Source organism: Mobula hypostoma, chromosome 11, assembly GCF_963921235.1.
Source record: "Mobula hypostoma chromosome 11, sMobHyp1.1, whole genome shotgun sequence".
NCBI classification, from domain to species: domain Eukaryota; kingdom Metazoa; phylum Chordata; class Chondrichthyes; order Myliobatiformes; family Myliobatidae; genus Mobula; species Mobula hypostoma.
Window position 1 is genome coordinate 103,227,820 of NC_086107.1, and position 144,179 is coordinate 103,371,998.

General features: G+C 46.3%; 3 protein-coding genes across 3 annotated transcripts; 1 reads left to right on the forward strand and 2 right to left on the reverse strand.

Annotated features, from left to right (window-relative positions):
* Positions 1-416: 416 nt before the first annotated feature.
* LOC134354036 (cold shock domain-containing protein C2-like) lies at positions 417-63,574 on the forward strand. Its single transcript, XM_063062715.1, has 4 exons — positions 417-563; positions 55,647-55,844; positions 58,273-58,395; positions 59,657-63,574. The coding sequence occupies exons 2-4, from the start codon at positions 55,669-55,671 to the stop codon at positions 59,817-59,819; spliced, it is 462 nt and encodes a 153-aa protein (XP_062918785.1). The 5' UTR covers positions 417-563; positions 55,647-55,668; the 3' UTR covers positions 59,820-63,574.
* A 9,381-nt stretch (positions 63,575-72,955) lies between these two features.
* LOC134354037 (phosphomannomutase 1-like) lies at positions 72,956-101,868 on the reverse strand. Its single transcript, XM_063062716.1, is given in 9 exon segments — positions 72,956-73,613; positions 75,810-75,925; positions 81,550-81,625; positions 85,745-85,844; positions 87,172-87,263; positions 90,325-90,401; positions 90,605-90,722; positions 99,355-99,596; positions 99,599-101,868. Coding segments are annotated over 9 exon segments (996 nt in total). The 5' UTR covers positions 99,666-101,868; the 3' UTR covers positions 72,956-73,505.
* A 628-nt stretch (positions 101,869-102,496) lies between these two features.
* Positions 102,497-122,284, reverse strand: LOC134354038 (desumoylating isopeptidase 1-like). The gene is made up of 6 exons (XM_063062717.1): positions 122,060-122,284; positions 114,787-114,808; positions 114,615-114,684; positions 113,392-113,501; positions 110,180-110,302; positions 102,497-108,826 (listed from the first exon to the last, which is right to left on the reverse strand). Exons 1-6 carry the CDS (start codon positions 122,142-122,144, stop codon positions 108,736-108,738), a joined length of 501 nt encoding a protein of 166 aa, XP_062918787.1. The 5' UTR covers positions 122,145-122,284; the 3' UTR covers positions 102,497-108,735.
* Between the last annotated feature and the right edge of the window lie 21,895 nt (positions 122,285-144,179).

The window sequence follows — 144,179 nt, forward strand, 5'->3', positions numbered from 1 at the left end:
ACCTGTTTGTTTCCTATGGAAGATTATCTGAGGAAAACAATTGTAATTTGGTTATTGCTTCTGAGCTGATGTCAATCACCAGAATTAACTTCCCGTCGGAATTCAGTGATTCACCTCCCTCCCCACTTGATGTTGACAACAGTTGGGCTGTGCAGCCTTGCGTGGCGGAATAGCTTTTGCAAATCAAGGAAAGGGAACAGTTGGGCAAGGATGACTGAACAGCGACGTTGGGGTGGGGGCGGGGGGGGGGGAGACACTGGAAAGAAAATATAAGCAGCATTTATCAGCCCAAGGCTGTGTGATATTCTCTCTTAATTGGCTCGGATCTCCACCCATTCTTTTTCCGAGGCTGCGTGATTGACATAATGATGTCACAAAGAAGGGTGGGGCTACAGACTGTCAGTTTCCACAGAGAGAGAGAGAGAGACAGACAGACAGAAAATTAATGTTAACATAAATAGCAGGCACCCACAGAAACTGGAAACTGAGGAACAATAAGGGCTCTTGCCGAAGGACCGACAGACAGAGCTGTGCCCATTGCTCTGGGGTTTCTGTTTGAATAGGTAAGGAATTTGTCATTGAGATGGAATTGTTTGGGCTAGCACATTTTGACAGAGGCTGGAAGAAGGATAACAATTGAACTGCGCATTTTTTCTTCCTGCTGCTGCCTCGAAGGATCATTGTGGCTTTCTCTCTTCCCATTTTAGAATTTCATGCTGAAGAGGTTTCTTTATGAAGCAAGTAAACGGGGGGTGGGGGAATGAAAAAGCCCCACTTGGTGTTGGCATCGTTCCTGTATGTGTTAACTATTTCATCTTTCTTGTACCATCTTCTATTTCTCTCCACCTCTTTGTGCCATGTCGACTGCCTTGGTGCGTGTGTGGTTCAGACAAAGACCATTCCACCTGAGCTGTGGCGTAACCGTGGGGCTAGAAGACCGAGTCTTATTATTCCAAGCCGCCAGACCCGCACTGAGGGAATGCCACACTGGAGAAGGAGCAATCCCTCACATCCAAATCAAGGCCCCTCTGCTCCCTGCGGTCGATGCGATAGCAGTGTTTCATAGAAAAGTGGGAGCATTGTTTTTTCCCTTCCCGGTCCCCTCACCAGTATCTTATCCCTCAAGCAATATCACCAAAATAGATGACCTGGTTCATATCATGTTGCAGGGTGTGTGTGTGTGGGGGGGGGGAGTGGGATGTGAGGAAGCATTTCCATATGTGGAAGTCTCATAAATCAGAGAAACTGCAGATACTGGATCCCTGACATAAAAACAGACAATGCTGGAACCGCTTGGCAGGGCAGGCAGCTTCTCCCGGAAGGGAAACGGTTAATATGCCAGGTTGAAAGGTCCTTGACTTGAAATATTAATTAAGCAGAATTCTTCCTTCAGGCCCTCTTTAGGACGGATAGACACTTCGTCTCCGCCTGGCAGCTTTCTCCATGGATAAATCATTGCCTGGCGGTGGGAGTGTTGGGGTGGGTCCTCACTGGCTTTTCGGGGAGAGGCATGGGGAGGAAAAGCTGCTAGGAGGGAGGAGGACGGAAGGGTGACTGGCTTCCATCTTTCAGTGCTGAAGTGCGAGACGGGGGTATTAAATGGGCACATTGTCTACTTCCTGTTCTCCGGCGTCAACAACAACATTAAAAACACTGCACCCGCTGTAAATCTGAAACAAAATTATACGCGGAACAGTGGTTCAGCTGGTCAAGCAGCGGAGGCCCGGGTTCATTCCTGACCCCCAGCGCTGTCTGTGTGGAGTTTGCACGTTCCCCCTGTGGTCATGTGGGTGTCCTCCGGTTACTCGGGTTACCTCCCACATCCCAAATGTATGCAGGATGGGAGTGTTAATAGCAGCTTTGGGCCCCTCGTCTAGGAAAGGATATGCTGGCGTTAGAAAGGGTGCAGAGCGAGTTCATGAGAATGATCCTGGGAACGAAAGGGTTAACATATGAGGAGCATACGATGGCTCCGGGCCTGTAGCCGCTGGAGTTTGGAAGAACGAGAGGGGAATCTCATTGAAACCTACTGAATATTGAAAGGCCTAGATAGAGTGGTTGAGGGAGAGAATGTTTCCAGTAGTTTGGGAGCCTAGACGAGAACAAGAACAGCCCTTTAGAGCAGAGATAAGGAGGAATTTCTTTAACCAGAGTTGGGGGTGGGGTGGTGAATTTGTGGAATTCATTGCCACAGACAGCTGTGGAGGCCAAGTCATTGGGTATATTTAAAGCAGAGGTTGATAGGGTCTTGATTAGTAGGGAAGGTCAAAGGTTACAGGGACAAGGCAGGAGAATGTGTCTGAGGGGGAAAATAAATCAGCCACAGACAAATGGTGAATTCTCTTCTGATGTGTTATGGTTAATTGTATCTGTAGTCTGGAGCGTAGTTGGGAGATAGCATGCAGAGAGAATCGATGAGAACATAAGAGAGAAATGTAGGATTAGTGTCAACCTGTGGCTGATCATGAGGGGCTGGGAGGTTTGTTTCCAGGCCGTATCTCTCCCTGAATCTACAAATCTCCTGTTCTCCAGAGATGCAGCTACAAAGAAGGCAGAACAGCGGCTATTTTTAATGGGGAGTTCCAGGAGATTTGGTACATCACCTAAAACGCCCGCAAATTTCTACAGATGTACTGTGGAGAGCATTCTAACTGGCTGCATCACCGTCTGGTATGGGGGTGGTGGGGGGTGGGGGGAAGGCATGCTCTGCTCAGGATCGAAAGAAGCTGCAGAGAGTTGTGACCTCAGTCAGCTCCATCATGGGCGCCAGACTCCCCAGTGTCCAGGACATCTTCAAGGAGCGATGCCTCAAAAAGGCGGCGTCCATCATTAAGGACCCCCATCACCCAGGACATGCCCTCTTCTCATTGCTCCCATCAGAAAGGAAGTACAGAAGCCTGAAGGCACACACTCGACAATTCAGGAACAGCTCCTTCCCCTCTGCCATCCGATTTCTGAACAAACATTTAACCCTTGAACACGACCTCACTACTTTCCTATTTCTAGTTTTGCACTTCTTATTTAATTTAACTTTTTTTTTATATGTACGAGGGGTGATTGATATGTTTGTGGCCTAAGGTAGAAGGACTCAATCTTAGAAAACCGAGCACTTTTATTTTTCAACATAGTCCCCTCCTACATTTACACACACAGTCCAGCGGTCGTGGAGCATACGGATCTTGGACCTCCAGAAAGTGTCCACAGCGTGGGTGATTGAAAAGTTCATGGCCTAAGGTAGAAGGAGATGGGTTATACAGCTCTCGTTACATGCACGTGCAGGTCAACTCTTTGAGTGATTATGCAAAAAGTTCGAAGTTAATAACTCATCTCCGTCTACCTTAGGCCACAAACTTATCAATCACCCCTGATGAGTTATTAACTTCAAACTTTCTGCATAATCACTCAGAGTTGAACTGTACGTGCATGTAACGGGAGCTGTTTAACTCATCTCCTTCTACCTTGGGCCACAAACTTATCAATCACCCCTCGTATATGTATGTTTGTATGTGTGTGTATATTTATAATAGTGTGATTCTATTTTTTTCCTATTATTATGTATTGCATTGTACTGCTGCTACAGAGTTGATAAATTTCATGTCATATGCCGGTGATATTAAACTTGACCCTGACTCCATCTGAGGAGCAGAGTTTTGTTCTCACACTGCTCCCACCAGCCACCTCAGAATCCATGAAATCAGAGAGGGAGCAAGCAATCAATCCTCAATCCCGAAGGAAACCGCCTCGGGAAAAGAAGTGGGGTGTTTTTGTCACTGTGACAGTTGTTGGGTTTGCAGTGTTGATCAGTATGAAAAATGGACACGCTTTCCAGCAACGCTTTGGTTTTGTTGTCTGTGTTTGCACTTAACTGCTAGGTGTGTAAACCAGCCAAGGGCCCACTTAGATGTGGCATATAATGCAAGTGAAACTTCCTCTACCCTTATAGAACACGACAGATGGGTGTGTCTTCACAAGAGTCATGTTAGATTCTAATACCAATAGGAAACATTTTGGTAAGCCATCCTTCAAGCAAGCCTGCTAAGTTATAATTTTATATCTAAAACATCTTGCTGAGACCATTCAGAAATGCGTTGTTTGCATCACTGACCTACCAAGTCTAAATGTGTGTTGGGGGCCAGCCCGCAAGGCTCGCCATGGGCCCGGCAGGCCCACAACTTACTAACCCTAACCTGTAGGTTTTTGGAATGAGGGATGAAACGGGAGCACCCGGAGGAAACCCATGCAGTCCCAACCACTGAGCACATCTACATGAAACACTGTCGCAGGAAAGCAGCATCCATCATCAGAGATCCTCACCACCCAGGCCGTGCTCTTTTCTCGCTGCTGCCATCAGGTAGAAGGTACAAGAGCCTCAGGACTCGTAACACCAGGTTCAGGAACAGTTACTACCCCTCAACCGTCAGGCTCTTGACCATAAGGGGATAACTACACTCACCTATTGAGATGTTCCCACAACCAATGATCTCACTTTAAGGACTCTTTACCTTGTTATTTCATGTTCTCATTATTTATTGCTGTTTATTTATATTTGCACTTGCACAGTTTGTTGTCTTCTGTGCTCTACTTGATCTTTCATTGATCCTGTTTACAGTTACTATTCTATAGATTTGCTGAGTGTGCCCACAGGAAAAAGAATCCCTGGGTTGTAATTGTACTCTGATATTAAAGTTTACTTTGAACATGGAAAACGTGCAAACTTCTTACAGGCAGTGGCAGGAATTGAACCCTGGTCACTGACCACTGGCGTGCAAAGCGTTATGCCAGCCGCTACGTGAGCATGTCGCCCTCACTATCCTCCACTCACTGCATTTTTCTTGAGAAATTATTCTGCTTTTGCAGGAGGGCAGTTTTAGCAGTAACGCGAAGGCAACGAGAGGCCAGGCAAGCATCTCTACTGCCTGACCAAAGCATTGTTTCCAAATGCAACCAGTCAAATCTTCTTTCTCTTTCCAGAGCTTTTCCGTACTCCGTCAATGGCTCCCTTGTGTCTTCTGTTTCACAATGATGACTAACAACGATGTTGCTTTTAACAGGATGTGACTTTGTGTGTCAACAGTGACCATGACAAGAGAGCTTCATCTGGATCCTGGGCTGTCACACTTTTTCAAGTTCTGTATACTATCACACTCTATACCCTGCCTCTATGCTAATCTTTTATCTCTTGCTTTCATTTTCTCCCTCTTTCACTGGGGCTTTTATTAGATTTATTTCTTTCTAGATTCAACTTTATTGTCATTGTGCCGAGCACAGATACAAAGCCAATGAAATGCATTTAGCATCTGCCCAGAAATGCAAAGAATAGTGTTATTTACAAAATAACTGTGAATAAAAAAAGTGGTACAGCACACAAATATAGAGCTGCTACCTCACACTCCAGTGACTCAGGTTGGATCCTGACCCTGGGTGCTGTGTGTAGTTTGCATGTTTTCATCTGCCTGTTTAAGTTTCCTCTGGGTGCTCTTTCCTCCTACAACCCAAAGAAATGTAAATATTTATGTTCGTTGATTGTTGTAAGTTGTCACGAGTGTGCAGATGAGTGGTGGAATATAGGGGAAGTTGATGCGTTTGACTTGGGGAGAAAAAGTGGAATTAATAGATGGTTCATAGAGGTCTTTAGGGTTTGATTCCTTGCTGAATCTCTCTCTCTCTCGCTCTCTCTCTCTCTCTATCTGTCTCTGTCTGCCTGTCTGTCTCTCTGTCTCTCTTTCCCTCTGTCTGTCTCTCTCTCTCTTTTTTTCTATCTCTGTCAGTCTTTCTCTGTCTCTCTCCGTGTGTGTGTGTGTGTGTGTGTGTGTGTGTATGTGTGTCTCTGTCTCTTTGCCTCTCTGCGTCTCCGTGTCTCTTTCCCTTTACATTAATATTTATTTATATGTAAATGTGTTTATTTATATATATTATAGTCTTTTCATCCATTGGGCACAGGTTATTTGTCTTCTTGGTCTCAGAAACCATCTGTGTTTAAAAATGACAACCCAACTCAGTGACCTTCTGCTATAGCGAAGCCATCTGAATATCTGGTGTCACGAGAGAGACTGCGGATGCTGGAAACCTTGGAAATTGTGTGCACTGCTCTGAATATCTGATGTGTGCAGCTAATCTTAGCATTGGCTTTGGAGAGTTGCAGAGATGCACAGCACGGAAAGCAGGCTTTAATCAGAATCAGGTTTATTACCACTAATGTGTTGTTTGCAGCAGTACTGCAGTGCAAGGCGCAAAAATTACTAAAGGTTAATGAAAATTAACAAACAGCTAGTGGAAAAAAGCAACAGTGAGGTTGGGTTCATAGACCATTTTGAAATCTGTGGCAGAAGGGAAGATGCTGTACCTCAAACGCTGAGTGTGGGTCTTCAGGCTCCTGCACCTCCTACCCAATGGTAGCAATGAGAAGAAAGCATGAACCAAATGGTGATGTTCCTCAGTGATTGATCATTCCTTCTTGAGATCTTATAGAAACATGTGAAATGGATAAGATAGAAACATAGAAAACCTACAGCCTAATACAGGCCTTTCAGCCCACAAAGCTGTGCCAAACATATCCTTACTTTAGAAATTACCTCGGGTTCCCCACAGCCCTCTATTTTTCTAAGGTCCATGTACCTATCCAGGAGTTTCTTAAAAGACCCTATTGTATCTAACTCCACCACCGTCGCCGGCAGCCCATTCCACACACTCACCACTCTCTGCGTATATAAAGAAAAACTTGCCCTTGACATCTCCTCTGTACCTACTTCCAGGCACCTTAAAACTGTGCCCTCTCGTGTTAGCCATTTCAATCCGGGGAAAAAAGCCTCTGACTATCCACACGATCAATGCCTCTCAGCATCTTATACACCTCTATCAGGTCACCTCTCATCCTCCGTCGCTCCAAGGAGAAAAGGCTGAGTTCACTCAACCTATTCTCATAAGGCATGCTCTCCAATCCAGGCAACGTCCTTCTAAATCTCCTCTGCACCCTTTCTATAGTTTCCACATCCTTCCTGTACTGAGGCGACCAAAACTAAGCACAGTACTCCAAGTGGGGTCTGACCAGAGTACTATATAGCTGTAACATTTCCTCTCAGCTCTTAAACTCAATCCCACAGTTGATGAAGGCCAAGACAGAGGCAGGAAAGTTGTTTCCACAGGTGGGTGAGTCTAGAACCAGGGGTAATGAGCTCAAGATTCAGGGGAGTAGATTTAGGACGGAGATGAGGAGGAACTGCGTTTCCCAGAGGGTGGTGAATCTGTGGAATTCTCTGCCCAATGAAGCAGTGGAGGCTACCTCAGTAAATATATTTAAGACAAGGTTGGATAGATTTTTGCATAGTAGGGGAATTGAGGGTTATGGGGAAAAGGCAGGCAGGTGGAGACGAGCCCATGGTCAGATCAGCCATGATCTTATTGAATGGTGGAGCAGGCTCGATGGGCCAGATGGCTGACTCCTGCTCTTATTTCTTATGTTGTTGAGACATGACTTTTTAACGTCCTTGATGGTGGTGAGGGCTGTGCCTGTGATGGATCTGACTGAGTCTACAGCCCTTTACATTCTCTTTTGGCCCTCTGCATTGGAGTCTCTGGACCAGCCAGTCAGAATGCTCTCCTCTGTACATCTGTAGTAATTTGCTAGAGTCTTTGGTGACACACCAAACCTCCGCAAACTCCCAATGAAGCGTAGCCCCTGGTGCGCCTTCTTCATGATTGCATCAATATATTGGCCCCAAGACAGATCTTCTCTGATGTAAAGGCAGGAACAACAGAGTGGTCACTCCGCTCAGACCCTGGAACCTCATTGCTTGTCAGCTGGAGACTGGAATCAAATCCTCATTCACTTGGCTGTCTGGAGTGATGGTGGTGGTGGGGGTGTGGAGAAGATCAGGTCACAGCAGATTACTAAGAGACAAAGTCTCACTCCGAGCATCACGTTATTTAAAAAAAAATACTTCAATCAAATGATGGAAACTGGTATCCGAAAGATGGCACATTGATGGTTAATCAAAAACGCAAGAATCAAGAAGCAGGAATAGGCATTCTAGCCCTTTGAATTACTCGCCCATTCATTAATGTCATGGCTGTTCCCTAGCTCTGCTCTAACCCTATATCTCTTGGTTTCTGTAGAGTCCAGAACTTTTTCAATCTGTATTATGATGACTCAGTCTCCACAGACCTTCAACACAGAGAATTCCGAAGTTTGGCATCCTCTGAGCAAAGAAGTTCATCCTCGTATCACTTCTAAACAGCCTACCCCTCATTCTGAAACTGCCTCCCTGGCCTTCGACTCCTCAGCCAGCAGAAATGACTTCACTACATCTAACCTGTGAGTTTCGCTGAGAAGCCCCTTGTGCTTCTAAGTTCTAAAGAATACTGGCTTGGCCTGTTCTATCTCTCCCCAGCTGTCAAACCCAACAGCCCTGGAGCCCATCAAATTGAATCCTCACTTTTTCTTTGGCAAGGATATCCTTCCTTAAATAAGAGGAACCACAAGTCTCCGGGTGTGGTCTCATCGAGGCCTGACACAATTGCAATAAAACTCCTAAATTCAAATCTTACTGTGATAAAAGTTTGCCCTCCTCATTATTTAATTCATATCAGCCTTCAGTGAGCCGTGTGGAAGCACAGTCAGGCCTCTTCAACCATCATTTTCACCTCTTAACAAATACTCTGCAAATAAACAAACTAAATAATTTAATTTTTATCCCCACTCTGTATTTCATTTGATGAAGGGTTTTAGCTGTTTATTCCTCTCCATAGATGCTGCCTGACCAGCTGAGTTCCTCCAGCACTTTGTGTGTGTGTGTGTGTGTGTGTTGCTCTTGTACTGCGTCAGCCATGTTCTCACCAACACACACACCCTGTCCTCCCTCCCCTTGATGCCTCTTCGCATCCTACTCTGTACTCACCATCCTGTTCAGTTTGGTGCTGTCGGCAAACTTTGAAAAAAAAAGACGTTTAAATCCCCTCGGCCAAATCGTTGTTAGAGACTGGGAATGGCTGGAGACCAAGCACACAACCCCACAAGTCAGAGGCTTCAAAACTGTGAAGCATCCCTTTTTCTTAATAATATTTGCTTTCTAGTAGCCATTTCTCACCTCATGTCAGTATTATCCCCAATTCCACGCACTGTATAACTTTGTTGAATGACTTCCTCTGTGGGGGGTCTTATTGAACACCTTCCAAAAATCCAATACACTCACTGGTTCTCTCTCATCTACTGAGACATCCTCCAAAAAATTCGACTACATTAGTCAAACATGACTTTCCCTCCATAAATCCTGCTGTGTGTGTTTTTAGTCCCCTTGTTCTTACTTTGTTAAAAAGCACTTCTCCTGTTACAAACATTAGCCTAGCAAGTTAGCAGTTTCTTGCTTTCTCACTTCCTGCCTTCTTCAATAACGTGGTCACATTTGCAACACTCTGCAAATTCCTGTCTGAGATCAGATCTGATCCACAATAGAACAGGAAAGCCTCCGAATCTGGATGGGATAGGTTGAAAGTAAGGGGTAAGGGGTTAGGGGTAGAGGTAGAGAGGGAGAGAGTGATAGAGGTAGAGAGAGAGAGCGAGAGAGAGAGAGCGAACTTTGTTGACTAAGAGAGAGTGGTTGGAATCTAAATTCACTGATCAAAGGGGGGCTGGAGGCAGAGGTTCACAGAACATTAAACTTTGGTGAAATCATCAATGCATACAGACCAGGTGCTGGCAAATGTAATGGGCTGTTGATGGGCACGGTTGGCCAAAGGACCCAATTCTGTCTTGTGCAAGATCCCACAATGTAGAGAAGTGGCAACGAACAGATTATCTATTTAGAAACAGGTTTAATATCACTGGCATATGTCATGAAATTTGTTAACTTTGTGGCAGCAGTACATTGCAATACATAATAATACGAAAATAACCTGTGAATTACAGTGTGTGTATATATATATATATTTATACACACACACACATACCCACATATATACATATATATAAAATGTGTGTGTGTAAATAAATAGTGCCAAAAATAGAAATTAAAAAAGTAGTGAGGTAGTGTTCATGGATGGGTTCAATGTCCATTCAGAAATCGGATGGCAGAGGGGAATAAGGTGTTCCTAAATTGTTGAGTTGAGTGTGTGCCTTCCGGCTCCTGTACCTCTTTCCTGATGGCCGTAATGAGGACAGGGCATGTCCTGGGTGTTGGGGATCCTTCACAATGGACGCCGCTCCTTGAGGGTGTCCTGGATACTACAGAGGCTAGTGCCCATGATGGAGTTGACTAATTTTGCAACTCTCTGCAGCTTATTTAGATCCTGTGCAGATAAATATGTACTTCTTTAAAAGGGTGCCCAGGAGCATCTGAAAGGGAAAAGGTGGAGTTGCCTCAGTCAGTCGAGATCACGGAGCACGATCTCCGCTGCCCTGCAGAACTTCAGGCTGGATAAGAACTGGGACTTCATGACCGTGGTGCCAACGTGCCTGACTGAGCCTCAGCTGACAGCTGGGCCGTGCCTTCAAACCACAACCTCTGAGATACATGTTGAAGATCCAATTCATGTCTCAGTAACAGGTATACCCCAGCTAGGGGCCCTATTCTTGTTATGGCCGTCAAATTCTTTCCTGTATCTTGGTATGACGTGATCTACATAATCACAGCTCCAGTGAATCAGAATGTGACAACAGGAATGCCAAACTACACTCAGTGACCACTTTATTATTCTTAAGTTATTTATTGTGTTATTTACAATGACCAATTAACCAACTAACCAGTACATAGTTGGACTGTAGGAGGAAACTGGAGCCTCAGAAGGAAACCCTCATAGTCACGGAGAGAACGTTCAAACTCCTTGCAGGCAGTGACAGGAATTGAACCGGGGTTGCCTGTACTGTAAAGCTTTGTGCTAACTACTGTGCCATTCCAGTTAGGAACAGGATTGGAGCCCAGTGTGGTCTCCTGCTGCTGTAGTCCACTTCAGGGTTCAGTTGAACCTCGTGCATTCAGAGATGCTCGTCTGCACACCACTGAGGTAATGCATGGTTATTTGAGTTACTGTCGCCTTCCTGTCGGCTTGAACCAGTCCGGCCATTCTCCTCTGACCTCTCTCATTAACAAAGCATTTTCACCCACAAAACTGCCGCTACTGGATGGTTTTTGTTTTCACACCATATTCTGTACTCTCTAGAGACTATTGTGTGTGAAAATCCCAGATCAGCAGTTTCTGAGATACTCAAACCCAGTCTGGCATCAACAATCATTCCACAGTCAAAATCACTTAGATCACATTTATTCCCTAATCTGATGTCTGGTCTGAACAACAACTGAACCTCTTGACCATGCCCGCATGCTTTTATGCATTAACTTTCAGCCACATGATTGGCTGATTAGATATTTGCATTAACAACCAGGTGTACCTAATTAGGTGACTACTGAATGTAGTTTGAACGAGAAATGGAAGTGGTTTATTATCGTCATGTATACCTGTAATGTTGATTCAGGTTCGTGGGTCTGGCAAGTGAGACAGGAAATGCACTGACTTCGAATTTGTGTATGTTAATCATTTGTTTACAACCAGTAAAAATTCAACCAAACATTCATGTTCCCCAAGTTTAGGACACTACAAAGCTGCATATTCGACAAGCATACTTAGCTAAAAGCGCACACGGAGCATACCTTCCCAATGGTCATGTGCACCACTTGCCTGAAAACAAAGGGAGAGAGACAGAACCTTCCACACATGCTCCCTATATACCCAAGATATTTGAATCTGGACACTAGCCAGTTAACCAATGGGAAAAGCAGCTGTGGTGTCTAAACTAAGAAATCACAACGGAAGCAACTTCCGACACACAGTAAGCCACGCCCCCCTCACAGGACAGTACCAAGATACAGTGAAAGACTCACCTTGCATATTGTTCAGGTAGATCAATTTATTACCCTGTGCATTGAGGTAGACGATTCAAGATTTGGGTTCAGATTTATTTATCACATGTGCATCAGAACGTACAGTGAAATGTGTTGTTTGTGTCAACAACCAACACGCCCAAGGATGTGGCGGGGCCAGCCCGCAAGGGTGGCCTCACATCCTAGTGCCAACAAAGCATTACCCACAATGCTCAGCAGAACAACACGAACATGAATCACGAACGGTTGGTTTGCAGGTGCAGCAGGCTATCAAAAAGGCAAATGGGATGTTGGCCTTCATTGCTAGAGGGATTGAATTTAAGAGCAGGGGGTTTCTGCTGCAACTTCTACAGGCTACTGGTGAGATGATTCCAGAGATGAGGAGAGACTGAGTTGCCTGGAACTGTCCTCGCCGGAATTCAGAAGGATGAGAGGAGATCTTATGGAGACATATACAATTCTGAAAGAGATAGATAAGATAGAAGCAGGAAAGTTGTTTCCACTGGTAGGTGAGACTAGAATTAGGGACATAGCCTCAAGATTTGGGGAGTAAATTTAGGACAGAGATGAGGAGGAACTGCTTTTCCCAAAGAGTGGTGAATCTGTGGAATTCTTTGCCCAATGAAGCAGGGGAGGCTACCTCAGTAAATATACTTAAGACAAGGTTGGATAGATTTTTGCATAGTAAGGGAAATAATGGTTATGGGGAAAAGGCAGGTAGGTGGAGATGAGTCCATGGCCAGATCAGCCATGATCTTATTGAATGGCGGGGCGGGCTCGACGGGCCAGATGGCCGACTCCTGCTCCTACTTCTTACGTTCTTATAACAAGCAACAAAACAACAACAGCGAAACAAGCCCCCTGTCCTCTCTCCCACACACCCACCCACCCACATACACAGTCCTTCACCCCCAGGGCAAATAAAAGAATAACACAATGCAAAAAGGAGTGCAAAAGCTACGGAGAAAGGGAAGAGCAGACAGGCAGTCAGGTGCAAACATTTTGATGAGGTGGTTTGTGAGGTCCAAGGGTCCATCTTGTCCAGGGAACCATTCAATATTTGTATAGAAGCTGCTTTTGAGTCTGGTGGTACAGGATGAGCTTTTAGGCTTTTGTGTCTTCTGCCCGAAGGGAGAGGGGAGAAGATGGAACGTTCGGAGTGGGTGAGGTCTTTGATAGGGTTTTAGCACAGCCTCTTCATCTCATCCAGCATATACTTTATACTTTATTTTCGCCAAACAATTGATACTAGAACGTACAATCATCACAGCGATATTTGATTCTGTGCTTCGCACTCCCTGGAGTACAAATTGATAGTAAATAGTAAAAATTTAAATTATAAATCATAAATAGAAAAGGGAAAGTAAGGTAGTGCAAAAAAAACCGAGAGGCAGGTCCGGATATTTGGAGGGTACGGCCCAGATCCTGGTCAGGATCCATTCAGCAGTCTTATCACAGTTGGAAAGAAGCTGTTCCTAAATCTGGCCGTACAAGTCTTCAATCTCCTGAGCCTTCTCCCGGAGGGAAGAGGGACGAAAAGTGTGTTGGCTGGGTGGGTTGTGTCCTTGATTATCCTGGCAGCACTGCTCTGACAGCGTGCGGTGTAAAGTGAGTCTACAGACGGAAGATTGGTTTGTGTGATGTGCTGGGCCGTGTTCACGATCTTCTGCAGCTTCTTTCAGTCTTGGACAGGACAACTTCCATACCAGGTTGTGATGCACCCTAGAAGAATGCTTTCTATGGTGCATCTATAAAAATTAGTGAGGGTTTTAGGGGACAGGCCAAATTTCTTTAGCTTTCTCAGGAAGTAAAGGCGCTGGTGGGCCTTCTTGGCAGTGGACTCTGCTTGGTTGGACCAATTCAGGTCATTTGTGATTTGTCATTTGTTATACTGATTATCAGCTCCTAATAATAATACTTTGACACTAATCCCACTTTCTCTCCCCCCAACACACACTTACCCATTAACCCCTGAGTCTGTCACTCACCTACATGCTGAGGACGATTTGCACTGGACGAATGGCTAACCAAATCCACATCTTTGGGATGTGGGAGGAATCCAGAGCACCCAGTACTATAGAGAAAACGTACGAGCTCCTTGCAGATGGCAGTGGAATCGAATCTAGATCCCGGCACCGTAACAGCGTTACGCTAACCGCTACACAGCCGCGCCACCCCGTAATGTATGCGTCATGTGCCAGTGAGAGAATGTGGCTGTTGTAGTAGACAAACTCGTCCTCCGCTCCATGTTGACAAATTCAGTCCTGTGTAAAAGTCTTAGGCACCCTCGTTATATACAGACTCGAGAGGTACTGCGGAATGCTGGAAGTCTAGAGCAGTACACACAATGTGCTGGAGGAGCTCAGCAGGCCAGGGAGCATCTATGGACAGGAATAAGCAGGCAATGTTTTGGGTCCAGACCCTTCATCAGGATGTGTGTTTGTGTTTCTATATATATATATATTTCTCTCCCTTCTCTCCCTCTCTCCCTCACTCCCTCACTCCCTCCCTCTGTCTCTCCCTCTCTCTCTCTCTCTATCTCTCCCTCCCTCCCTCCCTGTTTCTTCTTCTCTCTCCCCCCCCCCAAGACTTCGACACAGTACTGTATACTGGAGGGTCGGAGGAGGTGAGGTGAATTGCATTAGTGGTGAAGTGGGTCCTCCCCAGCTTATGAACACTGACTAATATACAGTCCGTATAGACAAACACACACCTGGGAGAGCGGTGGGGGTGAACGTATTTGCCGCCCGCTGTGGGACGGCAGGAATTTTCAGCTGGGTGGGAACTCAGTTCGCGGCCCCACTTCTGATTTGAAACTGCTCCAGTTCTGGAGATTTCTCAGGAAAGGAACCTTGCTATCATCCGGGGAGGATCTGTACATGGGAATGATTGGAAGACAGGACAGCTCTGAGAGCCAGCACAGATATGATTATATCCCTTCTGAGTCAAACGGAAGTGTGGATAACAGAATCCTCATCCTAAACCCATTAGTATGGTGGCCTCTGGCCAACTGTACCACGGCTTCCAGTAGGAGTAACTGAGAGTATTTTATTTCATTTTTCACTTCTTTCATCATGTGGTAGCTCCGATTCATGGCGACAACACTCCCCCATGTTTAACTGCTTGCCGGTCACCTCACTGTACCGTCCAGAAGCAGACAACGATTGTTCTACAGGCATTCCTGGACAGCTGCTGACACTCAGTTGCTCTGCCTGTCTAACGTGGTGTTTAGGGTTCACCACAGTTTCTAGGCAAGTATATCTTCCCTTCATAAACAAGAGAAAATCTGCAGATGCTGGAAATCGAAAGCAACACACACAAAATGCTGGAGGAACTCAGCAGGCCAGGCAGCATCTATGGAAAAGAGTAAACAGTCAACGTTTCAGGCCGAGACCCTTCATCAGGACTGGCTTTTGTCCCTTCATTTCTCTTTGAACCTCTCATAAAATATTGGAACTGTGGGAACAAAAGGTGATGGCTCAAAAAGACGGCATCCATCGTCCACGAGGTGCCCCCTTCTCATGACGCCTATTTGGGGGGGGGAGGGAGGTAGAAGAGCCTGAAGACCCTCATTCAATGTTTTAGGAACAGGTTCTCCTTCTCTGCCATCAGCATCAGATTTCCCCTCTGCCACGAACACCACCTCCCAATCCCACTCTGACAGTAACTACACATCTACCTGCCTGGGCCGGTGGTGTAGTGGTACCTGCAACCGGGCTACAGAACAAAAGGTCCCGAGTTCGAATTCAGCCAGCTCCTTGCACGCTTTCCATCCGTGCTGGGCCGAGTGGCGAGCTGGCAACTTGGCCCAGTCATGCTAAAGAAATGGCAAGATTGCTGCCTGATGCAGCTCAAGGTGTGGGGAGGAGCTTGTTCACCTACCTATTTAACTATCAATCCATTACTATCGATCTGTACTTTGTTTGTAACGCTATAGCAATCTTCTATGTCCTGCATTGCACTACTTCCACAAAGCAACAAATTTCACAGCATACGCCCGCGTTAATAAGCCTGATTCAGGTTCTGGGCACTGTTTCTCCCGGCTGGATTAGACTTTGGTAGGAAGGGCTGCTTTTGCACTTGGAATATCATCTCCAGGAGCTCGTCCACTGAGAACTGCCAACTTTGACGTGTTAAGAAGCCTGTGATGCAGTGAAACTAATGACCGTCCCAACGTGTCCAGTTTTCCCTGTGTGACGCACACATAATGAGCAACCCAGGGATGTTAGAGAGCAGGAGGTAACTTATTGGGGATTTGGTTATATTGTGTAACATAGTGAGAGCAAAGGTCGAGCCACTTATCAACGTCATTGGAGACTCTGCTCTGGTATGTCCTTGAACCGTGGGTTATTCCTGTTTTATTTAATTCCCCTGTTCTCTGCCTGCACATTGCAAGCTCACGGTGATTTCTGCTTCTTCATAATAGCTGCTTCTGTCGTCACCTTCTCGAGACGCTGAAGGTCAGTCAACCTTTTGAGTCTTAGAATCTATAGAGCACTGAAACAGGCCCTTCGGCCCAGCAGGTCAATGCTGCCCATTCAACGGTTCGAAGCATGTATTCCGATACAACTCCGAAATTCGTCTTCTCCAGATAGCCATGAAACAAAGAAAGAACATGAAAGTCGTTCAGAGAGAAACATCAAACCCACCCCACCCTCCTCCCCCCGATACAAAAAGGAACGGCTTTCTGATCATCAAAACACACACACACACAAAACAGGAAGAGAAACATTGACACCCAAAAAACAACCTCTTCCCCTCACAAAAAACTAACAGAACATCAGCCCCCAAACACCCCCCCCCACCATACAACAAAATGGAAGAGGAACTGGTGATAAAAAAAACACAGAATATAAAATCTACGTCTGAAAAAAGTCCACAGTCCATAAACGCAATAGTCCAATCCATAAATGCAGAATCACAATACCATACGATGATATCACCGACATTTATCGAAAGAGAAGGACAGCACATGAGGCAGTGAGGCCTACCTGCCTGCCACAGTGAGCCACATAGTGATAGGCCTCTCACAGGCTCCTTCTCCTCTCTACATCAATCCCACTTACCCCCATTACGTCCACAGCCTTCCATGTCTTCCCATGTCCTCCCACTTCCCAGAGATGGACGGATTAGTAGATTAATTGGTCACATGGATGTAATTTGGACCGGAAAGCATAAGAGCATAAGAAATGGGAGCAGGAGTCGGCCATCTGGCCCGTCGAGCCTGCTCCACCATTCAATAAGATCATGGCTGATCTGGCCATGGACTCATCTCCACCTGCCTGCCTTTTCCCCATAACCCTAAATTCCCCTACTATGCAAAAATCTATCCAACCTTGTCTTAAATAGGTAGCTTCTACTGCTTCAATGGGCAGAGAATTCTACAGATTCACCACTCTTTGGGAAAAGCAGTTCCTCCTCATCTCAACCTTAAATTTACTCCCCCAAATCTTGAGGCTATATCCCTAGTTCTAGACTCATCTACCAGTGGAAACAACTTTCGTGCCTTTACCTTATCTATCCCTTCATAATTAAATGTTTCTATAAGATCTCTCATTCTTCTGAATTCCAGTGAGTACAGTCCCAGGCGATTCAATCTCTCCTCATAGTCTAAACCCCTCATCCCTGGAATCAACCTGGTGAACCTCCTCTGCACCACCTCCAAAGCTAATATATCCTTCCTCAAGTAGGGAGACCAGAACTGCACGCAGTACTCCAGGTGCAGTCTCACCAGTACCCTGTACAGTTGCAGCATAACCTCCCTGCTCTTAAATTCAATCCCTCTGGCAATGAAAGCCAACGTTCCACTTGCCTTCTTTTGACAGCCTGCTGCACCTGCAAACCAACCTTTTGTGATTCGTGCACAAGCTCTGCCAAGTCCCTCTGCACACCAGCATGCTGCAGTTTTGTTTTACCATTTAAAGAATGCTCTGATCTTCAAAATAAGAAACCAGAAGCCAGAGCATTCTAACTGTCTGGCATGGGGAGGGGTGGCACTGCAGGATTGAAACTAGCTGCAGAAAGTTGTGAACACAGCATCATTACGGGCAGTAGCCTCCCGAGCATTCAGGACATCTTCAAACAGCGATGCCTCAGAAAGTTGGCATCCGTCATTAGGGACGCCCCCCCCGCCCCCCCCCCAGGACATGCCCTGTGCTCATTGCTACCATCAGGAAGGAGGTACAGGAGCCTGAAGGCACACACTCGGTGATTCAGGAACAGCTTCTTCCCCTGTGCCATCCGATTTCTAAATGGACATTGAACCCATGAACACTACTTTGCTACTTTTTTTTTTCTTTCTGCACTATTTATTTTCATTTAATGTATATGTATATCTTACTGTAATTCAAATTTTATTATGCATTGCAATGTACTGCTGTCACATAGTAACAAATCTCACAGCACATGCCGGTGATATTAAACCTGATTCTGGTTCTGAACTTGTCCCCTTCTGTCTTAGACACCCTCGCCTCAGAGAAAAGGTTTTGACAACTGCCCTAACCAATCCCCTCATGATGTTTCATATCTCTGTTAAGTCACCCCTCAGCCTCCTCTGCTCTGGGGAAAAGAGTACGTTTGGCCTTCTGATACCCCAGCCAGACCTGAACCATGCACTTGTGACTGGATAACAAACAGAGTGAGCTTCTCAGGCCCTGAAGCCTGCTCCTCAACACAACCTATCTTTGGTAAAGGTAGATTGGAATCATGTTTCCTCTGGTCTAATCAACCAATCGACAGACACACTAGACAGAGCTTTCCCCTTTCACCTAGAGATGATTACTGACCTTCATTGATATAGAAACACAGGAAACCTACAGCACAATACAGGCCCTTTGGCCCACAATGCTGTGCCGAACGTGTACTTATTTAGAAATTACCTAGTGTTACCCATAGCCCTCTATTTTCTGAGTTCCATGTTCCTGTCCAGGAGTCTCTTAAAAGACCCTAACGTATCCGCCTCCACCACTGTTGCCGGCAGCCCATTCCACGCACTCACCACTCTCTCAGACATCCCACCTCTCCCAGAAGTTCCGGGAGTCTCCTGCATATTGATAGCGGCTCCCTGATGCCCGCAAATTATATACAGTATCCCGGAAATCGATTTTTTAAAAAGCAAGCGAGAGAGCGAGAGAGAGAGCACGCCATGGCAGAGTGTTCCAAAAAAATATATAAAACGTACGTCAGACTACACTAAAGTGTACCCCTGCCTAATAGGGGTCAAAAATAATGACAGTGTTGATCGCTGCACTGTTTGCAACAGTGACTTTTCTATTGCCCATGGTGGGTTAAGACTGTAAAAGACATGTTGAGGTGAGTTTAACGGGTGTCATTCGTTCATTAGCATAGCTAACGTTATTTAATCTAGCTGGCTAGCTGCTAAGGAGCTACTCTATTGCAGACATCCCACCTCTCCCGGAAGTCTCCCACAAATTGATGGTGCTACCTCCCTGAAATGAGTTTTTGCAGGGAGGGATGTCTGCCTCTGCGTAAAAAAATTACCCCTCATATCTCCTTGTACCTACTTCCAAGCAGCTTAAAACTGTGCCCTCTTGTGCTGCCATTCCAGCCCTGGGAAAAAGCCTCTGACCATCACCACGTAAGAAGAAAGTGCAGGGAAATCGGTGGGGGTGGGGGAGTAGGCCACTCAGCCCCTCAAGCCTGCCTTGCCATCCAACACGATCAAAGCTGATCTGCCCCAGGTCTCATCTCTTCTCAACCAGTTCCCCAAAGCCCACAATCCCACAATCTTCCTAAAATGTAACTACCTCCACTTAAATATCCCCAATGATCTTGCCTCCACCACCCTCTCTGAGGTAGAGAATTCCAGAGATTCATTACCCTCTGTGAGGAAAAAAAAATCCACAATTTTTGGTTTTTAAGTGACTGTCCTCTATTCTTGAAACAGTATTCCATTGTTTTAGATTCTTCACTAGTGGAAACATCTGAACACCTACCCTGTCAGGCTCCCTTCGGATCATAAGTTTCCCCAACATTACCCCTCATTCTAAGCTCCAAGGAATATAGATCCTAATATGGACAAGTACATGGATGGGACCCTATGGAGGGCTTTGATCTGGGTGCAGGTAGATGGGGCTAGGCAGATTAATAGTTCGGTATGAATTAGATGGGCCGAAAGGCCTGTGCTCTAGTGTTCTCTGATTCTATGATTTTGTTTGGCCTCTTTTGATAGGACAATTCTTTCATCTCAGCAATTAGCTTGTCAAATCTCCTTTGGCCTGTCTGCTATATGCTGTCTTGGTAAGGGAATGAAAACTACAGTTCTCCAGCTGTTGCCTCGCACTATTGTAACCCGAGCTCCCCGAATCTAAACTGCAACCCTTTCGCAATGAAAGCCAACAGGCTGGTTGCCTTCTCTGCTACTTACTGCACCTGCCTGCTCCCTTCTCTTGTGATTCATGCACTAGAACATCTCGGTCCCTTTGAACTTCACAAGTTTACAGTCTCTCTCCATTGAGATGATAGTCCACTTTTTAATTCCTCTTACCGAGGTGAACAACCTCAACACTTTTCCACGCTAAGCTCCTTTTGTCAGGTTTTCAACAAATTGTTCAATCCATCTATATCCTGTTGCACAATCATAACGTCCTCTTCACCACAAGCCTTTCCGCTATTTTCATGTCATTGGCAAACTTGGATACCAGGCACTCTGTCCCCGCAAATCATTAAAAGCTGAAAAACAATCCCTGGGGTACTCCTCTAGTCACATCCTTTCAGTCTGATAAAGCCTCTTTATTCCTGGTTTCTTTGTGATAATCAATTTTCATTCCAGGTTAGCACATTCCTTCTGATACCATGAGGTCTTATACACCAGCATCTTGTCAAATACTCCTTGGAAATCTAGATATGCCACAGCTACAGGCCCCCCTCTATCAATTTGTTTTGCTACGTCCTCAAACAACTTCTTAAAACATTATTTATCTTCCAGAAAATCATGTCGGCTTGGCCTGATTACATTAAGCTTTCCTGAATGAGTTATTTCTTCTTCAGTTATTGGCTCAGGCACTTTGCCAACAATTTATGTTAAACTAGCACACACCCAAAATGCTGGAGAGACACAGCAGGTCAGGCAGCATCCATGGAAATGAACAAGGAGTCGACGTTTTGGTCAGACTAACTGGCCGGTAATGAAGGAGCACCTCTTTCATCTGTCCCTTCCCCTTCCCTTTCTCCAATGGTCCACTCTCCTCTCCTATCGGATTCCTTCTTCTTCAACCCTGTACCTTTTCCACCTTTCACTTTCCAGCTTCTCACCCTAACTTGGAGTACTGTGCTCAGTTCTGGTCGCCTCACTACAGGAAGGATGTGGAAACTACACAAAGGGTGCAGAGGAGATTTACAAGGCTGTTGCCTGGATTGGGGAGCATGCCTTATGAGAATAGGTTGAGTGAACTCGGCCTTTTCTCCTTGGGGCGATGGAGGATGAGAGGTGACCTGATAGAGGTGTATAAGATGATGAGAGGCATTGATCGTGTGGATGGTCAGAGGCTTTTTCCCAGGGCTGAAATGGTTAATAGGAGAAGGCATAGTTTTAAGGTGCAGAGGAGATTTCAGGAGTAAGTTTTTTTACGCAGAGCGTGGTGAGTGTGTGGAATGGGCTCATGGTGACGGTGGTGGAGGTGGATACAATAGGGTCTTTTAAGAGGCTCCTGGGCAGGTACAGGGAGCTTAGAAAAATAGAGGACTATGGGTAACCCTAGGTAACTTCAAAGGTAAGGACATGTTCGGCACAGCTTTGTGGGCCAAAGGAACTGTATTGTGCTGTAGGTTTTCTATGTTTCTACCTCTCCCACCCTCCACCCACCTACATCCCCCCTCACTCGGCCTCGCCTTCCAGCTTACACTACTCTTCTTCCCCACCCCCCCACCCCACCTTCTTATTCTGGCCTCTGTCCTGAAGAAGGGTCTTGGCCTGAAATATTGGCTCTTTATTCATTTCCATAGATGCTGCCTGACCTGCTGAGTTCCTCCAGCATTTTGTGTGTGTGGGGTATCTGGATTTCCAGCTTCTGCAGAATCCCTTGCATTTAAAATCTCCATTCAAACGGTTACAAGCTAATTAAATTGAATTTTCCAAAATATTACAAGGAATTGAGAAAGTGAAAAGACAGGATTTCTAATTAATAGTTCTAACAGCTGATTAGCATTGGAATAGGGAATACAGTCTCAAAATAAATAGTGTGACACCTTTCAGGGTGACAATTTCCACACTGCCGTTATGCCACTGGTGTTAATGAAGATCCTCCATCTCTGGTAGTGTTCAGGGCTTCCTTCATCGTGTCAGTAGCTTCCTCTCGATTTTCACTACCGTCAGTCATGCATTTTCTGGGTGGAGACTCAGGAATACCGTCACACTCGGATGTAGAAGGATTCTTCATTGCTGTTTCCATAACAATTTTGTTTGACCAGTCAGGGTTGTTAGCCCTGAGCTGAACCCCTGAACCTGGAGGAGCGGTTGACCACTCTTAGTGTGGCCTCTACCCTTTGACCTCTTTGGCATGAATGACCCTACCAAGAGCCAAAGCATAAAGCCCTGACTCCAGACAACATCACTCTCCAGGTCACTGAGGCACGCAAGCCTCCAAACCCAATTTCAAGTTTGTGGTCCTCTTGGAGGAATTTCTGCTCAGAGAGTGATAAAATAGCAAAGATATTATGTAATTAATGTTAAATTAATTAATTTTAAACGGAGCTTGACAAATTTCTGGTAACCAAAGGATGTGGGGAGAAAGCGGGCAAAAATGTCAATGAGCATTCATGATCTCATGATGGCAGAATGGCCTGTTTGTATCTGGTATTTTACATGTCCTTTTCCTGTTGATATTAAATGTTATTAATGGATGAAAGATTGGCTGACTGGCAGAAGTCAGGGAATAGAGGAGTCCTTTTCGAGTTGGCTGCCATTAGCTAGTGGAGATGTGCAGGAGTCGGCGCTGGGGAGCGCAGCTGCTCAAAGATTCAAAATACATTTATTATCAAAGTCTATATGCAGTATACAACCCTGAGATTTGTCTTCCCACAGACAACCTCGAAACTAAGAAAACAGTGGAACCCATTTAAAGAAAAACATCAAACCCCCAACGCGCAAAATTTCGCGCAAACAGCGAGAAAAAGAGCGGGCGGAAAACACAGAATACGAAACACCAAATTACAAAGACATCGAAAGAGTCCCGGCTTATTGAGCTCAGCTCAGTTCAGTGCCGCATCTTTCGCTACCCGGAGTCCGCAGCGCTGGTCCACCCCGGTGAAAATCGCACTACACAGCAACGAGGAAAGGAGTGACCAGAAACCAGAAACACATCATAACGTGAACTACAGAGTCCAGTCCACAAACCACATCAATTAAACCTTGCCCCAGACACATAGACTTCTCTGGGCATAATCAACAAATCTATAGAATAATAACTGTAACAGAAATAATGAAAGACCGTTCAACTAGGCCATTCTACCAGAGTGCAGAAGACAACGAACTGTGCAAATGCAAAAAGAAGAAACAATAACATAAGTAAATAAGCAATAATTATCGAGAAGATGGGATGACAAATCCATTGGCTGTGGTGGTGCAAGTGAAGTTGAGTGAAGTTATCCCGTTGGGTTCAAGGACCTGATGGTTGAGGGGGAGTAACCGTTCCTGAACCTGGTGGTGCGAGTCCTGAGGCTCCTGTACCTTCTTCCTGATGGCAGCAGATAGGCAATGGAGGAGGTGGAGGCGCAGAGGCAGGGTATCTGCAAATGGACGGACGGTTTGGGAGACGGAATACAGCATAGGAAAGTATGGGGCCATGCACTTTGGTAGGAAGAATAAAGATGCAGACTTTTCTGAATGGAGAGAAAATTCAAAAATTCAGAGCTGCAAAGGGACTTGGGAGTCCTAGTTCATGATTCCCTCAACGTTAATTTGTAGGTTTAGTTGGTATTAAGGAAGGCAAATACAATGTTCACATTTATTTTGAGAGGACTAAAATATAAAAGCAAGGATATACCTGTACTGCTAAATCTTTGTTAACGGTTGGTCAGGCGGCATTTGGAATATTGCGAGCTCTTTAGGACCCTGTAACTAAGGATGGATGTGCTGGCCTCAGAGAGGGTCCAGAGGAGGCTTACAAGAATGACCCCAGGAATGAAAAGGTTAACATGAGGTCTGTTTGGAGTTTAGAAGAATGAGGGGTAAAGCTATTGGATATTGAAAGGCCTGGGTAGGGTGGATGTGGAGATATGCTTCCATTAGTAGGAGGATCTGGGGTTCAGGACACTTCCTCAGAATAAAGGGTCTGAGAAGAGGAGGAATATCTTCAACAAGCAGGTGGTGAATCTGGAGAATTTGTTGCCCCTGAGGACTGTAGAGGCCATTCATTGAGTGTATTTAAGGCAGAGATGAATAGGTTCTTAATTGGCAAGGGGGTTATGGGAAGAAGGCAGGAGAATGGACGGGTTAAAAAAATCGGCCTTGGTAGAATGGCTGAGTAGACATGATGGGCGGGATGGCCTAACTCTGCTCTGTTTTGTATGGTTTTATGGTTGATTCCTTCACATAACACATTATTTAGTTGACCTTTACTTAACCCTGCTGCTGTCTGAGTGCTGGGCCTTGACGGTTCACTCGAAGTCCCAGTGGGAATGATAGCATTGTATCGCCATGTCTTCCATTCTGATGGATGGTGAACATATGCAGTAACCAGAGGGATTGGAATTCTGTGAGTGATAAACTATGGAGCAGAATCGGGAGAAGAAATGGGAAAGAAGCATTCAATTCACCTTCTTTCAGTTACTTACCTCATAGGGCAGTTCCAATTGTTAAACAAGGTAAGCCCCGGGGGATAGCAAAGAGAGTTACCAACATGGAAATAATAAAATACCGCAGATACCGGAAATGTAAAATAAATTCAGAGCCTGCTTGGGAGACTCAGCAGGTCAGGCTGCAGCCGTGGAGAGACAGTCAACTTTTCTGGTCGAAAACCCTTCATCAGCTGGCCAGTGTTTTGGGAGTTGAGTTGGAGAGCAGGGAGGGAGTACTGCGGGAGATGGTGGGTCAGGTTTGATGGTGGGTAGTGCCAGTGAGGAGGGGAGAAGGGGCATGGGAGTCACTGGAATTAGGATGTAATATTTAGAACAGAGGGGATTTTGCGGGGTGCCAGTGCATCTCATTTATTGAATCTGATCCCAACCACTCCCGCTAACGCTGGCCTAGTTCGACCAGCCCCTCCTGCTCTTTGTCCAGCATCCAATTACATTAAAGTAGTGTTGGTTCCAAAGTATCTCTCCATAATGCCTCCTGCTTGCTTCTGACATTGCTCCTTGCTTTTGTTTCAAGGACCCCTCCCCCAGGTATCGGGCCTGGGACGAGACAACTATGTTCTGTTCCCAGCCACCACCACCCCCCCCCCGGCAAACGGTGTGTGTGATCTGAATACAGTGGAGCTGGCACACGTCTGTATACAGTGCAGCCAGCGTGTGAACTGGATCCAGTGATGTTGGTGTTTGAGTTGGATCCAGTGGGACTGACGTGTGAACTGGTGGTTCCAGCTGGATCCAATAGAATAGACACGTGAAATGGTTCCAGTGGGCCTGGTATGTGACTTGGTTCCTGTAGAGTTTGCGTGCAAACTGGATACAGTAGAGTTGCTGCGTGACGTGGATCCAGTGGATTATCGGTGTGAGCTGGATCCAGAGGAACTGCTGCATGACCTGGATCCAGTGATAGTGCCTACGTGCACTGGATCCAGTGGAACTGGAGTGTGAATTGCACGCAGTGGGATTTCTGTGCGAATTGGATCCAGTGGGACTGGTGTGTGAACTGTATGCAGTGGGATTTCTGTGGGAATTGGATCCAGTGGGACTACTGGGTGCACTGGATCCAGCAGCACTGTAATACCCTCCTGAAATGCAGTTGGTTGTTGGAAGCTGGATTGTGGCCTGTGTTGGGGATGGTGCTTTGTCTGTGGGGGCAGGGGACGTGGGTATATGAGAGGACAGAGGGAGGCTGTTGTTCAGAGATCTCATTGCTAAACATCCATTTTCTTCCCCACCGGGTCTCTGGTGCACAGTCAGCCCGCAATGAACCAGGTGTACCTTGATTGTAAGAAGGAAATCCTGCTCTCCGTGCGGCAGGACGACTCACTATACGGTTTCATCTGTGACATTTCCTCCTTCTCAGGCTTGCAGAGCATAACCAGTAACCACTTGTTTTCACAACTCAGGCCCGTTCTCCAGATGTTCCTTGTTGCCTCTGCAGCTGCTTTTGCTGGGTTTCTAGCTCGGCTGGTATTTGAACTGACATCATGTGGATCAGTGAGTCTGAATCGGTCACACCCCATGGTCATTAGACTTGCTCCCGTTCCTCTGTCGTCGAGCAGTGAAACAAGCAACCTGCTGATGCGTACTGACACTGCTGCCACAGAGTTATACAGTGCAAAACAGTCCCTTCAGCCCAACACATCCATGCTAACCAAGCTAGGCCCATTTGCCCACAACCCTCCAAACCTTTTCTATCCAAATACCTATCAAAATGTCTTTCTGTACCTTTTAATTGCGCCCGCCTCCACCATTTCCTCTGGCAGCTCATTCCATATACATACCACTGTGTCTGGAAAAACTGCTGCTGTCCATAAGGAGTTTATCCGTTCCCCCTGTGTCCACGTGGGTTTCCTCTGGGGGATCTGGTCTCGTGCGGTTCGCAGCTCAAAGGGCCGGAAGGACCGACTCCACTCCGCACCTCAATCAACCAATCAATCAATAAACAAATTAATTAATCAATCAACCAATAAACAAATTAATTAACCAATCAACCAATCAACCAATCAATAAACAAATTAATCAATCAATCAATCAATAAACAAATTAATTGATCAATCAACCAATAAACAAATTAATTAATTAATCAATCAATCAATAAACAAATTAATTAATCAATCTTTCCCCTCTGACCTTAAATCTATTGCATGTCTTCTTATGTACTCTCTCTCATTTTGGGAAGCAGACCTTATCCACAGCCTCTTGGTTTTATGAGTTTAACCCTCAGTCTCCTATGCTTCTGGATAAAAAAAAAGGGTCCCAGACTATCTAGCACTCCTTATAATTCAAGCCCTCCTGCTTTGGTAGCATCTCCTTTTCTGAAGCAACATACACAAATTGCTGGAGGGAGTTCCCTGTCTACCTGTATCAGAGAACCTTGCAATTCTAGGACTCATTGTTCTGCAGCCCTCCCCAGGCCCCTACTATGTCCATTCGTTCCTGGGGCCTCTTTCATAGTCGAGTAGTCCAAGGAGATTGCCAGGAATTCAACCAAGTTTTGCTACAACTTTACAAAGTTGTGGAACTAAAGACTGCTTTTTGGTGTGGATGTAATGCAGCCACAAATATTTTCAAGTAACTACACATTCAGTCCTGTTGAAAATGCCAGTTAATGATGGCAGCAGCGAGAAGAGAGCATGTCCTGGGTGGTGGGGGTCCCTGATGATGGATGCTGCTTTTCTGAGACAGCGTTTCATGTAGATGTGCTCAATGGTTGAGAGCTTTGGACTGGGCTATATCCACTGCCTTTTGTAGGATTAATCCTTTGAGGTAAGAAAGTCTAGAGATTCACCACTGTCTGCAAGTTTTTTTTCTAATAACCGGGCATGTGGCCAAGTGGTTAAGGCCAAGTGGTTAAGGCATTGGGCTAGCAACCTGAAGGTCGTGAGTTCGAGCCCCAACCGAGGCAACGTGTTGTGTCCTCGAGCAAGGCACTTAATCACACATTGCTCTGCGACGATACTGGTGCCAAGCTGTATGGGTCCTAATGCCCTTCCCTTGGACAACATCGGTGTCGTGGACAGGGGAGACTTGCAGCATGGGCAACTGCCGGTCTTCCATACAACCTTGCCCAGGCCTGCACCCTGGAGAGTGAAGACTTTCCAGGCGCAGATCCATGGTCTCGCAAGACTAACGGATGCCTTTAACCACCCCTGAATTTGTAACTATGACCCATTGCTCAAGATTCCCCCACCAATGGATGTGACTACCCATATAACAATTACAGCACGGAAACAGGCCATCTGGGCCCTTCTAGTCCATGCCGAACTCTTACCCTATCCTAGTCCCACCGACCTGCACTCAGCCCATAACCCTCCATTCCTTTCCTGTCCATATATCTATCCAATTTAACTTTAAACGACAACATCGAACCTGCCTCAACCACTTCTGCTGGAAGCTCGTTCCACACAGCTACCGCTCTCTGAGTAAAGAAGTTCCCCTTTGTGTTACCCCTAAACTTTTGCCCCTTAACTCTCAACTCATGTCCTCTTGTTTGAATCTCCCCGACTCTCAATGGAAAAAGCCTATCCACGTCAACTCTGTCTATCCCCCTCATAATGGGGAGTGAGGCTCTTTGAGGATCTTGATGATTTCCTCTCAGTGGAATTAGAATTGATTTATTATTGGAACGTGTACTGAGAAAGGCTTTAGTTTGCAAACAGAAAAACACTTCAACCACTTGTGATCGGACAACTCAATGTGCATTAAAACGAAGAATCTGAATCAGAATCATGTTTACTATCGCTGACGTACGCCGTGAAATGTGTAGTTTTGAAGCAACAGTACAAAGCAATGCATAAAATCATGCTTTAAGCTACAATAAGTATATATGAAATGTACGTAGTGCAAAAAGAGAGCAGAATGTGAGCTACTGTTCCTGCGTTCACCGTGGCAGAGGGGAAGAAGCTGCTCCTAAAACATTGGTAAGATAAGATAAACATTTATTTATCACAACACTCACAACACGCTGGAGGAACTCAGCAGGTCGGGCAGCATCCACGGAAACGACCAGTCAACGTTTCGGGCCGGAACCCTTCGCCAGGACACTGGTCCCGGCCCGAAACGTCGACTGATCTTTTCCGCGGATGCTGCCCGACCTTCTGAGTTCCTCCAGCGTGTTGTGAGTGTTGCTTTGACCCCAGCATCTGCAGAGTGTTTTGTTTTTATAATTATCATTGCAAGGCCGCTCAGTTAGAAATATATACTTTAAAATACAAAATGTAAGCATTGAGGTATGAAAAACGATACAAAATGTGGGCTGAATAGTGCAAAATACAGATGTACAATGAAACCGTCTACTTAGATACTTAAGGAGGAGGAGTTGTAGAGGTCTATAGCCACAGGGAGAAAGGATCTCCTGTGGCCTTCAGTGGTGTATCTTGACGGAATCAATCTGTTACTAAAGGTGCCCCTCTCTTTGTCCAGTGTGTCACGGAGGGGTGAGAGGGTTGTCTATAATGCTGTGTAGCTCCTGCAGCATCCTCCTCTCAGACACAACCATCAGGGAATCCACTTCCACCCCAGAACAGAACCAGCCTTCCTGACGAGCTTCTCGATCTTCTCGGTGTCAGCTGCTCTCACCCTGCTGCCCCAGCAGACCACAGCGTAGAATAGAAAGCTGGCCACCACTGAAGTGGTAGAACATCTGCACCATGGTACTGCAGACATTGAATGACCAGAACCTGCTCAGGAAGTACAGTCAGCTCTGTCCCTTCTTGTGCATTTTTAGTCCAGTCCAGTTTATGGTCCAGGTGAGTTCCCAGGTACTTGCAGCCCTGGAGTGTGTGTCCTGAGGCTCCTGTACCTCCTCCCTGATGATAGTAATGAGAAGAGGGCATGTCCTGGGTGCCGAGGGTCCTTGATGATGGATGCCGCCTTCTTGAGGCCCCACCGTTTACAGATGTCCTCGATGATTGACTCCAATGCAACCAAATTTCGGAAGAGAAGCCACAATAACTCTGCACAGCAGTCAGGGACCTGAAGGGAGAGGTCCAAGGTGGAAAGACAGCAGGGGGACAGGAGTCAGAGAATTTGGGGAGGGGGTTTCCTCGGCTGAGGAGCTTGGCAGCTGAAGGTGTGGACACACCACTGATGGAAGCCGGTACCGCAGGAAAGGCCAAGTTGGAGGCGTCCATAGGGCGGGAGGTGTGGAGGAGGAAGGGGCAGGGGAGAGCCTGCAATAATGGGAAGGTAGGATGAACACTTTGCCAGTCTCTGAGACTCAGTGTTGGCTAGTACGGACAGAGCGGAATGGAGGCTTGGAGGATTTCAGGTGTTTAGTGTCTCCAGAGTCACAGGCTCATTCAGCATAGAAATGAGCCATTTGGCCCATTAAATCTGTGCCAACCATCAACCATTCACACCAATCCCATTAGATTCAAGCATTCGGGCAGTGATTTAACCTACCAGCCTACGTATCGTTGGGATGTGGGAGGAAATGCTCACAGTTGTAGGGAAAGGATGCGAACGCCACACAGACATCAGCTAAGGTCAGGAAAGAACCTGCTCCACTGGAATTGTGAGGCAGCCCCTCTACCACCTGTCCCATTGTGCAGGCCACATTTAACTTCATACGCATGTCATCAGCTATAAATATACAGACCTTATCAGGCAACGTGAAGCAACACATACAAAATGCTGGAGGAACTCAGCAGGTCGGGCAGCCTCTACGAAAACGAATAGATAGTCAACATTTCTGGCCAATACCTTTCCTCGTAACGGAGAAGGAAGGGGGAAGATGCCAGACTAAAAGGTCAGGGGTGGGGAAGGAGGCCAACTGGAAGGTGATAGGTGAAGCCAAGTGGGTGGGAAAGCTAAAGGACTGGAGAGGAAAGAATCTGATAGGAGAGGAGCGTGGACCATAGGAGAAAGGGAAGGAGGGGGTAGTGATAGGCAGGTGAGAAGTAGAAGGTCAGAGTGGGGAACAGAGGAAGGGGGGGATTTGTTCACTGGAAGGAGGAGTCAATGTTCATGCCATCAGGTTGGAGGCTACCCAGACAGAATATAAGGTGTTGCTCCTCCACCCTGAGGGTGGCCTCATCTTGGCACAAGAGGAGGTTGTGGACCGACATGGTGGAACAGGAATGGGAATTGAAATATTTGGCCACCAGGAAGTCCCGCTTGTGGGCAGCATGAAAACGAACTTGCCGTTGATCAGTCAGCGCACTGAGTATGGAAGGTGGAACATTATGTCACAGTTGTAGAGGTCACTGGTGCACTTGGAACACTGTGTACTGTTTTGGTCATCCTGTTAGATTAGATTAGATTATGAGGACACGCAGTCCTTTTTGATTGTCATTTAGTAATGCATGCATTAAGAAATGATACAACGTTCCTCCAGAATGATATCACAGAAACACAAGACAAACCAAGACTGAAAAACTGACAAAAACCACATAATTATAACATATAGTTACAACAGTGCAAAGCTATACCGTAATTTGATAAAGAACAGACCATGGGCACGGTAAAAAAAAAGTCTCAAAGTCTCTCAAAAGTCCCATCATCTCACGCAGACGGTAGAAGGAAGAAAATCTCTCCCTGCCATGAGCTTCCAGCGCCGCAAACTTGCCGATGCAGCATCCTGGAAACACCCGACCACAGCCGACTCTTGAGTCCGTCCGAAAACTTCGAGCCACCGACCAGCCCTCCGACACCGAGCACCGAGCACCATCTCTGCCGAGCGCTTCGACCCCGGCCCCAGCTGCCGAGCTATAGGCAAAGCCAAGGATTTGGGGCCTTCCCCTCTGGAGATTCTTGATCGCACAGTAGCAGCGGCAGCGAAGCGGGCATTTCAGAAGTTTCACCAGATGTTCCTCCGTGCTTCTCACGTCTGTCTCCATCAAATCAGAATTGTGCACGGTGCCTACTTAACAAATACCGATATCATTTCGGAGCGGCCGCGCGCTGCGTCGTGCCGCCATCCTCTCCTCCCCTCCTGTTTAGAGGAAAGAAGTGGTAAAACTGAATAGAGTGCAGACAATATATGAGGGTACATGACTAGAGGGCCTGAAATATAGAGAGAGGTTGGCCAGGGTAGGTCTTTGTTCTTTGGAACGTAGGAGAACGAGGAGCAACCTTACAGAAATGTTTAAAATTCTGAGAGACGTAGATAAGGTGGATGGTAACTGTTTCTTCCCCAGGGTAAGGGAGTCTGAAATGAGTGGGCTTAGATTTAGAATGAGAGTGGAGAGTCTTTAAAGAGGCCTGTGAGACAACGTTTTCCGGCAGAGTGTGACGAGAATATGGAATAGGCTGCCAGAGGGAGCGGTTGAGGGAGGTACAATGGTGTCATTTAAGAGACGCTTGGTTAGGTACCTGGAGGGGCAAGACTCGGAGGGATACAGTTCAAACGCAGGAAGTTGGGAGGGTACTGTGGAGAGCGTGGACTGGTTGGGCCGGAAGGCCGGTGTGTTGTTCTATGACTGTGTGGCTCTGTGGCTTGATCAGTATGAGGAGACCCTGTGTGAGCTACTTGGAGAACCAGCTGGATCTCAGCCCGAAACGTCAACTGTACCTTTTTCTAAAGATGCTGCCTGGCCTGCTGAGTTCCTCCAGCATTTTGTCTGTGATGCTCGGATTTCCAGCATCTGCAGATTTTCTTTTGTTTTTGCCTCACTGGTGTCCGTATTGAAGGAGCTGTAGAATGCCTTAGGCATCCCAAAGGCCTTTAATAGTAAATGAGGAGCCTGAGAAGGATTCTAAACATCAGATGGACTGACAAAGTAACCAACCAGACACTGTGGGACAACACCAGCCAGGAATCCACAGAGATACAAACACACAAGTGGAAATGGGGCAGGATTGGCCACACCTTGAGGAAGCCGACCAACAACGTCACCAGGCAGGCACTTACATGGAATCCCCAAAGAGAGAGGAAAGGAAGGGGACTTCCGAAGAACGCATGGAGGAGAGACGCCGAGGCCAAGGTTAGATGGTGGAGACACTCCTGGTCCACCCTTGAGAAACTGGCTCTGAACAGAGGACGATGGAGGTGGAAGGTTATTGATGGCCTATGCTCCAATGGGAGCCAAGGGCCCAAGAAGAGGAAGAATATTAATTGTGTTTGTTTTATCCAGACAGAATGATTTCTATCCTTCTTTCAAAAATGGATTAAACTAGCCTATCCCAATCTGTTAGTTCAGATCCATCAGCCCTTTTGATTAGAGATACCTTTCTACATGAGCACTAATTCCATTCTAGATTATAGAGTCCAGATATAACAATATTAATAACTTTATTTATGTAGCACCTTGCATGCATTAAGATGCAGACTCAAAGTGCTTCACATAGATCGTAAAGATAAATCAATATAGTCATAAAACATGAGACAAAATTTAAAATCACAAATAAAGACACACATTATATAGCATAAAACGTAACTTCCAAATTATATAAATATAAACAACACCCAGAGGCATTGAATAATCCTAGAAGTAAGCGAAATTAAAAATGTAGGTTTTTGAAGTGTTTTGGAACGTTCCACAGTACCATCCTGTCATATCTCAGTCCAGATTTTTGGTGCATAAGAGCAAAAAAGCCACATCACCAGTTCTCATCTGCTTGGCTCTGGGAACACTAGTGGATCCTGTATTCGTGGAGCTAAGATAACGATTAGGGTTTGTAAGGGGATAGACACTCCAAAATATATGGAGGAGCTATATTATTATTCAGAGCCTTATATACAATGAAGATTGTATCTAAATTGATCCTAATGGACACCGGCAGCCAGCGTAATGGTGCCAAAACCAGTGAAATGTGCTCAGATTTTCTTCTGTTTTTGTTAAAATTTTTCAACAAGCTGCAACCAATTTATATCTTTATTAGGCAGTCCTAAAAAGAATGCATTACAGTGGTCTAATTGGCTAAAACAAAAGGATGTACCAATTTTTCTGCATCTTGAGCTGTTATGAGAAAGCAAACTCTGGTCTCCACAGCTGAAGCAGGACTAATTGTCCTTTAACTTCCTTTTGCAATGTTTTTGACCATGGATGAAAAAATTCACCAGCTGGTTAGGCTGCCGGCAAATACAGCAACTAGTCAGCCGGTGGTGTAGTGGCATCCACACTGGACTTTGAGGTGAATGGTCCCGAGTTCGAATCCGGCCGGCTCCTTGCACACTTTTGAGCTAGCAACTCAGTCTCGTAAAAAAACAGAGAAACACTAAAGAAGTGGCAAAAAATGCTGCCCAATAAACCACAAGGGGCAAGGAGGAACAACAACAAATATAGCAACTGCCTGGGTCATGAACAACCTGTTTTATGGAAACCCATAATACTTTCTGTTATGTTTTGTCCTTCAAAACATTAAACTAAGATACGGGAGTCCGATATGTGAGTCTAACTGCGGGATTACTTCAAGCAAGGCGCCCAGGATCACATAGTATCGCGATGACGTATGCAATTAACGTATTTTTACATATAACCTGTAATTAATTATTTAAACAAACAAGAATGCTTACTCAAACAATATATGTACAAGGTTACTCAAATATTATTGAAATATTAAATACACAGCAAGTTTGTTTGTTATGTGCTGTGTAATATGACACAGGCGATCATAGTCTATGACTATGATTGTTCTTGGCAAATTTTTCTGCAGAAGTGGTTTGCCATTGCCTTCTTCTGGGCAGTGACTTCACAAGACGGGTGACCCCAGCCGTTGTCAATACTCTTCAGAGATTGTCTGCCTGGCGTCAGTGGTCGCATAACCAGGACTTGTGATCTGCACCAGCTGCTCATACGACCATCCACCACCTGCCCCCATGGGTTCACGTGACCCCGATTGAGGGGAAGGGAGGCTAAGCAGGTGCTACACTTTGCCTCAGGGTAACAATAATAAAATGTTCTGTGATGGATACAGAATATATATTCCAATAGTTTAATTATAGATATTACTAGGGTGAGTATTCAGTAGCATGAACAGTGATACATTATGGGTAGCTTTAGAAGTGATAATTTCAATTGGTTTTTATTATCCAGTGAAAAACTTTGTTTTGCATGCTATCCACACAGAAACTTCACAAGTGTCACCTTGAAGGAAAAGCAATAATGGAGTGCAGAATGTGGTGTGACAGAGAAACTGCAGTGCAGGGGACGAGACCAGGTAGATTGCGGAGTCAGCAGTCCATCTTTATCAGACAAGAGGTCCATTCAATCGTCTTAGAACAGCAGCAGGATAGAAGCTGCCCTAGAGCCTGGAGGTGAAATTGGCTTACAGACAGTTCTCAGGTCTGTTCTTCCTGTATGTTTTTAGTTAGAGGTACAGCACGGTGACAGGCTCTTCTGGCCCAATGAGTCTGGCTGCCCAATTACATCCATGTGACCAATTACCTACTAACCGGTACGCCTTCGGACTGTGGGAGGAAACCAGAGCACCCGGAGGAAACCCAAGCGGTCACGGGGAGAACGTACACGCTCCTCAGAGGCAGTGGTGGGAATTGAACTTGGGTTGCTGGCCTGTAATAGCGTTGTGCTAACTGCTACACTTCCACACGTAACCCAACGATTCCATGGATTAGCGAGCATCGAATGGGTAAGGGAAGGGAAAACCTTATGAGTGTATTCGCGACCTGGGAGGAGAGGGGAAGAAGGTCAACTTCCTGTATGCTTCACCCATTCGGCCCATCTTGGAGTGATCTCATGTTCGAAGCAGCTCCTTGTTACCGATTCCCTCTCACTTGCCCGTCAGACCCGTTGGAGTGCCGTCAACCCACTGGTGCTCCCACATTGCGGACAGTTTACAGAGGCTCGTTCGCCCATCAACCTGTGGTGGAGGACGCAGAGGTACCCAGAGGTAACCTGGGAGGTCCTGTAAACTCCGCACAGGGGTCAGAGTCAACCCCAGGCCATTGGGGCTGTGAGTCAGCACCACTATCGTCCCTTCAACAGAGCGTTGGGTTATCGAGTACTTTCAAAAACAAAGATGAGCAGTGGAGCATGTGTGGGACTAGTAGAACAACCTACTCTGCTTTTTTATATTTTTCATATTAATTTTATGCTTTGTCATGATATAGAAAGCCATTCGGCCCATCGAGTCCACGCCAGCTCTCAGAGTAATCCCATCAGTCCCATTCCCTGACTTCTCCCTCACCCAGATTTCCTGTCACCCACCAACTCACAAGGAATGTTTACACTAGTCATTTACCCCATCAACCTGCCTGGGGAGCGGAGGGGTTAAACGTGAATGTAGATGAAAATACAGAAACTAAAGTATGTCAATAGTAACACACACACACAAAACGATGGAGGAACTCGGCTGCATCGATGGAAGAGAATAACGAGTTGACGTTATGGGTCGAGACCCTAGGACTAACGTAGAAGGGAAAGGAGGGTCAGTATAGGTGTATTGGCCTGAAGGGCCCATTTCTGTTACTCTCGGGGAGATGAAGATGAAACGAGGAGCTATTGGAAAAGTTTCTCCCAACCCTCCCCCCCCCCGCCATTCTTACTCTCGTTTCTGCCCCCTTTATTTCTAGTCCTACTGAAGGGTCAAATGTCGACTCTTTATTCCTTTCCATAGATGCTGCCTGTCCTGCTGAGATCCTCCAGCATTTTGAGTGTGTGTGTGTGTGAGTGTTACTCGAGATTTCCAGCATCTGCAGAATTTCTTATATGTATGTCAAACGGCCCCGTGAGTCCGCTCGTTTTGTCTGATCTTTGGTCTCAAGCTTTCCAGTCTGACCTACAGATTTCTGGATGTCTGTAGACTGAAGCCTCTTCCCTGTCCTTGTCATCTTCACAAGTTCAATTCTTGGCTCTCGGCTGTTATTATCTTGCGGGAAGTCTGCCACTTTCTGATCTCGTCAGAAGGTGCACGGCCTGTACTTTATCCCTCTGCTTGATCAATTGATTCCTTGTTTGTTCCTTGATCTGCAATGAATTTGTGCCTCCGCAATCTCTGGCCCAATTCTTTCATCTTTTGTTTATTTTTGGCATGATTTTGAATTGGATTCATTGTCACGGTTTCTCAGATGTTCTTTTGGTCTTGCTACCTGGAGCTGGACGTAAAGCCCCATTCACATGGGGGACTGGTCCCTCCCACCTCCTGAGCAGATGGAGTTGCACAGAAACAGGCCCTTCAGCCCACCAGCTTCATGCTGACCACCATCCACCTATATACCCTAATCCTATTCTCCCTAGTGTACATTCCCATCAGTTCTCACCCCTCCCCCTCCAGCGGTCCCACCACACAAATACAGAACAAGCCATCTATAGTGACCGATTAACTTGGGCGTCACAGTAGCATAGCAGTTATCTTAACGCTATTACAGCCCCGGTTCAGTTCCGCTTCTATCTGTAAGAGGTTTGCACGTTCTCCTCATGGGTTTCCATGCGAGTTTCCTCTGGGTGCTCCAGTTTCCTCTGGGTGCTCCAGTTTCCTCCCACATTCCAGAGACTTTCGGGTCAGTAGGTTATTGGGTCACATGGGTGTGATTGGGACAGCGCGGAGTCACTGGACCGAAAGGGCCAGTTACCATGCTGTATCTGAAAAACAAAAACTTACCAACCCGCACATCATCTGCCACTTCTTTGCCCGTTCTCCCAAGCTGTGTAAGTCCTTCTGAAGACCCCCATCTTCCTCAGCACTCCCTGCCTCTCCATCTTTCTTTGCATCATCTGCAAACTTGGCCACAAAGCCATCAATTCCGTAATCCAAATTGTGGACATATAATGTGAAAAGAAGCAGTCCCAACAGGACACCACTAGTCACCAGCAGCCAATCAGAATAGGCCTCCTTTATTCCCAGTCTTTGCCTCCCACCAGTCAGCCAATCTTCTATCCAATCTTCTATTCTTCTAATAGCATGGGCTCTTGTTAAGCAGCTTCATGTGTGGCACCTTGTCAAAGGCCTTCTGAAAATTCAAGTACACAACATCAACTGGCTCTACTTTGTCTTTCCTGCCCGTTATTTCCTCAAAGAATTCCAACAGATTTGTCACGCAAGATTTCCTCTTAAGAAAACTGTGCTGACTTTGCCTACGGTACAGTGTGCATCCATACCCCAAAACCTCATCCTTAATAACGGACTCCAATGTCTCCCCAACCACTGAAGTCAGGTTAACTGGCCTGTAATTTCCTGTCTCCCTCCCTTCCTGAAGAGTGGAGTGACATTTGCAATTTTCCAGTCCTCCAGAATCAAAGGTTTCAAAGGTACATTTAATGTCAGAGAAATATATACAATATACATCCTGAAATGCTTTTTCTTCACGACCATCTATGAAAACAGAGGAGTGCCCCAAAGAATGAATGACAGTTAGATGTTAGAACCCCAAAGCTCCCCCCCAGTCCCCTCCCTCCCTGTGCGTAAGCGGCAACAAGCCGCTGGAATTAATTAGAATCATACTAGAATCTAATGATTCTTGAAAATTCATTACTAATGCCTCCTCAATCTCTTCAGCTACCTTCTTCAGAACCCTGGGGTAGTCTGGTCCAGGTGACCTATCCACCGTCAGACCTTCCAGCTTCTCCTTATACTTCAGCCCTCTGACACTCTTGAATTTCTGGCATTCAGCTCGTATCTTCCACCTGAAGACTGATGCAAAATACTTATTAATTTTGTCTGCCATTTTCTTGTCCCCCATCACTACCTCTCCAGCATCATTTTCCAGTGGTTCGATATCCACTCTCATCCCTCACCTCTCTTTTACTTTTTCTATATCTGAAAAAACTTTTGGTTCCTCTTTGATATTATTGACTAGCTTACCTTCATATTTCATCTTTTCACTCCGTATGACTTTTTTAGTTGCCTTCTGTTGGTTTTTAAAAGCTTCCCAATTCTCTAACCTCCCACTAATTTTTGCTATATTATATACCTTCCCTTTTGCTTTTACGCTGTCTTTAACTTCCCTTGCCTCATCCTGCCTTTAGAATACTTCTTCATCTTTGGGATGTATCTATCCTACATCTTCTGAATTGCCCCAGAAATCCAACCATGCTGTTCTGCCGTCATCCCTGTTAGTGTCCCCTTCCAATCAACTTTGTCCAGCTCCTCCCTCATGCCTTTGAAATCCCTTCACTCCACTGTAATACTGATGCATCTGACTCTATTTTCTCCCTCTCAAACTGCAGGGTGAATTCTAACATATTATGATTACTGTCTCCCAAGGGTTCCTTTACCTTAAGCTCCCTTATCAAATCAGGTTCATTTCACTATACCCAATCCCGAATTGCCTTCTTCCTAGTGGGGTCAACCACAAGCTGCTCGAAAAAGCCATCTTGTAGGCATTCTACACAATCCCTCTCTTAGGATCCAGCACCAACCTGATTTTCCCAATCTACCTGAATATTGAAATCCCCCAAAACTATCATAACAATGCCCTTAATACATGTCTTTTTCTATCTCCTGTTGCCATTTACACCCCACATCCTGGCTACTGTTTGGATGACTGTATATAACTCCCATCAGGATCTTTCTACCCTTGCAGTTTCTGAAGTCTACCCACAAAGATTCTACATCTTCTGATCCTATGTTAACTTTTCCTAATGTTTTGATTTCATTTTTTACCAAGAGAGCAGCAGTCTCCGCACACTCTATTAACTTTATCAACTGTTCTGCCTGATAAACAGAACAGTGTAATTGCAGGGGGTGAACAGAAATGGAAAGTACAGTAACTCCTGAGCAGGTCAGGCAGAGTCCACGGGGAGAGAGAGAGTTCGATGTTCAATGATCTTCCATCAAGAGGGGTATCCAGTTTGGAGAAGGTGTTAGAGGGAAAAAAGCAGAGAAGAGTGGACGGCAGGAAAGATTAAATGACATAAAGATTGCAGGGTGAGCAAAGATATTCATGCGGCAACAACTGACCTACTGGAGGAACTTAACGGGTCAAACATTATTCAAGTGGAAGGAAGATCATTCATGAACACAAGAGGTTAGATTAGATTAGATTATGAGGATACGCAGTCCTCTTTTATTGTCACTTAGTAATGCATGCATTAAGAAATGATACATTATTTCTTCCGGTGTGATATCACAGAAAGACAGGACAGACCAAGACTGAAAAACTAACAAAACCACATAATTATAACATATAGTTACAACAGTGCAACAATACCATAACTTGATGAAGAACAGGCCAAGGGAACAGTAAAAAAAAGTCCAAAGTCTCTCGGAAGTCCCACAACTCACGCAGACGGGAGAAGGAAGAAAACTCTCCCTGCCATGCCTGACCACAGTCCGACTCTAAGTCGTCTGAAAACGTCGAGCCTCTGATCAGCCCTCCGACACAGAGTACCGAGCACCATCCCCGCCGAACGCTTCGACCCCAGCCTCGGTCGCCAGCAGCAGGCAAAGCCGGGGATTTTGGGGCCTTCCCCTCCGGAGATTCTCGATCGCACAGTAGCAGCGGCAGCGAACCGGGCATTTCAGAAGTTTCTCCAGATGTTCCTCCGTGCTTCTCATGGCTGCCTCCATCAAATCAGGATTGTGCACAGCCCCTATTTAACAAATACGATATCATTTCACCGGAGAGCTGCGCAAGCTGATTCTGCAGATGCTGGAAATCTTGAGCAGCACACACGCACAAAATGATGGAGGAACTCAGCAGGTCAGGCAGCATCCATGGAGGGGAATAAACAGTCAACGTTTTGGGCCAAGACCCTTCACCAGGACTGGAAAGGAAGGGGGGGAAAAGCCAGAATGAGAAGGTGAGGGGAGGGGAAGGGATACAAGCGGCAGGTGATAGGGGAGACCAGGTGGGGGGGGGGTGGAATGAAGTAAGAAGCTGGGAGGTGATAGGTGGAAGAGGCTGACGAATGATAGGAGAGGAGAGTGGAAAGGGAAGGGGGGCAACTAGAGGGAGGTGATGGGCAGGTGAGGAGAAGAGAAGGGGTGAGAGGGGAGGCCAGAAAGGGGAATGGAATAATAGAGAAAGGGTAAGGAGGAGCAATTACAGAAAGTTGGAGAAATCAATGGTCATGCCGTCTGGTTGGAATACGAACCAGACAGTAGCCTCACCGCGGCAGTGGAGGAGGCCATGGTCCGACACGTCGGAATGGGAATGGGAAATAGAATTAAAATGGCTGGCCACCTGGTTGTGAAGCAGTTGAAAATATCTAGGCTTGTGAGCACAGGTCTTCCTCAGATTAGGAACACCCAACATGAGTATGGTCCATACAAACAAAGTAGTGTTTGGGAGACCAGGGAGACAAATTTGCTGGCTGTTGTGAGGCTACCAGCAGCTTCCATTGTGTGGGATCTTAGTTCACAATCGTATCTGAATGGTTGAACTACACACCCTGGTTTAACAAGACCAGGGTTTCTTAAACTTTTTTTATGCCACAGATCTCTTTGGCAGTCCAGTGAAGACAATAGACTCCTTCTCAGAATCATGTATTTAAATGTATAAAATAAAAACTTTAACAAACAGTAGAAATGACTCACCTCCATCTACGCATTGATCTACAGGCAATTGTGGAGAGGGGACACTGGAGAGTAACGTAGATGTCTGGGTCACGAACGTGATAACAGGCGACTTCACTGTTTGGTGGCTGAACGACTACCAGGCAGAGGGCTGCCCGATAGTTGGCCAGCTATGTCGCACAAGCATCTGCAGACAGGAGGACCGCGATCACGTTCGATCTAGCGGCAGGTCTATTAACTACCGTCATTTCTAAGTAGCAATGAGCGTGCTGTAAACAATATTTGTAACAACTGTAATGTGATATGAAACTATCTGTGATTTCTATTGGTGACAAAGTCACAAGTACCACTAATTCTACTGTGGTTTGTTGCCTACGTTCATAATTGAAGGAAAAGCTAAATTTCACTGAGAAGTTAGTGAAAATAAAGATGTAATTTTTTCCCCCATCCAAGTTCACGACCCTCTGGAATCTATCCAGGGACCTCAGGCTAAGATCCCCTGAACTAGACACTTCCCTGGTTGGCCTACGTTTTTATCCTAACATATTGCCAGACAGCCTCATTTCCACCTTGGGAACTGTTTGGGTTACGGACAGTTCTTAGGGAGAGAACCCTGTAGTTACTCAGCAAAGTTCTGTAGTCATAATCTGGACCTTACCGCACAGAGGGTCCAGAAAGAGTCAGGGATTTCCAAAGAAAATTGGTCAAGAACTTAAGCAGAAAAATGTGCAAGGCTATAGGGAAGAAACATAGACATCTTTACTTTTGTAATCAATCGTCTAGTAAAATTCAAATTTCAAAGTAATTTTTTAAAATCTAGGTACATATATGTCACCATATACAACCCTGGGATTCATTTTCTTGTGGGCATACTCAATAAATCTATAGAATAATCACCATAACAAAATTAATGAAAGACCACCCAACTAGGATGGGTCAGAGTGTAGGAGAGAACAAAATGCACAAATGCTAAAAGAAGAAATAAATAAATAAACAAACAAATAAACAGATAGATAAATAAATAAATAAGCAAGCAATAAATATCAAGAACATGAGATGAGGAGTCCTTGAAAGTTGACGAGTCCACAGGTTGTGTGAACATTTTAATGATGGGGCAGGTGAAGTTATCCTCTCTGGTTCAGGAGCCTGATGGCCGAGGGGTAATAACAGTTCCTGAACCTGGAGGTGTGAATTCTGAGGCTCCTGTACTTTCTTCCTGATGGCAGCAGCAAGGAGAGAGCATGTCCTGGGTGGTGGGGGTCCCTGAGGTTGGATGCTGCTTTCCAGGGAGGGCTTTACCTGCGACAGACTGGGCTGTATCCACTACTTTCTGTTGGATTTTCCGCAGAACGTCGCCGAGGGTCACCAGTGCTACCTTCCTAAACACCCCATCCACCCCGCACAGTCTCTCTTTTCCACGGGTGCTACAGTAACGTAGAGGTTAGCGGGGTCTTATTACAGCTCAGGGAGTTGGAGGTTCAGAGTTCAATCCTGGCATCCCCCGTAAGGAGTCTGTACGCCCAACTCGCCCTGTGGAATGCCTGGGTTTTCCCCGAGTGCTCTGGTTTCCTCCCACAGTCCAAAGAGCTTAATTGTAAATTATGTCATTGTAAGTTGCCCCATGATTAGGTTAGGGTTAAATCACAGTTGTTGGAGGTTGCACAAAACGAACCCTCTCAGTGTGCACTCGAAACGGGAAGCAGGTCGGAAACTGTAAAACAGAAAGTTAGTGATCAGAGAGAATTTAAACTATAACACACCGCCCAGTTAAAAGACAGGAAACAGATGTCATAATACTTGATGGGTGAGTGGTGAGTGGTCTAGGATTCTTGTGGCTGAGTCAGATATTAAAGTCTGTGCCTGGGTTATCTAACATGTTCGTCCATGGCCTCCAGCCTGATAATGGCATGAACATCGATTTCTCCTTCCTGTTAAACAAACTTTCCCTCCCTCTCCCCTCTACTATTCCCCACTCTCGCCTCTTACCTCTCCTCAACCTGCCTATTGCCTCCCCCTGGTGACCCTCCTCCTTCCCTTTCGCTCATTGTCCACTCTCCTCTCCTATCAGATTCCTTCACCTTTCCAACCCACCTGACTTCACCTATCACCTTCTAGCTATCTGGCAAGTGTGAATTGTGACAAGATGTTTTCTGGCAAAAGTGTACTTAGAAAGTGGGAGACCTTCACAAATGAAATTTTGAGAACTGCCTGTCAGAATGCAAGGTAAAGATAACAAGTGGACTGATTGACTGGATGGACATGGGCTCATTAAGGATAGTCAACGTGGCTTTGTGTGTGTTAGGTCTAATCAGTCTTACAGTTTTTCGATGAAGTTACCACAAAAGTGGATCAAGTCAAGTCAAGTCACTTTTTATTGTCATTTCAACCATTACTGCTGGTACAGAACACGGTAAAAATGAGACAACGTTTTCCAGGACCATGGTACTACATGAAACAATACAAAAACCACACTGAACTACGTAAGCAAAAAACACAAAAACTACACTAGACTACAGACCTATGGATGCTGTCTAAGTTGCATGCCATCTTGGACAATGTCTCCCATCCACTACATAATGTACTGGTTGGGCACAGGAGTACATTCAGCCAGAGACTCATTCCACCGAGATGCAGCACAGAGCGTCATAGGAAGTCATTCCTGCCTGTGGCCATCAAACTTTACAACTCCTCCCTTGGAGGGTCAGACACCCTGAGCCAATAGGCTGGTTCTGGACTTATTTCATAATTTACTGGCATAATTTACATATTACTATTTAAATATTTATGGTTCTATTACTATTTATTACTTATGGTGCAACTGTAACGAAAACCAATTTCCCCCGGGATCAATAAAGTATGACTATGACTAGACCTATCCAGGACTGGATAAGGTGCACAAAACAGTACAGTCACTACAACAAATAATAAACAAGACAGTAGGCACAGCACAGGGAATAGTAGGTTGGTGTCAAGCCAGGCTCTGGGTATCGAGAAGGCATGATGGTGGATGTTACTGCCTTTAATAGACTTTAATAAGTCATTTGACAAGGTCCCGCACGGGAGGTTGGTCAAGGAGGTTCAGTCACTCGGCATTCAAGATGAGGTAGTAAATTGGATTAGACATTGGCTTTGAGGGAGAAGCCACAGAGTGTTCGTTGATGGTTGCCTCTGACTGGAGGCCTGTGAGGTGAAGTGCCTCAGGGATCGGTGCTGGGTCCTTTACTGTTTGTCATCTATATCAACGATCTGGGTGATAATGTGACTAACTGGATCAGCAAATTTGTGGATGGGGGTGTAGTGGGCAGTGAGGAAGGCTATCGTGGCTTGCAGAGGGATCAGTTGGAAAAAAGGACTGAAAATGGAAGATGGAATTTAATGCAGACAAGTGCGAGGTTTTGCACTTTGGGAGGATCAACCAGGGTAGGTCTTACACAGTGAACGGTAGGGCACTGAGGAGTCCGGTAAAACAATGGAATCTGGGAATACAGGTCCATAATTCATTGGAAGTGGTGTCTCAGGTAGATAGGGTCGCAAAGAAAGCTTTTGGCACATTGGCCTTCGTAAATCTGTGTACTGAGTACAGGAGATGGGATGTTATGTTGAAGTTGTATAAGACATTGGTGAGACCAAATTTGGTGTGTTGTGTGCAGTTTTTGGTCACCTAGCTACAGAAAGGATGAAAATAAGGTTGACAGAATACAGAGAAAATTTACAAGGATGTTACCATGTCTGGAGGACCTGAGTTATATGGAAAGATTGAATGGTTTAGGATTGTATTCTTTAGAACATAGAAAATTGAGAGGAGATTTGATAAAGTTATATAAAATTATGAGGGGTATAAACAGAGTTAATGCAAACAGGCTTTCTGAGTGAGACTACAACCAGAAGTCATGGGTTAAGGGTGAAAGGTGAGAAGTTAAGGGGAACATGAGGGGAAACTTCTTCACTCAGAGGGCCGTGTGAGTGTGGAATGATCCGGTAGCACAGGGGGTCCATGCGAGCTCGATTTCAATGTTTAACAGAAGTTTCGATAGGTACATGGATAGTAGGGGTATGGAGGGCTATGATCCCGGTGCAGGTCGATGGGAGGAGGCAGTTAAAATGGTTTCAGCATGGACTAGATGGGCTGAAGGACCTGTTTCTGTGCTGTGCTCCTCTCATGGCTCTGTGACTCTATTCATCTCCATAGATGCTGCCTGACCTGCTGAGTTCCTCCAGTATCTTATGCGTGTTTCTCTAGACTTCAGGCACCTTTGGAATCTCTTGCGTTCCAGTTTTCCTCCGTCATCCTAACTGGCCGCTGTAGATTGCCCCCAGTGTTTAGGTGAGGGGTAGATTGATGGGAGCGTGAGGTGAAGACGGGTGGTTGATGGTCAGATGGTTGAAGGGTATGTTTCTGTGCTGCACCTCGCTGTCACTCTGTGACCCACCGGCCAGTGCTTGGCAACGGGAACATCATTTTACCCACTATGCCCCTCCCATCACGGGGCCAGACAGCCTGCTTGAAGAGGGAGGAGAGGCGTGAGAGTGGGAGTGGAAGCTGGAAGGTAGGTACAACGTGAGTGTGAGTCACTGGCGTGGAGAATGGGACTGTAGGGAAATGTCTCGGATGGAATAGCTGCGGTGGGAGTGGGTACGGTCTCACTGGGCTGAATGGGGCCATCGGCCTAGGGGAGCCCTGGGGTGGGGCAGTGAGTGTAGAGCGATCCGCCGTGCACACTCTTGGCTGAGGAACGGGGATCTGGCATTGGTGCCGAAGTAACCAGAAACCACGTCACAACCAGCGAGAGCCGCAGAGTGATGGAGTCAGAATCAGAATGAAGTTTAATGTCACTGGCATGTGTCCTGTGTTATGTTGTTTTGTGGCAGCAGTAATATTGCAATGCACAATTAAAATTCTATTAAGTTAGTGCAAAAAAGAAAGAAAAAAATAGTGCACTTGGGTTCAATGTCCATTCAGAAATCTTGCAGCAGTGGGGAAGAAGCTGTTCCTAAGATACCGAGTGTGTACCTGCAGGCTCCTGGACCTCCTTCCTGATGGTAACGATGAGAAGAGGGCACGTCCTGGGTGATGGGGGCCCTGAATGCTGGATGCTGCCTTTTTGAGGCATCGCCTTTTGAAGATGCCCTGAACGCCAGATGTGCCCATGATGGAGTGGGCTGAGTTTACAAACTTCCTGCAGCTTTTTTCTTTTCCTGCGCAGTGGCCCGCCCCTCCATTCCAGACAGTGATGCAACCAGTTAGAATGCCCTCCACAGTACATCTGTAGACATTCACTGGAATCTTTAAACAACACACATAAAAGTTGCTGGTGAATGCAGCAGGCCAGGCGGCATCTCTAGGAAGAGGTACAGTCGACGTTTCAGGCCAAGACCCTCTGTCAGAACTAACTGAAGGAAGAGCTAGTAAGAGATTTGAAAGTGGGAGGGGGAGGGGGAGATCTGAAATGATAGGAGAAGACAGGAGGGGGAGGGATGGAGCCAAGAGCTGGACAGGTGATTGGCAAAAGGGATACGAGAGGATCATGGGACAGGAGGCCCAGGGAGAAGGAGAAAGGGGGAGGAGGGGAAGCCCAGAGGATGGGCAAAGGCTATAGTCAGAGGAGAGAGAGAGAAAGAATGTGTGTATATAAATAAATAACGGATGGGGTACGAAGGGGAGGTGGGGCATTAGTGGAAGTTTGAGAAGTCAATGTTCATGCCATCAGGTTGGAGGCTACCCAGATGGAATATAAGGTGTGGTTCCTCCAACCTGAGTGTGGCTTCATCTTTACAGTAGAGAAGGCCGTATCAGACATATCAGAATGGGAATGGGACGTGGAATTAAAATGTGTGGCAGATATATAAGACATGTGTTGCTTGAAATTCCAGCATCTGCAGATTTCCTCGTGTTTGCACTGGAATCTTTGTTGACATATCAAGTAATTGCATCACTATGTCGGGCCCAAGATAGATCCTCAGAGACGTTGACACCCAGGAAGTTGAAACCGCTCACCTTTTGCACTGCTGACCCCTCGAAAAGGACTGGTGTGTGTTCCCACGACTTCCCCTTCCTGATGTCCACGATCAGTTCCTTGGTCTCACTGACATCGAGTGTGAGGTTGTTGTTGTGACACTACTCGACCAGCTGATCTATCTCGCTCTCGTATGCTTTCTCGTCACAATCTGAAATTCTGCCAACAATAGTTATCGGCAGATCTATAGATGGCGTTTGAGCTGTGCCTAGCCACTAGTCGTGGGTGCAGAGAGAGTAGAGCACTGGACTAAGCATGCATCCCTGAGGCGCGCCAGTGCTGACTGTCAGCAAGGAGGAGATGTTATTTGCAATGTGCACTGACTAAGGGAGGTCATGGATCCAGATGCAGAGGGAGGTCAGAGGCTCAGGTTTTGGAGCGTGTTGATAGAGAGATGCAGCATATGGAAACAGACCTTTTTGCCCACTGAGTCTCTGCTGACCATCAATCACCCATTTTTACACCAATCGTACCCTAACCCATCTTACTCTGCCCACAATCACTTCGTTATGATCTTGGACTTTCTAGTTTCCCTGCTCTGCACTTACACTTTATTCTGCATTGTTATTGTCTACCTTGTTCTCGGTCAATGCTCTGTGCAATGGTCTGGTCTGTATTATCAGTGTGTAAGACAAACTTCTCACTATATCTCAGTTCATGTGACAATAATAAACCAATACCTACACCTGTGGCCGGCTGGTGGCCCGGTTCGAATCCAGCCAGCTCCCCTGGCACGCTTTCCGTCCGTGACGGGTTCAGTGTCGAGCTAGCAACTCGACCTTGTAAAAAAAGAAATTGCCTGCTACAGAAACATCAACAGCAAAAAGTTGATGGCCTATGCTCCCTGTGAGTTTAAAAGGCAATTTTAAAAGGAGCTTGAAGACTCGTACGGCCAGATTTCGGAACAGCTTCTTTCCAACTGTGATAAGACTGCTGAATGGATCCTGACCCGGATCTGGGCCGTACCCTCCAAATATCCGGACCTGCCTCTCGGTTTTTTTGCACTACCTTACTTTCCATTTTTCTATTTTCTATTTATGTTTTATAATTTAAATTTTTAATATTTACTAATTTTAACTATTTTTAATATTTTAAATATTTAATATTTGTGATCCAGGGAGTGTGAAGCGCAGAATCAAATATCGCTGTGATGATTGTATGTTCTAGCACCAATTGTTTGGCGACAATGAAGTATAAAGTATTTCCTTCCTTTCCTATACCTATGAGTTGAACCACTGGTCCCACCAGTCACCCACCAGCACCTGACCCCTTGCGGCTGACCATATCCAAAGAAATAGGTGCGGGAGAAGATCATTCGGCCCCTTGATTCTACTCCACCAAATATGGCCGATCAGGTGGCTCGACCCACTGGGTTACTCCAGCAGATTGGTCATTGCTCCGGATTCCAGTCTCCACAGCTAATCCAATCCCAGACTTCCCCACCTCACCCTCAGCTCTTGTAAGAAGGAAGCTCGGCAGCTCCTGAAACATTCCGGGCGGCTCATTGGCTGATCCCGTGGCCCTCCCCTTGACCATTCAGTCCCATAACCCTCCATTCCTTTAGTCTCCAAAACCCCATCAACCCCAAACCTTGAACATAAAAAACAGGATCTTAAAGAATAAGGAAAGATTGGATTGGTGTAGGGTGATGCAACTGATGGTTGATTTTCTCTCGATGGGCGCAGAAGGGTCTGTTCTGTGCTGTATGTGGGCGCCACAGGAGCGTAGCCCTTGGTGTGATGCTACTATGGCTCCCAGTATTCCGGAGTTCAGAGTTCAATTCCGGTACAGTCTCCGGTACGTTTTCCCTGTGACTGTGTGGCCATCCTCCCGGTGTTCCGGTTTCCTCCCACAGTCCACAAACGTACCGGTAGGTAGGTTAATTGATCATTGTAAGTTGTCCGTTAAGTTGGTGGGCTGCTGGGTGTTGCAGCTCATTGGGCCAACAGGGCCTGTTCCGTGCTGTATCTCTAAATCAAAATATAAATCTCTTTGTGAACCTCAGATATTCATTCAGAGCCTTCTGAGATCTTCCACGATTTATAATGTTTAGGTAAAGAAATCCTCTTCTTCGTCTCAGTCCTAAATTGACTCTTGAAGATTGACGCACAAAATGGCGGAGGAACGCAGCAGGTCGGGCAGCCTCTGTGGAGAGAAGTCAAAGGTCAATCAGAATTCTGGCTGTACATTTTCCTCCACAGATGCTGCCTGAACCTCTGAGTTCCTCTGGCGTCTTGTGCGTTACTCCAGATTTTCCAGCATCTACAGAATCTCCTGCGTCTGTTTTACTCAAAATTTATTGAACTTTAAGAAAGTTTATGCTTTTTACGGATTAAGTATCAACTTTATTCACCATATGCATTCGCATATATTAGGAATTTTCCATGGTGTATTAGTCAGGTCATGTGATGTGCAAAATAAAACAGCGTTCAACAATTATAAAGATGAAGTGTTGTGACACTTAACACAGAAGAACGTTCAACAATGATAAAGAATAATCTGTAAAGTATAAAGGTAGAGGGTAAAATAGATAAGGAATAAAATATGTATACATACATACAGTAAATGCCCACACGTACAGTATTTACAATGGAAACATCATTTTAAAGAGTTTTGGTTTCAGATCCTCTAATCAAAGGAAGTAATCTTTCAGCTCCACCCTGTACACTCTCTATAGAAGTCTGCGTACTGGGGTGGGGTCATTGGTGTATAGCCGCGTGGGCTCAGGCAGGTCGGGACCCATGGAGCTGGGGGATTCATAGCAGACCAGTCACAGACCGCAGTTACCGTGGCACCAGCAGTGAATGACCCCTGAACGTTCACTCGGCGTCTCTGAGACCAAAAGGCTGATGACCTGTACAGGCAGGCACTCCAGACACCCAGGCAAAGGAGCCAAGGTTTCTTTAATGACTAGATTTAATGACCATGTCTTACTATAGACACGTTAAAATTGGACCTTGATATCTCTATATACCTTTCCTACTCCCTCTCCCTCCCCTACCCTCCCCCACCCCCTCCACAGCCCTCCCCTCCCCTCTCCCTATCTCCCCCTCCCTCTATCTCCTCTCTCTCCCCCCTATTTCCATCTCTCTCCTTCTGCCTGTCTTACTACAGTCTCTTTATAAACCTTTCCATACTTGCTCCTCTAAAAGTCCCTCTTCCCCTCTTCCTAAATGTCTCCCTTGAGCACTTCTCCCCATCACCGCTGCTTAGTGTGGCCGAGGTTGAGGGTCCGGGCCCAAGGACTGACGGCCTACCCTGGGGTTGGAGAGGTGTGCGCGTGCGTGCGTGTGCGCGAGTGTGTGTGTGTGTGTGTGTGTGTGTGTGTGTGTGCGTGCGTGTGCGCGAGTGTGTGTGTGCGTGCGCGTGCGTGTGTGTGAGTGTGTGTGTGTGAGTGTGCGAGTGTGTGCGAGTGTGTGTGTGTGCGAGTGTGTGTGTGTGCGTGTGAGTGTGTGCGAGTGTGTGTGTGCGAGTGTGTGTGTGTGCGAGTGTGTGTGTGAGTGTGTGTGTGAGTGTGTGCGAGTGTGTGTGTGCAAGTGTGTGTGTGTGCGAGTGTGTGTGTCTGTGTGTGTGTGTGCGCGTGAGTGTGTGTGTGCAAGTGTGTGTGTGTGTGTGCGAGTGTGTGTGTGTGTGCGAGTGTGTGTGTGTGTGTGCGAGTGTGTGTGTGTGCGAGTGTGTGTGCGAGTGTGTGTGTCTGTGTGTGTGCGAGTGTGTGTGTGTGTGTGTGCGAGTGTGTGTGTGTGCGAGTGTGTGTGTCTGTGTGTGTGTGCGCGCGAGTGTGTGTGCGAGTGTGTGTGTGTGTGTGCGAGTGTGTGTGTGCGCGAGTGTGTGTGTGTGTGCGAGTGTGTGTGTGTGTGTGCGAGTGTGTGTGTGTGTGTGTCTGTGCGAGTGTGTGTGTCTGTGTGTGTGTGCGCGCGAGTGTGTGTGTGCGAGTGTGTGTGTGTGTGTGTGTGCGAGTGTGTGTGTGTGCGAGTGTGTGTGTGCGCACGAGTGTGTGTGTGCGTGCGCGTGCATGTGTGTGTGTGTGCACGCGCGAGAGTGTGTGTGTGTGTGTGTCTGTGTGTGTGTGTGTGTGTGTGTGTCTGTGTGTGTGTGTGTGTGTAGGGGTGGGGAAGAGGCTTATGGTCTTGTTTCGTTTCTGTTGATGCTGCCTGTGTTGTGTCTGGCGCCAGAGCGTGCAGCGACACTCGCAGGCTGCCCCCAGCACATCCCCGGGCATGTTGGTTGTTAATGCAAAGGACGCATTTCACCGTAGGTCTGCGATGTAGATGTGATAAGCGAATCTGAGTCTGAACGTCACTCCCTGTTTATTTGCACCCGTTTCCTTGTCTGCAGCTACTCCTGTATTTGGCCGACTCTGTCCTTTGCCCCCTTCCTGTATCTCCCGTTACGTTTCTGTTGGTTTGTTCTGTACTTCAAATGGGTTCCTCCATCATTTTGTGGGTGTTGCTTTGGATTTCCAACATCTGCAGACTTTTTTCGTGTTTATCTGTCCCTATAGCTTTCAGTCGACATGAATGCCTGGACATTTGCCAAATTCCCTCACTTGTGTCCGTTTCTTTGTCTCTATGTCTCTTTCCTTCTCTGGCTATTTCTGCTTGTATCTGTCAAACTGCCTCCACAATCCATCAGTTTATCTATGTAGGTCTGCCTGGTGTACCGTCTATCCCTAATGACAATTGCACCTCTCTGTGTCTGTCTGCATGCCACTCCCTCTGTACCCCTGGTCTAGACATTCGGCCGGGGTCTCTGCTGCCATTTGTTTCCCTCCGGCTGTTTCGTGTCACCTCCAGGGGTTAAAGGCATTTGCCGCAGCCAAGGTTGATCGGTCCGTAGATAGGGGAGGGCCGGAGAATTTCTTCTGCAGCACACATTTGAATAAACAGACGCAGCCTTGAGAGAAATCTGGCCTCACTTCACCAGCTGAATCACACTCGTCCTTTTGTCCTTTCTCAGTATTTCTTTGTTTCTCATTCTCCCTCGTTTCTGTCACTTTGTTCTGTTCTCTGGGCTCTCCCTCCCTCTTTAATATTTTCCCTCTCTATTTGTTTGTTCTCTGCATTTATAACAGTCTCTTATATCTTGTTCTTTGTGTCTCACTGATTCTCTCTCTCTCTCCCATACGTACACACATTGTGTCTCATTTCATCAGGTAATTTTTCTGACTTTCTCTATCTCTCTCGCTCTCTCTTTTTCTCTATCTCTCTCTTACTCTCTCTCCCTTTCTATTCCTCACTGCATCCTGGTCGTTTGTGTCTTTTCTTCCTTTCTCTACACCTACTCTCTGCCTCTCTCCCCTACACCCAGTCTCTCTCTGCTTTGAGAATACTTGCTGAAGATTTACATTCTTGCATCTTACATTCCTTCCTCAGTAAAGGTACATGGTTTGTTTATTTATTTATAGAGATACAGCATGGAATAGGCCCTTCCGATCCTTTGAACCGTCCCACTCAGCAATCCCCCAATTTAATCCGAGCCTAATCGCAACGACCAATTAACCCACCAACTGGTCCATCTTTGGACTGTGGTAGGAAACCGGAGCACGCAGATACAGGGAGATTACGGGCAGCGGCGGGAATTGAACTCTGGTCTCCTGTACTGTAAACCGTTGTGCTAACCACTAGGCTACCATGCCCCATCCCCTATCCCTTGCTTGGTCCCACCACCCAGACCCACTCTCCTCCACTGTAATGCATTCTTGAGAGAAGTTCGGTGTTGGGACAATAAGAGTATTGAGGAGAGGTCTGGAATGGTTCAGCAGCCAATCCTCCATGTAAGAATGTTGAAAATGAGAAAACAAATTATTCGAGGCAGGAGGCCAAGAATGAAACCTCTGGGAATTGACCCAGCCAGAGCTAACTCCTGAAATAACTGGAGATAATTACCAACATATTTTACAGATTTTGAGCCCAGGGCTTGTGGTGGCACGGGAGAACTGATTCCTCTCACTTCTGGGGGTTGAAAGACAGTGTGGGCTTGGTGAGAATGTGAAGGATCTCAACCTCACGGACACGTAGCCAGCACTGTCTGCCCCGCTCACCTCGTCTGCCAAAACTGAAGCTGTGAATCTTGTCATAGAGTCTCTGGGACATACAACACGGCAACAGGCCCTGCAGCCTAACCCTAACGTCCGTGCCGAGTGTGATACCCATCTCAACCAGTCCTATTTGTCCCTGTTTGTCTCATATCCCTCCACACCTTTCCTCCCCATGTCCCTGTCCAAGTGTCTTTTAAACGTTGTTATCGCACTTGCCTCACCACTTCCTCCAGCAGCTTGTTCCGTAAATAGATCACCCTTTGTGTGAAGAGGTTGCTCTTCAAGCCTCTTCTAAATGTTTCCCTTCTCACCTTTAACCTATGCCCTCTGGTTTTTGATTCCATTTCTCTGGGAAAATGCAAGTACGATGAAAGCACAGAAGCCTGCCCCTCTACTCCCTTACGAGTCTGCAAAGACTCGGCAGGACCTCTAAAACTCTGACAAACTTCTACGGATGTGTGGTGGAGAGTATATTGACTGGCTGCATCACAGGCTGGCATGGAAACGCCAATGCCCTTGAACGGAAAATCCAACAGAAAGTAGTGGTTAGGCCCAGTCCATCACGGGCAAGGACCTCCCCCACCACTGAACACATCTAGACAGAGCATTGTGGCAGGAAAGCAGCATCCATCATCAATGGCCCCATCACCCAGGACTACTTTGTACTTTATTGTCGCCAAACAATTGATACTAGAACGTACAATCATCACAGCAATATTTGATTCTGCGCTTCCCACTCCCTGGAATACAAATATTAAATATTAAAAATAGTTAAAATTAGTAAATATTAAAAATTTAAATTATAAATCATAAATAGCAAATAGAAAAATAGGAAGTTAAGGTAGTGCAAAAAAACCGAGAGGCAGGTCTGGACATTTAGAGGGTTCGGCCCAGATCCAGGTCAGGATCCGTTCAGCAGTCTTATCACAGTTGGAAAGAAGCTGTCCCCAAATCTGGCCGTACGAGTCTTCAAGCTCCTGAGCCTCCTCCCAGAGGGAAGAGGGATGAAAAGTGTGTTGGCTGGGTGGGTCGTGTCCTTGATTATCCTGGCAGCACTGCTCCAACAGCGTGCGGTGTAAAGTGAGTCCACGGACGGAAGATTGGTTTGTGTGATGTGCTGGGCTGTGTTCACGATCTTCTGCAGCTTCTTCCGGTCTTGGACAGGACAACTTCCATACCAGGTTGTGATGCACCCTAGAAGAGTGCTTTCTACGGTGCATCTATAAAAATTAGTGAGGGTTTTGGGGGACATGCTGTCTCTTCACTGCTGCCATCAGGAAGAAGGTACAGGAGCCTCAGGACTCACACCAACAGGTTCAGGAACAGCTATTACCCCTCAACCATCAGGCTCTTGAACCAAAGGGGAATAATTTCACTCGCCCCATCACTGAAATGTCCCACAACCTATGGACTCACTTTCAAGGACTCTTCATCTCATGTTCTCGATATTTATTGCTTATTTATTTACTTTTATTTTTTTTTAATTTTTGTATTTGAACAGCTTATGTCTTTAGCACACTATTGCACAACACTCATGTTGGTGTGGTCTTTCATTGATTCTATTGTTTAGATCTATCTCTCTGTCTCCACCTCTATATCTATCTATCTCTATCTCTCTATCTCTTACTCTCTCTATTTATCTCTATCTGTCTCCGTCTATTTTTATTGTAACTTGTAGTAATTTGTTACATCTCGCTGCCACAAAACAACAAAGTTCAGGGCATATATCGGTGATAACAAACCTGATTCGGATTCTGATCCATGAAAAGGGATCACGAGCACACTGGTCAATAATGGTTACCCGTGCTTCCCCAGGAGTGGTTCATTGATATAATTTTAAGTATTTTACATACCTGAATACCAACTGTTGTCAGACCTCAAGACTTTCAGAAACACGGCATTATAGAAAACCTGGGACCACAGTGAATAAAAACAAAGAATATTGGAAACACTCAGCAGGTCAGGGAGCATCTTTAGAAATAACAAAACAGTTACTGTTTCGGGTCGCCAACTTTCAACAGTTCTGCTTACTTCGCTCGGAACTTGGGGACGCAGCCTCAAGATTCGGGGAGTAGATTTAGGAAGAAGAGGAGGAGGAACTGCCTTGCTTTTTCCCACCGTCTAGGGAATGTGTGGAATTCCCTGCCCCGGGAACAGTACAGGCTACCTCATTAAATAGATCTAAGACACAGTCAGATAGATTCTGGCACAGTAAAAGGGAATTAAAGTTTATGGGGAAAAGTCAGCAGATGGAGTTGAGTCCACGTCAGATCAGCTACGATCTTATTGCATGGTGGAGCAGGTTCAATGGGCCAGATGTTCTACTCATGCACTGATATACTATGTTCTTATTTTTTTGCTGAGTTATTTCTGGCAGTTTATTTCGGTTTTCCAGCATCTGCAGTTTTCTGAGTGGGGCAATTGCGCCTCCTGGTGGCCACCTCTGGAAGAGAAGTGCAAGGAAGTTAAATTTCTTCCCACTGTGTGTCTGCGGGACAAGCAAGCAGAGAAAACAGATCAAGTGGGATTCTAACACTGCCTCCTTTTGTTTTACAGACAGAAATCCGCTTAAAGCACCATGTCGTCAGAGCAGAGCGAGACATCACCCTCACAGCCACCTCACTTGCCTCGAGCACAGGTGTCCCCTCCTTTACTCTACTGCCGTGACAGTCCCAAAACTTGGGAGCGCAACAACTCTCTCCTGGGGGACCTGCCCAGTCCTCTCCCCACCAAACGCACCCGTACCTACTCTGCGTAAGTATTCCCGCTCTGTCACGGCTTCCTGTGAGGTTAATAATGATCACATTCTCACCAGATCCTGGAGAGGTTTGGGTCAAACGGGTCATCAAATCTGCGTGAAGTTTGCACATTTCCTCTGGGAGTTCTGGTTTCCTCCCACATCCCGTACCAGTTTGTAGCTCAGTTGGTTACTTTGTTTATTTATTGAGACCCTTCGAGCCACACCACCCAATTTAATCCTAGCCTAATCACAGGACAATTTACAATGACTGGGAAGAATGTACAAACTCCTTACAGGCAGTGGTGGGAATTGAACCTGGGGCACCTGCACTGTAAACCGTTGTGCTAACCACTACGCTACGATGGTACCAGTAAGTTGTTGCAGGTGTATTTATGCCTTTCTATAGTTCTATATACTTCTGTCAGGCCTCCCCATAACCTCCAATGAAAACAGTTAATGTTTGTCCCATTTTCCCTTATTGCTAATGCTCTCTAATCCAGACAACATCCTGGTGAACCTCATCTGAGTTCTTCCAAATCCTCCACATCCCCCCCCCCCCCAGTAATGCGGAGGCCAGAAATACTCCAAATGAGGCCTGACCCAACTTTTGGACTGCTGCAATGTATTAGTGTAGTTAAGTCCACAGTGGCTAGCACAGCGAGTGTGGGCTGATTGGCCTATCCCGTGCAGTCTTACTCCACATCTGGAGGTCTGCATACACCTGAACCTCTTTATTTAGGGCAGGCTCTACTCTCTGGTGAAGGATTGGTATTGATCTTATCGAAGCAGAAGATCCTCTGCTGACTTACGAGGGTCGATGCTTCTGAGGATGTTACCCACTGTGGGGGTTTCTAGAGCTGGCAGATTCACCTCAGATGGGCTGAGGAGGGATTCCTTCTATTGAAGCATTGACCCACCAGAGTTCAGGAGGCTGGGTCAACGGCACTGTCAATCTGTTCCCACTCCTCGTCAACACTGAGGCAAAATGAGCTCAGAGTTCAGATAATGACCTCACTGAATTCTTGGGCTCTCTCCCCATCCCTTCTTTCTCCCTGGTCCCCTCTCTTTCCCCTTCTCCCCCTCTCTCTTATCTAACCTAGTCCATTTGCCCACGTTTGGCCCATATCCCTCAAAACCTATCCTATCCATGTACCTCTTCATATACCTTTTAAATATTGTTAATGTAACTGCTTCAGCCATTTCCTCTGGCACCTCATATACTGTCCCGATCTGTTCACCTACTGGTGAAAAGTACCTGCTCAGCTTTCTATTAAATCTTTTCAGTCTCACATTAAACCTGTGCCTTCTAGTTCCTGATTCCCCACCCTGGGAAAATGGCTGTCTGCATTCACCCTATCTGTACCCTGGCTATATCTTTGTGCGTCAGACTTTTGCACAGTACTGTAGTAATTTTATGTATTGCACTGTACTGTTGATGCCAAAAAAAATCAAATTTCATAACATATATGAGTGATGATAAACCTGATTCCAATACGGGTCTTTATTGTGGACTGAGAGTGGGAAGGGGGCAGGGAGAGGGGAACCATGGTTAGGAAAAGCGGGAGGGAGTGGGAAGCACCAGAGAGACATTCTGTAATCATCAATAAATCAGTTGTTTGGAATCAAATGACCTTGCCTGGAGTCTCAGAGCTGGGTGTGTCTGCACCTGCACCCCCAAGCCCCCGCCTCTGGCACCCCTTCTCTGCCACCTGTCCCATGCCCCTCCCATGGTGCCACTCTCATCATTCCCAAGATCCTTTGCTCCCACCAGATTTACAAACTCGCTCTGCGCTCCATGTTGACAAATTCAGTACTGTGCAAGTCTTAGGCATCCAATCTATCTATCGAAGACTTTTTTTTGCACAGTACTGTACAAGATCACCCTCAGCCTTCTATTCTCCAATAAGTAGGCTGTAAACATGCTCAACCCCCTCTATAACTCAGTTCCTTTAGTCCTGACAACATCCTTGTAAATCTTTACACTCCCCATCTTAAAGACATCCTTCCTAAAGCAAGGTGACCAAAACTGAGCACAATATTCCACGTGGAGCCTTACCCCCATATTGTACATCTGCAACATAACATCCCAGTTCTATGCACAGTGAGGGCCAGTGTGCCAAAAGCCTTCTTCATCACCCTGTCCACCTACGACTCCACTTCCACGGACTGTATCTGACTCCTGCTCCCACTTTTATTAACTTCCTTCAGAAGGCAAATGGAAAAGTACTTGGAAGGGCAAAATGTTGCAGATCTGGGGAATGTGCAGGGAAGAGGGAATTATTGGGTTGATCGTCAAAGGAGCTAGCATTGGTCCATTGGGCCGAATGGCCTGCTCAGCTGTGGTCAACTGTAACCTTTATCTGTATGTTTGTCTCTCAGTGATCTGGATGGCATTGTTCTGTGCGCTTGTCTGAGTTTACCACCCTGTTTCTCCTCTTCCAGCTCCGCCCGGGCAACTCTTGGCCCCATCTCCAAGGGCAAGTGCAAGTGCTTCTCCAGGTCACAGGGTCACGGGTTCATCACCCCCTCGGATGGGAAGGAGGATATCTTTGTGCACATCTCTGAGTGAGTGGTCACAGTGTCTCTTCGGAATGAAATGGCATCCTCAAAGCAGAGCGCTCGCGGGCTGATGCACGCCGGGTGGGAGCCGGGAAGTTCAAGTGAAGATTTGCCACTTCCACAGGCAGACGTACCTGAGGCATACATGCTATGAAGATTAGCTTTTTGCAGACGTATGATAACGTAAACTCAAATTAATTGTGCACAAAATAAGCAACAAAATAGATAATAACCAACTAGTGAGGGGGAGAAAAAGAAATGTTTCCAAGTCAGTGTTAGGGATATTCAGGTGAGTTCAGGACTCTGCTGGCAATGGGGAAGAGGTTTCTGTTGAAGTGTTGAGGTGCTGGTGCTCAGGCTCCTGTATCTCCTGCCTGATGACAGCATCGAAAAGAGGGCCTGGCCAGAGCAGGTGTGTGTGTCCGTAATGATGGATGTTGCCTTCCTGAGGAATCCCCTCTTGAGGATGTCCTCATGGTGGAGAAGACTGTGCCCATGATGGAACTTGCCGAGTCCATCTCATTCTGCAGCCTCCTGTGTTCCTGAGCTTTGGATTTCCCATACCAGGCCGTGACGTAACCAGTCAGGGTGCTCTCCACTCTGCCTCCGTACGTCTTCAACGGCACGCCAAAGCAACACACACACACACACACACACGAGATGCTGGAGGAACTCAGCAGGCCAGGCAGCATCTATGTGAAAGAATAGAGTCGCCATTTTGGGGCCGAGACCCTTCGTCAGGACCGTCCGGAACAGGTTGGTCTAAGAACCCGCTGGTTGTCGGGAAGTAGCCATGCCTGAAGTTGGTGGTGTGGAACTTGAGGTCTCTGTACCCCCTGCCCAAAGGTAGTAGCAAGATGGTGGGGATCCTTGATAGATGACGCCTTCTTGAGGCTGTCAGCGCTGGAGAGGGCTGAGAGGAAGAACGGTCATCAGTGGAAGGAGGAGCTGGGAAATTCCATGGGTCAGATGAACTTTCTCCTCCTCCTTTCTCATCCTCTACAGTGAGTATGAAGGAAGCGCAGGAAGTTTACGAAACTTTTAGTTGTGAGCGTACTTCTTACTTGTAGTATTGATCATGCAGGAAGGTGAGGTAGGCTTGGAGGTGCAGATGGACTATTGCTGCTTCTAAGTTCTTGATTTCGCATCAGGATTCATCTGGCTTTGAGTAACCCAGCTCCTCGTGCCCCCCCCCCCGCTCACCACCCCGCCGATTACCTCAGGGCTGAACGCGCTGACACTAACTCTTCCGCTTTTCTGTCCTCAGCATCGAGGGGGAGTACGTGCCGGTGGAAGGAGATGAAGTCACGTACAAGGTGTGCGCCGTCCCGCCCAAGAACATAAAGTTCCAGGCCGTCGAGGTGGTCATCACCCACCTGGCCCCGGGAACCAAGCACGAGACCTGGTCTGGGCAGATCATCGACTCCTGAGGCAGCGGGCAGGCACTGGGAGCAGGTTGGGATCTGAAGGTCTGAAAGACTGGCTCCTCCATCAACAGGACTTTTTAAACAGCAAATCGACACAAAATTAATTGTGGGGAGAATATGTGATTTGTGAGTTGTGTATTGTAATAGACTTTACAGGTTATGGTTTAAAAAAAGGATTATATATAACACAAAGCTATAGGCTAGGGAAGGGGGTGTGAGAATGGCTTTATCTCTCATCTTTAACCATATTGCTCCTGCCGGCTCCTCCGAATAGGCCCCAAGGCTAATAAATTCTACTTAATTAAGGCAGAATCTACTTTGTTTCCCGGTGGAGGGTTCGTTTCAACTTTAAGGTAGCTCTCCTGCTGCCTGGAAGCATTGGACCAGGAGTTGGTCTTTGAGCCCCACCAGACCAGACATGAGATGGTGGTCGAAAGATGTCTTCATCTCCCTGTCCTGGTCCTCGTTGTCAAAGAGTGATGTGTATATCCCAGCACTGTGAAACTTTCAGTCTGTCCTTTCTGGCCCCTGCAACTTTAGGGATAACGATCTGCTGGTTTCTATTTGTCCGTGCATGAAGCCCTTTCTCAGTTGAATGACCCCATTCCAAGGATTTTGTTCAAGCAGAAATAGTTTCCATCCATTTACCCCATTGAATCCCTTAATCAACCCGAAATCAGACCATCCCTAAATCTGCCAAAATCTTAGCAGAATCAGGAAATCTGCTTGCGTAGTACCACACTTCTTTAGCATCCCGCAGCCGAAAGTCTGTTTCTTCTTCCTCTCCCTCCGCAGGAGCGAAACACAATAGCAACATTTCCCATGGAAAGAGAAACAGTTAATGGTTCAGGCCTGGGACCTTTCATCAGAACTGATTGAGTGGTTAAGGGTCCCAAACCGTGTAACGTTAAAGATTCCTCTCTCCACAGATGCTGCCTGACTTGCTGAGATTTTCCTTTTCTTTTACTTTGGCTTTCTGGTGTTAGAGAGATTCATTTTTCAGGAGTTGTTTCTCATTATTACATTCAAATTGGGGGTTTGACCAGAGGGAGTCACCCTCGAGTTCAGATACCAGGCCACAGGGTATAAAATAATTTCCTGTACAATGTCTCCAATTCGCTCACCCCAGGCCCCATCGCCCTGCCTATTTCCTGTCCACCCTCTGCTGCATTTGTCTATCGCCTGACCCCTCCTCCTATTGGTCCTGCACTGTTCCCATCTCCCTTCCTTGATTCCATGCCTTCCCTTCCCGATCAGATTCCATCATCTTCAGCCTCTTGTTACCTCCCAGCCTCTGTCACTATGTCCACTCTTCCTTCCTCCATCTGCCTCTCACCCTTCTCACCTGAATCACCCCACCCCCTCCCCTTACCCTTATGTACTGTCCACCTCCCCCTCGTGTGGCGCGTGGCTAGTGGTTAGGGCGTTGGACTAGCGATCTGCGGGTCGTGAGTTCGAGCCCCAGCCGGGGCAGCGTGTTGTGTCCCTGAGCAAGGCACTTAACCACACAATGCTCCAGTCCACCCAGCTGCGAATGGGTACCGGCAAAATGCTGGGGGTCAAACTCACGAAAGACTGGCATCCTATCGGGGGGGGGGGGAGTCTCGTACTCTCAATCGCTTCACGCCATGGAAACCGGCATAAACACTGGCCTGATGAGCTTAAAAGGCTCGGGACAGCCTTTAACTAACCTCCCCCTCTATCTCTCATACAAGGTAAATGGTCTCGACCCGAAACGTCCATTGCCCATTCCCCTCCACAGATGCTGCCTGGTCTGCTGAGTTCCTCCTGCATTTTTGTTTGCACTCTAGATTCTGGCATCTGCAGTCTTGTGTGTCTGTATTCCATTTTGTGGGGCGGGGGTCAGACCATACTGTCTTGAGTTTTCCTGTCGAATGACCTTCCCGGGACAACAGGCCTCACCAGGTTAATCAACTCTTTATCGCCTCCATCCACCTCTATCCACCTAGTCAAAATTCCAATTCTCTGAGGTTTAACCTATCTTCTTCTTTCCTTCGCCTGGATGTTCCCAATATTACTCGTCTGAATTCCGGGGGGAATTGGGTCTGGGGTCACCAGCTGCCCTGAGCCAGTCCTGCTGCAGCTCACCTGGACTTTGAAGCAATTGCTTTTCCTGTTGTCTGATGGGACCAGGGATTCACAGGGATTTAGGCACTTTATTCGACCAGGAATTCAGGCACTTTATGGGACCAGGGATCCAGCCACTTCGTCCCACAACAATTTTGTGGGACTTGGTTGCCGTTCAGCCCTTGCCTCCCAGTTTCTGTCGAACAGGGACAGCAAGCTGGCACAGCTGGCACCGCTGCCTTGCAGCCCCAGGAGACCCAGGTTCAATCCAGACCTCGGGCACTGTCTGGGTGGAGTTTGCACGCTCTCCCTGTGACCACGTGGGTCACCCCTGGGTGCTCCAATTCCTTCCAGCGATGTGCAGGTTGGCAGGTTAATGAGCTAGTGGGTGGAAGAATCAGGGGGAGCTGACGGGTGAGGCGGAGGAATATGAGAGAAGATGATTTGGATGGAGCCATTACGGGAGCCGGGCGATGGAACAACACCCCTCCCTGCACAAAGCTGCCCCTTTGTCCTCTCGTTGGACGGCTGGAGGGGAAGTTAATCTGTTCATTACCCAATCTACATCACAGTTCCCTCACCAGGCAGCACGGTAGCATGGTGGTTAGCACAACGGTTTACAGTACAGGTGACCTGGGTTCAATTCCCACCACTGCCCGCAAGGAGTTTGTATGTTTCCCTCTGGGTGCTCCAGTTTCCTCCCACAGTCCAAAGTTGGTAGTTGGTTAATTGGTCATTGTAAATTGTCCTGTGATTAGGTTAGGATTAAATCAGAGGATTGCTGGGCGGAGTATCCCAGCAATGTGGGGGTGGAGGATCACATCTGGGTCACTCTTCAGAGATCCTGATCTCCACTGTTGTCTGTTGTATTTGCATCTCCACCGTGAACCAGGTCAGCCTAGTATAAGTAAGTGAATAAAATGGAATTAATGTAGGGTTAGTGTAAATGAATGCTCAAGGGGTTAGTATGTACTCAGAGGGCAGAAGGGCCTGTTTCTTTGTGTAGGACTCTCTGTATGATGCCAAGAGAGGTCGCTTGAGAGGATTGAGTCTGTGTTTATCAAGGGACTCTCAGTAAGTGGGAAAGTTAGGGTTACTGGGTCAATTTACTCCAGAATCTTGAGTTGCGTTGCTTACCGTGCGCCTCGGTGAACTTAAAGATCAAGAGATCCCATGGCTCATTTTCCAGTCTGTGTACGGAGAGCTCGATAAGGATCTCCCCCACCCCCCACCACACACACACACACACACTCCAGTCGCCTCTGAGGTTCCGGTAGGGATCAGGACTGCCGACTCCATCTCACCCCTCAACTGGACTGAGGTCACCGAGAGTGACCGGTTTCCATGGCAACTGGGTGGGCGGATGGGCAGACCAGAGGAGAGCGATGGAAGTTAACCGGGGAGGAGGTGGGTTGTGGGGGCAGTTGTACTGAGGGACTGAAGGTTAACCCGATTATCGACGAGTAGCACGAATCATTATCATTTCCGGCACTGCTCCGCACGATGTTTTGGCTTTATTACAGCTGCACCTTCCTTTTTGTGAGTCGAATAGAGCTGATTTCCATTGTGACCGCTCGCCACGAACTCTGATGTTGAGACTGATTAAAACCAGTGATGGATCTCTAGAGAGTGATGGTTTTGCTGGCAATAAATACCAATAAAACACAATGGCGCCCATGTTGTGGTCTATTAATTCTCTCGCCTGGATCTTCCGATGACATGTCCAAGTGGCAGAACTGAAGTGAAGCCAGCATGGCTAATACAGGTTGGATTAAACTGCCCTCTGGGGTGTTCCCTCTGGTACTACGAGTTGCGGCCAACTATAGAGCTTTATTTAAATTCTTCCCCCTCCCACACTTCTTGTGAGGTGGGCAGAGGTTCAAAGGCACAGTGTGGCACTCGAGCACAACTATCTCTGCCAGTGGTCCAGCGCAGGACTAAAGGCTGATTTATACTTCTGCGTTACCTCGATGCGGTAAACTTCGCAAGCGACTGACGCACGTTGTGAGCATTTATACTTGTGCGTCACTCTGCAATTCGCGCACGTCACGCATGCGCACACACCTGCCTGTGCAAGGCCATGGCTTCACGGTCATGGTAGTCTTTCTTGGGGTAAACAAGAAGCAAGCGTCTTTTTTTGTAAAAGCGAAACGTGTCCTTCATAATTTCAGAGGTCTGTAAAGTTTCATGGAGCCAGAGTTCCTTCCCTGCCCTTCAGTTGCCCAGTGGGAAACTACTGCAGCGTAGGAGGAAATGCGATGCTACCAAGCGGACCAATCACAGTTGTTGCGGTCTGCATTGCTGCGACGCATAGTTACATTTTGGGAGAGGTGCACGTCAGGCTACGGCGTAGGGTTCCACATCGGCTCTGCGTAGGGTTCACGGCAACGCAGTACCTACGGCGTCGAGTTGACGCAGAAGTATAAATCAGGACTGAGGGAGTGCCACGCTTTTGGAGGAATACGCACAAGATTGCCGGAGGGACTCAGCGGGCCAGGACGGGAATGAACAGTCTGACGTTTCAGGCCGGGACCCTTCAGCCGGACTGGAAAGAAGCCAAGGTGAGAAGGTTGAGAGGAGTAGGTGAAAGGTGACGGGGGCGGGGGGGGGTGGCTGGGTAGGAAGGGAGGGGGGTTTGATGTGAGAATCTGGGAGGTGGAAGAGCTAAAGAACTGAAGAAAGAGGAATTTGATAGAATGATCCATGGAAGAAAGGGAAGGAGGAGGGGAATCAGACTGAGGCGATGGGCTGGTGGGAATTGAATTGACTTTTATCACTTACATCCTTCACATACATGAGGAGTAAAAATCTTTACGTTACGTCTCCGTCTAAATGTGCAATTTATAGTAATTTATAATAAATAGTACGTACAACAGGACAGTCAATGTAGCATAGAAATACAATTGTATCAGCGTGAATTAATCTTTCTGTTGGCCTGGTGGAAGAAGCTGTCCTGGAGCCTGTTGGTCCTGGCTGCTATGCTTCAGTACCGTTTCCTGGATGGTAGCAGCTGGAACAGTCTGTGGTTGGGGTGACTCGGGTCCCCAATGATCCTTCGGGCCCTTTTTACACACCTGTCTCTGTAAACGTCCTGACCATTGGAAAGTTCACATCTACAGATGTGCTGGGCTGTCCGCACCACTCTCTGCAGAGCCCTGTGACTGAGGGAGGTACAGTTCCTATGACTGCCTGGAGAAGACAAGGAGAAGAGAAGAACCCTTCTCTCTTTCTGCATTCCCCATTCTACCCCTCCTCACCTGCTTATTCTTGCTTCTGGCCCCCTGTGGAAAAGAATACACAGTCAACATTTTGGGCTGAGGCCCTGATAAACAGCCCTAATGAAGGGCCTTGGCCTGAAAAGTCACCTGTTTATTCTCCTCCATGGATACTGCCAGGGTTCCCTCAGCTTTTTGTGTGTGTGTTGCTCATGAGACCCAGCATCTGCAGATCTCTTGTGTTTATGAACCTGTTGGAGGAACCAGCTTTTGAAAGGGGACTAAAACATGCCATCTTCTCAGGTGACTATGCTAAAGAAAAGCCTTGACTATTCTGCACTAATGTTCATCCTAGAGTTGGTATAAAAACACTGAGGGAAGTATAGTTCCCATGCCTGCCTGGAGAGGACAAGGAGGAGAGAAGAACCCTTCTCTCTTTCTCCATGCCCCATTCTGGTTTCCCTCTGCCCCTTCTCACCTGCTTATCCTTGCTTCTTGCCCCCTGTGCATTCAGTTCTGGTCACCCCGTTACAGGAAGGATGGGGGGATCTGCAGAGAGAGTGCAGAAGAGCTTCACCGGGATGCCAACACAAGAAAATCTGCAGATGCTGGAAATCCAGAGCAACACGCACAAAATGATGGAGGAACTCAGCAGGCCAGGCAGCATCCATGGAAAAGAGTAAACAGTAGACATTTTGGGCTGAGACCCTTAACTAAGGGCCTCGGCCCGAAAAGTCAGCTGTTCACTCTTGTCCACGGATGCTGCCTGGCCTGCTGAGTTCCTCCAGCGTTTTGTGGGCGTCATCAGGACTCTGCCTGGATTAGTGACAAGGAAAGGGTGGAAAAACTAGGTTTTCTCTGGAGTTGTGGAGGCTGAGGGGAGACATGCTTGAAATTTATAGAATTATGAGAGGCAGTGTATCTTCCCCCACCCCCCCCCGCGGGTCAAAATTTCTAATACTGGAGGGAGGGGGGGAAGTTAATTTAACACAAAAGCAGTGGGTGCCTGGAGTGCTCTGCCAGGGGTGATGGTGGAGGCAGGCACAATACAGACACGCAAGAGGCTCTTCAGTACGTGAATGTGCAGAGAATGGAGGGATGTGGATCGTATTCTAACGGAACAGCTATGGCATCATTAGGACTAAGTGGTTCAGCACAACATCGTGGGGTGAAAGGCCTGTTCCTGTACTGTACTGGTCTGTGTTTTAACTAAGATTATTAAAGAATATTGCAAAGGCAAAACGCTGCACGAGCTGGGTATCAGAACGAAAACAGAAAATACCGGTCACGAGCAAGAGAAAACCTGCAGACGCTGGAAATCCGAACAACACACGCTAAACGCTGGAGGAACTCAGCAGGCCAGGCAGCATCTAGGAAAAGAGTACGGTCGAAGGGTTTTGGCCCAAAGCGTGGACTAGATGCTGCCTGGCCTGCTGAGTTCCTCCGGCATTCTGTGTGTGTTGCTCAGAAAATACTGGTACGTACTCAGCTGTGGAAGAAGAAACAGTTTAATGTTATGGTTTGGGACCCTTCAGAACTGAGAAAAGCTGTGAGTTGGCTGAGGACAATGGGTGGGATAAAGAGAAACCCTCTGATAGAATGAAATAAAGGGGCGATTAAATTTACGACACCTCAACACCCAACTTCTCTGCTTCTTAGACTAATATGTGGCTTTGTCACTTCTGATCACCTGAAACATTAACCGTTCCTCCATCCACAGATGTTGCCCGACCAGCCGAGTGTTTCTGGCATTTTGCAACTGGAATAAAGATCTGTAGGAAATGTTCAGGTGGTTGGGCAGCTTCTGTGGTGAGAGGAACAGACTGATCTTTCAGGTCAACACACACACAAAATGCTGGAGGAGCTCAGCAAGTCAGGCAGCATCTGTGGAAGTGAATAGATAGCTTACACGTCGGGCCGAAACCCTTCTTCAGGACTGGGGCGGGGGGGGGAAGATGCCAGATTTTAGAGGTGGGGAGTTGGGGAAGGAGGCTTGCTGGAAGGTGATAGGTGAAGCCACTTAGGTGGGAAAGGTCAAGGGCTGGAGAAGAAAGAATCTGGTGGGAGAGGAGAGTGGACCAGAGGAGAAAGGGAAGGAGGAGCTCCCTCCAACACTCTGTGGTATGTTGCTTTGGATTTCCAGAATCTGCAGACTTGCTGATGTCCGTGACCTTTCAGGTCAATCTGCCGAACTCAGTGGTTCCAACCTGGGGGTCTTTGATTCCTTGCTTAATGGTATTGGTCCAAGGCATAAAAAAGGTCGAAAAGCTCAGGTCTAGCTGATTATTATCGTTCTGATGGTTTGGGTTGCTTGTTCCAGCCCCTTACGGTACTTTGACTAAACTTTGGAAAGGTATTTTGTCGTTAGTAACTGCTCTGGAATGCCCGGGGATAATAGCAGGTGGTATATGAAGGCAAGTCTTCATTAAACAAGAGAGCACGAAGCTGAAACCCGTCACAGTTGGGTGAGTTATTAAATATCCAAAGTTCAAACAGTAAGAACAGACACCACAGGGGTGAGGTTCGGGCAGAGAAAGGGAGAAAACCAAGAAAGTCATGTTCAGATAGAACATTACAACACAGTACAGGCCCTTCGGCCCTCAATGAGCTAACCTTTTAACCTACTCTAAATAGTCTAACCCTTCCCTCCTACATAACCCTCCATTTTTCATGTACCCAAGAGTTTCCTAAATGCCCCAAATGCATCTGCCTCTACCACTGCCCCTGGCAGGACATTCCACACCCCCACCACTCTGAGCGAAGAATTTACCTCTGACATTCTCCCTAAACTTTCCTCCAATCACCTAACAATCATGCCCCCTTGTATTAACCATTCCCACCCTGAGAAAGAATCTCTGGCTGTCCACTCTATCTATGCCTCTCATCATCTTGTACACTTCTTAACAAAGGCACCACGGTAGCACACCGGTTAGCGCGGCGTTATTACGGCCCAGGGCATTCCGGAGGTCAGCGTTGGATTCCAGCACCGTTCTGTAAGGAGTCTTTGTTCTGTGGAACTCCTGTGGAATGCAAGGGCTTTCCCCTGGGTGCTCCAGTTTCTTCCCACAGTCCAGAGACGTACCGGATAGGTTCATTGGGCATTGTAAATTGCCCGTGATTAGGTTAGGGTTAATCGGGGTCGTGGGGTCACTGGGATGCCATGGCTTGAAAGGGTCTACTTCGTGCTGTTCTGCTAAATAAATAATTCGAGTCACCTCTCATCCTCCTTTGTTCCAAAAAGGCCCTAGCTTGCTCAACTTTTCTTCATAAAACTTACCTTTTTGTCCAGGCAGCATCCTGGTAAATATCTTCTACACCCTCTCTGAAGTTTCTACGTCGTTCCTATAACGAGGTAATCAGAACCCAACACAATAGGGGAGGAGAAGATGGCGGCGCGACGCAGTGTGCGCGGCCGCTCCGAAATGATATCGTATTTGTTAAGTAGGGGCCGAGCACAATCCTGATTTGATGGAGACAGATGTGAGAAGCACAGAGGAACATCTGGAGAAACTTCTGAAATTAGATTAGATTAGATTAGTCATACTTTATTAATCCCGGAGGAAATTGGTTTTCGTTACAGTTGCACCATAAATAATAAATAGTAATAAAACCATAAATAGTTAAATAGTAATACGTAAATTATACCAGGAAATAAGTCCAGGACCAGCCTATTGGCTCAGGGTGTCTGACCCTCCAAGGGAGGAGTTGTAAAGTTTGATGGCCACAGGCAGGAATGACTTCCTATGACGCTCTGTGCTGCATCTCAGTGGAATGAGTCTCTGGCTGAATGTACTCCTGTGCCCAACCAGTACATTATGTAGTGGATGGGAGACATTGTCCAAGATGGCATGCAACTTGGACAGCATCCTCTTTTCAGACACCGCCGTCAGAGAGTCCAGTTCCATCCCCACCACATACTGGCCTTACGAATGAGTTTGTTGATTCTGTTGGTGTCTGCTACCCTCAGCCTGCTGCCCCAGCACACAACAGCAAACATGATAGCACTGGCCACCACAGACTCGTAGATCATCCTCAGCATTGTCCGGCAGATGTTAAAGGACCTCAGTCTCCTCAGGAAATAGAGATGGCTCTGACCCTTCTTGTAGACAGCCTCAGTGTTCTTTGACCAGTCCAGTTTATTGACAATTCGTATCCCCAGGTATTTGTAATCCTCCACCATGTCCACACGGACCCCCTGGATGGAAACAGGGGTCACCGGTACCTTAGCTCTCCTCAGGTCTACCACCAGCTCCTTAGTCTTTTTCACATTAAGCTGCAGATAATTCTGCTCACACCATGTGACAAAGTTTCCTACCGTAGCCCTGTACTCAGCCTCATCTCCCTTGCTGAAGCATCCAACTATGGCAGAGTCATCTGAAAACTTCTGAAGATGACAAGACTCTGTGCAGTAGTTGAAGTCCGAGGTGTAAAGGGTGAAGAGAAAGGGAGACAAGACAATCCCCTGTGGAGCCCCAGTGCTGCTGATCACTCTGTCGGACACACACTGTTGCAAGCACACATACTGTGGTCTGCCAGTCAGGTAATCAAGAATCCATGACACCAGGAAAGCATCCACCTGCATCACTGTCAGCTTCTCCCCCAGCAGAGCAGAGCGGATGGTGTTGAACGCACTGGAGAAGTCAAAAAACATGACCCTCACAGTGCTCGCTGGCTTGTCCAGGTGGGCGTAGACACGGTTCAGCAGGTAGACGATGGCATCCTCAACTCCTAGTCGGGGCTGGTAGGCGAACTGGAGGGGATCTAAGTGTGGCCTGACCATAGGCTGGAGCAGCTCCAGAACAAGTCTCTCCAGGGTCTTCCTGATGTGGGAGGTCAAAGCCACCGGTCTGTAGTCATTGAGGCCGCTGGGGCACGGCGTCTTCAGCACACGGACGAGGCAGGATGTCTTCCACAGCACAGGAACCCTCCGGAGCCTCAGGCTCAGGTTGAATACATGGCGAAGTACTCCACATAGCTGAGGGGCACAGGCTTTGAGCACCCTGGTACTGACACCATCCAGTCCTGCAGCCTTGCTTGGGTTGAGACGTTTCAGCTGTCTTCTCACCTGTTCGGCTGTGAAGCCCACCGTGGTGGTTTTGTGTGGGGAAGGGGTATAGTCAAGAGAGCAGGGTGAGGGACTGTGAGGAGGGGTAGGAGGGGAGAGTGGAGTATGTGTTGGTTGGAGGCCGACAACAGATGGCTCATGTGGGGGATGGGCAGGGGCCACAATGTCAAATCTGTTAAAGAACAGGTTAAGTTCATTGTCCCTATGCCTGAAATGCCGGATTCGCTGCCGCTGCTACTGTGCGATCGAGAATCTCTGGAGGGGAAGGCCCCAAATCCTCGGCTTTGCCTATTGCTTGTTGCTGGGGCCGGGGTCGAAGCGCTTGGCAGAGATGGTGCTCGGTGTCGGAGGCTCGAAGTTTTCGGACAGACTCAGAGTTGGCTGTGGTCGGGTGCTTCCAGGATGCTGCATTGGCAAGTTTGCGGCGCTGGAAGCTCATGGCAGGGAGAGTTTTTTTTCTTCCTTCTACCGTCTGCGTGAGATGATGGGACTTTCGAGAGACTTTGAGACTTTTTTTTTTACCGTGCCCATGGTCTGTTCTTTATCAAATTATGGTGTTGCTTTGCACTGTTGTAACTATATGTTTTAATTATGTGGTTTTTGTCAGTTTTTCAGTCTTGGTTTGTCTTGTGTTTCTGTGATATCACACCGGAGGAACATTGTATCATTTCTTAATGCATGCATTACTAAATGACAATAAAAGAGGACTGTGTGTCCTCAGAATCTAATCTAATCTAATATTCCAAGTGTGACCTAACCAAATAACCAGGTATTTTTAAGTTGCTCATTACACAACCGATTTATTATTCCAGAACAATCCATAGATTACGAGGGGGCTAAGGTATTATCGTGTGTATTCTGACCGATGATGTATCAATCACTCATTGTCGTAGGTCAGGTCACAGCTAGATGACACAAGGTGGTGGTTTCTGCCCCTGCTCAGCCAGCAGACACAAGCACACACTGACCCTCCGTCTGCTGGAGGGGAGGAGGTGTTGTCTCACGACAGAGACGTTCCTGTTTGCACTTCCCCATGGACCAGGACGAGGATGACGGTTATCTGCAATATTTACATTGTAAATATTTTACACTCATATGCACACACAAGCCACACGCTTGCCTATACAGAGATAAAAACAGGCACATGATCAGCAAGTCAGATCAGACAGCATCTGTTGTCTCGCTCAGGTCTGTGGTGCTGCCTGACTCGCTGAGCTCCTCCAGTATTTTGTGTAAGTTGCTCAAGATTTTGCAAACCTGCAGAATCTCTCGTGTTTATCACAAACAACACACGTACACTCATACACAGACAAAAAACACACACACACACACACATGCATACACAAGGGATGGGGGAAGGGAACCATTGATGTCATAGCCCTGAAAACAATGGGTAGTAGAAGGAGGAGGCGGGTAACAGATGGTGGCGGAGACACATTCCCAGGAAGGAGACGTGGCTGTGGTAGCGGGTCTGAGTCAGGATGCGGTCAAAGAGTCGGGGAGAGGCGGATATCACAGAGGGGGAGCAGTGAGAGAGAGTTTCAATTTGTCTTTTGTAATTTGTAATTTGTCTTTCAAATTACTGGTCTTCCAATTGAAGCTACAAGCATTCTTCAAATCCTTCCCCATCTTTCATTCTTCAGTCCTGACAAAGGGTTCCGGCCCAAAAGGTCGACTCATCGTTTCTAACGCTGAGTTTCTCCAGCGCACTGAAAGTGCTGCTTTGATCACAGCATCTGCAGATTATTTTGTGTTTATGACCCATCTATTAACACCAGCCTAATGACAGGACCAATTAACCTGCTAACCAGGGAGGAAACCGGAGCACCCGGAGGAAACCCACGCGGCCACGGGGAGAACGTACAAACTCCTTACAGGCAGCGGCGGGAATTGAACCCGGGTCACTGGCGCTGTAAAGCGATGCGCTAACCACTACACTACCATGCCGCTGGCCCCACTTCCTGCTGATTTTAGGTTTCCGTTAGTATTGAGTTCCTGCTGGTGCCCCACACAGGCGAGTAGATTCAATCTTTCACCTCAGGGCGATTTAAAGTGGGGTGTAGGAGGAAACCAGAACACCGGGAGAACTTGTTCAAGCACAGGAAGTCCATACACACAGTATCAGAGGTCAGGATTGAACCCAACACAACAGCACAGTGAGGCAGTGGTTCTATCACAATGTCATCCACTGAGAACTCCTGTGTCCTCAGCGGATGACACCCTCTGCCTCTATTTTCTTCGAAGTTTGCACAGATTCGGCACGTCACCTAAAACTTTGACAGACTTCTATGACTTCTAGAGAGAGTATCCTGACTGGCTGCATCAAACAACTTGGTGTGGAAGCACCAATACCCAAGACTGGAGAACCCTACCAAAAGTAATGGATACAGCCCAGTCCACCAGAGGAAAAGCTCCCCCTACATCTACAGGGAGTGCTGCCACAAGAAAGCAACATTCATCTTTGAGGACCGCCCTCCCCCCCCCGCCACCATCCAGGTCATGCTCTGTTCTCGCTGCTGCCATCAAGGAGGTGGTACAGGAGCCTTAGGTCCCACACAGCCAGGTTCAGGAACAATTATTACCTCTCAACCATCAGGCTCCTGAACCAGCATGGATAACTTCATTTACCTCCACCCAGAACTGATCCCTTAACCTACAGACTCACTTTGAAGGACTCAACAATTCATGGTTGTTTGTCCGTCTTTGTGTGTAGTTTTTCATTTTTTTGTTCCATCGTGAATACGCGCAAGAAAATGAATCTCAAGGCAGTATATGATGACAGATATTTACTTTGATAATTAATTTACTTTGAACTTTGTGTTTTAGGAACCTTTTGTGCACTGACATTTACAAATCTCTGTTTAAAAAAATATTCTTTATTTCTTTCATTCCTACTAAAGAGAATAAATTCACATCTGTCACCGTATCATGGGCCGTGCTTTTTGTCGACACACAGCACTGTAGATGGGATTGCCAACATTCCCTGCTCAGATATGCTATGTCAACAGTCACGGTGTAGTGGTGATTAGTGGCCAATAGGTGGTGCTGGGGAGCACATTGCAAGCACATGCTCCCAACTCCAGTTGGTTCTGGTGTGCACAAAATGATAACCGTACCAGACTGAGGGTGAATGACAAAGAATTCAAGTAGTATTGGCATCATCTGCTGATATGGAATTGTAACGGAGGCACATCCCACAAACGCAGTTGATATTAACATCTCTCCCCACCAGAGAACAGGGGAATGTTTCTACATTCAGATTTCCGTGAAGTCCTGCAGAAGATAACTTCGGGTCCAGGTCTGGGAATGGTAGTGTGTGGCTCATTCGCGCAGGAAGAGTTCTTTGCACAGTCTGACAGTATCCTCTGGTGACACCACTGTGTATCCAATTGTCCTGGGATCATGAAAGATCTCATGGTCATTACCGCCCTGTGTGCAAAAGACACTGGAGTCAATTTCTCTTCCCCTCCTCAGCGCGCTCCTTCCCTGGGCCCCACAGAATAATCTCATCCAAGCATCTTTCATTGACAGGCCCGATAAGCCTGGATTTCCACTAGAGGGAGCGTTATGGTCCAGTACCAACATGCCCATGATTCAGTCAGTGATCAGATGGAACTAGAACTCCTGTTTAGTTTTGCTTCCCTTGAGCGGAGGCTCACTGCCCTGCCAGTGTAGCCCTTACTGGTGTTGGGTCTCCAGTGTAACGGCCCCATCAAAACCAACAACCACCAGACACGGCACTCCCCTCCCAAGGTACATGCTTACACAGAAAATAGAATGGTACGGTACAGTACATGTTCTTCAGCCCATGTTGTTGTGCCAACCTTTTAACCAACCTTGAGATCAATCTAACCTTCTCTCCCACATAACCCTCCATTTTTTTTTCCATCCATGTGACTAAGAGACTCTTAAATGTCCCTAACATATCTCCTCTACCACCACCCTGGCAGTGCACTCCACACACCCACCACTCTCTGTGGAAGAAAGACTACCTCTGGCATTCCCCCCCCCCATATACTTTCCTCCAATCACCTTAAAATTATACCCCTTCATATTAGCCATTTTCACCCTGGGATAAAAAGCTCTGTCTATCCATTTGATCTATGTCTCTTAACACCTTGTCAAGTCACCTCTCATTCTCCTTCACTCCAAAGCAAAAAGCACTAGCTTGCTCAACCTAGCCTCATAAGACATGCTCTTAATCTAGGCAGCAGCCTGGTAAATCTTCAGTGCACCTTCTCTAAAGCTTCCAATCCTTCCTATAATGAGGCGACCAAAACTGAACACAACACTCCAAGTGTGGTCTAACCAAAGTTTTACAGAGTTGAAACATTACCTCACAACTCTTGAACTCTATCCCCCGATTAATGATGGACAAGACACCATTTGCCTTCTTAACAACCCTATCAACTCGCTCGGCAACTTCGAGGAATCTACAGACATGGACCTCAAGATCCTGCTGTTCCTCCACATTGCTAAGAATCCTACCATTAACCCTGTACTCTGCCTTCAGATACGACCTTCCAAAGTGTATCACTCCACACTTCTCTGCAGTGAACTCCATCTACAACTATCCAGCCCAGCTCTGCATCCCAACAATGTCCCATTGCAACCTATGTCATTTTTGGCCAACTTTTCAGTGGGATGGGTCCAACGTGCGGTCTTGAAGCAGCCAAACCACCAGCAAACACTTGTTAAGAGATGGCTCACCAGTGAGCAACTAGTCAAAAACTAACTGTGGACAGCCTGGTTTCCAATGGTTAATGGGTCACCCAGTGCCTGTCCTGTTTATGGCCACAGTGGTCAACAGATGTGCTCATTGGTCCCACGTGTATCAAGGATTCTACTTATCGAAGGGCTGCTTGTGAATGGCCTTGCTAATCAATGGCTTCCCCCAATCAATGGATTCTCCTATCAATGGCTTTGTTCATCAATACATTGCCCCATTGGCCTCCTTCTTCATCATCTGGTTATATTCAAGATCTTGAAAGAAATGAGGGGTGGTTGGGCAGGGAGGATGATAGGGCCCATGATGGGTGGGTCTGTTGATGAGGGAGACCAACGAATGGGGGAGTCAGTTGCCGGAGATGGTTGATGGGGGGAAGAGATGTTGGTCTCTGACAGTGCAATTAGAGTGTCACATGGTGCCTGATAACTAGCCGAGCTGGTAGGCACGGTAGTCCGTCAATGCCAACTCTGACCGCTGGTCAACCCCTGATCCACATCAACCCACAACCCCTTGTATTCTTCTGACCTCCAAACCTACCCCTATCCCTTTGTCAACGCTCCTAAAGTTACCAACCCCAACTGGACCTTATGCTCCCTGACCCCACAACCTTTGACCTCTCACCGATCTTCAACCTCTGTGCACCTCCTGACACCTTAACCCTTGAGTCTTCATCAACCTCAACTCTCTGCATCCCTCTTACCTCCCCACCCTTGGCCTAACAACCCCAGACACCTTATCAATCCCAATCCCCATTCATCATGAGTTCTCAACCCTTGACCTCTCATTAACCTGAACCCCTCACCAACCACCCCCCCCCCACCCATCCGTGGTCAACGCACTAATCCCTCACAGCCCGTGATGTCTGGTCAAGGTCCAGACCCTCAGTGAAACTTTACCGGGTCGGTCTCATTCCCAAAGAAGTGGATCGTTTTAATTCCGTCCTTTTCCAGGATATCCAGGCAGTAGCGCTTGTCCCAACCCTCGGGGTAGATGTCAAAGCTGATCATGCCCCCTGTAAGAAGGGGGAAGAGGAGAGATGGGGGGGCAGAGGGGAGAGAGTGGGGGAGGAGGGAGGGAGAGGGGAAAGAAGAGGGGAGAGAGAAAGGGAAAGGAGGGGGAGAGAAAGGGAAAGGAGGGGGAAGGGAAAAGGGAAAGAAGAGGAAGGATGGGTAGTGAGGGTGGTGTAGGGACAGAGGTCAAGAGATGGGGGCGAATGAGAGGGGCAAGGGAGAGAGTGGTGGAGGGGAGAGGGGGAGGGGAAGGGAGGGAAGGACAGGGCGGGGGACAATTATGAGTCTTGAGATACTCCACATCCCAGTATCACATTCTCTCACCTCCCCAACCTCTCCCCTCCCACTCCCCCCCAAAGATAAGGTCCCGTTTCCCCTACTAATTGCATGTAAAGACATTTTTCATCACAGAAACTGACCCTTTGGCCTGTTGTCTCCATGCTGCCCCCTGTATCTACCCACACCAATCCCATGAACCCAAATTGTCTCTGTGGCCATATGCCTCAGTGATTCAGATCCTTAACTAGATGCCTTTTAAATGCTGGGAGAGTCTGTGTGTCCACCACCCCCTCAGGCAGTGTGCTCCTGACTCCAGTCCCCCAGAGTGACAAAAACTAATTCCCGCACCCCCACACATACAGATCCCCTCTAAACAAGCTACACAAACCTTTGCCTTCGTGGTTCAGGTGCTCTCGCCACGGGAAAAAGATCTTTGCTATCTACTGCCATTATCCTAATTTTACACACCTCCTGCAGCAGGCCACCCTGGAAAAGGCAGCCCCTGACTCCATCCGCCAGTCTAAACCGTCACACTCTCCGTCAATGGCACACAGTGGCCGCGGTGTGTATGTCCACAAAATGTGCCACAGTCAGTTGCCTGGGGTTCTCCAACAGCAGCTGACGGATCTGTGACCAGTTCCGTCACGGAAAAACGTTCCCAGGCAGGATGAGGAAAAGCTTCAAGGCTGTGCTCAAAGCCTCCTCGAGGAGACATAATATCCGCCATGACCCCAGGGAAGTCCTGGCCCACATGCACACAAGGTGAGAAAGACTGTTGGGAAAGGTATTAGGGACCTTGAATCTGTGCACAACGAACACACAGATTCCTCTTATCAAATTACACGCCTCTATCGTCTCTCCTCATCCTCCTTCGTTCCAAAGAGAAAAGCCCTAGCTCACTCAACCAATCCTCATAAGACATGCTCTCTAGTCCAGGCAGCGTCCTGGTAAATCTCCTCTGCACCTTCTCGAAAGCTTCCACATCCTTCCTGTAATGAGATGACTAGATTGAGAACACTCCAAGAATGGTCTAACCAGGGTTTTATAGAGCTGTAACACTACTTCATGGCTCTTGAACTCAATCCCCCGACTAATGAAGGCCAACACACCATTCCCCTTCTACGCTACCCTATCATCTTGCATGGCAACTCTGAGGGAGCTATGGACGTGGACCCCAAAATCTCTCTGTTCCTCCACACTGCTAATAATCCTGCCATTAGCCTGGTTCTCTGTCTTCAAGTCTGACCTGCTGAAGTGTATCACTTCACACTTTGCCAGAGTAGGCAGCTGATGGGGTGACTGGGCATGTTGTGAGGTGGCAGGCATCGTCTCCAACTTACATGCGGCTTCTGTGCACTCCCAGGGCATGGACTCAAGGCTCCCAATACCGTCCTAACACACCTTCTCCTCTCCAAGTGTCCAGGGGTCAGAGGTTCCCTGGTCGGTACAGATACTATGTTTCCTCAAGGAGGCTTTGAGCGCATCCTGCCTGGCAATCTCTTCCCGTGACAGAGCTGGGAACAGAGTGCCTCTTTCAGGAATTGGGTGTGGGATCCGTGACCGATGAGGTCTGGCCAAGGGATAACCATTCCCTCGGTGCTGTGGTGTTGGGCTCTGGGAAAGGATCCCCTATCTTGCCTGTGGATTTGGTGGACTTGGCCGAGGTTCTCCTCAATGCTGTTGGAGGTAGCCGGTACAGCAGAACACTGGACAGACCAGAGCCCTCTGCTCCTGACTCTTCAAACACAGTTTTCCTCAGACTCTTAAAGGGTGTGCAGGTGCACTGAAGATAACGTTGAACTTCGTAAGTAACATTCAGCAAATTGGCATATTTGGAAAAACTATCTCGTGCTTTCCCGGCGTGTATGACGAATGAACTCTTCTCGGGCTACTTGTACCGGCTGGAAGACCAAGAAAAGTTTATTGGCATATTTGGCTTTGATCTTGGTATTGGCTTATTATGCCACATCTACACAGAGCACCATTTACTACCCTGACATCCATTTTCTCGCAGGCATTCACAGTTAATAGAATCAAAGAAGCTCTGCACACGGCATCTGCTTCAAGAGCCTGATTGTTGAGGGGTAATAATTGTTCCTGAACCTGCTGGTGTGGGACCTGAGGCTCCTGTATCTTCTTGAGGGAGCAGCGAAAAGAGAGCATGTTCTGGATGGTGGGGGTCTCTGATGATGGATCTGCTTTCCTGTGACAGCGCTCCGTGCAGACGTGCTCGATGGCGGGGAGGACTTTTCCCATGATGGGCTGGGCCATACCCACTACTTTTTGTAGGATCTTCCAATCAAGGGCATTGGTGTTGCCATAGCAAGCCGTGAAGCCACCAGTCAATATATTCTTCACAACGCATCCACAGATGTTCGTCAAAGTTTTGGATGACACGTTGAGTCTGCACGACCTTCTATGAAAGCAGAGGTGCTGCTGTGCTTTCTTTGAAATAGCCCTTACTTGCTGGACCCAAGACAGGTCCTCTGAAAGATAATGCCGAGGAATTTAAAGTTGCTGACCCTCTCCACCTCTGATCTCCTGATGAGGACTGGCTCATGGACCTCAGATTCCTCCTCCTGAAGTCAATAATCAGCTCCTTGGTCTTGCTGACATTGAGTTGCGGATTTTCAACCTCCCTCCTATAAGCTGATTTGGCACCATCTTTGATTCGGCCACCAACAGTGATATCATCAGCAAACTTAAAACATGGCATTGGAGATGTTCTGATAGAGATTGTGGATCTCTTGGTTCATCCAGGGCTTCTGATTGGAGAAGACTGGGCGTCTGTATGAAAGATCATCTTATCAGATGACTCTAATCTTGCATACTGTTCATACAGATCAATTATTACACAGTGCATTGAGGTAGAACGAGTTAAAGCAGTACAAAATACTGGAGAAAAGTGCAACAGTTACAGAGGAAGTTCTGTGCAGGCAGACAATGAAGCACAAGGTCATAAGGAGGTAGATTGTGAGGCTGACAGTCCATTCTGTTGCACTAAGGGACCATTCAAGAGTTTTCTAACAGAGGGTAGAAGCTGTTCCTGAGCCTGGTGGCATGTGCGTCCAGGCTGTTGTATCTTCTCCCAGGTGGGAGGGGTAAGAAGAGAGAACGGCCAGGGTGGGTGGGATCTTTGACTATACTGGCTGCTTCACTGAGGTATGGACAGTCCATAGAGGGGAGGCTGTGATGTGCCGGGCCGTGCCCACAGCTCTGCAGTTTCCTGTGCTCACGGACGGAGCAAGCCGTGGTACTTCCACACAGGACGATCCACGTGCTGCACCGATTAGAGTGGCTGAGAGTTTCACTTCATTACTGTCACAGATCACCAAACCCCTTCCCGAGGGCACGGCAGGAGACGCAGTTCCAATTCCTCTCATCCCAACAAGACTGGGAATGGAAGCTGGAACACACAGACGTACAATTACTAACTGGGGTGTTGTGTACAGTTCTGGTCGCTCCACCGTAGGAAGGATGTGGAGGCTTTGCGAGAGGGTGCAGAAGAGGTTTACCAGGATGCCGCCTGGTTTAGAGGGCATGTGCTGTCATGAGAAGCTGGATAAACTTGGGTTGTTCTCTCTGGGGTGTCGGAGGCTGAGGGGAGATCTGATAGAGGTTTATAAGATTATGAGAGACATAGATAGAGTAGATAGGGTGTATCTGTGCCCCAGGGTAGAGATGTCTAATACCAGAGGGCACGCATTGAAGGTAAGGGGGGTAGGTGAGGGATGTTTTTTACTCAGAGAGTGGTGGATGCTTGGTATGGTTGTAGAGGCAAATACGTTAGAGGCTTTTATTTTAAGAACTATTTGGATAGGCACATGGGTGTGAGGAAGATGGAGGGATAGGGACATGGTGTAGGTAGGAGGGATTAGTGTTTGGGTGTTGTTTGGCGGATCGGCACAACATTGTGGGCCGAATGGCCTGTTCCTGTGCTGTGGTGTTCCATGTTCTCAGTTCTAAACCGGCCCCTAGCAGCCAACAACCCAGCAAGGTGGTTGTGTTCTGACAAGTGCAGGAGTGGTCCCACGGTCGTATAACCATTCTCGCCTTGCCGTCTGACCGACAGGGTAAAAGGTCTGTCTGATGTCATGAAGGGCTTGGGGTAGAATAATACGCAGGGACACTCTTCCCAACGGCTGGACCTTCAGGGCGTGAGATGACTGAAGAACAAGGGGCAGGGACGGTGAATGACTGGGTTCTTGTTATAAAGAGATGGTACAGGTTCAATGGGCCGAATGGCCTCATCCTGCGTACTGCTGGAAATAAAGGCACTGCGAGTGGACGTATTCCGGTGGACGGTTCGAGGACAGCGGGGACTGGAAGCAGACAGCGAGGCTGCGTGGCCAGCGGGCTTCACCGTGGGCTGAGGCTGTGAGACGTTGTTGGATGTGAGGCAAAGGAGACGGGCCCTGCTCGTGTGAGGGCGATGGCACGACAGGCTGCCCAGGCCTTGGCCTCGTTCTGTCCTAGAACTCCTCACCGTTTTACAACAGAGGAACACTCCTCGCCTCCTCCCCAACAGCCCAAGTTCTGCAAACCAGCCTCCCTTCAATGGACCCTGCCTGCACTTCTCCTGCCTCGGGAAAGCAAGACCCCTCCCACCCCAGACATTCCCTCTTCTCCACTCTCCCATACAAAAACCTGAAAGCAGGTAACCATCAGGCTTAAGCACAGCTTCTATCCTACCACTGAACGACCTCTCGTATCAAGGATGAATCCTTGGCCCCCCCTCTCTACCTCGTTATGGCGCTTGCCCCTTATTGCCAGCCTGTACTGCTCTCTCTCTGTAACTGTAACACTCTGTTCTGCATCCTGGTTTCCTTTTTAACTAGCTTGACATATTTATGTCTGCAGTCACTGAAAGCAAAAGCTTCTTACTGTATCTCAGTACATGTGACGATACTAAACTGATTACCGATAATCAGCTTATCTGCCCGTCTCTCCTCGTGGCTGTAGCTTGCTCATTTACCTGTAACGAGTCTCCCCTGTTTCACCCCGGGGGGGGAGAGGGGAGGTGGGGGCAGAGGGGAGGTGGGGGCAGAGGGGAGGCGGGGGGGGGAGGGAATTCAGAAGCAGCGCTGTGATTTTACCGCGATTGGCCAGTGCTGGGGGCGGGTGATGGGTGGTGGCTCTTGACAGAACAAAGTTCATCCCTTTTCCGGAGCACTGACTGTCTGAACTAACTGATTGAAGGGAAGCCAGGCACAGTCCAGGAACACTATGGACCTTGTACCCCAACTACCTACGTGCACACACACACACACGATATAACGTCATACACACACACATCCACACAGAGTCAGACACACAGCCAGATAAGACACACTTCTGGCTTACTTGCCTCTGGTACAGTTCAATCCTTTGCCAGCGAACTCCTTCTGCAAAGCCGCCACAAACTTCTCTCTGATCTTCTCTGTCTTTGGCGGAAGAAAGGCGAAGATTAGCGAAGCCCCCGATCAGTGCGTGTCTGGCACCCCCCACCCCCCCACCCAAGGAAAGGTGGGTCCACCTTCCCTCCCAGCCTCAGGAACTCCCAAAGCCCCTCCCAGCCAATGGGGTGCCCGTGAAGTGTGGCAGCCAGTTATGCACAGCAAGAGTCCACAAACAACAATGTGCTTTTGTTAAAAAAAAACCTGCAAAAAAATGTTGTCCTGGAAAACGGGAGTAACTCTACCACTTGTCTTTGAGGTGACAGTGAGGGATCTTTTGTGTCTAGTGGAGGGAGCAGGCAGGAGAGACCTCAGTTTGGCTTTTAACAGACAATGGTACGTCCATCACCCTGCGCTGGGGAGTGGGATTTGAACCTGGAACCTCTAATTCACTGTGGGACGACTTGGGTCCGGTGACACACAGCTGACTCAAGGAGAGCCGGGGAGAGGCCATTCAGCCCCTTGGGGCCCGGCTGCTCCGTGAGGAGGGAATTCAGGGCGAGGTGGAGAAGAGAACAGGGCTGCTAATTCAGGTGACGACACAGTGGTCACACAGTCCTATGGCTTGTAAACAGGCCCTTCGGCCCACCTAATCCATGCTGACCATCGCACACCCACTCGCACTAATCCTATTTCCCCCTCGTTCCCACAGATCCTGCCACTTGCCTACACGTTGGGGCCAATTTACAGAAGCAACTTAACCCACCAACCTGCATGTTTTGTTTTTTTTGGAGGGGCGGAGGAGAGTGGAGCACTTCGTGGTGCCGGAGGTCGGGATTGAACCCAGGGCGTTGCAGCCAAGGCAGCAGCTCGACTGGCTGCACCACTGTGGCGGCAATAAAGCAGCAATGCAACTCTTTTGAACCGAATGCGATGGAAATCTCTTCCTGCAGCTTCCATTCCACAGGACCTTCCTGGTATGGTTCTGACAGTAACGGAGGGCAGCAAGAACTGTTTCCAATATCCTCAGCCAATCCAAGAGCAATACTTTTCCCCAGTCTGTTCTATTTAAAGAATTTCTCTGTAATATTCAGAATTCCATTTAAAAGAGACACGAGATTCTGCAGATGCTGGAAATCTGCAGCAGCACACACAAAATGCTGGAGGTCAGACTGTAATGCTGAGGCTTTGTAAGGCACTGGCGAGGCCTCACTTGGAGTACTGTAAGCAGTTTTGGGCCCCTTATCTTAGAAAGGATGTGCTGACATTGGAGAGGGTTCAAAGGAGGTTCATGAAAATGACTCCAGGAATAAATGGCTTGTCATATGAAAAGTATTTGAGGGCTGTGGGTCTGTACTCACTGGAATTCAGGAGAATGAGACGGGATCTCATTGAAGTCTATCGAACGTTGAAAGGCCTTGATGAAGAGTGGGTGTGGAGAGGATTTTTCCTACGGTGGGGGAGTCTAAAACCTAATGGCACCGCCTCCGGATAGAGAGACTTCCATTTAGAACAGAGATAACAGCCCATCTCCTGTACTCAGTACTTCGATTTATGAAGGCCAATGTGCTGGAAGCTTTCTTTATGGCTCTATCTACTTGTGACAGCACTTTCAAGAAATCATGGATCTGTATTCCCAGAATCCTTTCTTCTACCACACTCCTCAGTGCCCCACCGTTCACTGTGTAAGACCAACCCTGGTTGTTGCAACACCTCGCACTTGTCTGCATTAAACTTCATCTGCCATTTGTCAGCCCATTTTTCCAGCTGGTCCAGATGCCGCTGCAAGCCACGATAGTCTTCCTCGCTGTCCACTGCACCCCCAGTCTTGGGGTCGTCTGCAAATTTGCTGATCTAATTAACCACATTACCCAGATTGTTGATATAGATGACAAACAGCAACGGACCCAGCACCGATCCCTGTGGCACTCCACCAGTCACAGGCCTCCCGTAAGAGGGGCAACCACCTACAACCACTCTTCGGCTTCTCCCACAAAGCCAATGTCTAATCTAATTTACCACTTCATCTTGAATGCCGAGCGACTGAACCTTCTTGACCATCTCTGCTTGGATCCCGGCACTTTCTGCCCTTGCCTCCTGTAGGGTCCGAGGGAACATCTTGTCAGGCCCTGGGGATTTATCCACCCTGATCAGGACAGCAAACACCTCCTCCTCTGTAATCTGTATAGGGTCCATCTAAAAAGAGTAGGTTGGGACTTTATTCCTTGAGAGTGTAGGAGACTGAGGAGCATGAAACAGAACCGTACAGCACAGGAACAAGCAATTCGCCCCACAATGTTGTGTCAAACCAATTAAAACACCCAAACGCTAATCCCTCCTACCTACACAATGTCCATATCCCTCCAACTTCCTTACATCCATGTGCCTATCCAAAAGTCTCTTAAAAGCCTCTAACCTATTTGCCTGTACCACCATCTAGCAAGAAGTACAGGAGCCTTGGATCCCACACCACCAGGTTCAGGAACAGTTACCCCCTTCAACCATCAGGCTCCTGAACCAACATGGATAATTTCGCCCACCCCAACACCGAACTGATTCCACAACTTTCAGATTCACTTTCAAGGATTCTAAACTTAGGTTCTCAGTATTTTTTAAAAATTTGCACAACTTGTCAACTTTTGCACATTGGTTGCTCGTCAGTCTTTGTTTATCTATAGTTTTTTTTCATAAATTGGATTTATTTTCCTTTAAATGCCTGCCAGGAAATGAACCTCAGAGTTGTATACGGTGGCTTGGACTTTCCTAGGAGTAGATAGTCTTGAGTATCCTCACTGAAGGCCAATCTGACTGAGCTGTTTAAAGACAGCTGAATCCCCAACATAGTGTTATTGTCAACCAAGGACACAGGACCTGTGACAACGTGGCACCCTCTCCCCCTGTCCCTCCACTCGACATGATCATGGCTGATCTCTGCTGGCCTCTGTTCTCGATCAGAAATAAAGACAAATTAGCTTTGACACATGCACGCCAGACACCAAAGAATACAGTGAACTGTGTTGTTTGTGTCAATGACCAACACTGTCTGAGGATTGTGCTGGGGGGGGGGTAGGGCACAAGTGTTGTCATGGTTCCCATGTCAGCGTAGCCTGCCCACAACTCACTAACCCTAACCTGTACATCTTTGGGATGTGGGAGGAAACCGGAGCACCCGGAGGAAACCCACGCGGTCACGGGGAGAATGTACAAACTCCTTACAGGCAGAGGCGGGAATTGAACACCGATCGGTGATGGTTGCCGCTGTAAAACGATTACACTAACCTCCAGGCTGCCGTGATGCCTAAATCTTTTCAAAAATGGGTTACTTCCTCTATAAACACCTCTAACGACCATGTCCAAGTTACAGAATTCCAGAGAATTACTGCTCCCTGTGAGATGAAATTCCAACACATCCCAGTCTTAAGTGACCACTCTCTCATTTTATAACTCTGTCTCCTCGATGGAGGTTCTCCCACTAATGGAAACATCTCAGAATCAGGGTCAGGTCTACTGACGTTGATAAAAATTGTAAAATTTATCATATCAAGCCCCTTCAGGATCTTATGTTTTAATGGGGTCCACCCTCATTTTCCTAAATTCCAGAGAACACGGGTCTAAGATCTTCTCCTCCTTTGCGGTGGGACACCCTCCCTTCCCACAAAGGAGCCTAATCAGCCTGCTGGAGGAACTCGGCAGGTCGAGCAGCATCTGTGGGGGGAAAGGAATTGCCGACATTTGGGCTCGAAGTGTCAACAGTTCACTTCCTTCCACAGATTCTGCCCGACCCGCCAAGATTTTGTTGCTCCAGGTTCCAGCATCTGCGGTCTCTTGCATCTCCCATTAGACCCAGGAATGTCTTCTGGACTAGCATTAACCATCTTAAGTCGAGGGACCAGAGCTGTTCCAAAACAGGACTGGGAACAACAGACGTTTATTCCAAGGAGATGTTGAAGATGTCAGCGATGATCTAGCACAGGGGTTCCCAACTTTTTAAAAAAATATCATTGACCCCTACCATGAACCGAGGAGGTGTGACCCCCAGGTTCAGGACCTCTATCTAGTGGAAGGACCAGAACCTTGTGGAAAGATGTCCCCCTCCTCAAGGACAGCACAGGAGTGAGTTGTTGTGGGATCGCACTATTCCCTCCACCCCCAGCACCCTCCAGTTACCTTGTCAATCTGGGAGAACTCAAGTCGCTCTGCTAAGGAACAGCTCCTGCCAATGGGACAGACGTTCAACATGCCGTTTCGAAACTCAATGAAGGTGCCCCTGCAACACAGTGGTTCACGTTACGTCTCCTTGGGGCATCGATGGAGGCTCTCTGCCTCACTGAGTCTAAGCCAGCCTTCCGACCAATCCCATCACTCCCATTCCCCCGCGCTTAGTATTGCCCTGGGCAGAGACGTGGGTTCGATCCTGACCTCGAGTGCTGTCTGCGTGGAGTTTGCATGCTCTGCCTGTGATTTCCCCCTGGGGCTCTGGCACACACTTATCAAAGATGCGAGTGCTGAACGGGACGCTGTAAGCTGTCCCTAGTGGGTGGCTGAGTGGTAGAATCTGGAGGTGGTGGGGGGGAGGGAGGAGTGGATCAGAGTGTGGGAAGAATAAAATGCAGGATTACCACAACAATTTACAGTACCAGCGACGCAGGTTCAATTCCCGCCACTGCCCCTCCATAGGCCTCAATATCTACTCTGTGCTGGTTTCCCAAAGCCCCTAGTCTTTCAAAAATGTATCTACCCCCACATTAAATATCCTCCCCCTCAATGATCCAGCCTCCACAACACTCTGAGGCAATTCCAGAGATGCACCACCTTCTATGGGGGAAAAAATATCAAGGCAGAGGGCAATGAATATTCTCACGTCCTCAGTATTATTTTTTTTTATTTGTATAGTTTGTCTTCTTTTGCACATCCATTGTTTGTTATTCTTTGTCTACTTATGTATAGATTTTCTTAAATTCTATTGTTTTTCTTTATTTCCTTTTAAATGCCTGCAAGGAAATGAATCTTAAGGTGATGTATACATACGTTGATAATAAATTTACTTTGAACTTGCTCCGTGAGCTAGGAAAGACTCAAGGGGCTGAAAGACCACTCTGTATATTGTAAGGATTTTTAAAATGTAATTTAATTTTATTTAGGGATACACTACTGTAACAGTAGTAGATGGCCCTTTGGCCCATCGAGCCCATGCCACCCATTTACACCCCTGTGACCAACTAACCTACTAACCTGTACGTCTTTGGAATGTGGGAGGTCACGGGGAAAACAGACAACGGCAGGAATTGAACCTGGGTCGCTGGGGCTGTAATAGGGTCATGAAAGCAAAAGCAGACTGCTGGAGGAACTCTGTGGCGACGGAGGGATGGTTGACATTTGAGGTCAGAACATTCGGCCGGCTGGAGTCGGGTCCATGGTTCTTCTAGCCCTTTGCAATTTACCCCCATTAATCCCCGAGCCACTCGCCGTCCCCCACTCTCCATCTACCCACCTTCTACTGTACAGCCCACATACTCAGGCTAGCAATTACCCCTCACCCCCCAGCCATGCCTGAGCCAGGCCCGGCAGGAGAAGGGCGGGTGCAGTCTCCTTACCTTTTGCGGGGTAGTCGGATGTCAGACATGTAGCTGAGGCAGAAGTTAATCAGCTCCTGGAGTAGCTCCTCACCCAGGTAGTTCTGGATGGCCTGAGGGGTAACAACAGAGCAGGGCGAGGGTGGGGGAGAGGGGACGAGGGAGATGTGGGTAAGGTACGGGAGAGGGGTAGGGAGGTGAGGGAGGCAAGAGCAAAATGGGATTTGTATTGAGAGCAGGAGAGGAGGGGGTGTGGGGAAGGCAGGAAGGGACATCGGTCGGTGGGGGGAGAGAAGAGAGAGGAGGGTCAGGGAAAGGTGGGCTTGGAACCAGAGAGGGTGACAGGTGGGAAGGAGGTGGTGAGGGGACAGCCCGGGGAGGATGAGGAAGGGGAGAGTGGTGGTGGGGATGGTAAGGAGGGGACGGGAGGGGGAACGAGACGGAATTGGATAGGATGGAGAGAAGGAGGAGGGTTGGAAGGGAGAGAAGAGGAGGGAAGAGGAAGGGGAGGGAGGAACAGAAGTGAAAGAGGAAAGGGACAGGCAGGAGTGGGAGGGGAGGAGGTGGGAAGGGACAGGGTAGGAAAAAGGAAGGGGAGGGATGCATCAATTAGCACAGGATGAACCAAGTCCGGCCTTGCTGAAAACTCACCACTTCACCTCCAACACGTTCCAACCTCCCAGTTTTCTGAATCTTTCCCAAGGACTCTGCACGTGGATGGAGATTGTCCCAAGTTTGGCTGCTCAGCCCTCTCACTCTGAACGACATCTACCTCTCCCCATTCCCAGATCCCTGCGCCCGGCTTTCCCGTCCAACCTTCTGCCCTCGACAGGATCAGAGATCGCCAGCTGACCAGAGGTCATGGGTTAAGGGTGAAAGGCCAAATGCTTAAGAGGGACAATGAGGGAAAATGTCTTCACTCAGAGGGTGGTGAAAGTTTTGGAATGATGTGTCTTTGATTTCAACATTTATGAAGAGTTTCATTAGGTACACGGATGGGAGGGGAACGGAGGGCTCTGGTCTGGGTACAAATCGATGGAAGTAAGCAGTTTAAATGGTTTGGCACAGACTAGATGGGCCAAAGGGCCTCCTTCAGTGCTGTAAGTTTTCTATGACTTGATGATGTCCTGGTGAAGTTGCTCCTGCCACCTGCAGAGATCCTTCATCTCCCTCTCCTTTCCTCCTCTCATGTCCCTAACTTCTTGTTTTCCCCACCCCATTTTCACTCTCTCCTCCCCCTCCCTCGTCTTCAGTTACCCACTAACTCCCCTCCAGCGTCTCAACCCTCTTTCAGTCATCAGGCGAAACTTCCACCATTCCAACCTTGATCATGTTCACAGCACCTGCAGACCATTTCGTTTTCCTCTGGCCCATACGTGACTCCAGCCCCATCGCCAAGGTTGCCTACAACTACTTAAATACAGGTGAAAATAGGAACAGTCGCACGTCGACGGCTGCCGGAACTCGATGACAGATGTGCCTCAGTCTACCTGATCTTCTAGTTGGATGCTGGATGAATGGGACCAGCACGTGAGCTCCATCACACCGCCTCAACTTTCTTAAACGTTTGCGTAGATTTGGCAAGTCACCAAAAACTTTGACAAACTTCTGTAGATGCACAGCAGAGAGTCTCCTAATCGGTTGAATCGCGGCCAGGTATGGAACCACCAATGCCCGGGGATGGAATAGTTTATAGGAAGAGGTGGAAACAGCCCAGTCCGTCACAGGCAAAGCCCTCCCCACCACTGACAAGGAGTGTTACTCAAGAACTCTTGTATCCCAAAGTTGTCCGGGTTGGAAGATTAATTGGACATTGAAAGTTGCCCGAGTGTGTAGATGAAGAGTAGAAACTGGACAGGGGAGGGGGGTGCTGGGATTATGGGAATCTGGGGAGAATAAGATGGGATTGGTAATAGGATGATCGTAACTACGTGGTTGACGGTTGGTGTGGACTCTGTGAGCCTGTAACCCTACTGAACAACCTCATGATTCTACCAGCAGCTTCACTCTCCCTAACTCTCCTCCACCAGCCTCCCCTCCATGGACCCTGTCAACATCTCCTGCTGCCCAAGTCAAGTAGCTAGAACAGTCTAAGGCCCCATCCACCCTGGACTATCTCTCCTCTCCACTCTCCCATACAAAAAGCCTGAAAGCGGCTAACATTAGGCTGGAGCACGGCTCCAACCCCAACCCCAATTAGATGCTGACCTTGGGTGCTGTCTATGTGGAGCTTGCATGCTTTCTCTGTGACTGCCCGAGTTCATGGAAGGGCCATGAGACTATTGAGCACACCTCTTGTGTGATAAAACAGACACTTGACCCTAGTGTAGCGTGTCACGGCCTTGAACCTTACTTCCTCTGTAAGTGGGAGGAGAAGATGGCAGTGCGACGCAGCTCTCTGGTGAAATGATATCGTTAAACAGGGGCCGTGGACAATTCTGATTTGATGGAGACAGCCGTGAAAGCACAGAGGAACATCTGGAGAAATTTCTGAAATGTCTGGTTCGCTGCTGTTGTTACTGCGCAATCCAGAATCTCCGGAGAGTAGGCCCCAAAATCCACGGCTTTGCCTGCTGCTGGCAACCGGGACTGAGATTGAAACGTTCAGCAGAGATGATGCTCAGTACTCAGTGTTGGAGGGCTGATCAGAGCTCGAAGTTTTCGGACGACTTGGAGTCGGACTGTGGTCAGGCATGGCAGGGAGAGTTTTCTTCCTTCTCCCGTCTGTGTGAGATGTGGGACATTTGAGAAACTTTGAACTTTTTTACTGTGCCATGGCCCGTTCTTCATCAAGTTATGGTATTGTTGCACTGTTGTAACTATATGTTATAATTATGTGGTGGTGTTAGTTTTTCAGTCTTGGTCTGTCCTGTGTTTCTGTGATATCACACCGGAGGAACATTGTATCATTTCTTAATGCATGCGTTACTAAATGACAATAAAAGAGGGCTGCGTGTCCTCATAATCTAAAAACTGTAATTTGTATTCTGCAAATGCTTTTCCCCCGTACAGTCTCGATGTACTGATGTGATGACACGTACAACAAAGTTTTTCCACTGAAACTCAGTACATGTGAGAATAATAAACCTCCCCCCCCCCCCCCCGGCCGTAAGAGAGGTCCCAGCTCCGCAGAAAAGCACTGCACCCTCCCCCCCCCCCGAGCCGCTCACCCACCTCCTTTGTGACGAACTTCCCGTCCCTGTACTGGACCGTCCCATTTTCAGCAAAGACGTAATCGAACTTCTGAACGACTGCAGTGGCAGAACAGAAGGGGAGAAGGGTGAGAACGGCGGGGCGGGAAGGAACAATGGACGTTCCGCCAGGGAGTGGGGAGCTCCTGCCTCTCTGAGTACTAACGGGATTGTCGGGAGGGATCTGTGGCGGCCCCACTGTCCGCGGTGGTTAACAGGCTTGTCTACTCACCCCCTTCCCCCACTTACAGCCAGCGCCTCACCTTCTTCTCCTTCCCCCAGTTGCTCTGCTATCTTGGCGTAATCTGAGCCTCCCACAACGCCAATCTTCACCTTCTTCCTCAGCCCCTGCAAAAACGCGTCCAGCTCAGGAGCGATTTTCTGCAAGCAGAGCGGGGAAGAGAGTGAGAACGGGGAATGGACCAGTGGAGGGACGGTGGGTGGAGGGGAGGAGGAGGTGAACTGGGGTGAGGAGGAAGTGCCTTGTATGGGGAATCTGGGGAGGAGGGGAACAGACTGGGGAGAATGCTTGTCGGACAAAGGTTTCTCTGCGAAACATAACCCCTCGGTCTCTGTTCCTGGGCTGGGGATTGCAGTCCAAGCCCCTGACCCAAGTGTTTATGTATGTGGGAGGAGGATTGGAAGGGGGAGTGAGGAGGGGGGAGGGGGAGAGGGGTGTGTGGGAGAGAGGAGCGATAGAGTAGGGTAGAGAGGAGAGAGGGGGGTAGATACAAGAGAGAGGGGAGGGAGGGCAGAAGGAGGGGAGGGGTGAGGAGCAATAGAGTGGGGTGGAGAGGGGGGTAGAGAGGAGAGAGGGGGTAGATATGAGAGAGGGGGAGGGAGGGCAGAGAGAGAGGGGGAGAGGGGGTGAAGGTGTGAGAGAGAGGGTGGGGGAGAGAGAGGGGGTGGGATAGAGGGTGGGGGAGAGAGGGTAGGGGAGAGAGGGTAGGGGAAGAGGGTGGGGGGAAGAGCGGAGGGGAGAAAGAGGGGAGGGAAGAGGGGAGGGGGAAGAGGGTAAGGGGGAAGAGGGTAAGGGGGAAGAGAGTAGGGGGGAAGAGAGTAGGGGGGAAGAGGGTGGGGGGAAGAAGGTAGGGGGAGAAGAGGGTTGGGGGGGAATGGATGGATTCCACAACCTACAGACTCATTTTCAAGGCCTCTATAACTCATGTTCTCTGATTTTTTTTAAAATTTTAAAATATTTATTTATCTATTTGTTTATGCATTTTATTGTTGTTTGTATTTGCTGTTTGTCTTCTTTTGCACAGTGGTTCTTTGTCAGTCTTTGTGTGTTGTTTCTCACCGACTCTCTTGTATTTCTTTGTCCTACTGTGAACACCTGCAAGAACAGGAACCTCAGGATGGTGTGTGCTGACATGTAAGCACTTTGACAATAAAGTTACCTTGAACTTTGAGAAGTGCTGACACCCCGTAGGGTGGGGCTAACCAGGGCTTGGAGAGCTGGACCACGAGGCCCAATGCCCCAGCTCCACCAGATCTTGTTCATGGGCTGTTGACCTGCAGGTTTTCAGGTTTAGGGAAGAAAACTCTTCCAGCCTTTCCAAGTACAGAGGATTGTGTCATGTTTACCAACACTAAACCATTTCCAGCTGCCTTGCAATCTGTTTACAACTCTGTAATACACTGCTTGTGCCCACATTGTCTAGGGCATCACGTATGGCACAGGAATAACGGCCAGGAACTCTAGGAGGCAGTGATCCAGCACGTTGGTGCTGTTTGATCAGCTAATTTTCCAAACTATTGGATGTCCCCCAAGAGATGTAATATTTTGACATGTTGCACTATTATTCATTTCCCAGTGAACTGGTCAAGTTGAAAAGTAGCACAAGGAACAGGGCTCTGAAGGGTTGGTTGAATGAAAACAGAGGGAATGGCGCCTGGTGATTGGGAATGGAGGCGCGGAGCATTAGGAAGAGAGCTTGTGGCGGATATTACCCGGTGTGCTGGTTGCCGAACCAGGTCTCTAATTGGTTGGATAGTAATTCTTCAGAGTGTTACTGGTTACACACTTAACTACTAGTGCAAGCACTCGAGTCAGGTCCGACGTGCTCCCAGTGGATTATTCCCAAAGTGGAGAACGCTTGCACTTGACTTTAGTTAATGTGGGGAGGCTGATGTCTGGGCAGCCCCCACTTGGCCTTTGACAGATCGGGGTCAGGGTCCAGTGACATGGAGCGCAAGGCAACTGGGGACCCTCTCTACTGCAGTCTTCCTCCACCTTCTCTGCCATTGTGATGTGCCTTCATCTTCCACCGGCTCCACCGTACTGAACTAATAGTGTGCTGTCCCAATCAACCTTTACTGCCCCCGCCCCCCCGGACCCCAGGAGGCATTGGTGGGGTGCAGGGATGAGGCGCATCACTTGCCCCCTTCACTTCACTGGACCTTCCCCTGTCCCTGCAGATAATGGTGCTTGGCTGGTCTTCAGGAGGTAAGGCGAGGGAAGTGGGCAAGATAACAGGTGTTGCCAGTGCAGGGAAGCGTCACAAACACAATTACCCGGGCACCGAAGTCTGGTGTTTACCGCAGACTGAGTCGCGGAGAAGCTGCAGTGTGACCTTGCGCAAGAGCAGAATTTCTCTGCCTCCTGCTCCTCTCCCCTGAGTCTGACCTCATAAAATCAGAGGTGCAATTTTATTCTCTCTCTCCCCCCCTCCCTCTCTATTCTAACTCTTCTTCTCTGTGTCCATCTCGTCTCTTTCCTCTCTCTGCCCCTCCCGCTTCCCTGATATCTGTCTTCACTCAAAGAATCACATTTATTATCACTGACACATGACGTGCCATTCGTAGCTGTTGCCGAGTTCCTCCAGCATCTGCAGACTCTCTTGTGTTCATGATCTGAAATTCGTTCTTTCGCAACAGCATTACAATGCAAAGCCATAGCTATCTTTAAATTACAAAAATAAAGAGTACAAAAAAATGAGGGAGGGGTCATGGGTTCATGAATCATTCAGAAACCTTTCCCCTTCTTTCAGAGTGATTGTGCTTTTCTCTCTCAGCCACACACTCACTATCATATAACTATATAACAATTACAGCACGGAAACAGGCCATCTCGGCCCTTCTAGTCTGTGCCGAACTCTTACTCTCACCTAGTCCCACTGACCTGCACTCAGCCCATAACCCTCTATTCCTGTCCTGTCCATATATCTATCCAATTTAACTTTAAACGACAACATCGAACCTGCCTCAACCACTTCTGCTGGAAGCTCGTTCCACACAGCTACCACTCTCTGAGTAAAGAAGTTCCCCCTCGTGTTACCCCTAAACTTTTGCCTTTTAACTCCCTGTAACTATCCTTCCACTCCGACCCATTTACTCCATCCCACTGAGTTTTCTTCCTCTTGCCCCCCCACTCCATCCCCTTTGTCGTCACCCCTCCCTCCCTCCATATTTACAACACAAGGCTCACTCGATGAGCCTGCTGCAAACCTGTCCCATTCACCCACAATGCCTTCGATATCAGTACAGTGGATTCCTTACCCTGAACATAATCAGAATCAGGTTTATTATCACTGGCATGTGTCATGAAATTTGTCAACTTAGCAGCAGCAGTTCAATGCAATACATGATATAGAAGGAAAAAAACAAAATAATAAATAAGTAAATCAATTACAGTATATGTATATTGAATAGATTAAAAATCGTGCAAAAAAACAGAAATAATACATATTTAAAAAGTGAGGTAGTGTCCAAAGGTTCAATGTCCATTTAGGAATTGGATGGTAGAGGGGAAGAAGCTGTTCCTGAATCTCTGAGTGTGTGTCTTCAGGCTTCTGTACCTCCTACCTGATGGTAACAGTGAGAAAAAGGCATGTCTTGGGTGCTGGAGATCCTTAATAATGGACGCTGTCTCTCTGAGACACCGCTCCTTGAAGATGCCCTGGGTACTTTGTAGGCTAGTAGCCAAGATGGAACCGACTAAATTTACAACCCTCTTTCGGTCCTGTGCAGTAGCCCCCCACCCCATACTAGCCAGTGTTGCAGCTTGTCAAAATGCTCTCCATGGTACATCTATAGAAGTTTTTGAGTGTATTTGTTGACATACCAAATCTCTTCAAACTCCTAAGGAAGTATAGCCATTGTCTTGTCTTCTTTATAACTGCATCTATATGTTGGGACCAGGTTAGATTCTCAGATATTTTGACACCCAGGAAGTTGAAGCTTCTCACTCTCTCCATTTATGATCCCTCTATGACGATTGGTATGTGTTCCTTTGTCTTACCCTTCCTGAAGTCCACAATCAGCTCTTTCATCTTACTGACATCGAGTGCCAGATTGTTGCTGCGACACCACTCCACTAGTTGGCATATCTCACTCCTGTACGCCTCCTTGTCACCATCTGAGATTCTACCAGCAATGGTTATATCATCAGCAAATTTATAGTTGGTATTTGAGCTATGCCTAGCCACACAGTCATGTGTATATAGAGAGTAGAGCAGTGGCTAAGCACACACGCCTGAGGTGCACCAGTGTTGATTGTCAGTGAGGAGGAGATGTTATCACCGTTCTGCACAGATTGTGGTCTTCCAGTTAGGAAGTTGAGGATCCAATTGCAGAGGGAGGTACAGAGGCCCAGGTTCTGCAACTTCTCATTTGGAATTGTGGGAATGATGGTATTAAGTGCTGAACTATAGTTGATAAACAGCATGCTGACATAGGTGTTTGTGTTGTCCAGGTGGTCTTAAGCCATATGAAGAGCCATTGAGATTGTGTCTGTCATTGACCTATTGTGGCAATAGGCAAATTGCAATGGGTCCAGGTCCTTGCTGAGTCTAGTTAAGGCCAACCTCTCAAAGTATTTCATCACTGTAGATATGAGTGCTACCAGGCAATAGTCATTAAGGCAGCTCACATTTTTTTTTTAGGCACTGGTATAATTGTTGCCTTTTTGAAGCAAGTGGGAAATTCCACCCATAGCAGAAAGAGGTTGAAAATGTCCTCGAATACTTCCGCCAGTTGGTTGGCACAGGTTTTCAGAGGCTTACCAGGTACTCCATCGGGACCTTCCGCTTTGCAAGGGTTCACTTTCTTCAAAGACAGCCCAAAATCGGCCTCTGAGACAGAGATCACAGCGTGATCAGGTGCAGGAGGGATCTTCACCACTGAGTCTCCCTTTCAAAGCCGGCATAGAAGACGTTGAGTTCACCTGGTAGTGAAGCATCGCTGCCATTCATGTTACTGGGTTTTGCTTTGCAGGAAGTAATGTCTTGCAAACCCTTCCAGAGTTGTCGTACATCCGAAGTCGCCTCCAACCTCGTTCAAAATTGTCTCTTCGCCCTTGAAATAGCCCTTCGTAAATCATACCTGGTTTTCTGGATCGCCAGACTTGAATGCCACGGGTCTAGCCTTCAGCAGACGACGTATCTCCTGGTTCATCCATAGCTTACCAGATGGGGGAAGAAACCTGGAAAATCCTCTGTTCTAATGTAGTCTACCAGGAGACTACATTAACCCTGACATTGTAACCTTGTGATCCTCAGCCAGACCAGCACCAGGGTACACTTCCTGTAGATGCTGGTTAGAGCAATTACTTGACTCCTATGGCAACCCATACATAATTTATACCAATATTGCTGCCTTCCCCAGCATCGGTACGTGAAGTACTTTACAAGTTCCATATAGACACAGAAGGTCCAAAGCGTCTATGCTGGTTCATAGGACAATCCTATTCCTCATTCATTTTCCCTGAAACCTATTCTCACCCCATTCCTCTCAACTCCCCCAGATTCTCGTTGCGTGAATAAAGTCACCAGAGAAAATGACTGTTAGATACAAAGCAGCTTCTTTATTCAACTAAGTAAGGTACGGCGGGCATCATATGGAGATGCTTTCGGTCGAAAGGTCTGCTGGCCCAACATGGGCTCCATATTTTATGTGCCAAACATCAAAGGACAACTCCATATTCACAGTATACAGACAATGTTTTCTTTGAAACTGCATACAATCTTCACACCTCCTGATTCACATCCACACCACATACTGTACATCCAAACGAGTTTGAATCAGCATTCTCTGGACTAGGATTCACAGTTCTGAGGAACTCATTGTTCAGAGCTGCACTCCAAATTAAATCCACAATCCATATTCAGATCTGAAGACTGGTAGCCAAAGTCGATTGCTAAACGTACATGTCCTAAACCCACCTATAACAATTCCCCACACTAGGGGCAAGTTACAATAACCAATTAACTCACTAACCCACACTCCTATCTGGGATCCCAATAGGTTCTCTTGTTTCCTCAGGGAGTATGAGTGATCTCTACACAGAGAGTGCCAGAGGTCAGGATTGAGCCTGGGATGCTGGTGCTGCAAGGCAGCCGTTCTACCAGCTTTGCCACCGCGTGCATAATCCACACGTTTCTTATTTTGAGGCTTTGAGCGAACTGTCAGGCGACAGCCTGAATTGGTATGGCTTTATTATTGGCACATTTTTATTTATGAGCTGGGCTGCCCAGCGATCCCCAATTTAACCACGAGACAATTTACAATGACTAATTAACCTGCCCACTGGTACGTCCAGCTACGACTGTGGGAGGGAATCAGAGCACCCGGAGGAAACCCACGCATTCACAGGGAGAACGTATAAATCCTTACCGGCAGTGGCGGGAATTTGACCCTGGTTGCCCGTACTATAAAGCGTTGCGCTAACCACTAAGCTACTGTACCAAGATCAGTGAAAAGCTCGTCTTGCATACTGACCATCAAATCATTTACACAGTGCACTGAGGCAGAACAAGGTAAAACAAAACCAGGATTAGATTTATTATCACCGACTTTGGTCATGAAATTTGATGTTTTATGTTACAATAAAAAATAAATAGTGCAAAAGAGGAATTAATTTGATGAACTGTTGAGAAATCTGATGGTGGAGGGAAAGAAGCTGTTCCTAAGGCATTGAGTGTGGGACTTCAGGCTCTTGTACTTCTGCCCTGAACCAATCAGAATGTAGGATGAAGTGGAAACAGCTACAGAGAAGGTTCAGGTAAACAATGATGTGCAAAATAATAAATGAGGTAGATTGTGTGGTCAAAACTCCATAGTCTTACACATGAGGTCCATTTGGGAGTCTGATAATAACAAGAGGTCCGTTCAAGAAACTGGCAGTCTACCCCTGGCCTCCTTCACTCACCATCAAGGTGTCCTCACTCTGGTCTAACCAATGAGGCTCTCCGTCGGTTGGGGTTGACCATGAACGTGGCACCCCAGCTGTCTATGTGATACAGAAGCCTGGGCAGTAGGATATGCAGAGCAAGCTGTTGCCCATGCAGCAAACTCCCCCTCTCTGTGTGCATGGAGTCGGAGGAGGTAGCCGAGCTACTAGGTTTACAAGGATGCTGCCTGGATTGGAGAGCATGCCTTATGAGAATGGGTTGAGTGAAGTTGGCTTTTTCTCCTTGGAGTGACAGAGGATGAAAGGTGACCTGATAGACGTGTATAAGATGATGAGGGGCATTGATCGTGTGGATAGCCAGAGGCTTTTTCCCAGGGCTGAAATGGCTAACACGAGGGGGCATAGTTTTAAGGTGCTTGGAAATAGGTACAAGGGGTATGTCAGAGGTAAGTTTTTCACAGAGAGTGGTGGGTACGTGGAATTCACTGCCAGCGACGGTGGTAGAGGTGGATACAATAGGGTCTTTTAAGAGACTCTTAGATAGGTACATGGCGCTTAGAAACATAGAGAGATAGGGAAATTCCAGGCAATTTCTAGAGTAGGCTATATGATAGGCACAACATTGTGGGCCGAAGGGCCTGTAACGTGCTGTAGATTTCTATGTACTGTTCTCCATGCATCTGATGAACCCAAGAGAACGGCAGAGACCGATACAGTTTGGCACCAGTGGTGTCGCAGGAGTCGCCGGAGTCGCCAGTCAGCATTAGACTCAACGTTGGACTGCCTTAGGGACGCCAGCTCCCGATTTTTCCCTCGGGATTTACTCCCAAAGCCTTCCCCATGAGTGGGTATAGCCACAAGGCAGTGAAGGTTTGAGACCAGAGTCTTCCTTCTCCTAGATGAGCTGCCAACCACGGCTGACGAGCCCCGTCTGCCCGAAGGTGCCTTAGCTCCTTCTCCTGTCAGTAGAAACTGTTCTGTGAGCCACATTTGAAGGACAGGAGCTGGACTTGGATGTCAGAGGCTATTTGAGTCACGTCATTGCGAGCATTTAATAGGTAGTGGGAACTCAGCCCATTACTATCCCCTGGTCATAATAACTTTAAGGAAACATCTAACCAATGACTCACTCAACGACAACATGGACTCCTCACTTTGTCAGTGATCAATGAAGCCGAGCCCATGGCAGACGGTGACTTGTACCGAGGTATACACATCAAAACATCCCATGCGAGTACCCTGGTCAAACTTCCACACTGGGACACAGAAGTTGAAAGTTGGCGAGTGGTTGGTGGGGGGGGGGGCGGTAATTTGTTTAAAAAAATTTGGCCAAATGATGGGGGACATGTTTGGGAGGGGGATAGGTATTGGGGGAGAAGAGAACGAGTTTGTGGGGAACTCGGAGGAAAATAGTAAAGTTTACGAGGGACGGTTCAGACGGGAGCAATGGACAGCGGTGAGGTCAGGTTAGCAACCGATGACGAAGGATAAGAATTCTAACCTCGTCCTAAGTGTCTGTGTCGCCCGGTGGTGGGAGAGCGGGACACACAAAACGCTGGAGGAACTCAGCAGACCAGGTAGAAAACGTACACAGTCGGCGTTTCTTGCCGAGACCTTTCATCAGGACTGGAAAGAGTTCCCCCGGCGTTTTGTGTGTGTTGCTTTGGATTTCCAGCATCTGCAGATTTTCTGGTGTATGGCAGAGTGGGGCTGGGTGTGAATCGGTACACAGGACGAACTGACTCGGTGGAAGACCAGAGGCCGGATCCGAACAGAATACCTGGGCTGATATAGTGAACCTCTTCCCGCGGTTCCGTCTTGCGCTGCAGCGTGAAACCCTACTCGGTCTCTCCCAGCGGCCGCCGCAGCCACGATGCTTACCTGCCGGGCCGGGGTGAGGGTCCCGTCCACGTCGAAGAGGCAGAGGGTGTAGGGGTCGAGCCGGTTCTCAGCCATGCCTCCGCCGCCGCATGAGTCCGGAGCGGTGATAGCAACAGCACAAGAAGAGGATTCTCCCCACTGACGAGCTCGGTCACATGTCCCGCGGGGAAGTGGTTTACAGACACGCAGGAGGCGGAGAGAGTGAGTCGGCGGGACGCTCCTGCGAACTGGTGAGAGCAGGGCAGGGTAGGGCTGGCGACCCAGCATTGCCCACCAGACCGCTTTGTCATCAGCTTGGGTCCTGACCACATTACGTTTTGCAGCCACGGCGCTGTACAGCAGGGGAGGCCGCTCGGCCCACCGCGTTCCTGCCGACCTTCTTGCTAAATTCCCTTGCCAGCATTAATTCCCCATCCAAGTGCTTGTCCTGATGCCCTTCAAAATGTAGCTACTGTGCTCGTCTCTTCCACCTGACCTGCTCATTCTGGATCGACACACACACACAATGCCGGAGGAACTCAGCAGGACAGGCAGGGAAATAAACAGTCGCCGTTTCGGGTCGAGACCCTTCATCAGGACTGGAAAGGAAGGAGGCAGAACCCTCCCCGCCTCACCGAGTTTCATCTGTCATCTGTCGGCATGCACTCCTGCCACCCACCGCACCTTCTAATTCCGGCGTTTACACATCTCTGACTACCCTTGAGAAGAGGCTGGTGGTGACAGTATTCCCTCTGCACAGTTATGGAGTGAATTCTGGGATTCACTGGCTGCGGGAATATTCCGATATTCCAGCACCCTAGTCTCCAGTGATCCCGGCCTGGCTGCTTTTCTAGATCATTGAATGTCACTCCCGTTAATCTACCCCTGCTCAAGTTTAATTCATTTATTTTCCAGTGAGACGGTTAATTATTTTTTGCTCTCTATTCTAAACCCACCCGTGAAACAAGAAGCCATTAGACGCCAGAAACAATGAGTGTAAAGCCTTCCCTTAGTAGGTGAACAACTTCCGGGTTGTAGCAATGAGTGGCTGGTTGCTCTGCCCGAATGTGGAATGTGCTGTCAGCTGGGTGTAATACACAAACCCAACTCAAGCTGTTCACACTGTGCAAGAGTGGGTTTAACCTGGGCTTAACTTTAAAAGTTAACCTAAATCAAAAATAGATCGAATCTTCAAAGCAACTGTGACTCAGCTACTGATGTTCTCGGAGTTCAGGGTCGCTGGGTTCAAAGTCTGCTCCACAAGCAGATGCCGTCACTCGTACAGCATTGAGTGGGTTCTGCACCGTCGGATGGGATGTTAGAATGAGGCCGATCTGTCCTCTCAAGTGGAACTAAAAGATGTCATGGTGCTATTTTCAGAGGTGTGATGCATTCCTGTCTTCAGATAAGCGCCAGAGATTTTCTGACCTTTGTCACACTGCTGACTCAGATTCCATGTTGTTATTACATCTGCTCGTTAATGCAATTATCTAATCAGCCAATCATCTGACAGCAACACAATGCATAAAAACATGCAGACATGGTCAAGATGTTTAGACTAAACATCAGAATGGGGAAGAAATGTGATCTAAGTGACTATGACCGTGGAATTATTGTTGGCGCTTGAGTATCTGCGAATCTGCTGATCTCCTGGAGTTTTCACACACAACAGTTTCTAGAGTTTGCACAGAATGGTGCGAAAAACAACAAAAAAAAATCCAGTGAATGGCAGTTCTGTGGGTAGAAATGCCTTGTTAATGAGAGATCAGAGGAGAATTGCCTCCCATCTCGTCTCCAGGCTTCAGCAAACACACCATTGCGTTAACGATCACTGCCCTCTGCAGGTTGTTTCTGGAGAACCATCACCTAACTTCTCTGCTGAAAAGCTTGATAACTCTCTCACCTGGACACCCTCACTAGTAGGAGAAACCTCTTTATACCAGTACTTAAAATAATCCCTTACTGTTTAATATTGCAGGAAATCCAAACCCAGGCTACAGAACATGACCAATGGAGCCTGCAGAATTCCTCTGCCTTCCTTCCATATTCCATCTAGGGCTCAGCCCTTGGATCTATACTCCAGAGGTGGCCAAAGGCTTTCTGCAGTTGAAACAAAACTCCCCGTTCACACAAGCAGAAGAAAAAGTACACCACTGGCCCATCAGATTGTCATTGTCTTGCCCTCTAATTAGAAAGGATACCATGCTTTGATGTTTTGTACATGCATATTTAAATCTGAACTGTCTTGCTGGTCTATACTTTACTGTCCTAATATTTGCCTTTCTTCAAGTTTAGTAGCCAAAACTTTGACCAAGGGTTTAATCACCAATAGGGCAAATCTGCCTGCCTTGAGCTTAATGGTTTGCCCCGGCTCTTGCCAATGCTTTCTACTGGCTAGAGACAGGACAGGGCCTCTTCCAGAAGTGTGACCTGCTGCATGAACTGCATTGACACATAATGTGGTCTCAACCCTCCCAGCTCATTAGCCATCAATGTTTGTGAACATTATTTTTTAACGAACATTCAAAATCACCTGGAACCTGTTAGAAAATGTTAACATCTTTAATTAAAAATAATTAATATGACTGCTTACTTTTCAATTTTATGGCTCTCTGCTCACAAGGGTGGGATTTTCAGGCTGAAAGCTGGCTGCTGGCGGAGAATCTGTTCCATTATCTCTAGATATTATGTTCAAGGATGATTTGTTTTCACTCCAGTTCAGAGATGACTACTTGTCTACTACAGATGGAGCCAGCATATATGCTCCTCTTATCATTCTCCTGGTTTTCCACATTCTGACAGAGGCACTAGGTTCTCACTGCCAACCTAAATGATCCTCTTTTCATTTAGTCACAGGGCAGAGTTATGCATTCGTTAAGAAGGGTGGTTTCAGGAACAGTTTTGAAGTGTTTTGTCAGTCTCCCGGTCATCTCTTGTGTGGTGCTTAGGGCAGCGTGCTAATGAGGCAGCTAATGTGTCATTGGCAAAATGAGATTGCTTTTTCTTCTAGCATGAACTAACTTACCAATACAGTAAACAGATTCCAGCAAAGAAGCTAATCTCTTCTTTCCAGTTAAGCATGCCTCCATGCCATTAGCTGCACTTTCAACTAGTTGCATTAATTATGAGCCTTAAATTAATTGAACAGTCTCTTTTAAAATCTTACTGAATTTATTTTGGAAATATTTATAAATTATATGCACAAAGATATGGTGCATACAGACATTATTGCTTACATCACACTTACCAATGTAGAGTTTGTCATTCAGATGTTAATATGATAACATCAACAAATTTATTTTAAAAATCTTTATTGTCCTTGTAAATGGTAGCTTATGCAAAAATCAGAAAGATATCTCATCAAAACACAATGAAACAGTGAGCAGCAAATGCAGTTTATTTGAAGCAAAAACAAATTTACAAACTGACATTTAAAACTCTCCTGGTTCAGAGGAATCAAGTTGGAGTGCAAAGCTAAGGTATAAGGAACATTGTAGCAGGAAGAAAGGGCCACAAACTTCAGAAAGGTAAAGCAGATCACGTGCAGTTCAACGTGATGTGGAATGTGCACTGTTTAAAAACACTGCTGTGCAAATGATCTATCATATAAGCACTCTGTCAGGGCAAGACAGAGAGCACAATTCATTCAGGATATTTCAGGCAGCTGGTTATACGGTAGCGTCAGCCAAATTGTCAGGTAACTTCTTTTCAACAAATTAAAGCACAATTGTTCAACAAGTACAGCTTTTCTTGATCTCTATGATGCAATGAGAATTTGATCAATTTTTTGTATCAAAACTGAAGGTGGAAACTACTCGTCAGCCACCAAAATTTTCATTCAACACTGATTTAAACCCACCATTTTTAATATTCATTTACCAGATAGCTTCAGCATTAAAACTGTTCCCTGGATGTGAGATTAAGAGTTCAGGTGACTAAAATGTTGTCTGTTTATACCCTACTTTATTTCACATTCTAACAGTACAGCAACACTGTAAACTCAGTGCAGATTCAGGTATTTGATTTGACTGTTGCTTCATTCTCAGGGTTGTGGGAAGAGCATTAACTGGTCCAATTGTCTTTCAGCTGAGAACTAACTAGTTAGGGCAGTTCAAGAGACATTGATAGGTTTCAGTGTATTGACAAGTACACAGGCCTTGATCTGAACCAACAATTCTCTCCAAGTATTGTGCCAAAACTAGTAATGTTCTCCCTTTTCTGTAGACATCCCTGTGAGCTAGAAGGGTCAAGTAAATGGTGAAACAACTCTGCAGGAAGCTAACACTGCATCCCCATGGCAGCCTCTAATGGTAAGTGGACAGTTTAACCCTCCAGGTTTGCAGGAGGAAGCCAGGACACTGCTACAGCCTCCCATCACAGAATAGGCAGTGCAAGACAGCAACAGGGAGAAGATGGATCCTGCCCATATTACAGTGCGAGTTCACTCATAGGAGACTGAATCAAGTGAACTGCATAACAACTACATGAACCTGACTGACGAGTTTCTGAATTACAATCATATTACTCCACAGATTGACTTTGGATATTCAGCAACTACATTTCACTGTTTCACTCTATGCCCTCTGTGGGGGGAGAGGAGGAGAAACTGTCCCACTACAACAGTTGCATAGGCTACAAATTAAACAATAATTCTGTCAATGACTAAATATGAAAGGCTGCTCCAAATCCCCTCCAGGGCATTTCAGAATGACAAGTGTCCCACCCAGCTCCTCGGCAATAATTGTGGATGCTCACTGTTGCAGGTGAACAGGGATACCCAATGTCACTTCACAATCAACGGACAGGAGCTACTCCCAGGTACTAGAAACATAAGCAATGTCATAAAGCATCCATCCTTTCCATCAAGACAATGCAGTGAGAGGCATTCAGATTCAGTGATGAAATGAATACAACACAAAATTATAAACAGTAATCTGCACAAAATGAACTGCTAAACCCGACAGCCTGGGGAAGAATCAATATAAATAATGGCAGATTTCCAGCAGCAAGCAGCTTTGTAACATAACTGGGTAATAGGATACCGAGAAATCACCATGTTTTCAAATCAGTGGCTAAAGGAGTAATCATGACATTAAAAATTAATAACACAACTGAAAATGAGTCCTTTGTAAAAGCATAAAAGCAAGGTGAACTGCTACAGATATGTAATGAGCAAATGAATTTGAATGGATACTGCGACTTGGCAATGAATTGGCTTTACCTCATCTTCCAGTCAATGCCTCTTAAGAACAGCAAATTAAAATTTCTTAGTAAATGCTAAGAATATACTTTCCATGTCTTTAGTTTGAATGGACTTGCAACATTTTAGTCTGTTACTTTAAGTGATATTAAATCATTGGTTTACAGGAGCTAAATTCTACCAATTGGGGCCACTATTTAGATACATGTAAATATTTATTAAAAGGAAGAAATATTTTCCATAAAATCCATAACAGTAATCCAATTTAGTCCAGATAGTTGTGGTTTCGTTTGACCATATCAACCCGAAACATTAACTCGCGCTCCTCTCTTGGCATATGTCAGGAAGCGTGGGAGTGATATTGAACACCAGTATTTAAATCCTGACTTTATGCGAAGTCGTGGAGCACAAAGACGAAACCTCAATAGGCTAATCTCAGATGCCCCCCTCTCCTCTCAACCTGCTGTTCTATAGGCAGTAGGAGCCCTTGAAACCCTCTTGGCACATAGGACCATGTACAGATGGCTGACCTAGAGATGGTTACGGACAATGAAGGGGGCACTTTACATCATACACTTTCAGATTTACATTGAAACTTTCCACTAAATGGCCAAGGTAAAGCAATCTTTCAGGACACCAAAGCTACTGCTGACAGACATATTACTAACTGGATTCTTGGCTTTCACCTGCAGCCTGGTTTGCAAGCATTGCACAGGCAAAAGCTCAAAGATCAGAAATATCTCCGTTTCTTCCATGCTTTCTCCAAGGGTGTAAGATCACGTTTACCCAGTTCAAAGTGAACAAGGTCACAGACTAGTTTCCACTGCGGAGCCCATGGGTAAACTGCCGTCGTCTGTCTCCTCGCACTGGCTAAAGGGACTGATCATCCTGTAACATTGATAGTTATATAGAAAGGAATTTGTATTGATAGAGGCGGAAATGTTTTGCATCACTTATAACCCTTAGTGTGGAAAACAAAGCTTGGAAGGAGGAAATAGTATGAGATTTAACAATTGAACTGACGCAAAAAGAAAATCATTTATAATTAATCATGGAATTCAGTAATACAGGTGATTACAACCCATAACAACTCCTTTCCCACTCCTACAATGCAGCACCCATGCAGCAATGCTATCCCATCACACGCAAGGCTGTAAGCAATGCACAATACAAGTTTCCTACTACTCGTAATAAGCCAAACAATTAGTTCCAGACACCCCAATGTTTACAAATTCACTGTGAGAAATGAGACTCAGTGGTTTACTATCCACCGTACTGCAGTGGACTCAAGTTTTAGCTGGCGTTTTAAACTGGTCTGGTTTACAGCTGAGAAATTTTGCAGATACCATCATGATATTGAGAGCAGACCTACAAACCAGGAGACGAAACCTACTTTCACAGAACTCATAGAAGTATTATTTTCAATCTAGCAAACCCCAGAGACCAGAGCCATTTGACAGGAAGCACAGACTAGCTCCCAGTCTTGTCACTTCCAATTTATAATAGCTTGCCCGCCCTCACATAGTACACAGGAATGTCTTGTATATCTCAACGTCTGCTGCCATTTAGTCATCAAACAGTTAATCTAGTCCAAAAAAAGGCAGAGGTAACATGATTAGCAACAGAGCCTGCAGTTTCTGTTTATTATCCAGTATTTGCCCTTGTTAATTTACAGGTCTTCACATGGACAGTGGATAACCTAGGAACCGATTCCATCGTGCTCTGCAACATTTCACTAGCACCACAAGGGCTGAGCCTACAGATTGGCAATTAATGAACGATTCTGACCTAGACTTTGCATTATTCTGCAACACCAAACTAACACAGTCTAGGTGAAATCAGAGTAGATATTGAAGGCTGCGATCTTGACGGTCCCAGACTGTTCGATTTCAACCACTGGAACAGCTTTTGGTTGTCTTATTGAACAGATAAGTCTGGCATAGATGGTCCCAAGCCCAGTTACAAAAGGAGGGCTGGGCATAGGGCTAGCAACCCATCCCGTTAAAAACCCAGAGTTACAGAAATGCCAAGAGAGGCTTCAAAAGCCTCATCCCAGGGAGAGGAAGGATCGTCACCTAGGAGATGTATGAAATTGTGTGGTGAAAGCAGAAGTCACAGGGCTGATAAATCTTCGGCCTGGGACTGAGGACTCTGGTGAGCTGCTGTCAGCAGCCTATGCCCCATTTGGGGTCATGGGCTTAAGAAGAATTTAACAGATCTTAAAAAATACAGGGAATGATGAACTCCCTGCTCTGTGCTTAACAGGCTGGTCTCCAAGTGAATTACAATTAATGAAATACAATCAAATGGTTAAACTGCCTACCAACACCTACACTGGACAACAAAGATTTTGCTTCCCGAATACTTTCAGGTGTTTCTTGTGGATTTTGGGTTGCTGATCATGAAAATCACCATGAAATTTCCTATTACACAAATTTTGTTTTGAAATTGCCTGTATTTGTTATTTCAAGTCATAAATCAAGTCAGAATAACTGATGCCAAGATTAAGGAAGGCATTTTTGTTGGTCCATAAAACAAACAGGTCATTAATGACTGGTAATTTGAAGAATGTCTAGTAGGACCAGATAAAATTACATGGAACGCATTCAAGGATGCTATTGAAAATCTTCTTGGTAACTACAGAGCACCAAACTATGTGCAGCTGGTTGACAACATGCTTCAAGCATACAAAACCATGAAGTGTAACATATTATGAAAGATTAATTTCCTGCATTCCCATTTAGACTTAATCCCTGCAAATCTTGGCACTGTTAGTGATGAGCATGGGGAAAGGTTTCACCAGGACATTGCAGTCATGGAGAAACGGTATCAGGACAACTGTAATCCATCAATACTGGCTGATTATTGTTGAACACTTAAGTGAGAATCCTCAGGCACTGAGCACAAAACAAAAATCATCAACATTTTTAGCTTAGTTGCACCATTATATAATTAAATGCATTATATTCAATAAAAGTTAATTTCTTGTTTCTCCAAATTCCTACATGGTACAAATAGTCTGAAATTATATTTGTGTTTAGTTTCAAGATCATACATAAAAAAAAACTTTTGAGGAAGTATTGCTTTTGGAAAAAAAAATTGTTGTCCAGTGTTATCAACCACCAAGTAGCCAGCTGAAAAGGAAAGCCTCTTGTTTAACTGGGAACCACTCTGCAGTTCTGCACCATATTCTGGACAACAGAAACAATGGGAGCAAACTGACAGAACAGTAATAAATGATCATGAGGTAGTCTGAAACTTGGAGACCTGGCCTGACTCTATTCTTCAACCAATATATTATAGGTACACAATACACATTCAAACTTGGTCAGTAGAATAAGAGAGTTAACAAATAACAAAGCTAAATAAAGAAATAACAAATTGAATCCAAGTACTGAGATTTGCTCCAAACCCAACAGGAATTGTGCTATGAACACAGCATTACCAGGATGTCACTGAGACCCAAATATTTAAACTGCCAAGAAAATGTGCCAGAAGGAAAAAAAAGGCACTCAGAAATCTGTGCCGCCTTCAAGATATAATAATGGACAAGTTCCTGAACTGGGGAAACAGGAACTGACAAAGGAACCCAAATGAGAGAGCCTAGAGCAAATTTCACAAGTGTGGTACAAACAGCAAGCAATTTGAGATGAGCAATTAAGTCAATTATATGACATGGAAAGTGCAGTGACTGAAATTACATTACCCTTCCCCATATCACTAATATGCAAAACATTTAATAAATAAGTCCAGTGACGACACTGGAAAGTTATCCATTGCATTGATTGATGCACTGACAATCAAACTGGCACTACAGTGGTTAAATACTAACATGTCCATGCTGGTGGTATATTTCAGGAATAATCCAGAGGACAGGTGGTGGTACAGATAAAATTATTGTATTGCAAGAAAGAATGCAATGTCTCAAATGCCTATTAACACAGTTCATTCAAAGACAGCTAACAAAGGAGCAAGAAAATCAGAATATTGCACTGTAAAGTCAGTAAAGTATGTATATGCACATTTTAAACAGCATTTTAGAAAAGAAATTTTCTACCACTTTTCAACTGTTCTACCTATGTTAAGTATGATGAAAGATACTTGTGAAAGGAAATCTTCATTTTTCTTGATACCACTGCTAAGTTCTGCGAGGCTGGTGACCACATATTTTCCACAGACAGCAGCACTTTGAAACGGTTTCATTAGCTCTGATTATTTTCATTGATACTGGTTCCTCCATTTGGCTGAATCTGAACAGACTCTAGGAGTGGCTTAATGAGCTGCCCAAAGGGACTGAAAACAAAAGGAGAGGAACACAGAAGTTAGATGTTATCCCACCCAATGAGCCTCTGCATCCAACACATCATCTTCCACAACTTCCAAAGGGATCCCACCACCAAAATTCTCTCTCCCTCCACCACCTCATTTCACAGGGATCACTCCCTCCGCGAACCCCTTGTCCATTCGTCCCTCCCCACCAATCTCCCTCCTCCCTCCTGGCACTTATCTCTGCAAGCAGCCGAAGTGGGATACCTGCCCATTCACTCCTCCCTCAGCTCCAAACAGTCATTCCAGGTGAGGCAACACTTCACCCACGGATCTGCTGAGGTCATCTACTGTGTCCGGCGTTCCCAATGCGGCCTCCTCCACGTTGGCGAGACCCATCGTAAATTGGGGACTGCTTCATTGAGCACTTCTGCTCCATCTGCCATAAGCAGAACTTCCTGACAGCCAAACATTTTAATTCCAATTCCCATTCCGACATGTTGGTCCACGGCCTCCTCTTGTGCCAAGATGAGGCCACCCTCAGGGTGGAGGAGCAACACCTTATATTCCGACTGGGTGGCCTCCAACCTGATGGCATGAACATCGATTTCTCCTTCCAGGTAAAAAAAAATCCCTCATCTCTTCTATTCCCCACTCTGGCCTCTTACCTCTTCTCACCTGCCCATCACCTCCTCCTGGATCCCTCCTTCCCTTTCTCCTATGGCCCACTCTCTTATCAGATTCCTTCCTCTCCAGCCCTTTACCTTTCCCATCCACCTGGCTTCACCTATCACCTTCTAGGTATCCTCCTTCCCCACCCCGTCTTTTTATTCTGGTGTCTTCCCCCTTCCTTTCGAGTCCCGAAGAAGAGTCTCAGCTTGAAGTGTTGACTGTTTATTCCTCTCCATAAATGCTGCCTGACTTGCTGAGTTCCTCCAGAGTTTTGTGTGTGGCTTTAGATTTCCAGCATCTGCAGACTTGTTCGTGTTTAGATTTTATTGTTCAGTTTTTACTGTTCCATTCAGAAGGCACAGATGCTTCATTGGGGAAGAGGTAATTCAATAGCATCTTGCCTAGACTGAATGCAGGGAATGTTGCTAGTCCATCCAACAATAAAGGGCCATCGTCGCTGACAACTGCACAATTTGTAGCCAGAATCACTGGACTGCAGTCAGGATTGGAAATCAACAAAGGCTGATAAATAGACTCTCCCTGCTCTAGCCCAGAGTTAATTACAGTGAAGGCAGAAGGCCTATTGGTCTGTTTGCATCAAAAAAGCTTTCCTAAGTCTTTAGAGACTCTTGCAGTGTCCCTACACAGATCAATGCATTCAGAAGAGAAGAAAAATATTGGAACAAAACTAAAAGTACAAGTACTTACGTTGATAAAACCTCAGAAGGTAGGTCTGTGATATAGGATGGAATCTTCTTCCCAGTAAGAAACTGGGCCACTTCATTACTGAATGTATTGCAGTTATGTTCAAAAAGTTTGTAGCATTCTCCCCTGCGTGGTTAAAGATTTCACACAACAGTTAATCAGTGGTAGGAAGACCAAAGATCTCACTGAATACCATAAGAACACAGGAACAAACTACTTACTGAACAGCAATAAATCTCCAGATATTGTCAGACCCCAGATGGATAAATAGATTTATTTTTGCCTGCTTTACTTATCAACAAATTTGGGTTCACTTCACATAACTTTCATCAAGTTTAGAATATATCCAACCAAATTAGGAAAAAACTCAAAATATGTTTAATAAGATGAACGAAGTTACACTGTGGCTAATAGACTATGATTCACAGACAGTATAATTGTGGCCAATGGTGTACACACAATTCTCCATGAATGGATACATGAGGAACTGATGTATGTTTTACCAGTGCACTGAACTACAGATGAGAACTACACTGAAACCGTGAACAATAGACCAAGAACTAAAACCTTACCTACCATCAAATCAAGGCATCGACAATATAAGCTAGGGCCTATAGGTTTCACCAATGACAGAATAATGCCAACAGGTTTAAGAAGAGGCATGCATCATCTTGAATATAGATCAAGGGTGATCTAATGAAAGCACTTAAGATGATTAAAGGATTTTTTTTTGCAGGCCTTGTAAAATAAAGATAAAATGCTAAAGATGCGCCCCATAAGCCAAGGACACAGAGAGGAACAACAACAAAGGATTTTTTGTTTAGAGAGCAAATTTCCACTGTTGTTCTTGACTTTACTCAATCACACTGAGGTCTTTGACTTCAACATTTGGACAAACTGTGGATTACCGTCCTCAAATCTGGCCACCGGCATTCTACACATTTCCTTTAGTGAAGTCACTAACAAGGAGGCCTGACCTTGGCATGAGCTACTGGACCAGAGGTAACTTTAGGGCACACTTCCTCACAATGATTACTGGAAACTTGGAACTCTCTTCAGGATTGTATCAACCAAAACTTTCAAAAGGGAAACTGACAGGGTTTTGTCAGGGGAAAAATGTTAAAGAACAATGAAATAGGATGGGTGAATGAAGCCACAAACATACATGAATTTTAAATTTACTCTTTTTTTTAAATCCAGTCCTGCTGAAGGGTCTTGGTCCAAAACATCAACTGTACTCTTTTCTATATGTGCTGCCTGGCCTGCCGAGTTCCTCCAGCATTTTGTGTTGCTTGAATCAGATTGGATGGGCTGAATGGCCTACTCTTATTCCAGTGTCCCTTTGTATATTTTGTACAAGTGAAAAATAAACTTCCTGGTCCCATCCTTGGTGAGAACTGAATATTCTGACTCAGCAGGACTGCCTTAATATTTTCTTAATACACAAATAGAGATGGCAATTTGCCTGGAAACTTAGACTGCATCTGTGAATAGTCCAGTTGCTTTATTCCAGAAGGTCCGAAAATAATGCAAGAATAATCAGAATGGAGGAGGTTATACCCACTAAGAACAGGGTAGGATTTTTTTTCCTCAGTAAAGTGAAATGAGGGTCAATCCTAAAGGTCTTCAAAATGTGTATTGATATATTACTGTCATGTGCACCAAGATACTGTGAAAAGCTGGTCTTGAATCCTGTTCATATAGATCAGACTATACAGTGCATCGCACTAGAGTAAGGTAAAGTAAAAACAATGTGGATTAAAGTGTAAAAGCCACCAAAAAGTGCAGTGCAGATAAATAATAAAGCACAAGATCATTACGAGGTAGAGAATGAGGCCAAGAGTCCATCTTATACAAGTACAGGACATGGAAAGATATTCATGAGAAATTAATTCTAGAAGCAATTAAGAAAAGGAATTTGGGAGAAACTAGGAAGTGGTTAGAATCTGGAATGGCTGTAATGACAAGGAAAGCTGCCAGAAAACATGAGAGAAAGCAGGGCATGTTGGTGGAACCAATACTTTGGGTGCACAAACCTGTGTGAACCGGGAAGAGTTAAAACTGGATCCTATCTGTAAATATTTTAAAACAAATACTATTCTAAGAAAAAAAAATTGCTAACTTTGTGATACAGCTCAACAAGATGATTAAATCTCAGTATTGACACAAAGGAAATCTGCAGCATTTAAAGCAATTCTTGAGAAACCTCACGTGAGTCAGCATTTTCAAGACGAGACTATAATTGAAAGACCTGATATGTGCCGTTTGGTCTTGCATGGCACAGCAATTCTTCATTGGCAACAACACAACTATAATGTGACACATCACTTTGGTAAATTCTATAATAGGTTCATTTTGTGTGGGGAGATGGTTTTGGGGGTTGATGTTCTTGTTCTGTTTTTGTTAGATTTTTTTGTGCAGGGGAGGGGGATTTGGGAGCTGATGTTTTTGTTGAGTTTCGTGCGGGGGGGGTTGATGATCGTATTGCCATTCTTTTTTTGCATGGGGGGTAGTGGGTTTACTGTTTCTCTTTGGTTCCATGACTTCCATGGTTTTCCTTGTTTTGTGGTTATCTGGAGAAGAAGAGTCTCAGAGTTGTACACTGAATGCATACTTTGATAGTAAATAAACCTTTGATTTATAAATACAGTAGATGACAAGTGGTATGCATAAAACCCACATTTTCCTGGATGTCTGCAAAGAGTAAGAATTTCAGGTTGTACACTGTATACATTCTCTGACATTAAATTGAACCATTGAAACAAACTGTACGGATATATGCTTTAGCACTGGTCATGCTGTTGGTAACTTAAAGTAAATCTGGATGCCCATATGGTTTGTTAAAGATTTTTTAAAGGAATAACTTTATTTGCCACATGTACATTCAAGCGTACAGTGAAATGTGTCACTTGTGTAGGGGATATGCTGGGGCCAGCCCATAGGTGTCGCCACATTTCCGGCACCAACAGAGCACGTTCGCAGCCTACTAAGCCTAACTTGTACATTGTGTGGGAGCAACCCCATGTGCTCATGAGGAGAATTACAAACTCCTTACGGGCAGCAGCAAGAATTGAACCCGATTTTACAGCTGACCTGCAGTAAAGCACTGCATTAACCGCTAAACTCTGCCACCCCTGTGGCTTTTAAACACAACAACTGGGCCTACTTTGCCTGCATGCAGAGAACACAAAAAAAGACAACAACCAGGAACTAACCTGAAGGATGATTCTCCCAAAGATGATAAATAGTCCATGATTAACTCCTCAGTCACTTCTGTGGTGCCAAGATCAATGACAGAGTCAGGTGGTCCAAGTAATGTCCCGCCCTGGGAATCAAATAAGTCACATTGGACACTATGGCATAAAATAAAAGTACCTACAAAATACTGGTGTCAAATTTTAAGTGGTTCCTGAATTGGAAGCATTGTACAAAAGGAAGTTAACCAAAAAGAATTCAGCAATGCCAGTTACGAAAACATCAAATTAGTTCTCCCGATGGAATGCAGAAACAAACTTTCAGATTTCTTTTTGACACAGCAGGAAGCCACTTAGCTCAATGAGGATACTGCAGCTCTCAGAGCAACCCCATCAATCCCATTCCTGGATTTATTTCCCTACAATCTACTCACAATTCACAGACTTATGCTGACTTAGCTGATCCCAGCTGAGCTGTCTACTCAATGCTTCTGTCGTTCCTCCCCGCGCCTTCTGGCACATCGAGTGGCAACCTTGTTGTTTCTGAAGCATTTGTTTTTTTTTACCAGGCCGAGTTGCTAGCTCGATGCTCAACCCAACACGGATGGAAAACATGCAAGGAGCTGGCCAGATTCAAACCCGGAACCATTTGCCTTGAAGTCCGGTGTGGATGCCACTACACCACTTGCTCAATGCTCCACGGAAGAGGAAATTAGCTAGGCTTCCTGAATTTGATAGCTTACCAATCAGATTTTGTTTATTTGTACAAAAACGTGCTAAAAGATATGTAGACAACATGCAGGTGGATATTGTTTGCTGAGGGGAAACCTGGGTGGAAAGGGGGTGGGGAAACAAGCTCCCGTGCGTATGAAGAAACAAGATGGGCTTGGTGCCACTAGCAGTTTTTATATCAGTGACGGGGTGACTGACCACCAGAACAAAGCTCCACAAAGGAGAGAGTGCAGTCCGATTCCTTATAGACACCAAGACTGTATGAGGTAGAAGCATGTGGCAAGCATCTTTTCCCTTTAGAAAATAATGAGTGGCCCAAGGTCATTATTGCCTATGTGGGCTGGAGGGGAATTTTGTCCAGAGGTGGTCCATTTAGCTGGATGTCAGGGTTTCTGTCTGTCAGGAGTTAGAGGGGAAAGGGTTTTTACATCAACAAGAAAGTCAGCTGAAGAACAGAATGAGTACATAATGAGGCAAACACTTTGGGAAAAAAAAATAAAGAAAATACTCACCGGCTGACAGTTGGCAATTCCACCTGATCCATAGAAGAACTCTTCACCATTAACAACAATTGCAGTGTGCCTGACAGAAGCCAGATACAATAAACATTTTAATACTATAATTAAAACATAGTTACAAACACATTACCAAAAGAATATTATTTAGAAAATGCAATTAACTCACCATATTCCATCAAGTTGTTTTCCTGTTAAAATAAGAAAACAAAAGGTAAGGCAAACAGCCACTGAGGAACAGAAGTATTAGGATCTTCCTATTGACCCACCTCTCACCTTTACATGACTCAGTTACATCTCCCCTAAGCATTCACTGCTCCAAGATCTTTCCCTTACGTTACAACTTTCTATACTGTATTCAAATATTTTCGTAAACCCCTTTACTCACGGTAGAATAATCTTTAAGTTTCTGTAATGTGGTCAGAGCAGTACCCTTTATGATTCTAATGCCACTGCCTTAATCATGAATAACTGTCAGGTTGTCACCACATTTCAGAGGTGGTCATGATTCTTTAAGCAAATGTTTTGCTAAATCTGGTCTTCTTGAACAAGAAACCAGTATTTGTTTTAAAAATAGGAGAAAATTCATTCAGTGGGTTTTGATGGGTAAAAGTTATATTAATGCAACAATTCAAGGTGGCAGCAGGTTACCACACCCAAGGTCAACTAGGGATGGGAAATTAAGGCTCATCAACTTGAGAAGCCCACATTCCCTTAAGGAATAAATTTAAAAAATAACGAGAAGAGATGGAAGTAGATGAGGGACTGTAGGTATTTGAAATCCTCGAAAAAGAACTGGTTTAAAAAAAAAGAACGTGGGATAATGGAACAATGCATTTAGATTTTAATACAGGATTATATACAAATGAGCACTTGTTCGGTAGGGCCCGGGCTTAGTTAACAAGAATAATGACATTGGAGGTGAGAAGGATCAGATGGTCACATATTATTAAAAATATCTAAGCAAAACATTTTATTTACCCTCTAAAGCAGAATTTCCCAATGTCGACATTAAAAAGGTTGGGAACCCCTACTCTAAAGGTAGAACCACTTTTTGACACATGCGCTTTTTGTCATCCTCCATTGCAACGTCCCATTAAAATGGGAGATTCGATCACAAATGTGGCAGATTAAAGTGTGCCCATGATCTACTATGCCATCTATGTGGTATCTGAATAACCACCTGCCAAAGTACTCTTGGGCCTCTGGAAGCCAGCATGGTCAAGATCAAAAGTTAATAAATTTCACGTCACATGCCGGTGATAATAAACCTGATTCTGATTAATTTATTGTCAAAGTACGTATGCAGTGTACAACTCTGAGATTCGTCCTCTCCAGATAGCCATGAAACAAAGAAAACCGTGGAAGATGCTCAAAAGAGAAACATCAATCCACACCCACCAGCAGAAAAATAAAGAACAGCAACAAGAGCAACAACTCAAATACCCTCCCCCCCGCACAAAAAAACTAAACACAACAAGAACATTCCCAAACCCCATCCTCTTCCACAAACAAAAACTTAACAAAATATGCCACACAGAAAGAACGGGCTAAAAACACAAAATATAAAATTCATAGAGGTGAAAGAGTCCACGGTGTCCAATCCATCAAAGCAGAACCTCGGTAACATCGACATAGGGGAAAAATTAAATTGCAGGCTCCGACAGTTCCAGTAACACATGAAAGGTGAAAAAGAAACATAAAAGAAGTGAAATAAACAGTTTGTGGACTATCTGGAAGACGTTGACTGAGGGAGTGTTGTACACTGGGCACCATCTTGACCCAAAGTCAATCAGATGTGAGAAAAGTTGAAGTCACTTGAATCTGAAACTTACGTCACTGGCTTGAAAGTAACTCATTCTCTGGTCATCCCTGCTTTTCCTATAGTGTGCAATCTGCTTTTCATACAGCCAAACAACTTGCCAGGACATGTTAGAAGGACAGCATGGAACCAACAATTGTGGTTCGAGTGGAGCCACAGGGAAACCACACCAGGCACAGGAGGTTGGCTGATATTAAGGTAAAGGTGTTGTAGTGGTCACAATTTATACTTCCCATCTTTTTCAAAAAGGAAGAAATGTTTTTCAAATTCTCAGAGGGCCACAGTGGGACAAATTGAAAACCATTGGATGAAAGCAGAACAGATTAGTCATGCAATACCATCATTTGTACTGTACCCTATATTGTATACATCAGACATCCCTGTAGCACTGTACTCTATACTGTATATGAGACATCACTATAGCACCATATCCTATATTGTGTACATCAGACATTTTAAATAATCCTCTCTGCGCCTTGTTTGGTGCATCGGGCAGCAACCTTGCTGTTTCTTTTGGTGTTTGTCTGTTTTACAAGGCCGAGTTGCGAGTTCGATATTAAACTCAGCACGAATGCAAAACGTGCAAGGAGCTGGCTGGATTTAAACCTGGAACCATTTGCTCCGAAGTCCCGTGTGGATGCCACTACACCACATATGATTCAGGGGAAATTTGGGTTATTTTTGCATTCCACGGCCACATGATTAATACTACACCATTTTTCATGAAGGGCTCTTACTGATACAATAAGCAACAAGGAGAGAACAAACTATAACCATCACCCAAGAATCTACCAGTGTCAGAGTAAAGCAAGCTTGATTACATCATCCATCTGCTTCACTCAGCTGATTAAACATGTGTATTAAATATATGCCCTTGTCTTTGGAGGACAATGAATAAAGAAAACCTTACTTATTGACAAAGGATCATGTGATCATCTGAACCTTCTCAGCTCCAATGTCACTCTCCACAGAAACACAGAACACTTGTGGATTGTACCTCCGGATTTATTTAATACATTTGATTTGCTGAGCTAGCTTCCTTTCACCCAAGAGCCAGATCTGTTCTCTTAGTACTTAAAAGTATTTCCCCTGCGATTATGAAAGAACTTCTACACAGATGTGGTCAGTGAAGTAGACAATAGGCCCTTTACCCCTTGGGCTTGTTTTACCTTTCATTCAAACCACTGCTGACCAACCAGTTAATTATTCCTCCCCTGACCCAACGAACATTTACTCCAACTCTTTGGAGAACGCTGCAGATTTCTCCTCTCCTTTGCTGATTTCACTTATACGAGACCTAGCTCTAATTTTGAAGTGTCCCCATTCTTTATTCCCATAGCACATACACATAGTACCAACTTGCCTATTAACGGTTCAACTCAGAATTCAGCCCCCTCCCCCAGCCTGCCCTCAATATTAAAGTGCATATAAGACAAAGATATAGAAACTGCTTTCATAATTTAACCCTGTGAGATCTCGGCACTTCAGCCTATCCTCACTGAAGCATTTTTATCAATTTCTCTAATTGGGTTACAGGTTTTAAAACTATCTGTTTAAACAAAAACTGCCTGGGCTTCAAACGAACTGGTTACAACCTTGGCATTCTACATGATCCTGAGCTGGCTTCCAATGCCAGATTACTTCAGAATCAGGTTTAGTATCACAGATTAATATCACATTGTAAAATGTGTTGACAGCGACAGCAGTACAATACATAGTAACAGGAAAAATTTGAAAATATATGTACATATACAACTTTAATTCTGTTTTTAAACATGTTCAACTATACAAAATATATAGACATATGTGTATACACATACATATATACGAGGGGTGATTGATATGTTCGTGGCCTAAGGTAGAAGGAGTCAATTTTAGAAAACTTGGCACATTTATTTTTCAACATAGTCTCCGCTTATATTTACACACACAGTCCAGTGGTCATGGAGCATAAGGATCTTGGACCCCCAGAAAGTGTCCACAGATGGGTGATTGATAAGTTTGTGGCCTAAGGTAGAAGGAGATGAGTTATACAGCTCTCGTTACATACACATGCAGGTCAACTCTTTGAGTGATTATACAGAAAGTTTGAAGTTAATAACTCATCTCCTTCTACCTTAGGCCACGAACTTAGCAGTCACTCCTGATGCATTATTAACTTCAAACTTTCTGCATAATCACTCAAAGAGTTGACCTGCACGTGCATGTAACGAGAGCTGTTTAACTCATCTCCTTCTACCCTAGGCCACGAACTTATCAATCACCCATCTGTGGACACTTTCTGGAGGTCCAGGATCCATATGCTCCATGACCACTGGACTGTGTGAGTAAATGTAGCGGTGGGGGGGACTATGTTGAAAAATAAATGTGCCAGGTTTTCTAAAATGGACTCCTTCTACCTTAGGCCACGAACTTATCAATAACCCCTTGTATAATATACACATATTTATAATATAGTTAAATTAAATAGTTAGTGCAAAAAATAGAAATGAAAAAGAGGTGGTGTTCATGGGTTCAATGTCCATTCCACGAAGATTGTTCATTTCTGTCTGCAAATGGTAAGTTGTCTCCACTTTTGCCTCAGTTGACCTTCACCAAGACTCTCAACCATGCATGTTACCTTTAACCTGAATTATTCCAGCGCTCTCCAGACCAGCCTCCCATTACCTCCAAAACGAAATTAACCCACAATTGTGTCGTCTTCCATTTTAATCCCATTAGCTGTTGTCGACAGTTCTCCCTGAACCACGGTCCCCTTTTCAAACCTGCTGATACCACCTTCCCTCAAAAGAATACCAGTTCTAGATCCTTATAGCCTCGTAGACAACCTCTCCTCTGCAAGTCCTTGAATACTTCTCAGCCTTCAAAATCTGTGCTATCTCATCTAAAATTCCTCTGAATCCCTTTGCTCTGGTTTACGCCCTTGCAGTAGCACTTTGATGACCCCGCTTGAAATCATAGACAACCTTGTGATTACGACAAAGCAACCTTCAACCGTTGTCCCTTTCAAGATGGGCGGCATTTTGAACCGCCAATTCCATCACCACCTTCATAACCTATTTCCATCCTTCTACCCAGTCATAGTCATAATCACTGGCAGCGGCTTCTCTCCCACACTCTCCCCTCTTGTTAAACCTCCATTTTTTTTCCTTCTCTTCTACGTAAATTAGATCACAGCTGACCTGCAAAATCAGTTATATTTTTCAGTATTTTGGCCAAAATTGTGACCATCACCCTATGTCTATTCTTGAGACTTTGTAACGTTTTGCTTGACAACGCTTCTGTAAGGGAGAATGATAGATCTTTGCTTTTCTAAGGATACCATAAATTGAATGTCGTTGTTAAAGCTAACATTACATTTTCTCACTCTGATGTTCATGTACATGTTCACTCAGGTTTCCTGTTCTTGCTGACGACAGATTTAAAATGCTCAGATGCCCAGCTCAATTTTAACCCTCAAACCCTCAAGATTCCTCAGAATCTTACCATCTGTATATTTGATGTTAATTCCTTAACCATTGGTGAACGTCCTTCACATAATGCGATGTTAAAGTCTGAAATTGTCACCAAACTTCCTTTAAATGAATGATTCTTTTAAATGTACATCTACCACCAGTCACTTAAGTGTTTCAAGGTTTCTTTAAATGACTCTGTGCCAAAAAGTGCAGGTACCTGTGCCTTCCCACACCTTTCAAATTGCTCTGCTCAGAATTTCTAATTGGAACATTAGAAGTTTGCTGCACCACTACCTAGTGCCAGAACAGGGAAATTACACCACTTGGCCTTTGCTGTGAACCTGAGGCACACAGGCCAAAAGTTACTTCACTGTACAGTATTCATGCTAAGTCATAGCAGACACAAGAGTCAGTCAAGGCTTCTGGTTAATGAGCAGGTAACTGCAGAGCAAAATATCAGCATAAATTAAGGTCTTTTTTGATAAAACCCATATGGATCCACCAACTTTTGGTGAAAATAGAATTCAATAGCTTTCAAACTTTTCTTACAACTTTTTTTTGAAAACGGTGAGGAAATATTATTGAAAGGGAATCGAAGAATCTCTTACAGAGCGCTGCCAGAGCCAGGAAAGCAGACATCAGTCTCATTCTGTGAAGTTTGTAGTTTAGTTTAACATCTTATTATGCCTTTCAATTCCTCTTCTCATTGCTACCATCAGGAAGGAGGTACACAGGCCTGAAGGCACACACTCAATGATTTAGCAACAGCTTCTTCCCCTCTGTCATCTGCTTTCTGAATGGATATTGAACCCACGAACACTGCCTCACTACACTTTAAAAGAAATTATTGAAACAGAAATAACAAGTACTTTATTGATCCCGAGTGGGAAGTTCTTTTGTTACAGCAGCAACATTTAAAAACACTCTTAGCAGAATGCAGACCTAATAATAAAGTACAGAATAATAATATACACAGTAATATATAGTTTAACTATTTTACTGCAATTATGGTTTTTTCTCTATATTATCATCTACTGCATTGTACTGCTGCCACAAAGTTAACAAATTTCACAACATATGTCCGTGACATTTTATTAAACCTGATTCTGATCAAACATCTGAAAACATTTTACACATTGAAAAGTACACAGACTGCTTCACAGCCAAACTTAGTGGCAATGTTGCGCCCAGCACAATCTCACACTAAGCAATGAGCAATGATTCTGCAACTTTGGTTCAGGATGGCTGAAAGGGAAACGCTGGCCTGAAAAAATACAGAGATCTTCTTTCATGTTATTATTGAACACAATGACTATTCTGTGAATACAACACAGCTGCTAAAATTAGTGTCAGTAAAATTGCAAATGACTCACACAAATCACTTTTCACTCGAGGGGGAAAAAAATCATGTTAGGGCTTACTAGACCTTACTGCAATGTTCCAGCTTCCTTTTGTATCAAAAACATTTAAGAAAGGATTGTTGGGGTCAAACAGAAGTGGATTTTTCTCCCTCGTGCAGAGTATTTCAAAGCAAGACGGAACGGGAGAATTTTTTTTAAAAACGAGACTGATATTAAAGGAAATTCCAGAAATACAAAACAGTCCTGGCAGCTATCTACTCATTAGTTTGCTCTTTCGCTTTTTCAGATACTGATCGAGCTTTGGTCCAACTTCAGCTTCTGAGGAAAAGTTGCTGGCAAGTGAAGTGTCCAAACAGGAGTCACCAGATAACCTTCTCATCTCTTCAATGCCGGCTGTTTTGATGGGGAAGCAAGTGGACCGGGGGAAGAATAAAACTAGACGAGATAGGAAGAACAACTACATTTCACACATGGCATGAACTCCCAGTCCTGCAAAGGAGTGTGATCATTTATTTAAACCTAGCACTTACACCTGCTCTGTTAACAGTCTTAGTGACACAAACAAGATGATTAGTTACAGGTTTCAATTTCCTTAAAGTCCAAATTAAAACACAAAAATTAGACCGTTTTCAATTCTGGCAACTCATCCTTCACAAAACACAAAAGCGTTCAAATGAGTACAAATAATTCATTACAAGATAAAATTCCGTATTGTATTTGCCGCGGCCTAGTGACGGTTACCGCCACCCCGGCCTCGATTTGCGGCACCTGCATCTTCCCGGGGACGGTAAGGTTTCAACTCACCGAGCATCAAGGGGCTGAACTGACGAGCGAGTCCTCGGGACAGGTCGTAGACGTAAAGTTTGACGGGATGAGGCGCCGTCTCCATCGTGCCGGGGGCTGAGTTGCTCGTTGCCAGCTTCCGCTTCACTCTGTCCGGCGACGCAAACACAAACACCGGGGCCCCGGGCAGGATGCCTCCGCATGAAGCGATCCGGACGGCCCTGAACGCCCCGCCCCCCTTTCTTCCCGTCACCGCCGCTTGGTCACGCCTCCTGCCCGTCAACAGTTCGACCACTCACTGCTCCTTAACGCCCCGACGTCGCCGCCGTTTGGTCCCGCCTCCTACCCAATCAACGTTTCGGCCCGCGTCGCAGTCCCGCCCCCGTCAGCTCCTCCTACCCATGATTGGTTCGTCTCCCGTCTATCGACGACTCAACCACGCCCACACGGGCAGCCCGGAGTCCCGTCCCGTGCAGTGACGCAAGCGGGCAGCATCGATGGTTTTCGATGGTCAAGGACGCAAGTCAGCGATATGAGGGGGTGGGGAAAGAGAATTGGATACCAAAGTTGACCAGACGACATTTGTTGTAAACCTGGCAACTAGAGACAGAAAAGAAATAAACGTTTTGGAATAGCATCAGTTTTAATGTCACTGGCATATGACGTGAAATTTGTCGACTTTGCGGCAGCAGAACAATGCGATACGTGATAATAGAGAGAAAACTGAGACCTACAGTAATTATTTGAGTATATGTAGTCAAATAAGTATTTAAATTAATAGAATTTTGAAAAGTAGTGAGGTAATGTTCACGGGTTCAATGTTCATTAAGAAATCGGATGGCAGAGGGGAAGAAACTGTTCCTGAATCATTGAAGTATCAGACAGGTACTTCTGCATTTTTTGGAGAATACCAATAAAGAAATTGCCTGCTCTCAACTAGGAACCGCACCCCGCCCCCCCGTCCATTTTGCCTTATTCACTCTCAGTGGCTTCTCTTTCACTTCTTTGATAAAATGTTGACTAGGACTTGTTTCCATATCTCTTTCCTTAGAATCTTACCTTAACACTGCTGTTATTTCATCCATTCCCTTTAATTTCACTCACTGCCTTTCCCCCCCTATTTTCTCACCATCTCAGTTCTTGAACCTGAAATGTCGACGGTTTCCGCCTTCACAGATGTTGTCTGACCCGAAGTTTTCCGGAGGTTTGTTCCTATTTCAGATTTCCACCATGTTGCAGCTTTTCTTGGACTTTATACTTGAAATTCAATATTTTGTGTCCGGACTTGCACAGAAGGAAGAAGGGTTGAGTAGTGGTCAGTGCAATTCCCACCACTGTCTGTAAGGAGCTTGTACCTTCTCCCTCTGACCGCGTGGGTTTCCTCCGGGTGCTCCAGTTTCCTCCTACATTCCAAAGGTGTCTGGGTTAGGGTTAGTAACTTGCTGGCATGCTGTGTTGGCGCGGGAAGCATGGTGACAATTGCAGGCTGCCCTCAGCACTACATATCGAAATTGACACCATCTACGAACCCCTAAGGGTCAAGAAAACACAAGCCAATAGAATTCAAAGGTCAACTGAAGAAGTAGCCAATCAGGACTGAGGCAAATGAATGGGGGGGCCTATATAAACGTAAGACTCCTAGAGAGAAACACCAATAACTGCTCACTGAGGTTGTCACCTCGAATGGTAATAAAATGCCTGCAAGCCAATTGCCAAACTCAGCGAACTCTGCAACATCAAATCCTTTGCACTTCTAAATTATTTTTGTAACAGAGTAATTTTACTGTCTTGCACTGTATTTCTGCCACAAAACAACAAACGCCTGACTTCAGTGGTTGGGAAGATGTTGGAATCCGTTAATAAGGATATGGTTTCGAGCTACTTGGAAGCGCATGATCAAGTAGGTCAAAGTCAGTATGGTTTCCCTTGAGGGAAATCTCGCCTGACAAATCTGCTGGAATTCTTTCAGGAAATAACAGGGCGGATGGACAAAGGAGAGTCAGTGGATGTTGTTTACTTGGATTTCCAAGAGGTTTTGACAAGATGCTGCACATAAGGCTGCTAAACGACATAAGCGACCAGGAAAGATACTAGCACAGAAAGAAGATTGGCTGACTGGCAGGAGGCAAAGAGTTGGAATAAAGGGGACCTATTCTGGTTGGCTGCCTGTGACTAGTGAGGTTCCACGGTGGTTGGTATTTTTTTTCATGTTATATGTCAATGATTTGGATAACAGATTTAATGGCTTTGTGGCTAAGATTACATGTGATATAAAGATAGGTGGAGGGGCAGGTAGTATCGAGGAAGTGGAGAGGCTACAGATTGGAATGGGCAAAGAAGTGACAGATGGAATACAGTGCTGGGAAGTGTATGGTCATGCACTTTGGGAGAAGGAATAAAGGTATAGACTAATTTCTAAATGGGGAGAAAATTCAAAAATCGGAGGTGCAGAGGGACTTGGGAATCCTTGTGCAAGATTCCCTAAAGGCTAGCTTGCAGGTTGAATCGGTGGTAAAGAAGGCAAATGCAATGTTAGCATTCATTTGGAGAGGGCTAGAATATAAGGGCAAGGATGTAATGCTGAGGATTTACAAGGCATTGGTCAAACTGCACTGGGAGCATTGTGAGCAGTTTTGTACCCCTTGTCTAAAAAAAGATGTGCTGGCATTGTAGAGGGTCCAGAGGAGTGATTCCAGGAACAAAAGGGTTAATGTATGAGAAGAATTTGATGGCTCTGGGCCTGTACTTGCTGGAGTTTAGAAGAATGAGAGGAAATCGCATTGGAACTTACATCAAATATTGAAGTGCCAAGACAGAGTGGATGTGGAAAGGATGTTTTCCATGGGGGCGGGGGGAGTCTAGGACCAGAGGGCACAGCCTCAGAATAGAGGGACATCGATTTGGAACAGAGATGAGGAGGAATTTCTTGAGCTAGAGGGCAGTGAATCTGTGGAATTCATTGCCACGGACAGCTGTGGAGGTCAAGTCACTGGGTACATCTAAAGCTGAGGTTGATAGGTGTTTGGTTAGTCAGGCTGTCAAAAGTTACGGAGAATGCAGGAGAATGGGGTTGAGAGGGATAGTAAATCAGCCATGATGGAATGGCGGAGCAGATTCAATGGGTCGAGTGGCCTAATTCTGCTCCTGCGTCTCACGGTCAGAATTTCACAATATATGTCAGTGATAATAAACCTGATTTTGATTCTGACTGTTTGGTTGACAAACGAGAAAGGGCAATGGGCAGGCACAATATTATTTTATTTTTTAAATGTTTTTATTGAGGAATAGGGCATGCTAACAGGCCCTTGCCGCCCGATGGGTCCGCACCACCCAATTACACCAGTGTGATCGATTACTGACCTTTGGAACGGGCGAGGAAATCGGAACACCCGGAGGAAATCCACGCGGTCACGGGGAGGATGTGCAAACACCTCACAGACAGCGGAGGAAGTCAAATGCTGGTGTTGTAGCAGTGCTACGGTAACCACTACACTACCTTGGCGCCTGAAGCAGAAACAGTGAGACAGTTGTGTCAACGATCAACCCAGTCTGAGGGCCGCACTTCTGCCGTCAGCATACACTCTCAGCCCATGACCCATACCCTAACCGTACACCTTAATGTGCAAGGGACCCGGAGCACCCAGAGGAAACCCACGCAGTCACAGGGAGAACGTACAAACTCCTTGCAGGCAGCGGCGGGAATTGAACCCTGATCGGTGATCGTCGGTGCCATAAAAAGTTTGACTGACTGCTACGCTACCCTGCCATAATTGTTTACGCCTTGAGAAAATTGCATGAGAAGGGGAGTGGTTGGTGAAGATGGGTGATTAAACCAAGAAATGGCAGAGGGAATGGTCCAATCAGAAACAAGAGAACAGTCGCAGGGGCTGGAAATCCAAAGCAACACACAATCAAACTGCTGGAGGAACCAGGCAGAACCTACGGAAGAGAGTCAGTCCTGCTGAAGGGTCTCGGCCCGAAACGTTGACTGTTCCGTAGATGCTGCCTGTCCTGCTGAGTTCCTCCAGCATTTTGTGTGTGTCGAGAGGGAATGGTCCTTTCGGAATGTTTAAAGGGAAGGGGAAGAAGGCTGGGAATGGAATCTCATTGGGGTAAAATAACGGAGGGTGATCTATTGAATACGGAGGCTGATGGGTGGAATTCTCTAGCTGGGAGTGAGCAGAGGTGCGGAAAATAGCTGAGATACAATCAAGAGCCCTGTTAACTATGGTGGAGCGGAAACCATGGGAGAGGGGAAAAGGAGGACATTTTAAAGGTACTGGTGTGGAAGACATCATCGGAGCAGACACAACAGAGATGGAGAAAGTGGGCAATAAAAGGAGGTAGGTGGGTGGAGTGTGATTCTATCAGCTTTGAGAGCTGCTGGGCTTCCTCGGAATATCCAATATTTCACCACCTGGAGTTTCACTATAACTTGCTTTCTGCCTTTCCCAGTTCCAATGAAGTGTTGTTGATCTGAAATGAAATCACCTCCTTGGTGATTGCTATTTGTCCTGCTACGTTCTTTCAGCATTTTCACTTTTAGTTTTGGATTCCCAACACCTGCTTGTTTTTGCTCAGGCCCATCTCTCACCATCAAGGTCCAGTTAAGAGAGCCGTGGCGTTACCTTCTCTTGTTGCCACGGGCAGCAGTGGAGGCCAAGTCATTGGGTGTATTTAAGGCAGAGATTGATAGGTATCTGAGTAGCCAGAGCGTCAAAGGTTATGGTGAGAAGGCGGGGCAGTGGGACTAAATAGGATAAAATGGATCAGCTCATGATAAAATGGCGGAGCAGACTCGATGGGCCGAATGGCCTACTTCTGCTCCTTTGTCTTATGGTCTTATGGTCTTATGGTTACCTTTCTGAGACTCGGCCATGAGTCTGCTATTCAATACACACCCTCTGAGTCTCACTGTTCCACTCTTTAGACCGGGGGTTCCCCCCTCAACCTTTATTATACCATGGACCAATACCATGAAGCAAGGGATCCATAGGTAGATCCCAGGTTGGGAACCCCCTGGCCTAGTGTTTCATTCACACGTCCTGCCCACGTCCTGCCTCTCTCCTTGCCGTGTCTCCCGACCATGGTGTATTGATCCTTTATGCCCAAGCCCGTTCACTTTCCCTCACTGTCATGTTGAGAGGGCAGTTCATAGAGTCATAGAGCTCTACAGCATGGGGAGAGACCCTTCAGCCCATCTAATCCATGTTGAATTGTTATTCTACCTAGTACCATCCTGGACCATAGTCCTCCATAACCCTCCTGTCCACATACCTACCCAAACTTCTCTTACATGTTGAAAACAAACCTACATCCTCCATTTTCACTGGCAGTTTGTTTCATACTCTGAGTGAAGATGTTCCCCCTCAAATTTCATCTTTCATCCTTAGCCTATGTCCCCTAGTTCCAGTCTCACCCAACCTCAGTGGAAAAAAAAGACTGCTTGTATTTACCTTATTTATACCCATCATAATTTTATATACCTCTGTCAAACCTCCCCTCATTCTTCTACGCTCCAGGGAAGACAAAAGTCCTAACCTATTCAATCTTTCCCGTAATTCATGTCTTCAAGTCCAGGCAACATCCTTGTAAATTTTGTTTGCACTCTTTCAATCTTATTGATATCTTTCTTGAGGGTAGGTGACCAGAACTGGACTCCATACTCCAATATAGGCCTCACTAATGTCTTGTACAACTTCAACATAACATCCCAACATCCCAACTCCCATACTCAATACTTCGATTTATGAAGGGCAATGTGCCAATAAGCTCTCTTTGGTTCCCTATCTACCTGTGATGCCACTTCCAGGGAATTATGGACCTGTATCCACAGATCCCTCTGTTCTATAGTACTCCTCAGTGCCCTACTGTTCACCATGTAAGACCTACCTTGGTTAGTCCTCCCAAAGTGCAACACGTCACACTTGCCTGCATTAAATTTCACCTGCCATTTATCAGCACATTTTTCCAATTGGTCCAAATTGCGCTACAAGCTTGATAGTCTTCCTCGTTGTCCACTATGCCCCCAATCTCGGTGTGATACGCTGATTTGCTGATCCAGTTTACCACATTATCATCCAGATCATTGATATAGCTGACAAACAATAAAAGACCCAGCACCGATCCCTGCGGCACTCCACTAGTCACAGGCCTCCAGTCAGAGAGGCAACCATCTACCTCCAATCTCCAGTTCCTCCTGGAAAGGCAATGTTAAATCCAATTTACTACAACACCATCACACAAACCAGCAGTCTGTCAGTCACAGCCTACATTAATAAAGAAAACAATTTCCTTCATAAGACAATTTACCTGTAACATACACTTTATGATAACAGAAATGACCAGAACACATTTATATTCTGTTGAATATTTACATTATGTTGAAGGTTGGTTGAGTGAAGAACCAGTTTAAAGATCTTTAAATTTAGCTTCCTGTCTGAGCCTCACACGAACACAGAATTTCATTGCACCCTGATTTACATGACAATAAACTAATCTGAATTTGATCCTGAACACCTTTTAACCCAACAAAGACTTGCAGATCTGAAATATCTCTTTCTGTAGATGCTGCCTGACCTGCTGAGTTTTTCCAGCATTTTCTGTCGGGTTCTAGCACTGCGGTTGTTTTGGCAGTTCAAACGGAGCTGCAGAGGACTGGAGACTCAGACAGCTCCAGATCTCCCCACCATTGAGGACATCTTCAGGAGATGGTCCCTCCCACTGCAGAGGGTTGTAGACCCAGTCGCCTCCGTCGTGGCACAAGTCTCCACGCCATTGAGGACATCTTCAAGAAGGCAGCTTCCATCATTAAGGACCCTCATCATCGAAGACATGTCCCCTTCTCATTACAACCATCAGGGAGGAAGAACAGGAGCTTGAAGACACACACTCAATGTTTTAAGAACAACTTTTTCCCCTCTGTCACCAGATTTCCGGACAGTCCACGAATATACGAACACGACTTCGCTATTTTGGTCTCTTTTTGCACTAAAAAAAATGTATTTCTTATTGTAACTTGCAGTCATCTTCTACGTGTTGCACTGCACTCCTGCCACGAAACAACAAATTTCACAACATATGTCAGTGATAATAATTCTGATTCTGATACAGTACTGTCTTTTGGTCTCCACTGTGATCAGGGCTGTTCCCTGCCTGGTCTAAGATCTGGCCCAAGCCATCTCGTGAGTGTTGAATGATCCTCACTCAGGAAAAAAATAGCTTTGGTGAATAGACAGGCAAGAAAAGAAAAATCGATATTACTGTTTTTACTGATATTATACCCTACAAAATCAACTATGATGTTTCCATAATCTTCTCACTAATACACAGTCGAATAGTCTTTTGCACTAATTCTATTCTGTAACTTAAAATAGTTTTTATATCTTGCTGCCACAAACAAAAAAAAAGTCACTGCTTACTTCAGTGATAATAAACCCGATTCTGATAATCAGGATAGGAAATTACACTTTATATACAGGATGTTGCATGAATGAGAATTGCTATACAGGCCATCCCCTATCTATAAAAAAATCTAATTTATGTACACCCCTTCCTACAAATGAGCTCCCATAGCTCTGTTAAGCTCAGAAGTCCATCATACCTAGTGACATTGAATAGCAGAACGTTTCGTCCTCCCCCTCACCACTTTCAGCAATTGTTCTCTCTCATCAGTCTTGCGTGTTTTTGATACATTCATTACAGTACTGTGGAGATATGGTTACTATATTAAATTATTCTGTGCATTTTCCAATTTATGGTCAAAATTGACTTAGGGACGTCAGTAAAAACTCGTTTGGTACCCAGGGACTTCTTGTACTGTACTGCATTCTGGCTCCATCTAAAGGCCAGAGCTTGCAACTGCAGGTGTAAATTGCAATGGTTCCCACAAATTAAACGAGGACTACTGACTGACAGGGATATTCCAACGTGAATGGCAATCAAAATATGTTAATAAAATGATGATTTGAGAATATACTATATTTTAGGCCTTTGACACTGTGGGATTAGATGGGATTAGACTATAGATTCTGTGGGTTTGTTCCCCGAGCAAATGGTCCAAACCATCTCACAGAGTCAGAGTCATAGAAAAGTACAACTCGGAAACAGGCCCTAGTATGTACAGGACCATTTAAACTGCTTACTCCCATTGGCCATAGCCGCCCATACCCTTACCATCTGTATCCCTATCCAAACTTCTGGCAGAACAGACCACCAGATCTGACCAAGCACCAAGACCTTGCTGGACTGGTGTGGTAAGAGGTGTCCTCCCAGTCAGAGCCTTCCTCTGCAGATGACATATCATCCCCAGTGTCTGCCTTTGGGATGGCTGTGGTGGGGAAGAGATGGGGACCCACCTCCTTGCAGACTGTGGATTTGCTAAGAAAGTGCGGAGACAGATGCAAAGATCCACATCTAGTTCATCCCCAGCAGATGCCTCTCTGATCTAAGGGCTGTTTTCCAGGGTCACACACCGAGACAGACATCAAGTGCTGCTGGAAGGTCATCACCTTGGCCTGCCCAAATGTCTTGGTCTTTCAGCACAGGGAGATGCCCATAAGGGCAGCCCGTGCTGAGCTGGGTTGTAAGCCCCTCAAGCAATGAAAGGGTGTATCACCCCAGGGGGCCACAAATCATTGTAATGTTGCAATGAGTAGGAATGGTGCTATGGTTTTTAAAGAAAAGAATACGTTAACACTATTGAATGAAATGACCATACTTAAAAAAAAAGGTTTTGCATAATTTCTTTTGTATTTTGAAAGAGCACAGAGAAAATTTACAAGGATGTTGCTGGGACTTGAAGACCTGAGTTATAGGGAAAGGTTAGATTGGACAGGTTAGGACTTTATTCTCCGAGAGTAGGAGAATGAGGGGAGATTTGATAGAGATATACAAAATTACGAGTAGTATAAGCAGGTTTTTCCATTGAGGTTAAATTTTTCTGAAAGCTACTAAAACTGTCCAGCCCTGGTAAAACCCCTCTGCACCCTCTCCAGTACAATTCGATCTTTCCTGTAACTTGGTGATCAGAAATCCGCGCACGCCACCAGCCATCTGACTGATGCAATAGTGTAACCAACACAGCCATTTCCTCACTATGATCTGGGTTCAATCCTCACCTCTGGTGCTGTCTGTGTGGACCTTGTATATTCTTTATGTGACCGCATAGGTTTTCTACTATTTCCTCCCACATGCCAAAGAGGTCAAGGTCAAAGTCAAAATCACAGTAAAATTTATTATTGATGTATGTATGTATATGTTATATACTTACTCCCTTGAGATTCATTTCCTTGTAGGCATTAACAGGAAAATAAAGATATGCAATTGGATTGGTGAAAAACTATGCACAAACAAAGAAACATAGAAAACCTACAGCACAATACAGGCCCTTCGGCCCACAAAGCTGTGCCGAACATGTCCCTAATTTAGAACTACCTAGGCTTTACCCATTGCCCTCTATTTTTCTAAGCTCCATGTAGCCATCCAGGAGTCTTTTAAAAGACCCTGTTGTTTCCGCCTCCACCACCGTCACCGGCAGCCCATTCCACGCACTCACCACTCTCTGCGTAAAAAAACTTACCCTTGACATCTCCTCTGTACCTACCCCCAAGCACCTTAAAACATGCCCTCTTGTGCTAGCCATTTCAGCCCTGGGAAAAAACCTCTGACTAGCCACACGATCAATGCCTCTCATCATCTTGTACACCTCTATCAGGTCACCTCTCATCCTCTGTTGCTCCAAGGAGAAAAGGCCGAGTTCACTCAACCTATTCTCATAAGGCATGCTCCCCAATCCAGGCAACATCCTTGTAAATCTCCTCCGCACCCTTTCTATGGTTTCCACGTCCTTTCCGTAGTGAGGCAACCAGAATTGAACACAGTACTCCAAGTGGGGTTTGATCAGGGTCCTAAATAGCTTCAACATTACCTCTTGGCTCTTAAACTCAATCCCACGATTGATGAAGGCCAATGCACCGTATGCCTTCTTAACCACAGAGTCAACCTGCATAGTAGCTTTGAGTGTCCTATGGACTCGGACCCCAAGATCCCTCTAATCCTCCACAATGCCAAGAGTCTTGCCATTAATGCTATATTCTGCCATCATATTTGACCTACCAAAATAAACCACCTCACGATTATCTGGGTTGAACTCCATCTGCCATTTCTCAGTCCAGTTTTGCATCCTATCAATGTCCTGCTGTAACCTCTGACAGCCCTCCACACTATCCACAACACTCCCAACCAAAGACTGACAAACAACCAATGTGCAAAAGAATACAAATAGGGCAAATGAAAAAAATCTACTGAGAACATGAATTTTAAATGTGAGTTTGTAGGTTGAGTTGTGGTGAGTGAAGTTATCCACGCCAGTTCAGGAGCCTGATGGTCGTCGGGAAATAACTGTTCCTGAACTTGCTGGTGTGGCACCCAAGGCTTCTGTACCTACTGCCCAATGACAGTAGTGAGATGAGAGCAAGGTCTGGATGGTGAGGTCCTTGATGATGGATGCTGCCACTTGTGCAGTGCCGAGTGTAAATGTACATAATGGTGGGGAGAGCTTTGCCTGTGATGGACTGGGCCTTATCCACCACTTTTTGTGGGCATTTCCTTTCCTGGGCATTCGTGTTTCCATACCCGGTTGTAATGCAAACAGTTAGGACACTCTCCACTGTGTCCATCAACGTATTTGACCATTGTAAATTATCCTTAGTATGGAGGTGAGTGGTGGAATCAGATCGGGAAAAAGAGGCCTCCATTTATCAGGGGATTGAGTTCAAGAGCCAAAGGTAATTTTGCAGCTCTACAAAATGCTGGTTAGACCACACTTGGAGTATTGTGTTCATTTCCAGTCATCTCATTATAGGAAAAAATGGAAGTTTTTGAGAGTGTGCAGAGGAGATTTACCAGGATGCTGCCTGGATTAGAGAGCATGTCTAATGAGGATAGGTTGCCAAACCAGGACTTTTCTCTTTGAAGCAAAGAAGGATGAGAGGTGACTTGATGATAAAGGGGCACAGATCGCGCAGATATCCAGAGACTTTTTTCCCTGGGCAGAATTGGCTAATACCATTGGGCATAATTTTGAGGTGATTGGAGGAAAGTATAGTGGGGATGTCAGTTCTTTACACAGAGGGTGGTGGGTGTGTGGAAGAGGCAAATACACTTGGGGCATTTAAGAAACTCTTGGATAGGCACATGGATGATAGAAAAATGAAGGGGTATGTAGGAAGGTTTAGATTAATCTTAATGTAGGTTAATAGGTTGACACAACATTGTGGGCCGAACAGCCTATACTGTGCTGAAATGTTCTATATTCTAAGAGTCTGGGGTGGGGGGGTGGGTGGGAGATGGGATTACTTTGTGAGCTGGCATGAACATGGAGGGCCAAAGTGGCTTCCCTGAGCGCTGTTTGGAATCTCGTGTCACATCAGGCCATAACAACTTCTCTGTTTATTAATTCTATGACTCAGTGAATAAATGCAAATATTACAGAGGCCTTGAAGAATTTCTAGTCACTGGCCTCCAGGATCTCTCTATTCTACTATTCTTTACAGCACCATATTATTTATTGTCTAGTCTCCTTCCTTGTTCGTTTTCCTCAAATGTTCTTCAAAGCCTTTCTCTCCACTGAACTTCATTCACCATTTTTTTCTGCCACTTAAACAGCCCATTAGTAATTTCCGGTACTCTGTAGTTTGCTATCAATCAAACCTTCTCCAAGGACCGTCATCTTGTTGTGGTGGAGAGGCTTGTGAAATCTCCTGAAATCTCAAGAGTGATGCCATCTGGGGCTTAGGTCCCAGTATGGTCACCCATGATGGTAAGGTCAAGGGGGAGGTTCTAGATTAAGAGCGATTAAACTCAGTCCTCGGTGGTGGAGCTGGCGGAAGATGATGACACATCACATGGAGGAACCCTTCAGTAGTGAAAGGTCTCGAGATGTCTTGCACTCCATGTCACTAGATCCTGACCCCCGATCTGTCAAGGACCGTGTGGTGATGGCCCGTGTATCAGTATCCCCACACTAAGCAAAGTCATGCATAGGCATTCTCCATTAACGCCTCCCTGAGGAGAATATCGTACTCGACTCAGTGATGGCATTACCATCGATCAAACAGATGGATAGCACAGTGCTGCAGCTGGTAGAGCCACTGCCTTAAATGCCAGAAGCTAGGTTCACTCCTGACCTCAGTGCTGTCCGTGTGGAGTTTCAAAGGTCAAAGTAAATTTTATTATCAGAGTACATATATGTCACTGTATACAACCCTGAGATTCACTTTCCTGTGGGCATACTCAGCAAATCTATAGACTAGTAACTATAACAGGATCAAAGAAAGATCAACCAGAGTGCAGAAGACAACAAACCGTGTAAATGCAAATATAAATAAATTGCAATAAAATAATGAGAACATGAGATAATGAGATAAGGAATCCTTAAAGAGAGGTCAATGGTTGTGGGAACATCTCAATAGATGAGTGTAGTTATCCTCTTTGGTTCAAGAGCCTGATGGTTGAGGGGTGGGAACTGTTGTTGAACCTGGTGGTGCGAGTCCTGAGGCTCTTGTACCTTCATCCAGATGGCAGCAGAGTTTGCACATTCTCCCACTGACTGTCTGGCCTTTCTCTAGGTTCTCCACTTCAGATTCAGATTTAGATTTATTTATAACATGTACATCGAAACATTCAGTGAAATGTGTCGTTTGTGCTTACAACCAACGCGCCTAAGGATGCGCTGAGGGCAATTGTCGCCACACATTCTAGCGGCAACATAGCAAGCCTACAATGCTTTGCAGAACAACACAGAACACAACAAGCAACAAAACAACAGCAAAACAAGCCCCTTCCTCTCTCCCATCCTCCCTCGTATGTGGACATTCCTCCTAAGCAGGCCGCCAGATTTCCAGGCCTCGAGTCTCCAGTCTCCAGGCTTTGACTTCTGGACCTCAGAACGACCTTTCCAACCAGCTGGTGACAAGACTCGGAACTCCAGGCTCAAACTCACCGGCCCTCTTGCCTCCTGCTCACACGGACATCCGATCCGCGGAACCCACCGACCTAGGGCAGCCCGACAACCACAGATGCCCTTCATTGCCCGACTTACGTCGCTGGCCCTCGAGTGCAGAACGGAGGCTGAGATTCCGGATGCCCTTCGTCACCCGTCCATGTCGCTGGCCTTCGAACGCGGAGCCTTTTCCATTGCAAAGATGTGCGGGTTGATCGGTTAATTGATCACGGCAAATGCGTAGGAGAGTGGGAGAATCTGGGGAGGCGGTGATAAGAATGTGGGGAGAATAAAAGAAATGGATTAAAGTAGGATTAGTACAAATGTGTGTTTGATGGTTGGCACATAACTGGTTGGACAAAGGGACTGGTTCTGAGCTCTAACTCTCTGTAACTCTTATTCTTTCATTCATTCCAAACTTTTAAATCATGGATCCCATATTTATGTACAGATCATTGACATTGGTTACAGAATGCATGGATCCAGCAATGAGCTCTATTCACAGAGCCCTTCCAGTCTCTGAAACACTTGGCAAACACTAATTAACCTTTGCTTCCTGCTGCTGAGCTGATGTTGTATCTGACTTGATATGTTCCCTCGAAACCCACGGGCTTCTGAGGGATTTTTGCAAACACTGAATCCAGCCCTTTGTTTGTCCCTCCTGGCTGAATGCCACCATGTTGCACCCTCTCTCTGATTCATTTCGCCTCACAGTTGGCAATATTTTTACAATCATGCTCAGTTCCTCAGAATCAGCAAGGCAAAATTGACGCTTATAAAATGCCTCTTACATTATCTGAGCCCTTAACATTCTGTCTTGGGAAAAGATGAAAGATAAGCAATTATATTCATTACTTAAAGCTGAAAAAAAAGTGGGGAACTCAGCAGGTCAGGCAGCATCTATGGAAAAGAATAAAAAGCTGACGTTTCAGGCCATGACCCTTCATCAGGCCACCTTGGCCTGAAATGTCAACTCTTTATTCCTCTCTGTGGATGCTGCCTGACCTGTTGAGTTCCTTCAGCATCTTGTGTGCGATATGCTGGCTATTGAGCATCTGCAGAAGCTCTCGAGTTTATTAATACATTTTATTATCAAAGTACATGTATGTCACCATGTACCACCCTGAGATTCATTTTCTTGTGGGTATACATAGAGTAAATACAAGAAACACAGTAGAATCAATGAAAGCAACACGCACAAAATGCTGGAGGAACTCAGCAGGCCAGGCAGCATCTATGGAAAAGAGTACACTTGACATTTCGGGCTGAGCCCCTCCAGTATTTTGTGTGCGTTGCTTGGATTTCCAGTGTCTGCAGATCTTCTCTTGTTTGTGATAGAATCAATGAGAGACCGCACCCAACAGGACAGACAAACAACCAAGGTGCAAAAGGCAACGGAAAGTATAGCAGAGGATGCCAGAGAGTCATCCAGCACAGGAACAGGTCCTTCGGCACAGAATCAATGCTGACCGACAAGTCCATCAGGCAGTGGTCAGCACAGAGTATCCAACACCTCGACTTCGCCTGGCTGGCAGTGAGAGGAGCCCAGAATATCACACCCCCCACGTGCATCCTGCGGGATGACTGTAGTGGGGACGAGATAGTGGCTCGCCTCTTTGCGGCCTGCGGGTTTGCGAAGGGGTGGGGTGGGGTGAAGAAAGATGCATGGGCCTGTGTTGTGGTTTATCCCAAGAGGCCTCCCTTGATCGGCAGGCAGTTCCCAGAGACGGGCGGCGAGTGCCGCTGGCAGATCTGCAACGCGGGGACAGGTGCCCTGTGGGTCTGCCAGCACATCGAGATGACCGTGGGGCGACGGTGCCAGCTGGCACATTCTGGACTGCAGGAGCATGGGGGCACATGAAGCTTGGTGCAGCCACCGGAAAGGCTCAGTGGAGAAGGACCACAGTCTACTGTTCAGGGTGGGGCTGGGTTGGGTGAGGAAGCCCCTCAGTTATTGTAGCAGTGTACAGACCCACTTCAGGGGGCTCTACCAGTGCCAATTATCCGACTGGTTTTAAGGAATGCAATAGAATAATACCAAAACAACAGGAATTCTGCAGATGCTGGAAATTCAAGCAACACACATCAAAGTTGCTGGTGAACGCAGCAGGCCAGGCAGCATCTATAGGAAGAGGCGCAGTCGACGTTTCAGGCCGAGACCCTTTGTCAGGACTAACTGAAGGAAGAGTGAGTAAGGGATTTGAAAGCTGGAGGGGGAGGGGGAGATGCAAAATGATAGGAGAAGACAGGAGGGGGAGAGATGGAGCCGAGAGCTGGACAGGTGATAGGCAAAAGGGGATACGAGAGGATCATGGGACAGGAGGTCCGGGAAGAAAGACGGGGGGGGGGTGACCCAGAGGATGGGCAAGAGGTATATTCAGAGGGACAGAGGGAGAAAAAGGAGAGTGAGAGAAAGAATGTGTGCATAAAAATGAGTAACAGATGGGGTACGAGGGGGAGGTGGGGCCTAGCGGAAGTTAGAGAAGTCAATGTTCATGCCATCAGGTTGGAGGCTACCCAGACGGAATATAAGGTGTTGTTCCTCCAACCTGAGTGTGGCTTCATCTTTACAGTAGAGGAGGCCGTGGATAGACATGTCAGAATGGGAACGGGATGTGGAATTAAAATGTGTGGCCACTGGGAGATCCTGCTTTCTCTGGCGGACAGAGCGTAGATGTTCAGCAAAGCGGTCTCCCAGTCTGCGTCGGGTCTCACCAATATATAAAAGGCCACATCGGGAGCACCGGACGCAGTATATCACCCCAGTCGACTCACAGGTGAAGTGATGCCTCACCTGGAAGGACTGTTTGGGGCCCTGAATGGTGGTAAGGGAGGAAGTGTAAGGGCATGTGTAGCACTTGTTCCGCTTACACGGATACCCAAGTCATTCACTATGAATGTAAGAATGAAAAGGTATTGTGTGGTTTATTCTTGTAAATAATCTTTTAAATTTCGGAGTAAAGTTTATTTTGATATAAGAATGCTGATCAGCAAGCTCCAATTTACACTAATTCTGTACTAACCCTATTACATTCTCCCTCCATTCCAATCCTCCCTGCCCATTTCAAACATATTCATGCACAGGATGTGGTCATTTACTGCTTAACCCTGCATTCAGACAGATTGCTGGGGCAACAGAACAGTTACTGCTGATGGCACTACACAGGACAGAAGGCCAGGGACTGTGGAGTCCCTTCCCTGAAGGACACCTGCGAACCAAATCTTTTACGTGACCCATTTTGTATTTCCAAGGTCAGTGAAATTACATTTTATTCCAGGTTCAGTAGAATATACTGCAGACGTTGTCAACTGAGAGGAAGCAGAAAATGTTCGACGGATCAGGCAGTATCTGCGGAGGGTGAAACAGAGTTCATTTTGTTTGTATTCCTCTAAGGCATAGAGGGAGACCACTGAGTCAACACAAGCTCTGAGATTAATACAAGTAATCCCATTCAGTTGCCATAAAATTCTTCCAATTTTCCCACCACATGATAATTTACAGTGGCCATTTAACCTACCTACCAATAGGCCTCTGGCCAGCCGGTGGTGTAGTGGCATCCACACTGGACTTTGAGGCGAATGGTCCCAGGTTCGAATTCGGCCGGCTCCTTGCACACTTTCCATCCGTGCTGGGTTGAGCATCGAGCTAGCAGCTCAGCTTCGTAAAGGACAGATGCAAATGCTACAGAAATGCTGCCCAATATGCCACAAAGTGCGGAAAGGAACAACACAATAGGCATCTTGTGTTTGTCTGTCATCGTCGATGAGGACCTCGACACCACATAATGATGGTGTCGAGACTAGTGCTTGACTTGGATTTAAGTGAGGGAGAGTTGCGCAGTGTCAGCCTCACTCTCTCTTCCCAATTCCCATCTGGATCCAGTGGCAAGACAAGAGTCCAGACGGCTGGAGATGGGACTAGGCACAGTGGATGACCAGGACATCTTCTGTGTCTTATCCTGCTCTACACGTTCCACAACGCTTGCAGAGACCGCCTTCTTGACCGTTGGACCTTCCATTGGTCTCGTCTGCTCAATCTGCCGGAGTCTGTCTTCACATGCTGGGATAGACAACTCCCTATCTCACCGAGGGTTTGAGACCCGTCGGCTACCCTCACCTGGTTTAGCCGGCTTGTCGAAGCCACTGCCCGGGGTGGGGCCGCTGTCACATGCAAACAGCTTACGGGGAGCCACAGGTGAGAGCTGAGTGCCAGGGTGGGGACCAAAGGTGGACTAACCACCTTGAAAGGGACGCAACATGTTCCCCCACCAGAGGTGCTACCCCTCCCTGACACTCCATACACCCCAATCCTAGTACTCAAGTTCCTGAGATATCCATTGGTTCTATTATGATTATATTTCTATTATGGATTTATTGAGTATGCCCGTGAGAAAATGAATTTCAGGGTTGCACATAGTGACATATATCAACTTTGATAAATTTACTTTGTACTTTGAATGCAATCTCACTACTTCTTATTTCTATTTTTGAGCTACTTAGATTAGATTAGATTAGATTATGAGGACACTCAGTCCTCTTTCATTGTCATTTAGTACTGCATGCATTAAGAAGTGATACAATGTTCCTCCAGTGTGATATCACAGAAACACAAGACCGACCAAGAAAAACTGACAAAAACCACATAATTATAACATATAGTTACAACAGTGCAAGCAATACCGTAATTTGATAAAGAACAGACCGTGGGCATGGTAAAAAAAAGTCTCAAAGTCTCTCGAAAGTCCCATCATTCTCACGCAGATGGGAGAAGGAAGAAAACTCTCCCTGCCATGAGCTTCCAAGCGCCATAAACTTGCCGATGCAGCATCCTGGAAGCACCCAACCACAGTCCGACTCTCAGTCCGTCCGAAAACTTCGAGTCTCCGACCAGCCCTCCGACACCGAGCACCGAGCGCTTCGACCCCAGCCCCGGCCGCCAGCAACAGGCAAAGCCGAGGATTTGGGGCCTTCCCTCTGGAGATTCTTGATCACACAGTAACAGCAGCAGCGAACTGGGCATTTCAGAAGTTTCTCCAAATGTTCCTCTGTGCTTCTTACATCCATCTCCATCAAAACAGGATTGTGCACGGCCCCTATTTAACAAATACGATATCATTTCACCGGTGAGGCCGCTATATTTAACTATTTTACACATATATATTATAGTTAAATTGAAAAAGTAGTGCAAAAAGTGGTTAAAGTATATACTGTATATATTTACAGTAATTCAATTTTTCTCTCTGTTATTGATTTTTGTGTTGTATTGTTGCCGTAAAGTTAACAAATTTCTCCATATATGCTGGTGATATTAAACCTGATCCTGATTCTGAACTTCAAATTCTCACTTTCTCATCAATTGGCCTGAGAGTCTATCATTCACCTGCACTCCAGGAGCAATTTAAAGTGGCCAATTAATCTGCCATCCCACGCATTTGGGATGTGGGGGGAAACTGGAGCTCGTGGAGGAAACCTGCACAGTCACAGAGAGAACGTGCAAACTCCACACAGACAGCACTGCACCCGGGTCACTAAAATGTAAGGCAGTGCCTCGCACATCTGCACCACTGAAGTTGATGGTCAGTCTTTGGAGCTTGAGAAACACCAATTGCCACAGCATTTTGTTTGCATTTAAGTGTAATTCAAACTTGAATTTCAATTACCAGCTGCTGTAATAGGGTTTGAACTCTAACTTTCAGGTTGAACTCGGGTTTTAACTTAATCACAATGCTACCAAAGCCCAGAGAAACAGTTTGGATTTTGTTCAGGGTGGTTGTCTGGTTGACTGGTATTTGTCTGGGATGTTGAGGGAATGGGGTTGTTTCTTTGAGGAGATGAAGGATGTTGAACGAGAAAAACAGAGCGGAGCTGCACTGCCAACATGCCACTGGATAGTTGCTAGGTCTCCAGCTGCTGCTCGAACTGCAGCAACATTGCACTTGGGTTTTATCCAGTGACGCGATCTCTGTGCAATCTACAGCGACGTGCATCAAGACATAACAAGCAGGTGTCTTCCTGAAAGCACTGATGGTCAAGAAGGCCTTTGAAGTTTTTAATTAGCTTCTCCTGCTGGCACTTTCCACAGTCAGCTGTGGAGGCCAAGTCATTGGGTATATTTAAAACAGGGGCTGATGGATTCTTGATTAGCAAAGGAGGGGTTGAGATGTAAAATAATCAGCCATGATTGAATAGCAGAGCAGACTCGATTGGCTGAATGGCCTAATTCTACTCCCACGTATTATGGTCTTTTCACGGCATATAAGGCAGTGATAATAAACGTCATTCTTGTATGCTTGGTGGTCAGCATGGTCTCAGTGGGCTTCTCCAAGGATCGGCCTCCTGTATTGGTCCAGAGGCTCGTGAGTGGCTGAGGTCCCTGAGAGTGATGTTTCTGGAGCTTAGCTATCAGGTGCTTGGCTCCTGGTCACTCAAGGCGGTATGGTTGAGTGGGGCTCCTTACTAAATGCCATTGGCATTTAGGGCAGCAGTGAAGGTCCTCTATCTCTTGGCCATCTTCTCTACCGTGCCCAGGGTGTGGTCCAGGGTCCTCAGTTGCACTCAGATAGAGAGGACTTCTCGTTGCTGCTTCCGTAACAATTTTATTTTGACCAGTCAGGGTGGTTGGTCCTGAGCTGAACCTCTGAACCCTGAGGACTGTTGGACCACTCTTAGTCTGGCCTCTACCCTTTGACCTGTCTGACAAGGGTGACCCTACCAAGAGCCAAAGCACAAGGCCATGACTCCAGCCAACATCGCTCTCTGGATCATTGCGGCACGCAAGCCTCCAAACCCTCCCGGCAAGGTTGTGGTCCCCCTGGAGGACGGTCAAGTGGAGGTTCCAGACAAAGAGCGATCCAATCAAGACCTCAGCGGTGGAGCTGGCGGAAGGTGAAGACACTTCACAACAGCAATGAAGGTGGGGGAAGGATCCCCAGTCATCTTGTATTCCATGTCACTGGACCCTGACCCCAATCTGTTAAGGACCATGTGCTGGCTGCCCGGACATCAGTCTTCCCATGTTAAACAAAGTCACACTCAAGCGTTCTTCATTAAGGGAATCCGCCCTATAATCCCGGAATTCAACCCCTTCGGGGAACACAATTCTCGACTCAAATTATTGCACTGCTTGACACTGTTAGTATGTCTTTATAATTCCACAACTTTAAAATGACTAATTTGGACACCAGATGTGAAAGGGGGTGGCATTATAAACAATTCCGACCATATTTTCAACCAAAGCCTCAGTCAGATCATTGCAAACATGAGGAAATCTGCAGATGCTGGAGATCCAGAGCAACACACCCAGAATGATGGGGGAGCTCAGCAGGCCAGGCAGCATCTGTGGAGAAGAGTAAACAGCCAACGTTTTGGGCCAAGACCCTTCCTTAGGACTGAGAGTGAAAGGAGGGGAGATGCCTGGGAAGGAGGCTAGCTGGAAGGTGACAGGTGAAGTCAGGTGGGTGGGAAAGGTCAAGGGCTGGAGAAGAAAGAATCTGATAGGAGAGGAGGTGGGTGGGAAAGGTCAAGGGCTGGAGAAGAAAGAATCTGATAGGAGAGGAGGTGGGTGGGAAAGGTCAAGGGCTGGAGAAGAAAGAATCTGATAGGAGAGGAGGTGGGTGGGAAAGGTCAAGGGCTGGAGAAGAAAGAATCTGATAGGAGAGGAGGTGGGTGGGAAAGGTCAAGGGCTGGAGAAGAAAGAATCTGATAGGAGAGGAGGTGGGTGGGAAAGGTCAAGGGCTGGAGAAGAAAGAATCTGATAGGAGAGGAGAGTGGTCAATTAGAGAAAAGGAAGAAGGAGGGGACCCAGGGGGAAGTAACAGGCAGGTGAGAACAAGTAAAAGGTCAGAGTAGTGGCTATTTTTGGAACCAATGTTAGTTCTTCTCTTTCCCAACCAATTATTCACAAGACTATCCCAAGGAAAGCCCCACTTTACAGAAGGAATAGGAGGAGTAAGTGTAGGACGGATACAATGAATTGTAGGTCCCAAGAGAGGCGGAGGGACCTGTGTACATATCCAAGCATCCCAGAAGGTGGCAGTGTAGGTAGATAAGGTCGTGAACAAGGAACATGGGATGTCTGTCTTCAGTAACTGGGGCACAGAATATCAGAGTGGGGAAGTTGTAAAACAATATTGATTTAGGCCACATCTGTTTACATTCCAGGTCGCCGCCTCTTAAGAAGAATGTGATTGCAGTGGAATTTCAGAGATTCACCAGGATGTTTGAGTTATGCAGAGGGATTCGGTGGGCCGGACTCTTATTCTTTGGAATGCAGGAGGCTGAAGGGGTTTGACAGAGGTATGAAGTGCATTTAAAAATGGTAGACTGCAGAACTATCCAAAATAAAGAGCGCATGGGTTTCGGGCAAGGGTAAGAGTTTTAGAGAGAATCTGGAGAAGATTTTTGCCCAGAGGGTGTCTGGAACCTGAAATGCATTGGTAGTTAGTGGAGCCAGAGACTCTCATGAACACTTGAATCACCGTTGAAGGCTATGGACCATTTGTTTAGAAATGGGGTTAGTATATTTAAAGACAATACACATTTTGGGTTGAGACCCTGCCCCAAAACATCATCAGTTTATTCCCCTCCATTGATGCTGCCTTATTTTGCTGAGTTTCTCCTGCATTTTGTGTGTGTTGCTTAAGATTTCCAGCATCCGTGGAGTCTCTTGTGTTGGTATCGTTACGTATTTGATTGCTGCTTTTTATGATGGGCAGAGTCAAATTTGTGCAATATGACTCCACGATTGTTGATGCTAGAATCAATTCATACAAGGAAATGTTTTTGCAGGAAAGGTCTACGGAGGGAAAGCTAGCAAACAAAATGTTGCAATGGCTATAAAGCATTGAGGCCGTGGAAGGCACAACAGCTTGTTTTGGGGGACTTCGGGGTTCCTGGATTTCGGTTACACTTTGTCTTTTGCTGTTTCTGAGTGGTTTGATTGGGGGAGGGAATCAATGTGGTTTGGGGTGCTTCAGCGAAAAACGCTTGGCCCTGCGGTCTACAGCGGGCGAGCAGTGCAACGCTGGGCTGAACTAGACTGAACACTGCTGGTCTGATGGTCGACATTCTACGTGTTGTCTTCTTGCCTTTTGCCATTTGTGCAATTTGTTCTTTTACTGCACATTGGGTGTTCGATGT

Bases quoted from the DNA above. Each gene is read 5' to 3' on its own strand.
- LOC134354036 (XM_063062715.1), top strand. From the start codon at position 55,669: ATGTCGTCAGAGCAGAGCGAGACATCACCCTCACAGCCACCTCACTTG. The intron at 55,845-58,272 runs GTAAGTATTCCC...CTCCTCTTCCAG, and splicing joins CGCACCCGTACCTACTCTGC to CTCCGCCCGGGCAACTCTTG. The intron at 58,396-59,656 runs GTGAGTGGTCAC...TTCTGTCCTCAG, and splicing joins ATCTTTGTGCACATCTCTGA to CATCGAGGGGGAGTACGTGC.
- LOC134354038 (XM_063062717.1), bottom strand. From the start codon at position 122,144: ATGGAGACGGCGCCTCATCCCGTCAAACTTTACGTCTACGACCTGTCC. The intron at 114,809-122,059 runs GTGAGTTGAAAC...TTATTTTAACAG, and splicing joins GTTCAGCCCCTTGATGCTCG to GAAAACAACTTGATGGAATA. The intron at 114,685-114,786 runs GTGAGTTAATTG...GGCTTCTGTCAG, and splicing joins AAACAACTTGATGGAATATG to GCACACTGCAATTGTTGTTA.